The 138,489-nt window shown below is 50.4% G+C and overlaps 9 protein-coding genes and 1 long non-coding RNA gene across 21 annotated transcripts; 3 read left to right on the top strand and 7 right to left on the bottom strand.

Moving 5' to 3' along the window:
- Positions 1–9,349: 9,349 nt before the first annotated feature.
- On the bottom strand, positions 9,350–14,631 carry FFAR3 (free fatty acid receptor 3). Its single transcript, XM_059904963.1, is given in 4 exon segments — positions 9,350–10,190; positions 10,193–10,870; positions 11,137–12,018; positions 14,553–14,631. Coding segments are annotated over 3 exon segments (1,101 nt in total). The 5' UTR covers positions 11,249–12,018; positions 14,553–14,631; the 3' UTR covers positions 9,350–9,879.
- A 128-nt stretch (positions 14,632–14,759) lies between these two features.
- Positions 14,760–16,691, bottom strand: FFAR1 (free fatty acid receptor 1). The gene is made up of 2 exons (XM_059904964.1): positions 16,569–16,691; positions 14,760–15,976 (listed from the first exon to the last, which is right to left on the bottom strand). Exon 2 carries the CDS (start codon positions 15,672–15,674, stop codon positions 14,760–14,762), a length of 915 nt encoding a protein of 304 aa, XP_059760947.1. The 5' UTR covers positions 15,675–15,976; positions 16,569–16,691.
- A 4,369-nt stretch (positions 16,692–21,060) lies between these two features.
- CD22 (CD22 molecule) lies at positions 21,061–30,223 on the bottom strand. 3 transcript variants are annotated; one of them, XM_059904296.1, is made up of 13 exons: positions 30,190–30,223; positions 29,538–29,912; positions 28,318–28,611; positions 26,943–27,209; positions 26,544–26,807; positions 25,245–25,502; positions 24,780–25,040; positions 24,434–24,697; positions 22,880–22,976; positions 22,651–22,726; positions 22,334–22,458; positions 21,851–21,935; positions 21,061–21,541 (listed from the first exon to the last, which is right to left on the bottom strand). In XM_059904296.1, the coding sequence occupies exons 1-13, from the start codon at positions 30,221–30,223 to the stop codon at positions 21,410–21,412; spliced, it is 2,532 nt and encodes an 843-aa protein (XP_059760279.1). In that variant the 3' UTR covers positions 21,061–21,409. The 3 variants fall into 3 exon arrangements, with proteins under 3 accessions (XP_059760279.1, XP_059760280.1, XP_059760281.1); XM_059904297.1 differs by lacking the exon at positions 26,544–26,807; XM_059904298.1 differs by lacking the exons at positions 26,544–26,807; positions 26,943–27,209.
- A 16,630-nt stretch (positions 30,224–46,853) lies between these two features.
- On the bottom strand, positions 46,854–59,297 carry MAG (myelin associated glycoprotein). The gene is made up of 10 exons (XM_059904146.1): positions 59,238–59,297; positions 58,671–58,739; positions 58,121–58,489; positions 56,403–56,699; positions 56,059–56,316; positions 54,740–55,000; positions 49,849–50,136; positions 49,401–49,497; positions 48,294–48,393; positions 46,854–47,305 (listed from the first exon to the last, which is right to left on the bottom strand). Exons 2-10 carry the CDS (start codon positions 58,714–58,716, stop codon positions 47,141–47,143), a joined length of 1,881 nt encoding a protein of 626 aa, XP_059760129.1. The 5' UTR covers positions 58,717–58,739; positions 59,238–59,297; the 3' UTR covers positions 46,854–47,140.
- Positions 59,298–65,821: 6,524 nt separating this feature from the next.
- On the bottom strand, positions 65,822–67,211 carry HAMP (hepcidin antimicrobial peptide). Of its 2 annotated transcripts, XM_059904746.1 has the most exons (3): positions 67,056–67,211; positions 66,015–66,074; positions 65,822–65,933 (listed from the first exon to the last, which is right to left on the bottom strand). In XM_059904746.1, exons 1-3 carry the CDS (start codon positions 67,140–67,142, stop codon positions 65,832–65,834), a joined length of 249 nt encoding a protein of 82 aa, XP_059760729.1. In that variant the 5' UTR covers positions 67,143–67,211; the 3' UTR covers positions 65,822–65,831. The 2 variants fall into 2 exon arrangements, with proteins under 2 accessions (XP_059760729.1, XP_059760728.1); XM_059904745.1 differs by lacking the exon at positions 67,056–67,211 and having other exon boundaries at positions 66,015–66,556.
- A 2,347-nt stretch (positions 67,212–69,558) lies between these two features.
- USF2 (upstream transcription factor 2, c-fos interacting) lies at positions 69,559–79,526 on the bottom strand. Of its 2 annotated transcripts, none has more exons than XM_059905044.1 (10): positions 78,933–79,526; positions 78,616–78,662; positions 78,387–78,505; positions 78,131–78,250; positions 77,480–77,630; positions 77,268–77,355; positions 76,873–76,931; positions 70,591–70,685; positions 70,306–70,434; positions 69,559–70,209 (listed from the first exon to the last, which is right to left on the bottom strand). In XM_059905044.1, exons 1-10 carry the CDS (start codon positions 78,995–78,997, stop codon positions 70,120–70,122), a joined length of 963 nt encoding a protein of 320 aa, XP_059761027.1. In that variant the 5' UTR covers positions 78,998–79,526; the 3' UTR covers positions 69,559–70,119. The 2 variants fall into 2 exon arrangements, with proteins under 2 accessions (XP_059761027.1, XP_059761026.1); XM_059905043.1 differs by having other exon boundaries at positions 78,050–78,250; positions 78,933–79,525.
- LOC132353676 (uncharacterized) lies at positions 78,709–86,749 on the top strand. Of its 5 annotated transcripts, XR_009499066.1 has the most exons (5): positions 79,658–79,812; positions 83,149–83,330; positions 83,551–83,695; positions 85,898–86,059; positions 86,232–86,747. It is a non-coding gene; the product is annotated as an uncharacterized LOC132353676 (long non-coding RNA). The 5 variants fall into 5 exon arrangements; XR_009499065.1 differs by lacking the exon at positions 79,658–79,812 and adding an exon at positions 78,709–78,775 and having other exon boundaries at positions 83,149–83,695; positions 86,232–86,749; XR_009499062.1 differs by having other exon boundaries at positions 83,149–83,695; positions 86,232–86,749.
- On the bottom strand, positions 80,143–94,789 carry LSR (lipolysis stimulated lipoprotein receptor). Of its 2 annotated transcripts, XM_059905039.1 has the most exons (10): positions 94,274–94,789; positions 92,749–93,093; positions 87,620–87,739; positions 85,670–85,726; positions 84,968–85,114; positions 81,709–81,870; positions 81,499–81,558; positions 81,268–81,399; positions 80,377–81,011; positions 80,143–80,282 (listed from the first exon to the last, which is right to left on the bottom strand). In XM_059905039.1, exons 1-10 carry the CDS (start codon positions 94,554–94,556, stop codon positions 80,247–80,249), a joined length of 1,977 nt encoding a protein of 658 aa, XP_059761022.1. In that variant the 5' UTR covers positions 94,557–94,789; the 3' UTR covers positions 80,143–80,246. The 2 variants fall into 2 exon arrangements, with proteins under 2 accessions (XP_059761022.1, XP_059761023.1); XM_059905040.1 differs by lacking the exon at positions 85,670–85,726 and having other exon boundaries at positions 94,274–94,786.
- Positions 94,102–105,868, top strand: LOC132353675 (protein FAM187B-like). 3 transcript variants are annotated; one of them, XM_059905045.1, is made up of 3 exons: positions 94,102–94,427; positions 94,536–94,663; positions 104,566–105,868. In XM_059905045.1, exon 3 carries the CDS (start codon positions 104,748–104,750, stop codon positions 105,366–105,368), a length of 621 nt encoding a protein of 206 aa, XP_059761028.1. In that variant the 5' UTR covers positions 94,102–94,427; positions 94,536–94,663; positions 104,566–104,747; the 3' UTR covers positions 105,369–105,868. The 3 variants fall into 3 exon arrangements, with proteins under 3 accessions (XP_059761028.1, XP_059761030.1, XP_059761029.1); XM_059905047.1 differs by lacking the exons at positions 94,102–94,427; positions 94,536–94,663 and adding an exon at positions 94,804–94,986; XM_059905046.1 differs by lacking the exons at positions 94,102–94,427; positions 94,536–94,663 and adding an exon at positions 95,054–95,130.
- A 6,511-nt stretch (positions 105,869–112,379) lies between these two features.
- Positions 112,380–116,708, top strand: LOC132353673 (protein FAM187B-like). Its single transcript, XM_059905042.1, has 2 exons — positions 112,380–113,089; positions 116,320–116,708. The coding sequence occupies exons 1-2, from the start codon at positions 112,380–112,382 to the stop codon at positions 116,705–116,707; spliced, it is 1,098 nt and encodes a 365-aa protein (XP_059761025.1). The 3' UTR covers position 116,708.
- The last annotated feature ends 21,781 nt before the right edge of the window (positions 116,709–138,489 follow it).

Raw genomic sequence — 138,489 nt, forward strand, 5'->3', positions numbered from 1 at the left:
GATGGTGAATTGTATGTGGGTGGTAAGGGAGAGGACATCCAAAATGGCTTCCTGACCACTCTACGCCTATCGGGAGGGCTAAAATAAAAATGCTAAGACACCCCCAAGTGCTGACAAGGATGTGGAGCAAGTGCATCTCTCATAGATTGCCAGAGGGAATGCAGAATGGTACAGCCTCTCTGGCCAACAGACTGAAGGTATCGTAAAAAGTTAAACATGCAATTACCGTATGACTCAGCCATCCTTCTCCTGGATATTTGACCTAGAGAAATGGAAACTTATCTCCACACAGAAACCTGTGCATGAATGTTTAGAGCAGCTCTGTCCGTGATTGCCCTAAACTGAAACAACCCAAGTGTGCTTCAGTGGGTGTATGAATAAGCAAATTGTGGTGCAGTCATACAGTGGGACAAAGTACTCAGCAATAAAAGGAAACAAACTGTGATAGGATCAGCTGGGATGAATATCAAAGACCTTATGCTGAGTGAAAGAAGCCAGTCTCAAAAGGTTAAAATTATAGGATTTCGTTTACGTGACATCCTTGGAAAGGTGAAATCATGATGATAGGGAGTAGATCTGTGGTTGTCAGTGGTTAGGGGTGAGGGGAAGATGTGACTCCGCCCCCTTTTTATCTTGATCATGGTGGTAGTTATAGGAATCTATGTGTGTTCAAATTCACAGAACTGTACAGTTCTCCCTGAAAAAAAGTTCCTTTTTATAGTATGATTATTTTTAAAATAAGAAAATTAAATTGTTAAAAAAAAAATGACTCCCGGGTTTCTGGCATGGGCAGAAAGGTAGATTCCACCATTTACAGAGGTGGAATAGGCTGGGCGGTGGGACCAGATTTGGGGGATGGAATGAAAAGTTCGGTTTGGACTTGTGAAGTTGGGGTGCTCCCTGGACACAGTTGGATACACAGGAGTCTGGGGCCGGAGATAGAGGTTTGGGAGTCATCAATGATTAAAGCCATGGTAGTGAATTAGAACACCTGGGGAGGACTTCCCTGGTGGTCCAGTGGCTAAGACTCCACGTTCCCAATGCAGGGGGGCTGGGTTCGATCCCTGGTCAGGGAACTAGATCCCGTATGCATGCCACAACTAAGGAGTCTGTGAGCTGCAACTAAGGAGCCAGTGAGCCACAACTAAGACCCAGTGCGACCAAAAAAAAAAAAAAAGAAGAAGAACACCTGGGGAGAGGGTGTAGGGCAAGAACAAAAGGGGAGAACCTTCCAGAGCAATGAACAATGCCTTCCAGAGAGTGGGGGCAGGAGGAGGAGGAGCCAGGGTCGAGATGGAGGGATCCGGGGATCATGGGGTATTAGGAGTGTGTCTCCTTTGACTGACTGTCCTCCAGGGACCTTCCCTGTGAGGAGGGCTGCTGAGGTAGACAGGGACTTCTAAATGAGAACGAGGAACTCGTAAGAATGATTTTAGAAAGTCAGCAGGTCTTTGCGGCTGTTTGCCATCAGATCTGGGAAAAAATCTTCTCTGAGCCACGCTTGTGGCAAAATGACATTTCCTCCTGCTTCCTTCCCTACCCATCCATCCTCAACATCTGAACCCACCTCAACCTCCACTGCTGCAGAGGCCACAAACTGGGAGCCTAGGAGCCGTCCACAGCCCTCAGTTCTGGTTTGTTTTCACCACACACAATCCTTTCACATTTTGAATTGGTTATCAGCTTAAAAGAATATAAAATTTCAAAAACAGCAGCAACAGCTGGATATCCAACTTGAAAAACTGGAAGGTCTGGCAACATGGAGTCCACAGCCCTACGTGGTAACAAGACAGGAGTTGAATTCAGATGGGCCATGCACTCTCCAGGCGGCCATAGTCCTTACTACTTCCTGCAGATCTCCAGCATCAAGAGCTGGTTGCCATTTATCACCTGTTTGCACCATGGTTTCTGCCCTTTTGTGTAATCTGGGTTGTTCCACAGCCGTCCGAACTTCTGCGGAGTGGCACAGTAAAAGCAGAGACCTGCTTGGCTTATTGAAACTTGGGAAGATTTTTTTGATGATGGTATGTTGTACACCTATCATATAGGCCCAGAGGTGAGGTGTTACCACATTTTTAATCAACTTCTTTTTACTGAGACTTAATTTGCATTTTAGCATCCATTTTAAGCTTAGAGTTCACTAAGTTTTGACAAATCTGTGTGACTCCTACCCCAATCAAGTTATAGAAGATTTCCATCACCCTAAAATGTCCCCTCTGGTATCCTCCCACCCAATCCCCTCCCTGTCCCATCCCCAACCCCTGACAACCACTGATATGCTTTCTGTCACTTAAAGGGGTTCTGGTACCAATTCCAACCTGGGGTGTCATTTCCCCCACACCACCAAGCACGTCCCCCGATACCAGCTGAGTGTCCTACAATTCAACTCAATTCTGACACTGTCTACCCAGAGAGAGTGAGTCGCTTCCATGCCCTTTCCCAGCATGCCGCTTTCCCCAAGTTGCCACCCAGAAGCTCTCCAAAATCCATCCTTTCTGGTTTTTATGGTGGCTTCATTTACAAAGGTAAGATGGATTAAATCATTGGCCGTTGGTGACTGATTCAACCTCCAGCCCCTCTCCCATCCCTGGAGGTGAGGGGTGGTAGGACTGAAAGTTCCAACCCTCCAATCACATAGTTGGTCCCACTGGCAATCAGCCCTCATCCTTAGGTGGGGATCCAAAAGTCACCTTATTAGCATAACAAAAGACACCTTTGTTGCTCTCATCACTTAGGAAATTCTAAGGATTTTAAGAGTTCTGTGCCAGAAATGGGGATGAAGACCAAATACGTATTCATTATAAATCACAATATCACAGTCAGAGGCTATACTGTTATCTATATGGGCAGGTTGTTACTTTTTATTGCCAAGTAGTGTTCCGTTGCATGGCTACATCACAGATTTAAAATCCATTCTCTTTTGATGGACACCTGGGCTGTTTCCAGTTTGGGGCTATTATGATTAAAGCTACCCTGAATATTTGCGTGCAGACTTTGTGTATATAGGGAGGCTCTCATCCTCCTGAGTAATACCTAGGAGGACCCTGCTGCTCGTAACCTCAGAAGTGATGCTTCCAAAGCCTTTCTGTGCTTTTGAGCTGGGCGATTCCTCACCAGGCTGCTTGGCATGTGGTCGGCATGCAGCAGCAGGAGTACTGCCAGTACCGGCAATCGGTGCCGAAGCTTGCTGGCCTGTTTGTTCAGTTCACTTTGCAGTGAACTTTCCTGCTTACATTTTTTTTTTCCTGGCTGACCTCTTGATTTACAGCAAATAATTTGATTGTTTTCCAAAGGATAAGCAAACAAGGAGTTATTTTAGTGGAGGCTTTTAGGGAACACCCTAGAAGAGTGGACTGTGCTCTAAGCATAGAGAACCGCTAGAAAACAATTATTAGGAAGGGGGGAGGGGACAAGGAAATCAGTGAGTTGCAAGCCCATGATTGTGCATAAATTACAAGTAGTAAATTAGGCATCCAGGAACACATCTCCTCATCTTCATATGGGCAGGGCATGTGTGATGGTGACTCCATGGGTACAAAGACTGGGTTACTCTCCTGTTTCCAAGAACACTGCGCAGGGCCAAGTACCCTGTGCAGGGCCAAGTACCCTTCCACAGGGCAGCATCGTTCATGATCTCCTCCCCACTCATTCAATCCTCTCTTGTTTCCATGGCAATCAAGATCCCGTATTGGAGAACAGTATGGAGGTTCCTTAAGAAACTAAAAATGGAGCTACCATATGATCCAGCAATCCCACTCCTGGGCATATATCCAGAGAAAAACATGGCTTGAAAGGATACATGCACCCCAATGTTCATTGCAGTGCTGTTTATAGTAGCCAAGATATAGAAGCAACCTAAATGTCCATTGACAGATGAATGGGAAAAGAAGATGAGGTACATATATACAATGGAATATTACTCAGCCATTAAAAAGACTGAAATAATGCCATTTGCAGCAACATGGATGGGCCTAGAGATTATCATACTAAGTGAAGTAAGTCAGACAGAGAAAGACAAATATCATATGAAATCGTTTATATGCGGAATCTAAAAAAAATGATACAAACGAACTTATTTGCAAAACAGAAACAGACTCACAGATTTAGAGAATGAATTTATGGTTATCAGGGGGAAAGGGGGGTGGAGAGAGAGATTGGGAGTTTGGGACTGACAGGTACATAGTGCTATATTTAAAGTAGATAACAAACAAGGACCTACTGTATAGCACAGGGAACTCTGCTTAGTACTCTGTAATAACCTAAATAGGAAAAGAATTTGAAAAAGAATAGATACATGTATATGTATAACTAAATCACTTTGCTGTACACCTGAAACTAACACAACATTGTCAACCAACTATACTTCAATATAACATTTTTAAAAATCCGATAACAAGCATGGGAATCTTTATCAATAAAAGGAGGAGAGCTTGCAGTGGAGACTATCAGTCAGATGATACTCGACCTTAGAAAGTGCCCATCCAGTAGTCTGTTCTTTGTCTTGTAGTGCTATGTCCACGTAGCCCCAGCCAGCCAGCTATCAAAATTCTGAATGATAAGGTGTCCCAATATTTTGATGCCAGAACTACTGACTGGAGCCATAAGAAATCTCCCCTAAGTACCGCCATAATAGGTAGGATAAACACTAAGATTTCATAACTCCTACAAAGTAAATAGAGTTTAGCAATTCCAGGATCATAAAACAATTTAAAATAAAAGAAGGCATCACTGGGTAGTTTCCAGTAGGGTATAGGATACTGAGGTACAGCATCTTATCCATTAGAGTTAAGATGCATTTGGCTGCAAGTTAGAGAATACCTGGCCAATAGTGAGTCAGCCATAGAGATGATTGGAGGTGGTAATCCCAGCCCAACAAGCTCATCAAGGGCCCAGGCCCTTTCCATCCTTCTTCTCTGCCACCTTTAGCTTGTTACCTTTCTTCTTCAAGTATGTGGTCTTATGGCCCCCAAACGGCTGCTATAGCTCCAAGTATCATATCCTCATGTAAAATCTTCCAAACCAGGAAGGGAGAGGGAAGCTCCTCACACATCTATCTCTTCTAGTAAGAAGGAAAACCTTTCCCAGAGACCCTCAGCAGACTTCTTACCATATTTTGGCTAAAACTGGGTCATGTGTCCTTCCTGAGACCAGTCACCTATAAAGGGGAACAAGATTGTCATGACTAGTTCCAATTACGATTCAACCCCTGGAGCTGGGGGATCTGCAACAGGGGATGATTGATTTAGTTGTCTCACTGTACCCTTCTTGTCTGAATTCAGTAAAATCACTCTCTTCCAAAAATATTTCTCTACCCCATTTCCTCTTCTGTAACATTTTCTCTCCCCTAGTTCCACGCCTCCGTGGGGATCAACTCCATGCACCTTCCCACTTCCAACAGTGTTTATCAGATTTCATTCATTCTAGCCCATTCTTCTTCTGGTATGTGACCCCAGCATCCTTTTCCCAGAACATGGGCCACCATCTTGATGCCTTGATCTCCCTCCATATGGTTTTTCAGAACTGGCCTTAAAGGGAAGTCAGCAAGCTTCTCACTTCTCTTTGCAGAGTTTTAGGGGCCACAACTACCTGTATTGCTTTGGTCTTTTTTTTTTTTCAACCAGAGGGGTCACGTCAGAGAGGGGAAGGTAAAATGTTGAACACTTTCTCACACTAGTTTACTCTATTTGTTCCCCCACCCTAGCCTCTGTCTTTCACCTCTGATTCTCCTCTCCCAGAATCTAGGGCCTGACTTCTCCACCACGTCTCTTTCTACTTCTTATTGCTGCTCTGCTTCTTCCTTTTGGATGATTCTTGCAACTAATTTTGCAGACTCCCAGTCTTCTTGTTCCTACCTACCCCCATCTGTTCTTCACCTCCCACCCCCTCTCCCCCAACCCTAACCTGGCCTGGTTTGCCCCTTCCCAGGGTCCAAGTGAAGCAGATTTACTTCTCCTGCTTTGCATCACAGCTTCCCTTGCCCCACCAGGCACATACACAGACTTGCTAAACTATCCTAAGATTCTGGTCACAGGTGATGTATTCAGCGCAGGAAAAGTTATCAAGTCAGCCACCTCCCTGTGCCTCCCTGCTTCCTGCCTGCCCCTCCGCCCTACTCTGACTGACACTGGTTCATGGATAATCTGAGCTGCAGTGGTTTCAACACTCACTGCCTTCAGTCAGGCTGCAGTGGACCATCTTTGCCAATTTCTTAACGACTTCTTGAGTGGCTTCCCTAGCTTTCTGGTCACGCTTGGTGATTTAAAACTCCTAGCCTCCTCACCATTCTCCTGTGAGCTGAGACTTGACCTGTGGCCCAGGGAACCTATGGCAGAGATGAATCTAGTCTACACTTCCTCCCATCCTTCTGGGTTACACTGCCCTAGGTTTTGGGGGTGGACCCTTCCTTCTAAGAGGGAAAGGTTCCTACTCCAATGGCCATCAATGACTCCCTTTTATAAACCTTTAAAAACTTGTTTTGTTAATTGACTGCTAAGAAACCTAGTTCTCTAAAAATCACAGACTGGGAACTCCCTGGTGGTCCAGTGGTTAGGACTGTGCACTTTCACTGCCGGGACCCGGTTTCAGTCCCTGGTCGGGGAACTAAGATCCCACAAGCTGTGTGGCATGGCCAAATTTAAAATAAATAAATAAAATAAAATCACAGACTGTCCGCAACGTGGCTGTTTGAAATCCCATCAGTGAGAATGGAACATTCCTCTGCTGCTTGCAGGCTCTGGGCAGGAGCCTGTGACACAGAGAAGCAGCCTTGCTTTTCAGCCCCCAGAGCTTCAGATAAGGAGTTTTCAGGCACGAAATTCTACCTTTATCTTTATTTTGTATTTTCCAAAGAATCGGACCCTGGGTCTGCTTCTCAGCCCAGGCCTGAAATTGACCTCTTTCCACCCAGGCCTGCTGTGCTTTGAGCCTATCAAATACTACTTCATCAAAGCATCACCTAAACGTCACCCTTACCCCAAACCTCTAATAACCCCATCTCTTCTTTCGTGAGATGCCCCACGCTTCCTCTGGAATGTGGTCTCCTTTGCTCCAGCAAGATAATGAACCTGACTTTGCTGGGCTACAGTTTTGTGTGAGACAGGCTTCATCACTCTGTGAATGAGGAGACCTGTTATCTAGCTCATGCGTTCTCAACACAGGCACTATTGCTCCCAAAGATGTGAAAATTAGTTCTGGGGGAGCCAAAAAGTCTTACAGTGGTTTGTGGCCTTCCAAAACGCACACACATAAACAGATACATAGTATGTCTGTTGTATTAAAATTTCATGGGCAGGCAGGGGAAGGTACTGAGTAGGAGGAAAAGATCCAAAAAGGCTCCTTGAGGGAACAATGATACAAAAGTTTGAGAAACAGTGCTTTAGCTAACACTGAATAGCTTCTGGTGTCTGCCGTGAGGCAGGTGCCCGGGTGCTGGCTCTCTTTGGCAGCTAGAATTGAGTTCTTCTGACCTCGGTCTTGGGAGACCCAACCTGGTTTGACCTCTCCCAGCACCCCAGAACTCCCCCACTCAGCCCTGTGCCTGCGATGCCCTCATCCATGGGAGCCTCATACCTGCTTGCTCTGCCAGATGGCGAGAGTTCCTGGTGCCCCGTCATTCACACGTACGCGCCCACACCACCTCTCTGCCCGTCTCCCTCCTCTGCTTAGATGGGCACAGGGCAGCAGCCCCAGAACACGCGCTCTACTCCTTGAGCACCCCTTTCCCTTGACTTCCGAGAGATATGGAGAACACTACAGCTCTGCCCTCACCACCACCCAGCCTCTGATGACTTTTCATCCTCCCCACCCGTCAGCCTTCAGTTTACACAGACTGGGGTAGGGGTGGGGTCCTGGGTGATGGCTGGGGGCAGCACAGCCAGCTAAGCTGCCTCTTCTTCCTCGGTGTAAACTCTGGGCGAGGAGTCAGACTCCTGTTCTTCGTGGCTCTCTCTGGAAAGCGGGGTTTCCAACTCCTCTTTGTCCTCGATCGTGGGTCCTGGCTACCACTCCTGGAGCTGCAAGACTCCACGTCACCGCTGTGCCCTTTATGAACCACGCAGACCCATGTTCACATCAAGGTCTGAGTGCCTTGGGACAGACAGATGAGCCATGGGACAGAGGGACAGCTCATGCCTTCATCTCTGTACAGAGACGATGTCTCTCTCCCTCCACCTGAGACCCAGTCCCCATCCACAGCCAGTCCTCATTCCCCAGCGACCTTAACCTCAGGAAGAAAACAGATGCTAAAGATGTTAGTATTGAAATCCCGGAATTTCTGAGCGCAGCCATCTGCACACAGTAAGTGCACCATAAATGTTTTTGAACTAAAGCTGACCGGGACTTCCTTGGCGGTCCAGTGGTTAAAACTCCGAGCTTCCACTGCAGGGGGCGCGGGTTCGATCCCTGGTCAGGGAACTAAGATCCCACATGCTGTGCGGTGCGGCCAAAATAAAAAAATAAAGTAAGAGACTTCTTGGTTTGTCATTAAAAAAAAACAACAACAACAACATAAAAAAAGAAATAATAAAGCTGACAGTGCAAACAGGTGCCAGCATTTCTCTGGTTGCTTTCCCAGGGGAGGAGGCCCTGACCAACTCTTTCTCATGCACCACCCCTCAGTGGAAAACGAAAAATTACTAAGTGATCGCAGTTTGATAAAAATAGCTCTTAAGAACACACATTTGTCTTTGTAGTAACCCGAAGTCAACTGGGGTTACTAATTCTCTTCATTTATTTTTTTTCCAAGAGGGCTTCTTTACTGGGAAGAGGATGTATCCACACAAATAGTCGATCTGCTTTGCACCTAGTTCTGTTTCTCATTGTGGCCTGTTTACATTTGTCCTGGTCAGACTGCCTCAGCCGACTCTGGACGTTTGACTGGGCCCAGTCACGGCAGATGACACACAGCTGGTGGCAGAGTGGCTTAGGGACCTGAGTTTCGGAGTCAGCTGATTTCAGCTTCCAGCCCTGCTTCAATCACTTATTGGCTATGGGATCTCAGGTGAGAGACTTCACCTCGTCGGGCCCATTCCCTCACCTGTAAAATGGGAATAGTAACAGTACCTGCCTCACGGCTACTGAGAAGATTGAAGACAATGTCAGGCTAAGTCCTTAAGATAGGTTAGCTCTTATTTTTATTCTTCCAATCCAAATCCTCTCCCAGCAACTAGGCATCTTATAGTTTAACACTTTTCCTTCAGAGTCTTCGTGTTTTATCCTTCCATCCATCAACACCACCTAAGATACACTCACATACACCACCCACACACACCATAAAAAAAAAAAAAGATTAAGAAAAAACCATTCTCTTTTGCTTGCTACCAAATTTATTTAGGTAATTTTTCTTCTGTCATTTTTCATAAGTGTCCCTGAAAGTCTGAATTTATTGAAGAGTGGAAACTTTCTGGAAGAGTGCATGTGACAGCAGTATGCTCCCTCATTCCTGGAGTCCTGTGTCCCCATTCCTGCCCAGCTGAGTCAGTAGTTCTGAAGGACAGATTCCTCCTCTCTTCTGTCCCAAGTCACTGGGCAGCTCCCTCAGACCCTGGACACTGCTCTCAGCTCCTCCTTCACCTTCAGCAAAGCACAGGAGCTCGCCTGCTGCCCTGGGGAGCGCCTTCTTCTCCAGAGTTCTCTCTCACCTTGACCGCTCCCTGAGCATGTTGGGGCACGAGAAGGGAGGGCAGTATGGCGAGACCAAGAGCTGGGCTCTTGTGGGCACATCCTGAGGAAGGCTGGGTACCTGCTCTGACCCAAACAGTGCCAATCCCCAGCCTGCCTCTCCAAGGTTCTGCCTGACTTGAGCTTGGACCTGCCCCAGCGATGATCCGCTTTGCAGGCCATTCCACCTGGCCACCCGCTGCAGAGCCCCCCTAGAGTCCACTACCTGACCTCTATATTAGACAGCTCCTGCGGCGGCCCCTCTCCTTCACTCTTCGGTGTCACGCTGCCTTCCTGCCACCAAGGGCCACAGGCTCCAGTCAGCCTCCCCAGCAGCCCCTGGAAGTCAGCTTGGAACCCAGATGATGAGAGATAGCAGGCAAGGGGGTCGACACAGGAATTCAGGGTGTTGAGGGGCAGCACGTAACATCTCCACTTGGGGCTTTCACCCTGGATGTAGCCCACAACATGGGACACGTTGTAGGGCCCAAAGCAGACGAGGAAGTTGAGCAGCATGGCCGCTGCGAGCCCGCCAGCCTCTTCCGCCGGCGCTGGCTGGCTCCCTTACCGAGTACGCACACCAGGCGGCTACAGCAGCAGCTGGTGATGAGCAGGGGCACCCCAAAAAGGACCGCAGCCATCTCCAGCTGGACAGGCAGGAGAAAGGCCGGCTGAGCCTTCTGGAATTCCGGGTAGCAGGTCCCGCTGATACCCTGGGTGGGGGAGGAGCGCCCCGAGAATTCAATGGCATGGACCACACTGCAGTGAGCAGCGGCCAGGAGCCAGCAGGCCCCGCTGACCAGGCGAGCCTGTCCCGGCCTTGGCCGGGTCTTGTACCAAACTGGGTAGGCCATGCTCGGGAAGCGCTCATCGCTCACAGCTGCCAGGAAGAGGGACGTGAGATAGATGGTGGTGAAGAAGAGGAATCTGGAGAAGGGGCAGAAGATGAAGGGCAGGGACCAGCACGTGCCGCTCGCTGCCTGCACCACGCGGAATGGCAGGAAGGGCAACAGGAGCGGGTCCGATAGGGTCAGGTTCAGCGAGAGCACGTGCACGGCCACCGGACGGCGCTGCAGCTTGCCCACGAAGATCACCAGGGCCACCAGGTGGAGGGGAAGCCCCATGAGGAAGGTGAAGAGGTACATGGAGAAGTAGAGCCAGTGATTGCCGGGGAAGAAGGACCGGTCTGAGCTGGTGTTCATGGTCATGGCCACTAGCAAGAGAGGGACAGAGATGGCAGTCCGGGTGGGCATCTTGCACCATCCGCTTCTCAGCTATCAGAAGGGAACGTCATCTCCAGCCTCATTCCCTCATGCCCACAGTGCTTTCCCCAGCGGGGTCAGCCTGCCTGTCTTCCTGGTCATACCCTGTCTCTTGTCCCTTTCCTGTCCCTCTCTTCCTGATCATACCCTGTCTCCTGTCTCCTTTCTCTAAGCACCAAGGTGCCCTCCACAGAGCCCCTCAGGGTCCCGTGCTTACCTGCTGGTTTGGGAACCCAAGTTCTCTGCTGCTCAGCAACTTGCTGGCTCCTCCAGAACAAGTCCAGTGAGCTATTATCTGGCAGAACTGATAAAAACCTGGCAGTGCCCATGATGTCACTCGCTGCTGAGCAACAGCCCAAAAGATGCCTTTAGCTCTGTTAGCAGTGCCGGCCCAGTAGACAAAATGAGGGGCAAATTCCACGACTGCCTGCGTGCCTTTCTCCCCAGAAGCCTCAGATGGGATAAGCAGACTGCGTCTTCTTCTCTCTGATCCTCTACTTGAATTTCATCTGCTCCTCTAGAATGGCACTCATCCAGTTTGCCTCGTTGTAAGGGCAGGAAGTGTGATACAGTGATGTAGAGCTTGGGCTCTGGAGCCGGTGCTTGGGTTCAATGCTGGTCCTATCACTTACTAACTCTGTGATTTGGGGCAAGTGACTTAAGCCCTCTGTATCTCTGCTTTCTCATCTATAAAACAGGGATAATCATAACCAATCTCATAGGCTTGTGTACATTAAAGCGTTAATACGTGTCAAAGGCTAAGTTAAGCGGTAAGTGTGGTGAGCCCTTGACAGATGCCGGCTGCCAGTCACTCGTGTGGGCTTGTCTCTGGGCTGATAGTAATAATATTAACGTTGGTGGCAATGATGATGACAGCTACCTTTTAGTGGGTACATAATCCATAGCAGACCCACTGCGTCTCAGGGTATCACCTTATGTCTTGAAATCCTCACAGTGGGGAAGTGATTCACTCCAGGTAATACAGTTTGTTAAGTATCGCCACCAGGGTTCAAACTTCTGTCCAGCTTCAGAGAGTATTTACTTATTCATTCAAATATTTATGGAGTGCAATGAGATACCATTTCATACACTAGAATGGCTATAAGCAAAAAAAAAAAAAAAAAAAAAAAAAATCAGATAATACCAAGTGTTGGTGAGGATGTGGAGAAATGGGAATCCTTATACATGGCTGGTGAGAATGTAAAATGATGGAGTCACTTTGGAGGGCAGTTTGGCAGTTTCTTAAAAAGGTAAACATAAATCTACCACGTAACCTGATTCTGCTATAGGTATTAAGAGAAGTGAAAACATATGTCCACACAGAGACTTGCTCATAAATGTTCATAATAACATTAGTCATAATAACCAAAAAGTGGAAACATCCCCTGGTGGTCTATCAGCCAATGAATGGATAAACCATGTGGCATAGCCATACAATGGAATACTATTTGGCAATGAAAAGGAATGAAATACCCATGTATACCATAACACAGATAAACCTAAAAACATTGTGCTAGGTGAAACAAGCCAGACATAGAAGACCATGTATGTTTCCATTTTTATGAAATGTCCGGAACAGGCAAATGTGTAGAGACAGAAGGTAGATTACTGGTGGCCTGGGGATTGAAAGTGGAAATGGGATTACCTGTAAGTGAACATGAAGGATCTTCCTGGGGTGATAAAAATGTCCTAAATTGGATTATAGTGATATAATATAATCCACACCTCGGTAAATTTACTAAAGACCATGGAGTTGTACATTTAAAGTGGGTGAATTTTATGATATGTAAATTTTATCTCAAGTTGTTAGAAGTACAGCAGTCTCGGGGGGGTCTGAGTGGTGGGAGTATAATAAAGACATCAATAACACAGAGGCTGAGAGCTCCTGGAGCAAACAGCGCAAGCAGAGGGAATGGGGGGCAGTGCACAGGCTTGACCTGCTAGGGGCACTGGTAGAAAGTTCAGGGCCCAAGGAGCGAGGGTCACCAGAGGATGCTGGGGGTGGGTCGTGCGGGGCCCCAGGGGCCCCAGGGAGGAACTGAAATCTCCCCTAAGTGGAGGAGGCACAAGTCACTGGAAGAAGTGGCCCGGCACCAGCAGGTGCTCGGGTGCGGTGGAAGGGAGAGTGGTTCTCGGGTTACAGGAGGGGTTGTCTGGGCCTTCGGCTGAAATCCTCTGATGTCACCACTGAGCAGAGAACAAACTTGTTTCTGGCTTTGGCAGAGCCTCGGGCAAGTGACTGAACTTCTCTGGCCCATTTCCATATTTTTAAACAGGGATAATAAGACTTCTTTTGGAGGGCTGTTATGAGCATTCACTCATTCAGCAAATATTTACTGCAAGCCTACCATGTGCTCGGCTCTCTGCTAGTTGCTGGGGATATATCAGCAAATGAAACAAAAATCCTTGCCCTTGTAGATATTTTTTTTTCTTTTTGGCCGTACCATGCGGCACACGGGATCTTAGTTCCCCGACCAGGGATTGAACCCGTGCCCCCTATAGTGGAAGGGCAGGGTCTTAACCGCTGGCCCTCCAGGGGAGTCCCCCCTTGTAGACATTTAGGCACGAAAAGAGATAACTTGTGTAAACCAGTTTGTGCTTGTCAGGCACATAGCTACCACTTTTTTGCTTCTGTGTGTTCATGTCTTTATCGTCATTAGAGGAACAAGTCTGTTTCCTGCTCCTCACCTCAGAGCAGACGCCCAGACATTTGTCTCTCGCGGCCACTGTCCTCTGCCCACTCTCTCTCGGGTTCAGGGTGCTACCATTCACCTTCGCCAAAGGGACCACAAGGACAGGCATTAAGCCTGATACCCCAAGTTTTCCAAATGTCCCCTGATCCTCCTGGAAGGATCACATCCTATGTCCACCCCTTCTTTGCTGTAGGGCCTCGGGTAAATTTCTAAACCCCGCAAAATGAAGATGATAATCATACCTGGTTCCAGGACCACAACCAACGCATGCAGCACCTAAGTGCAAATTAGGAAAATGTACACCCTGCAGGTGAGCACAGCCCAGCACCAGGGTGCACTGCTTGAGGAGTGCCTTTGTTCAAATTAGAATAAGTTGCTGCTTCCCCTGGTTGGAAGCAGCCCCATGCCAGGCCCACGGCTTGGCGAGCAAAGCACAGGGTAGAATTTCGTCGGTGTTTGCGCCTCTGCCTGACACCCCCTTGCAGTGAGCAGTCCTGCTCATCTGTACAGCAGCCGCATGGCTGAATCGAAGGAATGTGGGAGGATGAAATGAGACAACGCTTGTAAAGCACTTGGCGTGGTGACTGTCACGTGTATTTCTGGAGTTGCTAGTGTTTTCCCTTCCCCCGGCATCTTCTCCTACCAGCGTCCTGTTCACATTTCTAATGCTGCTCCCTTGTGGTGTCAAGCGGTATAACAGTGTCATTACCTTGCCTCCGGCCTCTTATTCAGAAATTCAAAATGGTCTTTCCTAGGAAATGATTATGGAGTAACATCTCCCAAAGTAGACCATCAGAGTGGCGGCAGTTCCTCTGGCTTAGAGGCAAACCTCCCTCCTCCTTCCCCTCAGGGCACACGGGCAGTCAGGCCAGTCAGGACTCGGGAGAAGAGAAACGGACAGAGGTGGGAAATCGCGCAGATGTGTGCCGAGGCAGCTTACCTTCCTCCTGTGACCCAGCTCCAGGCCTCCACTCTTCTCTCCACCTGGGATGCCATCTTCTGCCAGGCTCAGTTCTTCCCATAAGTGGCTCCGGGGATGCCCCCCAGGCAAAACCACCCTGCAGTTCCTTCGGAGCAGCCCTCGCCAAGCGCCTGGAGAAACAGTCTGGCTCTCCTGCTCCCTGCCCCTTCCCCTCTGCAGTGATGACTACTTCTGGGACGGCCCCCCTTTTGTTTTTGCCCCACGCGCTGTCCCCCGGCCAGCGCCCCCTCCCAAGTAGCCGGTCACCAGTGGGTTGAGCACCACGCTCCACGCACCTGTAATGAGCCCCAGCTTCCGCCAGCAGCCTCCGATGCTGGGGTGCAGGAAGCCAGCCACGTTGGAGGCATTGTAGGGTCCCAAGCAGAGCAGCAGCGTGAGCAGAGCCCCGCCGGCCACCCAGGCCGCCTTTAGCTTCCGTCTGTGGCTCAGGCCTGAGCGGGCCAGCGCCCGGAGGCAGCCCGCGTAGCAGAAGGCCGTGATGATCAGGGGCAGGAAAAAGAGCAGCAGCGAGAGGCTGAAGCGCGCGGGGCCCGCCGAGGCCGGGTCCCAGGCCTCCAGGCAGACTGGAGAGCCGTTGACTGGCGTGCTGATGCCCAGGGAGCTGGTGGTGTTGTCCAGCCAGCCTCCCGGAGCCTCCAACCCGAAGACCAGCCCCAGGTGACAGAGGACAAGGGCCCATATGGCCACACACACGCCCCAGGAATAGCGCGGCCTCCGGGCAGCTTGGTAGCCCAAGGGGAAGGCGGCTCCCAGGTAGCGGCCGACGCTCAGGGCGGCCAGGAAGCCTGCGCCCGCGTAGAGAGGAGCGAAGTGGACCAGGGCGAAGGCAGGACAGAGTGAGGTTGGCAGGGGCCAGGATCCCCCGGCCAGGGCCTCCGCCGCCTTCAGGGGCAGAGACGTCGCCAGCAGGAGGTCAGAGCAGCCCAGGTGGAGGGCATAGACCAGGCTGGGGGTGAGGCGCAGCCGGGCGTGGGACACGGCGCCTGCGATGGCCAGGGCGTTGAGCGGGAAGCCCAGGGCGAAGGCGGCCATGTAGAGGGCGAAGGAGAGCTGTGGGGGCAGGTCCATGGGGCCCCTCATGCGCGCCACTGGCTCCCTGCCCTCAGGTCTCAGGGCCCGGGAAAGGGGGCCCCCAGAGTCACAGACTGGTTTCAGCACTTGCTCAGGGTGCGAGAAGCCATCCAGTGGGATAGCTGGGGAGACAGACGCCGGCAGGGGGAGGCGGCCTGGATTAGAAGTGAGGACCACTAGCCGTCAGTCCTCTGTTTCCTCTCCACCATGTGCCGCCTTAAAATGAAGCGAGCGATCGCGGTGTAACGGGAGGAGATGGAACACAGGCGTGCAGGTCCCGGAAGAGGGAAGGCCTCTTGATTTCTGAGACTCTGGGGAGACAAGCAGTGGAGAGAATTCAGAACAGAATTGAGGGACTTCCCCGGCGGCCCAGTGGTTAAGACTTCTCCTTCCAATGCAGGGGCTGCGGGTTCGATCCCTAGTTAGGCAGCTAAGATCCCACATGCCTCGTGGCCAAAAAACCAAAACATAAAACTGAAGCAATATTGTAACAAATTCAATAAAGACTTTAAAAATGGTCCACATCATAAAAATCTTTAAAAAAAAGAAGAAGAAAAAAATGAACAGAGTTGAACCCGACAGTATGTGTTTTTCTCAGGAAAAGAAGCTAGATTCCTGTGTTCGCACCCCTTCCCCAGTTCCCTGGAAAGAGAAGGAGTTTTTTCCCTACAGCAGGCAGTGCGGGGCTGGTGGCAACGCCTAGCCGAGGGGAAGTCGGGGTGTAGGTTGTAGCAAAGGGCAGGAGAAGGAGGTCGCCCGGGGAGAGTCCAGGGGTAAGCCAGGTCCCATTGGTGTCACAGGGAATGACTTTAGCCAGCTTCAGCGGTTCACCCTAAGCGGAGGCATCTGGGGATCCGGGGAAAAATTGTTGTGGGGAGAGAAGCCACAGAAAGAGGGACTCACCTCTTGGTTCTGCCAGATGTCTCTGAGGCTCAGGAGTCCCCTGAGGGAGGGTGGCGGGATGGGCAGTGAGCCGGGATGGGCAGTGAGCCGGAAGGGAGAGAAGGGCGGGGAGGCAGGGCCATTAGCCTGAGGCACTCACAGCCTGGATGAGCAGCTAATGGGGCATCTCAGAAGGAGGTGAGGGTCCAAGATGATGCAAACACAGGAAGGGGAGAGGTTAGAAATGTGGACTTTTCCTGGGGGGAGTGAAGAGTGCGTAGCCAGCACCTTTTTTTTTTTTAATTTTTATTGAATATAGTTGCTTTACAATGTTGTGTTAGTTTCTGCTGTACGGCAAAGTGAATCAGCTATACGTATACATATATCCCCTCCTTTTTTGGATTTCCTTCCCATTTAGGTCACCACAGAGCACTGAGTAGCGTTCCCTGTGCCATACAGTAGGTTCTCATTAGTTATCTATTTTATACATAGCAGTGTATATATGTCAATCCCAATCTCCCAGTTCATCCCACCACCCCCTTCTCCCCTTGGTGTCCATACATGTGTTCTCTATGTCTGTGTCTCTATTTCTGCTTTGCAAATAGGTTCATCTTTACCATTTTTCTAGATTCCACATATATGCGTTAATATACCATATTTGTTTTTCTCTGTCTGCCTTACTTCACTGTGTATGACAGTCTCTAGGTCCATCCACGTCTCTGCAAATGGAACAATTTCGTTGCTTCTTATGGCTGAGTAATATTCCATGGTATACATGTACCCACATCTTCTTTATTCATTCCTCTGTTGATGGACACTTAGGTTGCTTCCATGTCCTGGCTATTGTAAATAGAGCTGCAATGAACATTGGGGTGCATGTATCTTTTGGAATTATCAGCACCTCTAAAGAGCAGGGTTGGTGGTACAACCAGAACGCACCTTTATTCCATCCCCACCCCTGCCAGCCCGTTCAAACTGGCTCTGGGGGCTTAGTCTTCTCTGCTCCTGGACGAGCTCGTGGGCAGGCCCAGGCTCACTCCCAGATAATAAAAAGTCCCTCTAGTCACCCGTACCATCTCCACTTGGCATTTACTATGTGGGATAATGAGATAATCATTCCCAGTTAGAGCTTCTACTCTCCCCCCACCTGCACAGGCCTCCATCCTCCCTCTCCTTTCCCCTCTGACCTGATGACAGTGGTTTATGACCTTCCCTGTGTTGACAGGAGGGAGAGGAGGAGAGACCTGGAGCAAGCAAAGTCGAGTTCAGCGGCACTGAAGTGCCCGGGCTGTGGTCTCCACCCTGCCTCTCTCTGGGCTGCACAGATGTCAAAAGGGACTCCTCCCTGGGGCACTTGTAGGGACATCGGGTGGCGCGTGCCTCCAGCTGGTCGCTTAACTTTCCTCTCAGGCCCTGAGAACTTGGTCATTCACCACTCTGTTGGGGTCATCCTGCCCTTCTAGGGAGACCTCCTGAGATTTAAAGCGGCCCTAAGCTGTCTCTGTGATTCTCTCTCTCTGTCTCTGACCATGCACGTGTCTATCTGTCTGTCTCACTCCTGCCTCAGGCTGACAGTACAGTCTCTCTGGACTTCAGCTTTCTTGGGTGTGTGTGTCAGTCACCAGGCTCCTATGTCCTCCCCAAAATCCAAGTCACCCAGAATAAGCTTCTCTGAGTGGTTCCCTGGAAGTGCTTCCCACCAGGCTTCCAGAGCAGGCAGCCTGAGATTCTCAGCATATCCACTGCTCCCTCCAAAGAAATGATCTCATTTCCTTTTCATACCTCAGGAACCAAACTGATTCTTGGTCACCCCCCTTCTAAGTCCTACATGTGTCGTCCAGCACCTCCCTGGGAATGTAGAAGAACTTGTGACCTGTTGTTTAGTATTTTGTCTTTGGGAAACACTGAGAAACTGACAGAACTGAGGAAAAGTCAACAGGAGTGCCATTTCACCTCTTGTGACAAGCATTTGGTAGATGAGCAAAGTTGGGTGCAAAGGGAGACAGCGGGGGGCTTCCCTGGTGGCGCAGAGGTTAAGACTCCGCTTGCCAGTGCAGGGGACACGGGTTCGAGCCCTGGTCTGGGAAGATCCCACATGCCACAGAGCAACTAAGCCCGTGCGCCACAACTACTGAGCCTGTTCTCTGGAGCCCGCGAGCCACAACTACTGAAGCCTGCACGCCTAAAGCCCGTGCTCCACAGCAAGAGAAGCCACCGCAATGAGAAGTCCATGCACCGCAACGAAGAGTAGCCCCTGCTCGCCTCAACTAGAGAAAGCCTGCGCGCAGCAACAAAGACCCAACGCAGCCAAAAATAAATAAATAAATTTATAAAGGGAGACAGCGGGTCTTCAAGCTCTTCTCTGTTTGGCCCTCCCACCTGGCAGTTCAGGTGTCTGCCCAGTGTCCCCTGCTCCGAGGGCCTCCCTTGATCCCTGCATCCAAACGGGCCCCTCCCCTGCTCCAGCCCCTCTGCTTTCATCTTGCGTTGTCGTTTCTTCCAAGCACCCAAGACTCTGCAACATCAGATTTGCCGGCTCCTCCACTAGAATGTTGGTCAGTGAAGGCAACGCTTTCTGTGTGCTTTGTCCACTGCTTGTTGCATACATAGCAGGGGCTCAGTGAGTCAGATGGATGGCCAATTGTCTAGGCTCCAAGAGGACGGTGCGGTCCGGGGCTGGGTCGGGGGCTGCCTGTGTTCTAGCCCCAGCGCTGCCCAGCCACCTGCTGTGCACACCTCAGCAGGGCCTGATGACAGCCATATCTCTCGGGCAATTGGTCATGAAGTAGGCTGATATCAGCAGTCAGGCTCAGGTCCAGGATGGGAAGTCACCCGCTGGTTGCCAAGGAGCCCGTGCCAGGCCTCATCAGGCTGGCGGCTGCCTTGAGGTCCTTCAGCTCCTAAAACCCTCTGGACGCCTAGACTAGAGACCCCCAAGATTAGGACCATGTTGTATCTTTTTTGTACCCCAACAACTGGCTCTGTGGTGGATGCAGTGGGAGGTGTTCAGTAGATGTTTGCTGAATAAATGGTTGAATGATACTGGTCCCCAGACCCTTGCCCTCTCATTTCAACAGCTCTCGAAGCCTTCCCTTTCTTCAGAAAAGTGGATGGTGCTCACAACAAGTCAAACCAGGGAATTCCCTGGTGGTCCAGTGGTTAGGACTCGGCACTTTCACTGTCGGGGCCCGGGTGGAATCCCTGGTCAGGGAACTAAGATCCTGCAAGCCACGTGGCGTGGCCAGGAAAAAAAAAAAAAAGATGTCAAACCAGGGACAAAGTAGGTTGATGGGGAAATCAGTGCCCCACTCCTTGGGCATCCCAAGGACAACCTCTCAGAGAGCATCTGGATCGAGCAGATGGGAAAGTAGGGCAGCCAAGGAAGGCGGTGCCTTCAGAGCGCCCACCACAGGCCAGGAATTTGACTGTCATCTTGATGAATGATTAACCACAGGTTTCTGCCCTGAAGGAGAATGGGCCTTGGCCCCTTGGCAGAAGCAGGAGAACAGGTGGAGAGAGAACAGACAGAGAAGCGGAGGAGAAGCCGGAAGTGCCTCTCTGGCAAGTCGGCCAGGGAACATACTAGAGAGCTAGTGGGGGTCACGGGGGGAGGTAGAAAAGCTGAGAGGTTCCTCAAGGTAGCTGGCCTTCGAGAAGGCAGGCAGCTGTGGGCTGTGAAACGACGCAGCAGGGTCACTTTTGAGAAGTGCTGTGAGTAACGCGTTGGCTTCCCCTTTTTATGGTCTTCAAGAGATGCAAATCAGATGGGAATGTGGTTTTTAGGGACTTTTGGCTATTGCGTTAATCTTCTTATAACATGACATAAGGTTATACCTCACTTCCTTTCTCGAACCACCTGCATCTCCCTGTTACAGACGAAGAGACTGAGGCTCAGAGAAGCCGGTGAACTTTGCCCAAGATCATTCGGCTGGTTGAGCAGAAGAATCGAGACTCAGACTCTGTCTGTGACGCCAGCGGACTCTTGGCAACAAGACGATGGACCCTCCGATATGGTGATTTGCTCGTGAAGTCACCTTTCCCCTCTCCCCAAGCCCCAGCAGGCCTGCCCCATCTCCCTGTCCCCACTCAGACTCTGCAGACTGGAAATCATGCACTGGCTCTTTGCCGTGGCATCTGAGCCATGTTTATTGTGTAGCTCTGGGTCTGTTACACGTTTGCCCACATCAGTGTACGTCTCAGACCACGAGACCCCTGAGGAAAGGAGTCGCAGCAGCATAATCCTCCCGTGGAATGCCTCTTAGAGAAGAAACCAGCCCAGGGCAGTGCCTCTACCTCATTTTGGTTCCTCTTTCCCTGGGCTTTGCCCTGGGGTCAAAAATTATGCATAAGATTAGTGAGTGCAGTTATCAGAGCAGGGGTGAGGTGTCAAAGGGATGGGGAGAGAGAGCAATACAAATAATGACCAGCTGATCCCCGCAGGGACACAGCCAGCTGGGGGGTGGGGCTTGGGAGTGGGTAGGTGGTGGCAGAGGGCTGGGAAGGGGCAGGGGGATTTGTACAGCTCAGGGTAGGTATTTAGATGAATTTCTGGGTGAGAAGGGGAGTGGGAAAGGACCAGGGACAGACCCTTTGGAGGATCGGGGTTACCAGTGCTAAGAAGGAAGACTGTCTCTGGACCATGTACAAAGTTCTCTGCACCAACTGGGGTTGCAGTAACTGTGACCGTGCGTGTGTGCTCGTGTGTGTGTGTGTGTGTGTGTGTGTGCGTGCATGCGTGTGTGTGTGTGTGTGTGTGTGTGTGTGTGTGACTTCGCAGCTGAACAGCAGAGGCTGAGAAAGTTCCAGGACCACCCTGGCCCCTGCGGCCCCTGTGGCACCTCCACCTCAGCTGGTTTGGCTCATCAGTGCTTGAGGGTCACGTATTCCACTCCTTCCTGGGCCAGCGGCGGCTCCCCAGACCCAAAACGGACCAGCTCCGAGTAATGTATCCCCTCGTCTTCTAGGACCTCTGGAATCACGTTCTCATAGTCGCCCTGAGAAAGCCACATGGTGGTGAGCGTGGCCTCGCGCTCACCAGCCTCCCACAGCCCGCTTCCCCTGTCCCTTCTCTCCTCGGCTCCACCTGGGGGTCCAAGAGCCCAAGCAGGAGTCCTCTTGTCTGGAAACTGGCTGCAGCCGACCTCAGACTGGGAGGTGCCTGCCCTGGGTCTGACCTCACCAGGGTCTGGGCAGCCCTCCCCACTGCCCAGCCTCTGCCAGCACTGAGCCCACCCAGGCTCTGGGACTCACAGCCGAGGCCAGGTCCCGTCACTTCCCCACCTTCCATAGCCCTGCCCTCTTACCACTTGACGCTTCTGCACCACAGAGTAAGTGACTGTGTCGTCCCTGTTTGGGGAAAGTCCCCGCGTCTCTGAGGTCCCTGCATCTCTGAGAGGGAAGGCAGAGAGATGACCACAAATGAAGCCTTTTGCATGAAATCTGCTCCTTCTTCCAACTCCCCTAGACCCTAAGAGCACCCCCAGCCTCTCAGCCCCTTTGTATCATGCCTAGTGCACACAGCAGGGGCTGATGTGTCAAATGAGTGAATGTATGTATGTATGTATCGCAAAGTCCCAAACTTGGTGATAGAGACCAACTCTGGCTGTGCATGCTCCTGGTTTGTAGGAACAGATCCAATTCCTGAGACCGTTACCAGGGGGGTTGTTATGGAGCAGGAATGAGGAGATGAAGTACGGGCCTGGCACAAAGAGGGCAGGCGAGACATGAGCTCTTCCCCCCACATCCCTCCCAGGGTGCAGGTGTCACCCCCCTGGTGCCCTCAGTACCCAGGTCTCGGTGCATCAGTCTCGCCAAGAGGAAAGCGCAAGGCAGCGTAGCTGACGGCATCTTCCATCACTGGATTGTAGCACCCCAGGGAGTGGGGGCCTTCAGCTTGGGGGATCCTTCGAGCCTGAGAGGAAGACAAGGTTTCGGCCCTTACCACTCCTCTCCCGGCCCTAGCTCCCCCGCCCCTCGTACTCTTTATCACCCTTCTCTACTTTGTTTCTTTTTTTTTTTTTTATTTGACACATAGTTGATTTTCTACTTTGTTTCTTTCTTGACTTGAAGCTCTGCCCTGCATTTCATCTTTCTCCCATCCTACCTTTACATTCCTCACAAAGAAGCTCTGTCCGCTGGAACTTTCCTGAAGCCCCTGCTGTCTCTGAGTCCTCTTCCAGCTGAGAAATAAAGCCCCGCTCAGGGAGGATGAAGGGCCTGGGAAGAGGACCCTGTGGACACGGCATGCTGGGGGCTGCAGGATTCAGTAACCGGGGTCGTTCCCTGGGATGGGCGGAGGGGGAGCAAAGGTGGTGGGCATGGGAGGAACTCACCTCCGCTGAAGCTTGACTCCCCAGGTTGCCAGGAGGAAGATGGCCAGGCAGAGCCCCACTCCCAAGGCCACTCGCCTGCTGATGGTGGCTGAGCTATCTGATAGAGAAAGGAGGTACGTTAGTGGATGTCACTGCCTCAGTCGGGTAGCAGGCCAGCTCTGCCCTGTGATCTTTGCCTGGGAGGCATCCTTGGCTTCTCTCTGCATAGCCTCGGTCCTCCTTGCCCGCAGGACGTCTCCTCCTTGCCCGCGGGACGTCTCCTCCTTGCCCAGGGGGTGTGGTGCATAGTAAGAGGGAGACGCCAGCCCTGCCCTCTGGACGTCTCATTAGGAGGGAAGGGCAGCTCCTTCTCAAGAGGAGCTCCTGCTGTGTGACAGACTCGGGCACACACAGAACACGTAACCCTCATAAGCGGTACCGCCTCTTCAGAGGGCAGCTTGGCCATGCTTAAAATCACTTGTCCTTTGAGCCAGTCAGTCCGTGCAGGAACCTAGCCTACAATTCTCTTCGCAGGTGTGCCCAGAGCAGGAGACTGCACCCAGCCTTGAGGAGGGCAGTGGGCACATAGTTACTCGACATCCGTACACAGGACCGCAGTGCACCCTCAGCGAAAGAGTCAGGTCTCCAGGGTGCCTGCAGAGGGGAGACCCAGGGAACGTGATTTTATACAATGTGTAACTGTTCCAAATGACCCCCTCGGGCTGGCTCCCTTTAACACCAGCTTTGCCAGTGACAATCCTCTAAATTTAAAGCCATGGCTCCAATCATTAACCTGAAAAAAGCATGATAAATAAATATTTTCCCCTGTGTTTCCAGACTCTTCAGACACCCTGTATATGCACAGATAGAGAACAATCTCCAAGTGCTGTTATTACATGGAAGAAAGGGAAGTTCAGGGCAACGTGTGAGCTCTCCCACGAAAGAAGGATATATAGACATAAATAACAAAGTTATTATGTAAGTAACAAAGAAGTAACATAAGTAACAAAGAAGGGTGTATGGACATAAATCCCTACAGGCCTATGGATGCACGTACAGAAAAGTCTCTGTGAGGGGCCATATCCAGCTGCCAACAGCGAAAGCCTCAAGGAAGGGAGGGGGTAGAGTTCTCAGGGAGCAAGAAAGGAGAGGTATCCGTCCTTCCACTATTTACCCTTTCATGCTGTTTTAGTTTTTTACCATGTACTTGTATTGTCTTTAAAAAAAAAAAAAAAAAAACCACTAAAATCTCAAAAGGTAGAAACAAGCAGCCTATCAAGGGTGAGACAGAGAGAGAGGCAGAGAGAGGGAGCCAGGAGGAGCTCAGGATGGCTGGAAGGTAGGGGCAGCCTGAATCCTCCTGGGGCGGCGAGAGACTGAGCGGGGAGGAGGGAAGACGGGGGAGCTGTGTGTGGAGCAGGGGCGCCTCTGAGCTCACAGGCTGCCCACTCCCCACGCTCCGTGCACTCGCTTGACAGGAGGGTGGGGCAGGGAAGGAGCACGAGCGGGCAGGAGGTCTGGAACGCACGCCGCAGGAGTGGCCAGGGCCAGAGAAGAAGAGGGAAGGGCCCTTACAGTGGACAGTGAGGGTGGTGGGCGGCGACTGGCCCCGGCCCAGGCTGTTGGTCCCCTGGCACCAATAGGCGCCTGAGTGCTGCAGCGTCACAGGGTCCAATCTCAGCGTCTGATCATAATGGCGGAGGTCTTGGTTATTCCAGTCAAACCATGTGTAGTGGGAGGTGGGAGGGTTGGCGTCGCTCTCGCACGTCAGGACTGCCTTCTTCCCCTCCACCAGTCTGTCTTTCGGGCTGATGGACACACGCAGGCTCCTGGGTGCATCTGTAAGTAGAAGCGAAGTCAGGATCCAGGTAGCCAGTCACCTGCCCGTCTCCGCTCTCAGCCTCTGGCTCCAGCCACTCACACAGCACTTGGAGAACCCAGGCCTTAGACGAGCTCTGTCCTATGGAATTGTTGACCAAGCAGTGGTAAGTTCCAGCATCTTCTGGAGAGATGGCATCAAAGCTCAGTTTCTTTCCTTCCTCCAGAAGGATTCCATTTTTCTTCCAGAAGAAGCGGACATCCGTGGGGCGGCTACTTAAGAAGTCACATTGGAGGAGGACCGGGTTCCCAGAGCGAATCTCATGGTGGGGAGTGACCTGGACGCTGACATCTTTGGGGGCATCTGGAGAGCAAGGACCTCAGGCTGACCTCTTGGGTCTCTTCCCCTCTTCCTGTTCCCAAGAATTCCTCTCCCCTTGGCCCTGAGGCCTGACTCTCATCCCTCAATTCTCTGTGAGGACTGTGGTTCAGGCTTCGGTCTCCTCACCCTTAGAGCCCCGCACCCCAACTGGGCCACCCCCCAGCTCCCCCGGCCCAGGGCACTCACACTGGACATCCAGGTTGACAGGGGGAGACCACAAACACCACTGGTTACAGGCTGCGCATTTGACTGGCCCTGTGTCCCAGGCAACTTTTCGAATCGTCAGCCCAGCAGGTAATAGCTGGTCCTGGAAGCCTAGGTGATTCCATTCATATCGGGTAACTCGGGGATTACTGGAGTTGTAGGTACAGGACAGGATCACGCTGTCTCCTTCTCGAATCGGTGTGCGGTTTTGAATCACTGTGATTACCTCCTTGGGGGGATCTGGAAGAAAACCAGAGAGATGGGTGAAGAAAAGTCAGCCGCCCGTAAGACCTGTTCCTTCCTGCTTCCTCTTCGCCCTTCCTGTACCGTGCATTCACGCAGTTCCTCTATTAGCCGAGGGAAGCCTTGTGCTTCCCTCTTGCCTCTGAGGACAGAAACCCTGCCCTGGCCATTTGGCCTGGCTGTGGTTTGAGACAGGATGGTGCAGTGGTTAAGAGCACAGCTCTGGGTGGAGTACGTGTGGTGCCGTGCGAGGCAGGGGCCACTGTTTGTGGGTCTCTGCACGGGTCCGGGGCGCGGAGCCGGGTCACTACAGAAAGGGCGTTAATTTAAAAAAGAAAAAGAAGAGCGTAGCTCTGGATCCAGACTGCCGGATCCTGCCCCTTGGAGTTGTGTGACCATGGGCTGCAGGCCTCAGTTGACTCATCTGTCAAATGGGGTCCCGTGAGTAGCTAACCTTGTGGAATCATTGGAGGATGCGGTGAGAGGATGCTGTTAGAGCCCTGTGGCGTGTGGTAAACACACAATACACGTTGCTGCTGCTGTTACCACACACCCGGTGTCTAGGTTTCAGGATTTGGGCATCCGCATCAGAGTATCTGGCCCCAACTATGACATCCCGGGGTCCAAGGATCAAACCTAGGGATTCTCTTTGTCCTGGGCTCCCCTCAGTGCCAAGACTCACTGTGTTAAACAGGCTCTGACAACTGAGAGGTAATGAAGCATTTGGCCCCAGTTCTCCTCGAAAACATCAGGACCCCTGCAGGGATTCAGCCACTGCCGAGTGACGCCAAGTCTCCGCGTCCCTCATGGGACCCTGGCATCTTGCCATTCATTCAAGGCAGCAAGCATCTACTGAGCACCTCCCACAAGCCAGGCCCTGTCTGGTACTAAGGACACAGCTGTGAACACAACACCCGCCCCAAGAAGCTTATCTGCCAGGAGCCCCTGGTTTGTGCTTGCTGGCCCTTCGCGGACTCATCTGCCTTCCTCCCGCCCCCAGAGCCATCTCCTCCCTCCAGCAGCTCTGCGACCACTCACACTGGACTTCCAAGTCAGCCCCCTGGCCAACTTCTCCAGGACCAAGACTATTTTCCGCCAAGCAGGAGTACTCCCCAGCGTGCCTGAGGAGGACCTCTGAGATCTGGAAGGTCCTGTCCGTCTTTCCAGGCATTTCTATCCCATTGTAGTACCAGGTGTAATTTGTTGGAGGAGGATTGGCCAGCGATATACAAGTCAGCTCTACTTTATTTCCTTCCTTAGCTGGCGAGGAGAAGATCTGAACGCTGGAAGGTTCCGGAGCATCTGGAAGAAGAGGCCGAGGCCGGGGGGGTTGGGGGTGGTGGTGAGCAGAGGCCTCCGGGGCTCCCCTCCCGTGGGCCTGGAAGGCGCCCCTGCTGACCCCCGGCCTGGCCCCTCCCCAGCTCCCAGCAGGCTCACAGTGTACTTGGAGGTCCACTGCTTCCGACTTTTCTGAGCCCACATCGTTGTGGGCCTTGCACTGGTACTGCCCACTCATCTTCCTGGTCACCTGGGGCAGAGTGAGCGTGGGCGTCTCCTCCCCCAGCAGCGGGGCCCCGTCCCTGAGCCAGGACACACCCTGGTGCCGTGGGTTGCTGCTGACAATCTGGCACGTCATGGTCACAGACTCTCCCTCCGTTACAGTGGCTTCTGTGGGACTGACCTGGATCTTCAACTTTGGCGCGTCTGGAGGAGCAGAGGGGCAGTGAGGGAGGGGGTAGGGAATTCTCAGAGGGTGCGAAGTGCTGACAAGTTGCGGGGCTTTTACTCTGATAAAGCAGCAGCCTATACAGAGCGGGCGAGGGTGCGTAGCCACTCACTGTCACCCTTGTCAACAAGGGTGGGCTGGTCCAAGCGCCAGGTGACTGACCGTCACAGCCTCCCAACTCGGTTCTCTGCTCCCCACACCCCAGACCCTGAAGGTCTGGTCTCCACCAGCAGCCAGCAGCATTCCCAGGACTGTCCATCAGACCTTGCCACTCTCCTGCTTGAAACCGTTCAGTGGATTCCACACTTGGAGAAAAATCCAAAACCCTCACTGCCGCCCATGAGATCTAGTGTCCCGGTCCCTCTCGGCCTTCCTCTCCTACCACTGGGCCCCTTGGACGCAGTGCCAAGCTTGCTGGCGCCTTGCTCTGAGGCAGACACACCAAGTTCCTACCTCAAGGCCTTGGACTTGCTCTTCCCTCTCCCTGGAATTGTCTTCTCACAGAGATATGCCTGCCTCAGGCCCTCCCTTCACCCAAGTCTCAGCTCAAGTTCAGCCTCCATCCCTCACTCCCTCTGTCCTAGTCCTGCTTTATTTTTTCGTAATACACTTAGCACCACCTACACATGCGTCCTCTATTTCCCTTTTCACCTATCTACTCTTCGTCTCCCTGACTGCAACGCTAGTTCCACGTGGGCAAGAACTTTGCTCACTGCTCTATCCCCGGCAGCCGTAGTAAGGCCTAGTAGGTCCACAACAAATATTTATTGAATGAATGAGGCACAAAAAAATGGTGTGAAAAAATTCTTCACCCCGCCCCCCCAGGGGAGCAAAAAAACCTTAACCAGGTGATCAGGTCATGGTTTGAGGATAGATTATTTTATTCTGAATCAGGTGTCCCCTGAAACACCGGAGCTGACGATGGGAACGGTGGAGGAGGGACCGCGGCTCTGCCTGGACCATTCCCAACAGCGCGTGCCCACAGACCCATCGTGCTCCCTTCTGTGTGGGCCCCTGTTAACCTCTGCGGGGGTGAAGGGATGACCAGCCCCCCGGCCCCCCCACAGAAGCACTGGGGAGACTCACGCTTCACATCCAGCCACACCGTTTCCTCAGAGAGTAACTGCTGCTCCGTGGGGTCCCAGAGCTGGCAGGTCAGGTTCTTGCCATGGTGAGTCCACTGCGGCTGGAACGTGAGAGTGCTCTGGGTGGAGACAGTCTTGGTGGACAGGCAGGTGGAGGTGACCGCAGGCTCCTCCAGGGACCACTGCAAATGAACCTGGTACTCAAAGCAGGCGAAATTCAGCAAGCAGGTGACAGTGACATCACGGAGCTCCCGGATTTCTGGAGGGAGCTCAATGCGGGGTGGAGGAGCCGTCTCTGCAAAAGAGCAGGGGCCACGCTGGAGGCCTGGGAGCCTGGACCAGCTTTAGATGCCCTGCCCCAAGTAACCCATCAGGAATCCCTGGCCTGGCCCGTCCACCTCTCTCCGGGCCTGCCTTTCTCTGCTCGGCCGAAACACCCTCTGAAAGGTCTTGTGAAAGCTGATCCTCCTAAGAAACTGTGTTTTATGTTTTATAGTTACTTCATTCACACCCCCCTGGTGTTTGCTTTCTAAATGTTTTCCAGGCCACTCCCCCCGCACTCCTCAGTGGATTTTACGCGTTTAGTTCAAAAGGCTTAGCTTGGAGGACAAACCTGCATCTGTCCAAAGGCCTCAGTGTCGGAGACCTCCCACCCAGCACTCCTGGAGGGGATTCCTTTCGCGGAGAGGCCTGTGCGCAGCCAGCCCCTGCTCCCCCCGAGGCTGGGCCGCCCTCAGATTGCAGCATCTGGAGCTTCGTCTCTCACCCCAAACACAGGGCTGCTTAGAACCAGCCACCGAACACACAGGCCGTGGAATGGAGCGAGCACACTCCCTGGGGTGGAGGCCCCAGACCTGTGTTTGGTTCACACCCTATCCGTGTGTCGTGTAGCCACGAAGGCCTAATTAGAATTAACCCCCCACATTAATACATTGGGAGATTTCACTTGAAAATTCAGATTTCCATCTCCGGAAAAACCAGGCAACCTGGAAGCCAGATTCTAGAATGGGCAGAGGCTGAGTGTCAGGGGAGATGCTCAAGGAGGGATGCGTGCCCATGCTCCAGTTTGCCACGGGCGCCACTGTTTTGTGGCACCCCGGTCGCTCACTGGCATCCCCGTCTGGCCTCTGCAGGCAACCTGGTTTGTGAGCTGTCCCAGGAGTCAGGTGTTCCCCACCTTCCTCATTGCCGAGACAAAGGAACCCATCCTCAGGGCCTTACCAGAGATGTTGAGGCCTATGGGTTCCATCCATTTGTCCTCCTTAGACATCATCCTCAGCCCCAGCTGACCGCTGTCATTGACTTTCACAGGATTGATGAGGAGGGTGCAGTTGTATCTGTTGTTTCCCAGGAATTGTACCCTTCCCTGACGAGGAGGAAAATCCCTGATTTTTAGGTTCTTATAGAGGATGGTCCCACTGTAGCTCTTGGTGGAGTTGTCGTACTTATAATTGTGGTACACAGTCAGGTTATCTATGGAGTGCCTGTTTACGATAGTGTAGCGGCAGGGAATCCAGACGCAGGCTCCATCCCAGGCATAGAGGGTCTTGGGATGTTCAAACGTCCAGGAGGTTGAGTCAGAGAAAGCCAAGTATTCTGGAACCCACCAGAGTGAACAGAAAGCATTACTGAAGGACACTGAGAGCATTCTAAAGAATTTCCTCTGAAGAGACGGGGGGGAGAGGCAGATACACAAAGAGAGAAATACACACACACACACACACACACACACACACACACACACACACACATATACATTGAGTGTCCCCACCCTGCCCCACATTTACTCTTCTCTGCCCCCATCTTTCCTCCTCCTCCTCCAGCTCCCACAGTCATCCCAGACCCAAGTATCCGCCTAGGCCACCATCCTTACCGAGAAGCAGAAGCAAGGGACCGAGGAGATGCATGGTGCTGTGTCTAGGCGGGAGCCTGGGCCAGGAAGAGTTTGTCTTTAAGCCATCTGGTCACTTACATCTTCCAGACAGCTTTTCTTGCTCACCCACTGAGCTCCAATCCCTTCTCCCTGATTCCGAGAAGACCGTGTCTGGTTGCATGGCAGGATATGGAATTCTGGAAGCTCACAGGGTCTTTTTCTGGATATGCTGTGCCTCTCCCATCAGCCCGAGAACCATGTAAGGCTAGCCTCTCTCTTCCCAGCACTCCTTCCTTTCTTCCATCCATCCATCCAAAATTTTATAAACTTGCTGCCCAGCTCTCAGGCTTTGAGTGGCACCAAACTACTGAGCACCTCGAATGCCAGGCCCTAGGTGACCTGGAGCTTACCTTGGGTCAACTAGCGAAGGGTTTCACATAGGGGAGAGACATGGCCAAAACTTGATTTTAAAGACCGGGAAAAAAATAACTCTGAAACCAATCATTAAGTATGATGCCAGGAGAGCATTTAGAAGGGTCTGAAAGGACTTAGGAGAATGTGGTCCAAGGGTCCCACTCAGATGCCCCCATGGGCTGGTTAGGAAACAAATCAACCAGGTGGGGACACGTCTTGAGTAAAGGCCATGACTATCTCAGTTCCAGTCAAGTGGGAACGTGGGCTCAACACTGCCTGATCTTCTACTGTTTTAAAAGAAGTAAGAAGCCAGAGTTTCATGTGAAATGACCTGCTTTGAAAAAAACAAATAAACACGGTGCTGGTCAAACAAAACCTGTCTGTGGGCTAGAGGTAGTCCAAGGGCTGCCGGTGTGCAACCACTGCCCATCTCTATGTGTGGGCGCACGTGCGGTGAGCTGGACCGCCACCTCACTGGACTTTTACATAGAGTTACATTTACATAGAGTTAAATTTAAGTCCCAATTTACATGGTCGTGCCCTGAATGCCTGTCCCTGGGGAGCCAGCAGGACGTGCCAACAGAGTGTGTCTCCTGTCTCAGCACAGACCTGCGTCTCTCCCACCCGCCCAGCCAACAGTTCCCACACATCGGCGTCCCCTCCCCAAGCCCCTCCGGCTGGCTGTTTATCTCCTCCGGCTGCGCGGCTTATGCTAAAGGACCATTGGGTGTCCAGGACCGGTGGGGGGAAAGCTAGGCCGCTGGCCGAAAGTAGGAAGGGGGTCTGTCCCCAGGCATGGCAGCCGTGCTGGTCTGGCCTGGGCATGGATTAGGGCAGACTCTCCACGCAGAGCTCATATAGCCCTGCGGGTGCTAATAGCGTTATGCAGAAAAAAGTCCTCAAGGTCACATCCGTTTGAGAGAAGCTGGATTTAAAGAAGTGAAATAGGAGTCTTCAGTGCAGGCCTTTTCAAACCCTTTAACCAGCTGTGTGCGCATCATGCATCTCCCAGCATGGGGGCTAGAGTAGAGTACACGACCCATACTTCTTTAGCCATGGGAACTATTTTACGTTTTCCATGAGAAACTTGGCAGGGTTGCAGGGTCAGTGTTCTGAGGGATGCACTCTGGGCTCTGGGTTTCCACAAGGGCTATGGCCAGGGCCAGGTTCCATTCCCCGTGGCAAAGACTAGCCTCCAGTAGCTGGGCCAGGGTACCCCCTCTGCCAGCAGTCACCAGTCACACCCTCATTGGGGACCAGCTGGAGAACGCCAGGACCAGTGGAAGAGGGGTGCTTCTCAGAGCAGGGCTGCATGCTTACCCCTCGGAGCTCAAGAGGTCTCTGGAGCGCAAGAGGTGGGCCCCAGGCCTGTGCTTGGAAGGCGGCTGAGGCAGGATGGGGCATGGAACGCTGGGAACAGTCGGCATTGGGCACAAAGGCTCTGGACCCTTGGTCTGCTCAACACGGGCCTGTTTAGAGCCTTGCAGAACCTCAGAGCCGCCCTCCTTGATTCCATTCTTCCCTCCTGGGCACCCAGTGATGCCTCCTGCTCTCAGAAGACTTGCCAGGCCTGGCAAGGGACATGCTCAAAGACCGGGGACTCCTACCTGTTGTCACACAGGCAAGAGAAAGGGAGGGGAGTCCCACTGTGCTCCCAGCCCCTAGAATTGTGCCTGGCACATGGCAGCGGCTCCCTACTTGCTTGTCGAATGCAAAAGAGAACAAAAATGTTTTACCTGATTCCTCATGTGTCTTCTGTCTTCAGGGACCGTGGCAGCATCTAAGAGTGAAAGGGGAAGCACAGCAAAGTCGCCAGTGACTGATTTTCACTCTTCTTGGCCACACCCCCCAGCTCTCTTTGTCAGCAAAGCCACTTCTGGGTATTTATCTGAAGGAAACAAAACACTAACTGGAAAAGATATCTGCACCCCAATGTTCCCTGCAAACATGCAAGCAACTTAAGTGTTCATTGATGGATGAGTGGATAAAGAAAGTGTATACAAAAGAATATTACTTAATAACCAAGAGATCACTGAAGAAATCAAAGAGGAAATTAAAAAATACCTAGAAACAAATGACAATGAAAACACGGTGACCCAAAACCTATGGGATGCAGCAAAAGCAGTTCTAAGACGGAAGTTTATAGCAATACAATCCTACCTTAAGAAACAAGAAACATCTCAAATAAACAACCTAACCTTGCACCTAAAGCAATTAGAGAAAGAAGAACACAAAAACCCCAAAGTTAGCAGAAGGAAAGAAATCATAAAGATCAGATCAGAAATAAATGAAAAAGAAATGAAGAAACAATAGCAAAGATCAATAAAACTAAAAGCTGGTTCTTTGAGAAGATAAACAAAATTGATAAACCATTAGCCAGACTCATCAAGAAAAAAAAGGGAGAAGACTCAAATCAATAGAATTAGAAATGAAAAAGGAGAAGTAACAGCTGACACTGCAGAAATACAGAGGATCATGAGAGATTACTACAAGCAACTATATGCCAATAAAATGGACAACCTGGAAGAAACGGACAAATTCTTAGAAAAGCACAACCTTCCGTGACTGAACCAGGGAGAAATAGAAAATATAAACAGGCCAATCACAAGCACTGAAATTGAAACTGTGATTAAAAATCTTCCAACAAACAAAAGTCCAGGACCAGATGGCTTCACAGGCGAATTCTATCAAACATTTAGAGAAGAGCTAACGCCTATCCTCCTCAAACTCTTCCAAAATATAGCAGAGGGAGGAACACTCCCAAACTCATTCTACGAGGCCACCATCACCCTGATACCAAAACCAAGCAAAGATGTCACAAAGAAAGAAAACTACAGGCCAGTATCGCTGATGAACATAGATGCAAAATTCCTCAGCAAAATACTAGCAACAGAATCCAACAGCACATTAAAAGGCTCATACACCATGATCAAGTGGGATTTATCCCAGGAATGCAAGGATTCTTCAATATATGCAAATCAATCAATGTGATACACCATATTAACAAATTGAAGAATAAAAACCATCTCAATAGATGCAGAAAAAGCTTTTGACAAAATTCAACACCCATTTATGAGAAAAACCCTCCAGAAAGTAGGCATAGAGGGAACTTATCTCAACATAATAAAGGCCATATATGACAAACCCACAGCCAACATCGTCCTCAATGGTGAAAAACTGAAACCATTTCCACTAAGATCAGGAACAAGACAAGGTTGCCCACTCTCACCCTATTATTCAACATTGTTTTGGAAGTTTTAGCCACAGCAATCAGAGAAGAAAAAGAAATAAAAGGAATCCAAATCGGAAAAGAAGAAGTAAAGCTGTCACTCTTTGCAGATGACATGATACTATACATAGAGAATCCTAAAGATGCTACCAGAAAACTACTAGAACTAATCAATGAATTTGGTAAAGTAACAGGATACAAAATTAATGCGCAGAAATCTCTTGCATTCCTATACACTAATGATGAAAAATCTGAAAGAGAAATTAAGGAAGCACTCCCATTTACCATTGCAACAAAAAGAATAAAATACCTAGGATTAAACCTATCTAAGGAAACAAAAGAGCTGTATGCAGAAAACTATAAGACACTGATGAAAGAAATTAAAGATGATACAAACAGATGGAGAGATATACCATGTTCTTGGATTGGAAGAATCAACATTGTGAAAATGATTATACTACCCAAAGCAATCTACAGATTCAATGCAATCCCTATCAAACTACCACTGGCATTTTTCACAGAACTAGAACAAAAAATTTCACAATTTGCATGGAAACACAAAAGACCCCGAATAGCCAAAGCAATCTTGAGAAAGAAAAACAGAGCTGGAGGAATCAGGCTCCCTGACTTCAGACTGTACTACAAAGCTACAGTAATCAAGACAGTATGGTACTGGCACAAAAACAGAAATATAGATCAATGGAACAGGATAGAAAGCCCAGAGATAAACCCACACACATACGGTCACCTTATATTTGATAAAGGAGGCAAGAATATACAATGGAGAAAAGACAGCCTCTTCAATAAGTGGTGCTGGGAAAACTGGACAGCTACATGTAAAAATGAAATTAGAACAGTCTATAACACTATACACAAAAATAAACTCAAAATGGATTAAAGACCTAAATGTAAGGCTAGACACTATAAAACTCTTAGAGGAAAACATAGGCAGAACACTCTATGACATAAATCACAGGAAGATCCTTTTTGACCCACCTCCTAGAGAAATGGAAATAAAAACAAAAATAAACAAATGGGACCTAATGAAACTTAAAAGCTTTTGCACAGCAAAGGAAACCATAAACAAGACGAAAAGACAACCCTCAGAATGGGAGAAAATATTTGCAAATGAAGCAACTGACAAAGGATTAATCTCCAAAATTTACAAGCAGCTCATGCAGCTCAATATCAAAAAAACAAACAACCCAATCCAAAAATGGGCAGAAGACCTAAATAGACATTTCTCCAAAGAATATATACAGATTCCCAACAAACACATGAAAGGATTCACAACATCACTAATCATTAGAGAAATGCAAATCAAAACTACAATGAGGTATCACCTCACACCCTCACACTGGTCAGAATGGCCATCATCAAAAAATCTACAAACAATAAATGCTGGAGAGGGTGTGGAGAAAAGGGAACCCTCTTGCACTGTCGGTGGGAATGTAAATTGATACAGGCCACTATGGAGAACAGTATGGAGGTTCCTTTAAAAACTAAAAATAGAACTACCATATGACCCAGCAATCCCAGTACTGGGCATATACCTTGAGAAAACCATAATTCAAAAAGAGTCACGTACCAAAATGTTCATTGCAGCTCTATTTACAATAGCCAGGACATGGAAGCAACCTAAGTGTCCATCGACAGATGAATGGATAAAGAAGATATGGTACATGTATACAATGGACTATTACTCAGCCATAAAAAGAAACAAAATTGAGTTATTTGTAGTGAGGTGGATGGACCTAGAGTCTGTCATACAGAGTGAAGTAAGTCAGAAAGAGAAAAACAAATACCGTATGCTAACACATATATATGGAATCTAAAAAAGAAAAGAAAAAAGAAAAAAAAATGGTTATGAAGAACCTAGGGTCAGGATGGGAATAAAGTCGCAGACCTACTAGAGAATGGACTTGAGGACACAGGGAGGGGGAAGGGTAAGCTGGGACAAAGTGAGAGAGTGGCATGGACATATATAAACTACCAAATGTAAAATAGATAGCTAGTGGGAAGCAGCCACATAGCACAGGGAGATGAGCTCAGTGCTTTGTGACCACCTAGAGGGGTGGGATAAGGAGGGTGGGAGGGAGGGAGACGCAAGAGGGAAGAGATATGGGGATATATGTATATGTATAGCTGATTCACTTTGTTATAAAACAGAAACTAACACACCATTGTAAAGCAATTATACTCCAATAAAGATGTTAAAAAAAAAAAAGAATATTATTCAGCCATAAAAGGATATCTTGCCGTTTGCTACCACATGCATGGGACTGGAGGGAACTATGCTAAATGAAATAAGTCAGACAGAGAAAGACAAATACCATATGATCTCACTTACATGTAGAATCTTTTTAAAAAATGAAAATTGACTCATAGATACAAAGAACAGATTGGTGGTTGCCAGAGGCAGGGAGCGTGGGGTGGGTAAAAGGGGTGAAGGTGGGCAAAATGTGCAAAATTCTGGTTATAAAATAAATAAATCCTAGGGACGTAATGCACAGCATGGCGACTATAGTTACTAATACTGTACTGTATATTTGACAGTTGCTAAGGGAGTAGATCTTAAAAGTTCTCATCACAAGAAAAATTAATTCTGTAACTATGTATGGTGATGGATGTTAACTAGACTTATTGTGGGGGTCGTTTTGCACTAAATACAAATACCAAATCATTGTGTTATACACCTGAAACTAATATAATGTTATATGTTGATTATACCTCAGTTTTAAAAAGAAAGTAGGAGTGGCTATAATAATAGATAAAGTGGATTTCAGAACAAAGAAAATGACCAAAGCCAGAGAGGGATATGTTATAATAAGGAAAGGGTCCATCCATCAAGAAGACATAGCAATCTAAATGTGTAAGTACCAAACAGCAGACCTACAAAATGTGTGAGGCAAAATCCAACAGAAGTGAAAGAAGAAACAGACAAATCCACAATTACAGTTGGAAAATTCAACACCCACCCTCAACAACTGATAGAACAACTAGACAGAAAAGCAGCAAGGATATATAAGAACTCAACGACACCATCAACCAACAATATCTAACTGACATTCATAGAACACTCCACCCCAAAACAACATAATACACATTCTTTTCAGACATCCACGGAACATATACCAAGATAAACCAAATTTAGGGCCATAAAACAAGCCTCAAAAATTTGGAAATAATTGAAATCACATAGAGTATAGTCTCTAACTACAATGGAATCAAACTAGAAATCAATAACAGAAACATCTCCAAACACTTGAAAACCAAACGGCACACTTCTAAATAACCTATGGGTCAAAAGGGAAATCTCAAGGGAAATTTAATAATACGTTGAACTGAAAGAACATGAAAATAGAACTTATCAAATTTGGGGGGACACAACTAAAATACAAGGGGGAAATTTATAGCACTGAATGCTTACATTAAAAAAAGTAAGTCATGGGAGTTCCCTGGCAGCCCAGTGGTTAGGACTCGGTGATTTCACTGCCGAGGGTCCCAGTTAAATCCCTGGTTGGGGAAATAAGGTCGTGCAAGCCAAAAAAAAAAAAGTGAGTCTCAAGTCAATAATATAAGATTCCATCTCTAGAAACTAGACAAATAAGAACAAAACAAACCCAAAGCAGGCATAAGGAAGGAAATAATAAATATAAAGGCAGAAATCAATGAAACTGAAAACAGAAAAATAATAGAGGAAATAAAATACCTGGTTCACTGAAAAGATCAATAAAATTGACAAATCTTTAGCAAGACTGACAAATAAAAAAAGAGAAATTGCTAATATCAAGAGTGAAACAGAGGCTATCAGTACATATCCTGCAGACATCAAAAAGATAATAAGGGATACTATGAAAAACTCTATACACGTAAATTTGGCCACTTAGATTAAATAGATCAATTCCTCAAAAAGTACAAACTACCACAACTCAATCAATATGAATCAGATAATTTGACTAGCCTTATAACTACTAAGGTAATTTAAAACGTGAAAAAGAAATGTTCAGGCCAATATGGTTTTTACTGGAGAATTCTACCCAACATTTAAAGAAGAATTAACACCAATTCTACATAATCTATTATGTAGAAAATAGTAGAGGGAATGCTTCCCAACTCATTCTACGAAGCCAGTATTACCCTGAAACCAAACCAAAGCAAAAAAGACAAAGATAGCACAAAAAGGAAAACTACAGACCAATACTCCTCATGAAAATGGATGCAGAAGTCCTTAACAAAGTATTAGCAGATAGAATTCAGCACCATATAAAAAGAATTATATAACTATAACCAAGTGGGGATTATTCCAGGTATGCAAGTCTGGTTCAATATTCGAAAATCAATCAATGTAATCTCACATTAATGGGACAAAGAAGAAAAATCACATGATCATATAAATTGTTGCAGAAAAAGCATTTGACAAAATTCACCACCCTTTTATGATAAAAACTCTCTGAAAACTAAGAATAGAAACTTCTCAACCTGATTACCTACAACTGACCTACAAAAAATACAGCTAACATATTTAACACTTAACAGTGTTAATACTTTCTCCTCTAAGCTTGGGAACAAGGCAAGGATGTCTACTCTCAATCACTCCTATTCAGTATAATACTGGAAGTTCTAGACAGCATAATAAGACAAAGAAAGGCAATAAAAAGCATATAGATCTGAAAGAAAGAAATAAAACCTATTTACAGATAACATAACGGTCTATGTAGACAATCCCAAGGAACCTACAAAAGAAATTCTAAAACTAATTAGTGAGTTCAGCAAGGTTGCAGAATACAAGATCAACACAAAAATTAGTCACATTTCTTTACATTAATAATGCATATGTGGAAGCTGAAATTTAAAATACAATTCCATTTCCAATGGCTTACAAAAAGAAACACTTAGGTGTCATAAATCTAACAAAACATATATAAGAGGTGTATCCTGAAACTACAAAACACTGCTGAAAAAAAATCAAAGAAGACTTCTTCAATAAATACCATGTTCATGAATTAGAAGACTAAACATGGTAAAGATGTCAATTTTCCCCAAATTGATATACAGATTTAATGCAATTACTATCAAAATCCCAGCAAGATTTTTTGTAGATATAGACAAGATTATTCTAAAGTTTATACAGAAAGAAAAAAGAACTAGAATAGAAAACATTTCTGAAAAAGAAGAGTAAAGGGAGAGGAATCACTCTACCTGATTTAAGACTTATTATAAAGGAATATACAATAAACAACAATAATATAAAAGGCATATACACATAAAATACAATGTGTGCTATTGGTGGGGGGATAAACATGTCGATCATCTGGACAGATTAGAGAACTCAGGAATAGCCCTACACAAGAACAACCAACGGATATTGGATAAAAGAGCAAAAAATGATTCAATGGAGGAAATACAGTCTTTTCAACAAAGGGTGGTAGAACAATTGGATAGCCATAGGCAAAACATGAACCTCAACCTAAATCTCATACTTCATACAAAAATTAACTCAAAGTGGATCATAGACTCGCATGTGAAACATTAAACTATAAAACTTTTAGAAGCTAACATAGGAGAAAATTTGGGGTACATAGGGGATGATGAAGAGTTCTTAGACATGAGACCAAAAGCATGATCCCTAAAACTCAATAAACTGGACTCCAAAATTAATTTTTTTTTGGCTCTGGAAAAGAGTTTTCTAAGAGAATGAAAGGACAAACATAAACTGGGAGAAAATATTTGCAAGCCACTTATCTGACAAAGAATTCATATCTAGAATGAATATGTAGGGATTTCCCCAGTGGCGCAGTGGTTAAGAATCTGCTTGCCAATGCAGGGGACACGGGAAGATCCCACATGCCGCGGAGCAACTAAACCCGTGGACCACAGCTAGTGAGCCTGTGCTCTAGAGCCTGCGAGTCACAACTACTGAGCCTGCACACCTACAGCCCGTGCTCCACGACAAGAGAAGCCATCGCAATGAGAAGCCCGCGCACCGCTACGAAGAGTAGCCCCCGCTGGCCGCAACTAGAGAAAGCCCGCGTGCAGCAACAGAGACCCAAGGCGGCCAAATTAATTAATTAATTAGTTAGTTAATTTTTAAACAGAAAAAATTATAGAATGAATATATAAGGAACTCTCAAAATTCAACATTCAAAATAAAACTCAAACAATCCAATTCAAAGATGGGCAAAAAAAAAAAAAAAAAGGTGGGCAAAAGGCATGAAGAGACATTTCACTGGAGACGCTATATGGATAGAAAATAACCACATAGGGACTTCCCTGGTGGTCCAGTGGGTAAGACTCTGTGCTACCAATGCATGGGGTCCGGGTTCGATCCCTGGTCTGTGAAGTAGATGCCGCATGCATGCCGCAAGTAAGAAATCCGCATGCCTCAACAAAGATCCCGAGTGCCGCAACTAAGACCCGGTGCAGCCCAAATAAATAATAAATAAATAAATAAACAAATAAAAAATTAAAAATAACCCAATAAAAAGATGTTCAACGTCATTAACCTTTAGAGAAATGCCAGTTAAGATCACAATGAGCTATCACTCCCACACACCTATTTGACAGCTAAAATTAAAAAATAGTGGCAATAACAAATGCTGGAAAGGATGTGTAGTAATGGAATCTTTTATACATTGCTAGTGGGAATGTAAAATTTTCCAGCCACTTTGAAAAACAGTCTCAAGACAGTTTCTCAAAAGGTTAAACATAGAATTCCCATCTACCTCTGTGATTCCACTCCTAGGGTATATACCCAAGAGAAATGAAAACACACCCACCCAGAAATTTGAACACAAATGTTCATAGCACATTATTCATAAAAGCCAAAGAACTGGGAACAACTCACATGTCTATCAAGTGATGAACGAATAAAGAAGATATGGTGTATCCATACAATGAAATATTATTTGGCAATAAAAAGAAATGAAGTACTGTAGAGATCCTGCAAAATGATGAACTTGAAAACATTAAGTGAAAGAAGCCAATCACGAAAAGTCACAAATTGTATGATTCCATTTCTATGAAATGTCCAGTAAAAGAAAATCTGTAGAGACAGAAAGTAGATTTAATTGTTGCCTAGGGCTGGGGTAGCGGTGTCGAGAGGAAACCAGGAGTGACCGCTAATGGGCACGGGTTTCTTTTTGGGGTGATGAAATGTTCTAAAATTGACTGTGGTGATGGTTGTGCAACGCTGTGAATATACTTAAAACCATTAAAGGGTACACTTTAAGTAGGTGGATTGTATGGCCAATTAGAAAATGGGCAAAAGACAAGAAAAGACATTTCACCGAAGAGTATACACAAGCCCGTGAACAGATGTTCAGCACCACTAGCCATTAGTGAAATGCAAATCAAGACCATGCAAATCACTGCATACCAACGAAACAGCTAAAATAAAAAATAATAACAATATCAAATGCTGGTGAGGATGCAGTGTAACTGGATCATTCATGCGTGGCTGGTGGGAATGTAAAATGGTACAGCCACTCTGGAAAATAGTTGGTAATTTTCTTGAAAAACTAATGAAATATTCCTACCGCATGACTCAGCAATTGCAGTTCTAGGAATTGATGCCCAAGAAATGAAAATTTATGTCCACACCAAAGCCTGTACACGGTTGTTCACAGCAGCTTTATTTGTAATAGCTCCAAACTGGAAACAACCTACATGTGCCTCAATAGCTAAATGGTTCAACAATTGTGATACATCCATACCCTGGAGTACTGTGTAGCAATGGAATGAAGTATTGAACAGGCAGCAACTTGGAAAATTCTGAAGGGCATTTTACTGAGTTAAAAAAAGCCCAGTCCTAAAGGGTCATGGACCATATGATTCCTTTTATGTAATATTCTTGAAATGACAAAATGGTAGAGATGGAGAACAGATTACTGGTTGCCATGGGTTGGAGACAATAGAGGGAAGGGAAGTGGATGTGACTACAAGGGTGATCTTTGTGGTAATGGAATAATTCTGTATCTTGACTGCAGGGTTACATACATCTAGACAAGAGATAAAAGGACTTAGAACTACATACAGGTTGTACTAAACATAATTATGTAACAAGTAACCATGAGAGGAAACTCAACACAGCGCACGCCAGACTTCTCTCTTCTATCTTTGTCACTTCCTGTAAGTCTATAGTTATTTCAAAATAAAAAGTTAAAAAAACCCCAAAACCCCAGTGATCTCAATGGGGGACTCCCAGGCCAAGGGACAAGATCCCAAAAGTCTTCTGGGATCCACTGGGTACTCACAGCCCTGCTCATCACGTAGAAGGAGCGTCTGAGGCCTCTGCTGGCACAGCTCCAGGCATTGGTGATGGTCCCGCCACAGGTGGAAATTGGGCAGGGGGTTCATGCAGGTGCCTTGATTTCTGGAGGCCAAGGGCTGCATGGAGGAGGAAAGGGCGGGAAGCAGGACTCCCGAGAATGTAGCTCTGGTGCTTTCACATCTTTCCCTCCAAAGAGGTAGATGGTCTCTGTTTTGGGCCACTTGGCTTGGCTGTCCCCACCCTGCCCTGGAAGCAGTGGAGCCAAGCACCTGTGAGGCCTGGGTTGCCTTCCCCACCTGGCTGTGTGCCCCCTCTGAGCCCCCTGTTCAGGCTGAAAGATGCGGATGACAGTGCCTTTCTCACAGGGTTAGTGAGGTCACACACGTGCTGCACTCAGCTGCATATGAGTGACAAGCACCTGGTAAACAGACCGGGGTTCAAATCCCTTTCCTGCCATCTGTCAGCCGTGACCTCCCTCAGTTTCCCCTCTAAGGATGATGCGGACACTGGCGGTTCTGACTGCCTGAGTGTGCCGTGAGCAACCGCGAGCACGTAAAACGCTTTGCAGGGTGGCCGTCGTGAAATGAGCACTCTGTAAAAGCCAGCTGTCATTATTACCAACAGTCCCTTTGCTCTGTTTGACCAATACTCCATGGTGACATCACGTCACATACCTCTGGCTGCTCAATTCCAGACTGTGCTGGACAGAGAGGCCCTTTGAGACAAAACAGTGGTTCCCCTCCTGCTCCCCAGCGAAGATGTTCCAGGCAGACCAAGCTCTGGGCATGGGAGGGGGTAGGGGGAGGGGTCTTCTCTTCGGCTGCTGCCCTGCCCGTGAGCTGAGGTTGTCACCTCCCCTCCAGGGAGCAGACGGGAGCTGAGAATGAGGAAGGTGGCGAAAGGAGGAGGCTTGGATCCTCCTGGGTGGAGTTGTGAGCCCCCCCCCCCCAGGGGAGGAGACTTGGAGTAGCCAGCATGGCCTGGAGCCCTTTCATTGATGGGGATAATTGAGCCGCCCACCCCAGGCACTGGTCCTCAGGACAGCGTGGGGGGCGACCAGGGATGGCTCTTCTCAGCCAGGAGCGACCCAGGAGGTTGGCGGGAGGGGAGGGACAAAGTGGTCCATGTTGTCATGCCTGGTGCCTGGCCATCCTCCCTCCTGCATCGGGTGGCCCATCCCTCCCGACAGCTGCAACTGTGAGACCTGCTCGCCTCTATTCCAGGCCAGCCAGACCTCTTCTCCTGCATGTGTCCCCGTCCCTCTGAGTCACTCTGACTCTTCCTCAGCTTGAAATGTCCCCAGCGAGGGGTCCCGTCAGCCTTGCCTGTCCTTGAACGTGCTGAGCAGAGCATGCTGTGTTCTCCACCAAACTAGTTCCTTTCGACCTCTCCAGCATCCAAGGAAGTGGCCTTAGATCTAAGCATCTAAGCATCTCGGACTCCTCTCTTGCTTCCCCTCCGTACCAGCCAGCCCCATAAGTTCCCCCTCTAGAACAGGTCCTTATGCTCTTCCCTCTCACACCTCCACTTCCCCTCTCTCTTGGACAAGAGCCGTGGCCTGCTGAGCCCCTTGCCTGTATCCGCTGATCCCCTGCATTCACTGTCCGCACAGCTGCCAGCAGGGTCTCTGAAACCTCCAGCCCCTCCATAACGTTCCTCTGCATATAACTCTCCAGCAGCTCCCCAGGTCACTCAGAGTAAAACCCTGCGTCCTGACTGTGACCTAAAGCCCCTCTGTGATCGGGCTCCCTTGGGCAACCGCTCCGGCTCCTACGTCCCACTCCACGCAGGCTGGTTTCCTTCTCATTCCATGAACATAACAAGTACGTTCCCACTCTAGGCATTTGCACCTGATCTTGGCTTTCCCTGGACCCACAGTCCTCAGAAATCGACAGAGCTCCCTCCCTCTCTTCCTTCTGGTCTCTATACTCAAATGACCGCTTTCTAAATTGGCAGCCTTGCAAGCACACTCTGTCCTTCTATCTCTCTTAGTTTCCTTCTTAGCACACTATCTGACCACGTGTTTATCTGGTCTTTGTCTATCTCTTCCACAGGATGTCAGCTCCACCAGGTCAGAGTGTGGTTCTTTTGGTCAGTGCGGCATCCGTAGAGCCCAGCACTGGCTTGGCACAGAGTAGGTGCTCAGTAACCACGTGTGGACAGAATGGATGAATTCTGGGGGGTCCAGGCGCTGGGCGGAGTGTGATAGCTGAATTACGGGTCATCACTGAACGTTAGTCCCTCCTAAGAGATGGTCTTTGTGTCAGATCACATCACTGCTTTCCAGACTTTAAAGGTTTGCCTGTGACCTTCAGGACTTTTATCCTGTCTGTGAACCACCTGAAACACTTTTATTTCATACATTTCTTTAAATCAATTCAACTTGATTGGTTTTTTAACTCAGCCTCATCCTAAGCTTTCATCAAAAAACAAAAAAATCATGTTTGGTATGCTGCTTTCCTTTTGCTCTGATACAGACTAAATAAAGCATGACTATTCATGTAAGAGTCGCTCCACACCCCTCCTGGGGACACCCAGCTCACCCGGGCGGCGCTCAGGCTGCACCGCGGGCAGCACAGGGTTACTCAACGGCCCTGATTATTGACACTCCTCTGCCTCTCAGGGCGAAGTCCTTAGGGTCATTCCTCCCAGGCCAGACCTGCTGGAGCCACGGCCTGTTGTCGGCAGACAGGTGTGTCAGGGCGGGGCCCCTGCACGTGCGCAGGAGCTCTGGTCGAAACGTCTAGTATGTCTGCTATGAAGCCCCTGCTGTTCTCTGCCACCCTCTCTGACCACTCCAGCCTCGGTTCAGCTCCTGGAACTTTGCCAAACACGTTCCCACTTGGGGCCTTCACACAGGGCATCCCCGAGTGACTTTCCTTCCATAAGGACGCCTCCCCAACCCCGAGACCCTAAGTCACACTTCCATTCTAGGCTCTACCAGCCTTCCCTGTGCTTCTCCTTGGGAGCAGGGGGGTGGGGGGTCCCACTTTGCAGCCAGGTGTTCTGCCTGAGGTCATTTATTTAATGTCCTTCTCCCTGCATGACTGCCAGCTCGGTGAGGAAAGGGCAGGCCTCAGGGTGGGGTTCCGCCCCACTGCCCACGGCCCCGTTACCACGCACCTCTCTTCCTTTCTCATGCATGTGGACATCCCACTCCAGCCGAAGCGGCCTCGTCACCTTCCTTTCCAACACAGTTTCGTTATTTCTGCCTCTAGACCTTGACTTTGGCCTCCGTTGTATCCTCCGCCCTCTTCAAAAACCAGGGCAGAACCACCTTCCTCAGGAACCTCGCTGGCATTGCCCTCAGCCCTGCAGCTCTATTCTTACCACCCCCTGAGCACCTTCAGACCCACGAGCTCCCGCTGCTTCTCACTGAAACGGCAGTGATGTACAGTGGTCAGCGCGTGGGCTCCAGAGCCAGGCCCCGGGGGCTCAAGTCGGAGCTGCAGCTGGGGGACCTCGAGGAAGTGATGCAGCCTCTATGCCTCGGCTCCTCCAGATTCTCAACGTCAGTGCATCAGAGTCACCAGGAGGACTCGTCAAAACACAGACTGCTGGGCCCCAGCCCAGAGGTTTTGATTCCTGCAGTATGGGTGGGGCCTGAGAATCTGCCTTTCTGACAAGTGCCCAGGTGCGGCTGCTACCACTGGTGCAGGGACCCCACTTGGAGAACCACTGTCGCAGTCGTTAGGGAGAGCAAATGGAGATGAATTCATGTAAACCAGGTAGAACCACGTGGCACGTAGTAAGTGCTCAACAAAAATGTTAGCTGTTGATACCAGTTCATGCCAGTGAGTCTGGCCTTCTTTAAATTCAAGAAGACCTGAGTCCAGGGTCTGGCCACACCGTTTCCTGGCTCTGGGACCCTGGAAAAATCACCTGGCTTCCCTGAGCCCCAGCGTTCTCATCTTCACAGGACTGTCCTGGAGGTCCCTTCCCAGGATAGCCTGAGCTTCCTAAAGGGCTTCAATACACAGCTGATGCCTGATGGATATTTCTTGAAGTGAAGTTTGAAAGATTGGGAATTCCCTGGTGGTCCAGTGGTTAGGACTCTGCACTTCCACTTGCAGGAGGCACGGGGTTCAATCCCTGGTCAGGGAACTAAGATCCCACATGCCGCACAGCATGGCCAAAATAAATTAATTAATTACTTTTTTTTAAAAAAAAAAAGGAAAAGAAAAAAGATTGAAGCTGCAGAGTGCAGCATGAATGTGAGGCACGGCGGTGAAACCGACACAGGCTCATGGAACACTGAGATCTGAGGCCCCCCCCCGCGACCCGCAGGGTACAGAGGGGGATGTCAGTGAGTGAAGCCAGCCAGGTGTGGGACAACAGGAAGTGGTGGGCAGTGCGGCAGATCAGGAGCCAGGCCCCTTCAGAAGAAGCAGCCACCGTCTCTTTCAGTGAGATGTCGCAGTGTGTAAGCGCAAGCCCGGGGCTGTCAGTCGCTCCACCTGTGGCAGGAGCAGGAATGAGGGTCGTGATGTGAAATCACCCAGCAGTCAAACATGACCTACTGTGGACCAGAGCCAGCCCAGAGCTTCCAGCTCGGAGTGGAAGCAACTTAAGGGCGGCTGGCCTGGGCTCAGCGCTAGGATCCCTGAGGACCCAGCGAAGGGCAAGGAGGGGGGTTGGCAGGGTCCCCAGGGACGGGTCCGAAATCATCAGGATCTAGACGGGTGTTTGGCTTCAGGGCATTTATTTCATGTCCCTCCGGACAGGCCCTGGGGCCAGGTATGGGGACAAGAGACCAGGCAGGGGTAGCAATAAATAACACGGACAGACGTGCTCCCCTCCAGACAGATGAGGTTAAAGGAGGTTACAGGGGAGCCACAGTGCGGAGCTGGAGCGCTGGCAGGGCGGGGGCAGCTGGGAAGGAGGGGGAGGCCAGGCCCCCAGGACCTCGCTGTCACCTGCCCCGTCCCTTCCCTGCCCCAGCCCCCGCTACTTTGGGGAGGAAGGGAGCCCACAGCCAGTGGGGGCCAGTGAGGGTCCTGAAGGGGTGGTGGCCATCTGGGCTGCCCCCGGCTCCCTCACTTGACGCGGATTTCAGCATACTCGGCTAGCTCCTCCGTCAGGGTGTAGCTGTCCTTGGTGGGTCGTTTCCCCAGGTCCGAGTGAGAATAGCTCAGGTCCAGCTCTGGGGGTTCCCCCCGAAGGCCCAGCAGCCTCCTCTCAGATCCCAGGCGCCTCTCACTCTATGAAGGGAACCAACCCATTAGAAGGTCCTGTTCCACCCTTGCCAGATGCAAAGGCTGGAGTCGCTTGCACCCGCCAGAGCTGAGTCCTGTGTGAGCCTCCTTCCTTAAGGACCGCCAGCCCAGCCAGCCTACGGTCCCCGGTCCCCCTCTGGAGCTCTGGCCTGTGCCGATCCCCCCTACGCAAAATCACCTCCTCGCTGCCAAGCCTGAAAGCCGCCCACAAATTCAACGTCTCCAGGAAGCCTTCTTCAACATAGGAATTTGGGGGGCACCCAATTCAGTCCATAACATGCTCTCAGATTAAAGCCACCTGGTCGGGTGCCCACCTTCACCAATTTTTGTAAATGCCTGACTCAGTATGTTTGGGTCTGGTGTGGTCCCCCTCCTCAACCTGGGAGATCCTGCAGGTGCAACTTCGGCTTGCCTGTCACGCTTTCCATCCCTGCCCCCCACCTTTGGACACACACACACACACACACACACACACCAAGGACAGTGGCCACAGACACACAGAAGCAAGCAGCAATGGGACAGAATAGACAAGGCCAGTAGTGCTGGGCAGAGCCAGACTGAAGTGGGGACCAACCTGGACGCCTGATGGGACGCACACACATGCACGCCAACCCCAGGGCCCAACAAGGGCCCAGAGGTGGGCACACTGAGGCCCCCGGAACCTACCTCCTGGGGTGCTCATTCCAGGGTAGAGAGCTCTCTGGACTATTGGAGAAGGAAATGCAGTCATAGACGCAGGCGGGGTGGATGAGGGCTTCTCTTGGGCCCCGAGCTCCACAGCCCCCCGCCAGGCCTCAGCCTGAGTGCCCCTTCCCAGCCCACGGCCAAGCCAGCCCTCCGCACGTCTCCTCCTTCCCTTCTGCTGGGCCAGCTCCCCCTCTGCCCCTGGGCCTCCCAGGTCCTCCCCAGGCCCTCGGGGTCCCTGGCACACAGGATCTCCAGCTAGCCTGGCGCCACAGGGTTCTGGCCTCACCTCATATTTCTCCGGCACCCCAGAGATGCGGAAGTCACTGCTGAACAGGACGGGGGGGTCGTCCCCCGCTGAGAAGCTGGGGCTCTCTGTCACGTTCTTTCTGCAGGGCAAGACATGTCAGCTCCAGTGGGACCCCCAGGTCCCCCCACTCCCCTCTCTATCTGCAACCCCATCTACCTAAGGAGTTTGGCCCGAGGGACCCCAGCGCTGCTCCCGCCCGCCTCTCTAGGATGGGCAGCCGGCCCCTTTGCTGAGCACCTCTTCCTGTTCACCACTGCCCACCCCGCCTCTGCTTCACAGCTGAGGAGGAGCCGCCTGGGCCCTGGTCTCTGCCACTTTCAGGACCCCAGCCTGGCTCCTCTTGGCTCTCCTCATTCGCTCTGGGGCTATCCGCACCCCCTTGCCGCCAGGATGTGGAGCGGGAGATTAATTCATTGTCAGGAGAGCTGATATGTGTGCACCACAAGGAAGAAAAATAACAGCAGCACACTGGTGGCACGTGGATGTGGCTTGGGACTGGGGAGCGTTTTGTTGTGTTGTGTTTTGTTTTTTTAAGGTTTCTTTGATGTGGACCATTTTTAAAGTCTTTTCATTGAATTTGTTATAATATTGCTTCTGTTCTATGTCTTGGTTTTTTGGCCACGAGGCATGTGGGATCCCAGTTCCACGAACAGGGATCGAACCCACACCCCCTGCCTTGGAAGGTGAAGTCCCAAACACTGGACCACCAGGGAAGTCCCTGGGGAGCGTTTTTGATACCACAGATATGTGTAATCGTTGGGGCTTCTGGAACCAACTGTGACTGATGTTCTGGCTGCGAGCCAGGGGTACCGGCTCTCCCCATCACACCGGAGTGGCAGGAGGCCACGGCACAGGATGTGGGGCACAGGTATTGACTGGTGAGAAGTGCTCGGCCCAGGCACTGGCATGCGTGACCCGACCCCGGCGGCTCATGTTAGCCAGGGCCCTCTCTCCTCCACCCAGCTGAACATGCTCAGAGTAGAATCCGCCCTCCCTTGCCTACCCCTAGCCTCCAACTGATCTGCCCCTGCCCTGCCCTTGGAGGCCACCCCGCCCCGCCCCAGCTCAGCCCGGAAGGCCACTCACTTTCTGCGCGTCTGGGTGATGTAGCAGACGATGGCAATTAGGATGGCAAAAGCAACCACTGCTCCCACAGGCCCGATCTTGGCCCACATCCGGCGATCTGAGGAAAGAGAAGACGCAGGCACCCTCAGGGCTGCCGGTGGGAGTGAGGACACCTGGGTTCTTAGGAGACAGGCTGGGGCAGGGGTGAGCGGGAAAATATTTACACCGCTGGCATATCCTTGCACTGACTGGCTAGCCTGAAGGCCTTCGTTGCTGGAGGGGCCAGTAAAGTACAGGCAAGCTTGGGGCAGCCTCTCCTAACTGGCTGGAAAGGGCATCTTTACCACCCGATCGACTGCGCAGCCTGACCCACGCGCAGCGGCTGGTGATCAGCCTTGGGGAGGGGAGCTTGGATCCAAGAGGGGTCCTGTCTGTCCCTTGACTCCCAGCCCCAGGCCACACCACTCACGGGTTCCCTGGAAGGGCAGCTCCAGGCTCTTGGTGCCATAGAGGTTGTGGGAGGAGCAGATGACCCGGGGTGGGGCCTGGGCCTGGCCCCGCAGCGTGAGGATACTGGTGAGCAGGAGGCCGCTGCGCTCCGAGTACACGAACTCGCGCTCCGTCTCATTCACGGTCACGTTACGCGAGGGCAGCTCGAAGGCCACGGACGGCTCTGGGTTGGCTTTTACCACGCACAGGCACTGCACCGTGTCACGGGCCGCCGCACAGTGGGACTCCAGGAGGATCACGGGGGCAACTGCAGGGGCAAGACCGAGACCCCGCGGGCTAGAGACGGGGCCTCGGGGGCTCCTTGGCTGTCGCAGAGATGAGCTGCCTGCTCCCCTCTGCGCTCTCTTCTACATCCTCTCTAACTCTGCTCACCTTGTGAAACATAAATCAGGTCACGGTGCTGCCTGCTCAAAGCCCCTCTCCAATTGCTCCCCGTGTCACTTAGAATAAAACCCCAATTCTTTGCCTTTGCCTGCAAGGCCCTGCAGGACTTAGCCACGCTCTAGTCTCCTGCTGTCACCCTGGCTCATTCCCTTCCAGCCACGCCAGCCTCCTTGCTTGTTTTTCATACTTGTGGAGCTTTTTCCCACAGCCGGGGTGGGGATGGGGGGGTGGGTCTTGCGTTTCTCCCTCTGCGGGGAACACTTCCCTGACACCTGCCAAACTCACGCCCTCACTCCAGGCAGCTTCTGCGCAGACCATGTCTATTTCTCTGACCACCCCATGTAAGTTGCACCTCGCTTCACTAACCATTCCCTCCAGTTTTCTCCCCAGCACTTATCCCTACCCGGGTTTATACACTGATGTGGCTGGTCTTGTATTTCCATCGAGACAGGCTCTTGCTCAGTCTCCACTCTGTCCCCCACACTTAGAACATGACTTTCCTTTCTTTTTTTCTTTTTTTTTTTTTGCCATACCACACGACATGCAGGATCTTAGTTCCCTGACCAGGGATCAAACCCAAGTCCCCTGCAGTGGAAGCGCGGAGTCTTAACCACTGGACCGCCAGGGAAGTCCCTAGAATGTCCCTTTCACCCGGCAGGAGCTCTGGGAAGACTCGCTGGATGAGCTACTGCGTTCAGCCAGCTCCCCTTCCAGGCCATCCTACAGATGCCCCTACTCACTCCCCGGAGCCCCCAGCATCCTGACCCTCCCTCCCTCGCAGGATTCCCCGCGGTACCAGGTACCACCCTCCACCCAAGATCATTTTGTTGAGCTTTGCTTTGCTGCCATTTAAATTACAAAAACGATACTGGTATTTTTTTTTCCTTTCATTTTCCAAAATATGAAATTATAATAGAACATTGAATGTTGCTTTTTTAAACTATGTTCTCTTTCCCTCATGGAGAGTCTGGCACTCCCCTCTGCTTGCTCTAGACTGACCTCTGGTTCTCAGCCCTGAGCTAAACCCACTTCCACATGGGCAAAAGATCCTTGGCCCACCTACCCCACTTATTTTCAATTTCCAGTAAAAAAGAATATGCAGGTAACAGCGACGGAGCAGGGAGTCACATGACCCGTGTATTTGCAATAGGGATCATTCCATTTGGAACCTCAACGTGTACATATCTCTACGTCTAGTAAATTAACAGTTAGATATTCCAAATTCTGTTGAGGCAGACGTGCACTATGCTTGCTGTAGTATTAACAAATTAACACGCCACAGAGTAAATTAGTAATGACAAACCTGAACGGACAGTGACTAATTTTTTAAAAATCCTTTCATTCAAGACCGCACCCCTGGTGCTGTTGTGACAGTGTTGCAGGAACGCTGACACCCTGTTGCATGTGCTCAGCATCTCTGCAGCATTGCCGGCAGCCTCGCGACCTACGAAACCCTGATTGACACTAGATAAACCCCAGGTCCCACAAAGGATGGGGAGTTTGGGTTGGGATGGCTTTGGCTTGAATCTCAGCTCTGCCATCTACTGGCTGGTGGCCCCGATCAGGCCACTCGGCTTCCTGGGCCTCCGAGATGGACTTCTCATGTGTGCAAAGAGGGGTAATGGTCCTTGACTTGCGAGGGGCTACGGGACTCTGTTCTGAAGTGGGCACATGAGTGTGTTGAAAAGAAAGCTTAGGGACTTCTCTGGTGGTGCAGTGGTTAAGAATCTGCCTTCCAATGCAGGGGACATGGGATCGATCCCTGGTCTGGGAAGATCCCACGTGCCGCGGAGCGACTAAGCCCGTGCGCCACAACTACTGAGCCTGCGCTCTAGAGCCCACGAGCCACAACTACTGAAGTCCGTGCGCCTAGAGCCCACGCTCTGCAACAAGAGAAGCCACCGCAATGAGAAGCCTGCACACCGCAACGAAGAGTAGCCCCGCTCGCCGCAACTAGAGAAAGCCCGCGCAGCAACGAAGACCCTATGCAGCGGGAAAAAAAAAAAAAAAGAAAAGAAAAAGAAAGCTTAACATCCCACCTAGGGATCGAACCATTCCAGCAGAGGAAGCAAGTGGGCAAAGCCTTGGCAGCAGGAAGGCAGGCGGATACCCAGCCAGGAGTTCAAAGGAGAGATGAGTGGGAAGCTCAGAGGATGTCTAAGACTTAGGGGCACATGGGACATGTCGGGCACTATGGGCGTTAACCATAATTTCCTTAGTGTAAGATACTGTCATACCCGTTTTTCAGAGAAGAGAATCGGGGCTCAGCAAAGGTGAAGTCACTCGTCTGGGATCACACAGCACATCTCCATCACAAGATGGAGACAGAGCTGGGATTCGCACCCAGGTCGATTCAGCTCTGTCGGGTGCTGGACACCAGTAACATTTCCATTTCCTCCTATTAAACGTGTGAAGGGCAGTCCCTGCCCCCAATCGCGTTGTTGTGAGAATGAAATAGGTCAATATGCGCAAAGGGCTGAAACCAGTCTTCTAGTCATCACAAGGTCTCAGTGAGGTGAGTGCCCTGCAGGTCCCACGCTGTGCTGGGACCCAACACCCCACCCCACCCCGTCCAGCTCAGGAGCACCCACCATTGTCAGCGAGCACGGAAGCCCCGGTGCTAGGGGACGCAGACTTCGGGGACAGAGAGGGGCCTGAAGCCGGACACCCAGAGGGCAAGCACAGCGACACAGGCCTTGGAGCCCAGTGACCGGCTCAGCAGGGGTGGGGTGGGAGGAACAGCTGCTCCTCCCCTCCGGAAGATCGAAGGCCTTGAGTACCTTGGGTACCAAGGACTGCAGGGGAGATGAAGCAGCCAGAGGTTTAAGAACTGGGTAGACAGGAGTCCAGAAGAATCCTGGCACTGGCCAGCCTTCCAGCTGCATGGCCTTGGGGAATTCTGACCTTCAGTTTCTCTTCAAAGGGGATGACGATAACACGTAGCTGCTTCAAGGGCTCAGCAAAAAAACACGTGCAGGGGATGCAATCCTGGCCCAGAGTAGGCCCTTAATGATCGTTTGCTGCCACCACTCTTTATTATACAGGAGGGTCTGTGACTGAAAACGTTCGTGAGCTGGAGGTGTGTGTATGATCAGAGGTTTCCATCAGATTCTCAGGGGGTTCTCTGACTCTACACCTAAGAATCCCTGGCTTGGGATATAGGTTTAATGGGGAGAAGCGTGAGGCGGAAGGGTGGGCATGTATGGAGAAGGCGGGGTGCCCGCATGACCCATATGCATGATCACGTTGGATGCTGCGAGCGAGCAGAGACTGGGAAGGAAGGTGCCCAAAGAGGAAAGGTTAGCAGGGCAGTGGTGGCCATCACCTTGCCCTGGAAGATGGCACTCCAGGAATAATCTGTCTCTACTGACTACGGCCACATGCCATATTGAGTATACGGACTGTGCTCAAAACCTTCTGGCAAGCTTGTGTGGCAGGGACCATTGTAGGTGGAATAATTCGGAGGCAAGTACCAGAGGTCAGGCTGGAGCTGGGGAGGAAGCAGGGGGAATGGAACTGCGAAGGTGACATTCCAGAGGGAGTTGCTGGAGGAGGGGGAGTGGAAACTGCGACTTGGGAGCTATGACCCGAGTGGAGTGACGGGCCGGGGTGGGGGTGGGGTGTTGGCGGGTGATGTCCATAGAAGGTTGGGAAGGGCTCTGGTTGGCAGTGGAACAATGCGCCTCATTCCCAAGACAGTTAGCTTTTTATATGCATCCGTCTCATCTCTCTGCTGTACTATTATCTGTTAATACGCTTGGTGTCCTCTTGGTCCTACCCCCCACCTCCCACTGAACCACACAGCCTGTGCACATAACAACGGCTTGATCAATGTATTCTGATGTCATAACGTAGGATGAGGTCAATGGGCAGTACAGAAGAGTGGAACCAGACCACTGTATTTGAATCTCAGTTCTGCCGTTTTCTGGCTTGACTTTGGGCAAGTGACATAACCTCTCAGGGCCTCAGTTTCCTTCTCTGGAAACTGGAGACAGTAAGAGAACCTCCCTCGTTGGGTGTAACAAAAACGAAAGAGTGGGTCCCTGTACAGAGCTTTCAACAGTGCCTGGTGCCTAGCGATGCTCCACAAGGGTTAGAGGTCGTGGTTATTCTTTTAGTTAACGCAAAGGGGCTGTGGCCACAGGATTCAGAAATCTCCTTGGTCAAAAGCCCACACCAGGATGTGGGGCTACCGTATTCTCAGGTGGGACTTTTATTCTCTTGCTATGGATTCCGCTTCCCTCCCTTCCTCATCCTCGTCTGCTGGAGCAAAGCTGACCCCTGGTTGGGATGCGTGGGTACCTCCCGGTAACCTGGGTGTCCCCCATTGAGCCGTCCACCGCAGGGGTGGGTGGGCAGGAATCAAGCCCAGCTGCCCCCCATTGAGCCATCCACCGCAGGGGTGGGTGGGCAGGAATCAAGCCCGGCTGCCCTCAGCAGGGGCAGCGGATGCAGGGAGTACTCACACTCCACGGATAGGTTGAAGGCGGTGGCCCTCTGACCGTACTGGTTCTCGGCCACGCACCAGTACTCTCCATCATCCTCAGGCATGACGGCAGGGAGCTCCAGCTGCAGCTCGCTCTCATAGATGACCGTGGCCAGAATCTGCTTCTCCTTGAAGATGGTAAGAATAGGATCCGGGTTGCTCTGTGTGGAGCACAAGATGGAGACTGTCTCCCCCTCCACGGCCACCACTGTCCCGTTCACCGTCGGCTTCCAGGGTGCATCTGGGGGGCAGGACAGGGGGCCGATGGTCAGAAGCTCCCAGCCCCAAATGTGACCCCCGACACCCCAATCAGGGCACACCAGCTCAGGATGGCTCAGGTAACCCCAGGCCTGGCTGTGTCGTTTACAAAGACAGGGTCTCTGCAGCTATAGTGCTTGTGTTTGAATCCCGGCTCTACCCCTTCCCAGCTGTGTGTGGACCCATGTCTAAAGCCCTCTGGGCCCCATTTTTCTTATCTGGAAAATGGGCTTAATAATATTCCCAACCTCACAGGGGTCACTGAGAACCAACTGTGACAAGCACTGTTTTAGCCTGAACAAGGGAGATGAAGATCCCTGCCCACGTGGACAGATGCTATATAAGGAAATCAAACATATAGTTGGCAAGATGGGGATAAGTGCTTTGCAGAAAAATAAAGGTGGGATGGGAAATCGGGGTAGTTACAGTTTTAACTAGGATGGTGAGGGAGGGCTCCAGTGAGACTAGGAGGTGAGTAGGAGCCAGCCGTGCGGAGGCCCCAGGGAAAGAGTATTTGTGGGAGGCACTCAGAAACTGCTGAGTAAATGTTGGCCGGTGCTGTCATTTTTATTATCCCCAGCCCTGGGCACTTTGCCTCAATAAATATTTGTGAGTGAATGAATGAATGAATGAATGACCTCTCCTTGGTTCCTAGTTAAGAGTCCTGTCTGATGGGCCCCCTCTCCCTGGGGCCCCATAATGTTCAGGGGCTGGGTGAGGTCTGGGTTCTCCTTAGCCCTCCCATCAGAACTGCAATGGGGCTCATTTTAAAATGCAGATTCCCGGGGCCAGGCCCAGCTCTACCCGCAGGAAACTGAATTTAACAGGCTTTCCTGGGTGGCAGGGATTGCCCCTGTCTCTTCCCATCTTGTCCTAGCGAAGAGAGTGGTGCAGAGTAGGTGCTCACCAGATACTCGTGGGAAAAATGAAGGAACTCCTTAACCTGCAACTTCCTCTCCATCTCCATCTCAACCGCGGCCATGGTCCCGACCGCCCCCCACTGGGCCCCCAGCTCCGCCCCGGGCGGGGGCGGCGACTCACACATGACGCTGAGCCCCACGGTGCGGTTGTCCTGGCCGTAAGCGTTCTCGGCCAGGCAGGCGTAGACGCCGTCCTCCGCGGGCGTCACCTCGTCCAGCTCCAGGGACAGGCTCTCGGTCACCGCCTCCCGGAGCACCGTGCCGTCCCGCATCCAGGTCAGCAGCGGCGGCGGGTTGCTGTCGGCCCCACAGAGCAGGCTGACGTGGGAGCCCTCGATGGCCTCCACCGAGGAGTTCATCTCCACAATCACCGGCGGGTCTGCGGCGCCGGAGACACAGGACGTCAGCGGGCACGTGCCGCAGACCCCGCCCCCGGCCCGCCCCCCGGCCCGCACCCAGGCTCACACTTGACGTCCAGGCTGGCGTAGCCCTCGAACTGCAGAGTGGTGTTGGGGAAGGAGGCCTGGCAGCCCAGCCGGTAGCCGTTGGCCTCCCTGGTGGGCACGAAGTGCAGCAGCGACACCTGCACCCAGGTGCCCTCGTCCTCGCGGAGCCGCCCCAGCACAGCCGGCTCCCCGAGCCCCTCGTGGCCCAGCCAGCTCAGCTCTGGGTGCAGCTCGGGGCAGTTGTCAGGCACCGTGCAGCTGACCTCCACTTCTGTGCCTGCCACCACCTCTGGGGGGACCATGATGTTGGGGGTGTCTAAGTGAGACGGGGAGATGGAGGGTGAAGGAAGCAGCATCGGACCCCCACACTGTCCGACTCCAGTCCTGGTACCCGGTCCCCTCCCCATCCTCGGATGCAGAATTCCCTACAGCCTTCTCTCCTCCTGGGTACCCTTCACCCAGAAGCCCTCCGCAGATCCAACCGCAGATGTAATAATAACGGAAACAACAATATAGTGGTCTGAGTACTTTACTGTGTGTAACCTGCCAGTCCTTCCAGCCATGCTGAAAGTAGAAAGCGGGTAATGTTATTTTGCTCATTTTGCAGATGAGGAAACTGAGGCCACAGCTAGCATTGGGTAAAACTGAGCTTCAATCCCTGTCACTCTGGCTTCATCGTCTGTGCTCTGGACACTACATTATATTCCTCAAGAAACCTCTCTCCATCCCATGTTTGCTTTGGTTTACCTTCCATGTGTGTGTGTGTGTGTGTGTGTGTGTGTGTGTGTGTGTGGTGTGTCCTGGAGCTGTCTGGCTGTGCCTGGCGGCGGAAGGGGGGGCTCTCTTTCTGTATCAGGGCTGTAATCTGGCTCCTCATATAGGCTCAGAGCTGATGGCAAACCTGAGTCTGAGGGTTCCATGCCTCTCAGGGCCTCTCAGAAGTGAGGCAGAAGACCCTACTCTAATTGCCAAAACTGGCCCAGAGCTGCACTTTATTTGACCTAAATTTAGGGTATTTTTTAAAAAAATATCTGAATCAGCAGCTGATGTTGAAAAAACATAGAAAAATACACAGTTCCCTTTGAAAAATTCGGGAATTCCCTGGTGTTTCAGTGGTTAGGACTCTGCGCTTCCACTGCAGGGGGCACGGGTTCGGTCCCTGGTCAGGGAACTAGGATCCCACATGCCGTGTAGCACAGCCAAAAACAAAACAAAACAAAACAAACAAGCAAACAAATGAAAAACTCAGAATGCTTGACAGCAGTGACCCTGCATTCTCACCCAGCACCATTTAGATAGAGCTGGGCGCCATGTGCCAGGCACTGCTTTGCCCACTTGACAACTATTCCCTCATTGAACTTTGAGTGCTGTTCTTATCCCCATTTTACAGAAGAGGAAAACAAGGCCCAGAGAAGTTAAGTAACTTGCCCTCAGTAGCCCAGCTAACATAGGAATCCAGAGGCCTGACCCCAACGCCGGGGCCCCTGCCTTTACCCCAGGTGTTTCTGGAAGAGTAAGAGCACTGCTTTCCTCTGAGAGCCCTGCTTTGCCCGTTTTGGTCATCTGCCTGGTCCGTGTGGGCAGGGGGGTTTGCACCCCTCCCCCCAGCCAAACCAACAAGTCCCTGGTCCTGCCAGCTAGACCTCCCTGGGAAGGTGCCAGGAGGACTTCCTGCTCCCCCTACGCCCCCTGCATGGCCCCAGTCCCACGGCATCTGCACAGCCCCTGGGAACTCACTGATGATGTCCAGGACGCTGTGCTCGGAAAAGGTGTACTGGTTGTAGCCCCCCAGGTCCCCGCGGAAGTAGTACTTGCCGCCCAGCTCGGGGCTGAGGTTGCTGAGCAAGAGGGTGCAGTTGCGCAGGCCCAGGTCCCCCAGGAGGCGGCTGCGGCCCTGGAAGCTCTCGTGGACGACTTGGGTGCGTGACTTGAAGACCACTGGCGGGTAGTTTTTCGGGTAGGGGCTATTGAAGTACCAGACGCCGTGCACAACGGCCGGCCGCAGCTCGTCGGGGAAGTCGAAGCGGCAGGGGATGGAGACACACGTGCCCTCGAAGGCCGAGATGGACGAGGGCATCCAGGCCCCCCAGTGACCCCCGCGGGAGGCTGTGGGCAAGCAGGACCGCTGAGGCTGAGGGACATGTCCTGCCCAGATGCCCCCAACCCCCCAGCTCCCATCACCTTCCACTGCCCTGCGGGGGTGGGGGCGGGGTCCAGAGACCCACAGAGTCAACCCCAGCCTGCTCAGGGGCCAAGACTCCAGGAGCCCCAGACCCCCAGGCATTACCTGAAATCATGATCCAAAACAGAGGCAGCGCCGTGAGGAATATCATTTTGTACAGCAAGTGAGCAACAGCTGGATAGAGGAGAAGAGAGGAGAGGGTTAAAGGCCAGGGGAAGTGAAAAGGGTGCTTCTAGTAAGGCTTTAGGAAGCAGCCTGTTCAGATGTTAGCCACTGCTGCTATTATTATTTATAATCACAAACACATCTATGAGCATCAACCATGAACCACCCCCAGTACTTTACTATACAGATTCATTTGATCTCTTTGAGGTAGATGCAATTATTATCCTCACTTTGTAGCCGAGGTCCAGAGGGGTTGAGTAACTTGCCCGAGACCACACAGCAGGTAAGTGGCAGAGCTAGGATTCAAGCCCTGTCCGCCTGTCCAGGTCTGCAGATTTCACCACCAAACTGTCCTGACTCTATGTGGTAAGTGACGTGCTAATAATTATCTTCATCACCATCCTGCCCTTGGGGATTTCCAAAAAGTAAGGAAAGAGCCAAGTTTGGACCAGCAGCAGGAAGCAGGGGAAGCCAAGAGGAAGGGGAATTTGGAACCCTCCCCCTCACCTCCGTCTCCCTGAGTTGGGAATGTCTTCTGGTCCCACTTGGAGCTGTCAGCCGGCCAACCTGGAACAAGAGTCAGACAGGTGCAAGGAGGTGGGGGCCTGAGGGTCCCCTGCCCCGCCCCGCCCCGCTTTCAGAATCTACTGTGAGTAGATCCTGTAGGCTGCCCACATGGTCTCTGTTGCCCATGGATGCTTGGGACCCTCCCACACAGCCTCAAAGCTACTCCGTGGTCACCTCCAGAGGCAAGCTGCAATGGAGAACTCTCGGGAAGAAAAGGGGAGCAGCAGAGCTTTGGGATGGGGGGAGGCGGGGCGAGTGCACGCGGTGAGGGAGCACATGTCCCACGGCTGAGGGCTGGGGGTGGGAGGCAGGGACCCAGCCCCATCAATGACTGGGTTTCACAGCATCAGCATTCCCAACATGCCGCGTGAATTCCTGCCGCCCTCTCCCACCCTACAGACGGCCCCTGGTGTCCCCACCCTCCAGAAGCGAGAGCCTGGTACAAAAGAGCCCTGTTCCCTCAGGGTTAGGGTGCCTCATCCTGGGGGGCTTCTGGGGTAGGTGGGGGTGAGGGAAGAGCTGGGCGAGCCTGGCTGGGCTCTGAGTGGAGCCAGGAAGGACCAAGGATTGGGGTTAGTCACTCCCTGGACCCAGCTCCTCTGTGGGTCGCCTCAGGGTTGGACCCAGTGTTTCCAAGTGGCTGCTTTTGCTGGCCTTTGACACTCTCTTCCCACGGACAGACGCATGCAGTCAGACGCATGCAAATGCTGGCATGAAATGTGACAGATCTGGACCCAGCCAGAAGGAGCAGGCTCGCACAATAACACCGATCAGGGCTCCGCACACACTGACGGGCACCGAGACCCCCGTGCAGCAGACACACACACACACCTGCATCCTCCTGCCCACCACACACCTGGACGGGCATAGGCATGGCAATCGGGCATACACACGGACCTGCCTGCGTGCCATGCTCGCAAAGACACTCGGACCGGCTATGGACAGACCCACTCAGACACATGCTGATGGACACGCGGCAGATGCCACCTTTGCACCTGCGACAGGAAGGTACAGGAGGTAGAGACAGGTGAGGGCCACAGGGCCTGGGCAGACGTGTGAAACAAGTGTGTAGACCATGCATTCTGAATGGGGGTGAAAATTGGTTCTTGGGGTGGGGTCCAGAAAAGTCTTAGTTATTACAGTGGTTTGTGGCTCTCTCAAGGGCCACGGTACATAAACATATACAGTCTATCCATAATATTAAGATTTCATGGGGGGAGTTGGATTAGGAAAAACAGGTCTAAAAGCTTTCCTTAGTGGGGTGTAAATAAAGGTGGAGAAACACTGATGTGGATTAAGACTCACTAAGAGAGGTGCACACGCGTGTGCACACGTGCCCCCGTCGTGTGCTCAGGTGCTGGAACTTGCTCACTCACAGCCCCCTGTGCCCACACCCTCCCAGATGGCAGGATGCAGACGTCTGATCCCCTGGGCATCCTTCCACTCTTCACCTGTCCCTGGATGACTGCCACCCCATCTGCCACAAACTTAGGAGCCCCAGGGCAGAACCTCCACCAGAGGGGTGCTGAGGAGGACGCTTCATTCTTTCTCTCTGTGGTTTCCCCCCAAGGCCCCGTCACTACCCCTGCCACGGTCCCAGCCCACGCCCAGAGCAATCCTAAGCAGCACCCTCCCCCACCCTAAATTAGTGGCAGTTCCCAGCCACCATCCACGGCCCAGACCGCTTCGCACTGCACATGCCCTGGGCGACCCTGCCGCGTGCGCTCAGCCCCGGGTCCTCTGTTCTCCTCCCCGTCCCCCGGCCCTCTCGGCTGCAGCACTCACCTGATGCTCTTGCTTCTGCACTCTCTGCTCCGCAGGCCCCGCTCGCAGTCCCCTGGCCTCCCAGGGTCTAGGCCCCCACTTACCAGCCCCTCCCCTCCCCCTGGGTGCCAGGGGCCGCCTGCCTCCAAGGCCCAGCTCCTCCCTGCCCCCGGGGGAGGGGGGCACAAAGGGCCCTTGTCACCACTGCTTGAACTGGGCAGCCTGATGCCTGGGTTCTACGAGCTCCTTCCTGGAGGGGCCGGGGGCCGCTGCCTCACTCATTCCCCCCTCCATCACTGCGTACCCTGGTTCTGGGTCCCTGGGAGGGTGCTCTAAGATCTCTGGAGTCTCAGGCTGAGAAGCAGAAGGCATTGTCCTCAGCGTCTAGGGGATCTTGGTGGCAGTGTTAGGAATAACCCCGGGCCTGGGAGGCCACAGAGGCCGGTGTGGCCAGGAGGAGGAGGCAGGACATCTCACTCTCGGCTCCAGTCACGTCCACCCTCTCTAGAGGGTGTCGCGTTTGGTGCCCACATCCTGGTCTATTGTCTTCCAGCCACTTCTTGCCATCGGAAACAACCTTATGTGTTGACTGTCTCCTCCCGTGATAACATGACCTCCAGCAGGACAGGGCTTGGGCTGCTTATGCCCAGTCTATCCTGCTGGGAGGCCGGCTCCTGGCAGAGTTAAGGTTCCTAAACGCAGAGTGGGTGCATGGGTGTGATCCTCAGATACCCTGACTGGAGGCCTTGGCGCTTCTTCCTTCCTCCTGGAAAGCTCCCCTGCCCCATCCCGCTCCCGACTCCGCTGCTGGCCATAGCCTGTGCAGCCTTTTGGCTCCCAGCGTGGATGCTGGATGCTGCTTCCTCTGGAAGCCTGCCCGGCTCCTCTCACCAAGCCAAGCTCCTCTGTTTAAATGCTGCCCGGTCCTTCCATGGCCCTCAGCACGCCGTTTGCCAACCTGCACCCTCCAGTGAGCTGCTTCCCCACTGGCATCTGAGCTCAGGTTTCCGCCTGCCTGTCTGTCTGTCTGTCTTGTTCACCATTGTGTCCCCTAGAACAGTGCCTGGTGCACAGAGGGTGCTCAGCCAGGGCTGTGCTGACTCTCTGAGCTGGGTAGGGACCCTCTGTGTGCAGAGTCCACGGTCATCCTCCTGCCACCCCAGCCCCTCCCATTGGTCATGACCTTTGCGTGGTGATGGTGGTGTGATGAAGTGGAGTAGTGGTTTGATCATGAGCTGTTCAGTCACACTGGGGCATCTTCTGTCCTCCTTCAGGCCAGGGCAGTAGGGAGGGAGGCGGGGAGCGTCCTTTCTCCCAAGGGAGAACCCGGCCCCCGGGGTGGGTGGGGGGCGGGGGGGGAGGTGCAAGGGGTGATGGGTGGGGAAATCCCTCAGACTGGGGAGTGAGGAGTCAGAGAAGGCTGGATGGAGGGGGATGGGGAGTCCCACCCCCACCTCGGGCTTCATGATGTCAGACTCTGCCCGTGCCTTTCCCAGTCATGGACAAAGACCCACTGAGAGTGGGGTGGGGCTTGAACGCCCGGGTTCCAGACAAGAGAGTGGCCTGGTGCTTGGGCTTTGGGAGAGGACACGGAGATCCTAGGGGACTCATATGTCACAGCCTTCAGCATCACACCAGCCATCTTGGGGTCTTGTGCCTGAGCAGTTTAGGGGGGGCGTCTATCGTCTCTCCGGGTGTGAACTGAATGAAGGCTGTCCCTGGGGGCGGGATGTACACGTGAGTGAGTCCCACAGAGGGCTCTATCGCTGAGATCTGCACTCAGGTCTCCAGCCCAAGGGAGGACTGGGGGACCGGAGAGCATGTGCCAGCAGAAAGGAGAGGTGCTACTCAGATCCAGCTACCAGTGCTACCTGATCATCGGATCCTTCCAGAAAAGGCAGGTGTGTTAGTTTGCTAGGACTACTGTGACAAAGTCTTACAAACTGGGTGGCTGAAGAAACAGAGTTTATTGTCTCACAGTGCTGGAGGCTAGAAGTCTCCATGTCCACATGGTGTTTTCCTTATATGCAGGTCTCTGTCCAAATTTCCACTTTTTATAAGCATACCAGTCCTATTGTATTAGGACCCAACGTAATGATCTCCTTTTAATGTGATAATCTCTGTAAAGACCCTAGCACCAAATGCCACACAATCGCACTGGGGGTTAAGACTTCAACATATAAATCGTTCTATTCTATTCTATTCTATTCTATTTTGCCACGCGGCTTGTGGGATCCTTAGTTCCCCGACCAGGAATTGAACTCAGGCCACCACAGTGAAAGCACCGAGTCCTAACCACTGGACCACCAGGGAATTCCCAACGTATAAATTTTAGAGGGACATAGTTCAGCCCATAACAGCAGGAGTTCAGATTTTTATGTGAAATACCTCTATCTTTAGATATCAGCCCAATTTTTATCTAAAACATTGCGCAGACCAAGCAAAATTGATCTCAGGGCAGAATCAAGCCTTCACAGGCCCACTCGTTGCACGTGCTCTTGAGGGGTAGCAGGTGCTTGGTCCAGCCCAGAGGCACTCTCTGCCCTCAGCCAGAGTTGGCAGCTTCAACAGCAGGCGTCTTCAAACTGTGGCCCCCAGGCCAGCAGCAGCAGTATCAGCTGGGAGCTTGTTAGAAATGCACATTCTAAGGCCCCACGCCAGACCTGCCGAATCTGCATTTTACCAGGCCCTCCAGGAGAGTCGGGTGCATGCTAACGTTTGGGTGCCCCCGCCTCACATCACTAGGACCACCTGAAGGACCGGCTACGGTGAGAGAAGAGCACTGGTGTCATCAAATGCAATTAGCAATTTCGGGTTTCCCACCTCCCGGTGTTTATTTATCAGGAGGGTCTGAGAGGCCTCCACCTCCTCTGTCAATACGAATCCTTTCCATTGATGAGGCATTTGACAGTTTCCACTCACACTCCTCCCTCTCTGAGCATCTCAACAGCCCAATGAGCTGAGTACTGTAGAGGCTTCTGTCCTTTTACAGATGAGGAAGTGGGGTTTCAGAGCAAGAGGAGGATGCCCGTGAGATCCCGCAGCTAAAAGGACGCCAAGCTCCCCAAATAGTCTTCCTCTCCCCATCCTTCTGTCTCTGTTCAGGAAAACCTCTCCCAGAGGACCAACCTCTCGTGGCTTCCGAGGCAGAAGCTGGTAGCGTATGGGACTGATCTGGCTCCCAGCTGGATTTAGTTTGGCTCCCAGGGTGTTGAGTTTTAAAAAATCAGATTCCTTTCATCAGTTGTCAATATTTTAAAAATCAGGAAATTTCACATAAAAATAAGGATTGCTACCTTCTCTTGAAAAGGCGCTCTAGCCATGTGTCGCCTGCCTGTGGGCACGGCACCTATGCCTGGCAGCCCTCTTTAGATGGGGCCCCAGGCCTCCCCACTCCCTATCTTTTTTTTTTTTTTTTAAATGATCATGCACCTTTTCTTTTTAAATTATTTATTTATTTATTTATTTATTTATGGCTGTGTTGGGTCTTCGTTTCTGTGCGAGGGCTTTCTCTAGTTGCGGCAAGTGGGGGCCACTCTTCATCGCGGCGCGCGGGCCTCTCACTATTGCAGCCTCTCTTGTTGCGGAGCACAGGCTCCAGATGTGCAGGCTCAGTAATTGTGGCTCACGGGCCTAGTTGCTCCACAGCATGTGGGATCTTCCCAGACCAGGGCTCGAACCCGTGTCCCCTGCATTGGCAGGCAGACTCTCAACCACTGCGCCACCAGGGAAGCCCCCCCCCCCCACTCCCTATCTTTATGCAACATTGAGGCCAAATGGCCGAGGCCCTTTATCATCATGCTAGCGCTGATGTGTTCTCATGGGCTAAGATGATAGTGAAATGCATCTTGCATTTCTTCTTCTATCAAAAGTGGGGAAATCAGATAAATTGAGAGGGATACAGTTTTCAAGAAGAAAGGGAGGGAATTCAACCCCTTATGGAGATGAACAGCATTGTCCTATGTGTCTCCTATGCAAAGTATGTCGTTATTGAGAGAATACAAGTGAAGATGCTCCTGTGAAACAAATCCATCACATCTCACTCATTTGCTTCACCTAGTAGTCCCTGAAGGCCAGTGGTTCTCAAGTGTTTTGGTCTCAGGACCACTTTATACTCTGAAAACTTATTGAGAACTTCAAAAACCTTGTGTTCTAGTGAGTTATATCTATAGGTGCTTAATCTATTAGAAACTGAAACTGAGAAATTTTTAAAGCACAAGATACACAAGCACACGATCCACCAGCCGTCAGAAGGACGACGTCCTCACACGTCATGGGGCCTCGCTGTCCACACACGAGGGAACGAGAGTGAGAAAGACGGGAAACATCTTAGTAGTTTCCACCTTGTGGAGCCCTGGAGTAGTCCCCAGACCTTACTCTGAGAACCCTTGCTAGGCATGTGAATTTACCCCTGTTTTAAGAAGATTGCAAGGAGGAAACTTTAACTTTCATTCCCTGCTGTTGCAACATAAATTCGAGGTCTTTTGAAGTGGGGAAAGATGGGGAAGAACAGAAACCAAATATCCTTCAACAAGCTTCTTTGCAACCCTCAGTACACACCAACCCCGCACACCCCACCGAGCACTGGCCCTCCCAAGACAGGGGCCACAACGAGCCTCTGGCAGAGGCCTTTGGCAGGGAGAAAAGACAACGGACTCTGGTTTGGAAAATAAGAGCCAGAACCGGCCATTTTATTCCAAGACCGTTCACTGAGGGCTGGAGGGTAGCAGGAACAAATAAGGGACTGGGGGCAGGGCGGCAGGGGTTGCTCTATGTTCTGCAGCATAACCCACACCCTGCTTTACCACAGCAGCCGCAGCAGAATACGCACATGGGGATGTGGGTGTCTCGTCTCAGCCTCTGGAGCACGGGCTGTGGGAAAGAAAGGCAGTGAGCGGGGCGTAGGCATGGGAAGGCATGGGAGGCTCGGAAGGGAGTCCCAGGGGACCTCACCGTCAAGCCAGCTGCGTCTCCAGCTGTGTCCTGGGTCTGGAGGTCTGCGAGCTGTCTTGTCTGTGAAAGCAAAAGGGGAATTGAGGACGGCAGGGCCCCGGCAGAGCTCTCAGTCTCGCTCCCACCGACCAGCTCCTCCCCAGGGGTTGGCGTCCGCTGGTTCAGCTGGAATCCTAGGAGTGGCCTTACTTTCTGGCCTTTCCGCACCTTCCCACGGGTGGCTCTCCTGCCTACAAACATCCCAGATCTGTCTCCTCTCTCCACAGCTGCTCACTCTTCCGTAGCACTCTCCATGGCCTGGATGTCAGTCCCTGCCTGTATCTTGCCCCTTACAACCCGTTCCCCATGTGTTATCCGTCAGATCTCGGCTTAAAAGCCTGCAGGGCTTCCCCTGTGCTTGGAGGAAGATCAGCGTTTGCACAGTTGCCCACAAGACTTGGCATGGCCACCCCTCGGTCTCATCTCCAAGCACCATCTCCTTCCCTTAACAAGCCCTCTAGTCCTCGGGTACACCATGTTTGCCCCACCTTGGTCTTGGCTGGCTGCCCCCTTCTCTTCCTCCCAGTCATACGTCAAATAACATTTTCTCACAAAAAAGCCAGCCCTTGATGCCATCTAAAGAAGCCAACCCTCATCGTCACTCTCCCACCATCTTTTATGTTATTCATGAATAGCATTTACTAAACACAAGTGTTTCCTTGTTTTAAGCTCACTGACTAATTTCCCTGACCAGGATGCAAGCTCCACGAGAATATTCTTCTCTCATCTGCCTTGTTCACTGCTTGGTCACCACTGTCTAGAAGAGGACTTAACACAGAGTAGGCCCTCAATAAATAACTGTGGAATTAGATCAGGGCCCCCAGTCCCTGCCACTCAGTACCCCATCTCTGCACTTCGAGCAGCTGCCCATCCCCCTTTGCTTGCGCTGAGCTCTGGCCCGTGCTGGGGTCTCCTGCTGCCCTCCGCTGACCCCTCCCAGGGGCCTGGTTCTCCGTTGCGATTCTGGCTGCCCTCCTGGGCCCAGACCCTGTGGGCTCTCACCTCGGGTGGGAGAACGAGGCCACTGGTCAGGCTGACCAGGAGGAGAAGCAGGAGGCAGGTGGCCCGGATCTGCGTGTTCAGTGCCATTGTGCCGTCCGTCTGGCTGTCCTTCTGTTACGTCTAGGACTTGCTCCGGTGTCTGGGAGCCCAGTTACAGTTGCTTTTATGGGGCCTCCTGGGGGGGGGGGCGGGGATGCTAAGCCCCCTCCCCTTTGGCCCAACTCATTTCCAAGAAGGTGGTGGCGCCGAAAAGGCGGGAGAGATAAGCGGGAACAGTGACGGGGAACAGGGTTGTGTCACCCTCAGCCAGCAGAGGTGTGTCCAGGAGGTGGGACAGACGCGACCACAGACACACGCCTCTTGCCAGCCACCTGGGAAACACTTTCCCCGACATGACATTACCCTGTTGATTTCAGAAAAAATTCCACCTTTTGCCCCAGCAGCTGAACTGGTCGATGAGCACGAGTGAGGCGCCCTCCTTCCCCACCCTTCCCCGGCCTCCTCATTCACATGCCATATGGCTGTCACTTGCCGGGGAGGGAACACCGTGACGGCCACGTGCAGGAGTTTGTGTCGACAGGAGCCCCCAGAACACGTATGGGGTCTTTTTTTTTTAAGATTTTTTTTTTTTGATGTGGGCCACTTTTAAAGTCTTTATTGTATTTGTTACAATATTGCTTCTGTTTTGTTTTGGCTTTTTGGCCATGAGGCCTGTGGGATCTTAGCTCCCCGACCAGAGATGGAATCCGCACCCCCTGCATTGGAAGGCAAAGTCTTAACCACTGGACCGCCAGGGAAGCCCCACCTGTAGGGTTTTTCAAGTGTCAGAAACTTAAGATGTGGCCCTGGTATCTGGGAAATGTTCCTGTGAACTTTTGGCCAAAAAAGACAGTGGTGACGGTAATAGCTAACATCTGACTGCACCTTATGAGCCGGCAGATGTATTGACTCACTTTTGGGCTAACTCAGCCTGTGCCACCTATCCTCTGAGCAGCTCCTACCTGACCCATCCTGGGCTCTGCTCTGTATTCAGGGTGCTAGCTGCCTTCTCAGCCACTGACCTCAGGGGCCAGGCTTCCTAGATCCTGCTCCTGAGAGAGGAGCCCACCATGCCCACCTGAGACTTACTTTCTTCACTTTTCAGGAGAGGAGAAGGCAAAGATGAGGGCACTGCCCAAGCTCGGTCAGCCAGACGCAGTCGGGACTTCAGCCCGGGCAGCCTGACTGGGGCCTGTGCCCTCATCACCAGGCTTTCCTGCCTCCCAGAAAACACAGGAGGGCACGGTGGGTCTGCTGGACCTGGCTCATATGGCTCAATGAGCAGACTATGCACGTCCCATCCCAACTCCAAACTCAGGGGTGTCGTGTTGGCACCTTGAAACCCACTGTGGTGGGAGTACTTACACCACAGACGTTGGCAAACACTACAACCCAGGCTTTCCTTCGGAGGGCCGGCTCCCTGCCCACCATGGGAAGGGGAGCTAAGCCGAGGCTGCCTGACTACAGCAACCTCATTGTTACCCACGACCTGAACCACCTTAGAGCGCACACGGCCCAGGGGAACAGCAAACCTTGACTCCAGAGATGGCCTCTTGGCCATTTTCCCTCTCCGACTCACTCTAGGGCCATCCAGTGTTAACCCTACGAGCCTGGGGATGGTGCTGTCAAGGAATGAACTCTTCTTCCTGGCCCCGAATTGCTGCCAGGGCCCACTCAAAAAGCACAAAAATGGGGAGCCCTTGGGAAGTAACGCTGTTCCCTGCCATTTGCCTCCCCACTCAATGTAAGGCTCCTCCGGCTGCACACAACCTCACTCTCAGACAGAGGGGTGGCCAGGAAAGGAGACAGGGCTCTCGGAAGGAAGAAACCAGCTGGGGGTATCTGGGATGGGCGCGGCGTGGCGAGCTCAGTCAGGTGGCCAGGCCTAGATGCTGGGAGCGGCGGGAGTTGCACGGGGAGACACGGCGGCACCCCCAGCACCGCCAGGCATCACTGCATCTCAGCTCAGGCCAGGTTTCATCATCAACCAGGGGCAGGGGTCACAGCACAGGCGCCAGAGTTGCAGTGCGAGGCGACAGGCTGACGGGCCAAGCCTGGCTTCCTGGCCATGTGCCCTCCGTGGGGGTGGGGGGCTCGAGGCCAGGCCCCACCATTGGCTGGTACAGAGGGGAGGGCATCAGCCCAGCAGAGCAGGGCCAGGAGCCAGTCCTGCTTAGGAACTGGTGACACGGAAGACCCCAGCCTCTCCTCCAAACACATGGGACATGTCCTTGACCCTGGCTCCCCCTGTCCCCCACACCACATACGCAACACCTGGGGCCTCCATGAGGCTATTCATTCCTTAATTCCTTCATCCACACAACCAACAGACTGGGTACCAAGCGGTACCGGATGGCAGGGACCAGCACACAGCCACGAACGCAAGAGTGAGGCCCAGCCCTCAGGAGCCCTGCACAGACCCCAGACTCCCTCCCCACACCTGAGATGGACAGATACACAGACAGACAAGGCGGGGCCACATGGGGCCAGTTTATTGCAGTTAAATACCTCTCTCTCTATTTTTTTTGTCCATTTTTTCCATAAAGAAAATTAGAACACACTCACACACCCAAAGGGGAGCAGGGTTCCAGAAACAAGAGGTGGGGTGGGACATGGCCTCCCTGCGTAGGTCCAGGCCCCAGGGCTGGCCCCCCAAAGGCTCCCCTCCTTCCCATAAGCACCCTGTCTCAGTACCTCTAGAGTCCAAGGAGGCAGTGGGGTATGGCAGGGGCTCTGTCCTCCTCCCTCTTGCCTCCAGGTGAGACCACTAGAAGTGCCAGGGCTGAGTGGGGGCCAGGAGAAGGGAGACAGACAGACGGGCAGGGAGGATATTGTTTCCAAGTTGAGGAGAGCAGTGGGCGCTTATCCACAGAAATGCATTATTTCTCCCCATTTTTTGTTAAAAATCTACTATAAAAAAACGCAGCTGGGGGAGGGGCGTCTGTCCCTCTCTGTGCTAAGGGCTGGGGAAAGGGACGGCAGGGGCCCGGAGGCGGCCCCCGCCGCACGCACGGGGCGGAGGGCGTCACTGCCGGGTGCTCTCGCCCACCATCTCCAGGTTGTGCTGCTGCAGCTGGGCACGGAGCACGGCGTTCTCGTTCTTCAGCTCCTCGATCTGCCAGACACGACGGGGCACAGGCAGCCAGGGCTGGCTCCCCGCGGCTCGGGGCTCCTGGGCGCGCCCCGCCCCCCTCCCAGCCCTGCCGCTCACCTGCTGCCTCAGGAGCTCATTGTCCATCTGCAGCCGCTCGGCCTCCTTGAAGGTCTCCTGCATGCGCTGGTTGGTCTGGCGCAGCTCCCGGATGTAGTCGCAGGCCTTCGACAGGATCCCTCCTTTACTCTGGGGGGTGGGCATGAGCATCAGCGGGCACTGCCCGCCGGCCGCCGCCCACCGGCTCAGCCCCGGACGACTCCCGCCTCTGGCGGTCAGGCAGACTCTGCGCAAGGGGGTTGGGGGACGGGCCCACCACAGCACTGAGGGCCCGAGGGCACTCACCGCTCCTGTCTTGCTATTATCTGTGTTACAATCTGGAATGATTTTTGAAAGCTGGACGATCCAGTTGTTGATCTTGTCCCTCCGCCTCCGCTCCACTGCAGTAAGAACAGCAAGAACAAGGCTGTGTTCACAGCACTCCCTCTGTGCCGGGCGATTCACCTCCTAAGGCAGATGCCATGAGAGCCGAGGCCACCCAAGGTCACACCGCCAGCAAGTGCGGGGCTCCGATCTGAACCCAGGCAGCTGGCTCCAGCCCACTCCACGTCGCTCCTCAAGAGGAACCCTCAAGTGCCACACGTACCTAAAGGCAGAATCGACAGCTGGGGGGCTGCAGGGTTCGCTTTGTTTACCTGCCCAGCGCGTTTTCAAAAATTTGAATCAACATTTAAAAATTAGGAAACTTCACCTAACAATTGGCCTCTTTTGAAAACTGGAGTTGTGGCCACAGTGGGCACGTGTTCTTGGCAGGCAAGAATGGGCCAGAGCCCTTTACACAGGACCTGGGCACCCCTCTCTAGTCCCCACGGCCCCTGCATTTGATTCTCCACGGTGCTCGGGTCTCCCCAAAGCTCTGGGCCCCATGATCCCATTTCTCTTTTCATCTTTAAAATCACGGTCTGACCACGTCTCACCTCCACTGGAAGTCCTCTTCCAGGGCCCCCGCAGCAAGTCTCAGCTTCCCCGGCTGGCACTGCAGCTCTCAGGGGCCTGGCCCGTCAGGGCACTGGGTCACCCAGAAAGAAACGCTACGAACCCTCTCTTGAAGACCAGGTTTGACAAACTACTGGCAGATTTCACTTGAAAAGTCCAGATTTGTGACTTATTTCATAAAACACCACAACCTCACTGTCTGCTGAGTTGCGGGGAAGCTGCCCCCTTCAGGCGGGACTCGTACGTGTCTTCGCCCTGCCTTCTCATCGGGCCCGTCACGGCCTATGACGGCGGCCGGGGGTCTGCCTGCGCGGCAGCCTGAGACCCCTGGTTTGGGGCTCACTGAACAAAGCTGTCCCAGCCCTTCGCACTAGGCACTTGCTGGGGACACACGAGAAAGCCCAGCTGCCCCTGCGACTCTCACCCACACTCTCATCCCCCTGCCAGGGCAGCCCACGGACAAATGCAGGTGGTGTCTAGAGAGGAGCGGGGACTGTAGGTGGGACCTGGCAAGGAGGGCAAAGGGGTATTTTCTCAGGGCTGGGAGACTGGGGGAGAGGTTGGGTGAGCGTGAGAAAGTTGGGGTGAGCCAGAAGCATGCCCCTGACTCCTTTCCTCCGTGGAGGCCAGCCCCACCCCTCGACCCGGCCGCTCCCTCAAAGGATGGGCCTGGCCCCTAACAGGCACATCCAACTGTCTTCTCCGGGCACTTGCTCTTGCCCACTCGCTGCTGACCGGTCCTGCCAAGTACCCCCCACTTTGGCCTCGGTGACAACACCCTCCCACGTGGACTCGCTTCCTCCCTCACTCTCCTCTCTTTCCGCCGAAACCTCTCCCTACCACGGTAAGAATGGTGCCCAGTATTGAGCTTTGCCTGACCCTGGCCCCGGGGTCAGCGAGGGCACAGACCTGGGCCCCATCACCACCGCGGTGAGTGAACCTTCCCAGCGAGGACGACCCTGTCTTACGGTCTTTGGGGACTCTGTGGCCCAAAACAGCAGTGGAGCTAAGGGTCCGCCCAGGCCTGGCAGCACCGCCCACCACGTCCCTCAGCAGCGCGCTCCATTCTAGGGGTCCAGCTGAGGAGCTCGAGAGGAGATGGCTGCTCGGTTCCTTCGCTGCCCTCCCGCAGCCCGGCATTCTTGAGCCTGGGCACCGCGCTGCAGCCGCATCCCCCACACACTCCTCACTTCAAGCCGCGGGGGACAGCAGTTCGCATTTGCTTCTTCAAAACTTACTGCCTGCCCTACCGTGTGCAGGGCACTCCGCGAGGCTGAAGTCCACGGCGGACTCAACCTCTGTCCTGCTGGCACTCACAGCACCAGCGTGACATGCACGTGAACACGAGACACCGACGCCACAGGACTGTGTGTTATAACTGAAGACTGTATCGAGGGCCTGGGGAACGCCAGGGTGGAACGATGCATTCTGCATAGAGTGAGGTGGGGTATATCTTCAGAGGAGGATTTAGAAAGGAAACATTTGGGCTGGTTTCTGAGAGGAAGGACATCAGGCAGACAGGCATCAAGAAACCCAGAAACGGTGATATGGAAACACCTTGGAGGGTGCTGGGGGTGGCGCAGGGGGGGCAGGAATAGATTGTAGAAACAGGTTGTGAAGCCCTGAATGCCCTGCTAGCAGGTCTGGACCTTGTCTTCTCTTCCCCTAGGGGTCTAGGCCCTCGAGTCTAGGGCCTTTCTTGGCAATGTGGTCAGGCCTGTGGCTTGGGAAGACCACTTCGGCACAACTGAAATGGAGGAAGACCAGTCAAAACCAAGGCCATGTCCATTCCTCAGAAGGCTTAAGTCACACCTATACAACGTTTAAAACACAATTTAGAAGCAAAATCTGCCAGGACTAATGGGAGAAATGGGCAAATCCACAAATGTAAGACATCAACACTCCTCAGCAATTGACAGGACAAGTAGATAAAAAAATGAGGATAGAAAACCTGAACACTGTCAGCCAACCTGACCTAGCTACCACCGACGGAACACTCCACACACAGCAGCAGATACACTGTCTTTTCAAGCACACACGGAAACTTTCACCAAAATAGACCATATTTGGGGCCGTAAAAGTAAGTCTCAACGAACTTCAAATAACTGAAATTATATACATAGAATATGTTCTCTGACCACAACAAAACTCACTTAAAAATCAGTAACAAAAAGATAGCCAGAAAATCCATAAACATTTGTAAGTTAAACAACACACTTCCAAATAACCCATGGATCAAAGAAGAAATCATAAGGAAAACTAGAAATATTTTTAATTGAATGACAAGAAAGCACAACCTATCCAAATGGGATATAGCTAAAGTAGCATTGGACTGAAATTTGCAACTGTAAAGGCTTAAATTGAGAAAAAAGAAAGGCTTAAAGTCATCTTAAGAGGCTGGGGGAAAACCCCCAGCAGATTAAACCCAAATTAAGCAGAAAAAATAAATTAGTAACAGTACAAGTGGAAACCGATGAAATAGAAAAAGCAACTCAAAAATCAAACTTGATATAAAGACCTGGATTTCTGGCTTCTCAGAGGTTCTGGCAGCAGTGGGCCCAAATTCTGACACAGCAGCGATGGCTGGCACCATGAGGCCACCCTTCAGGCAGGACAGACACGCAGACCCCAGTTCTCCACAGGGATCACCACTCCCCTTTCTGCCACACCAAGTATCCTGACTCCCTCAGGCCCCTGAAGCATCTGCGGCCCAGAGATGGGCCCCTGTGGCACCAAGAAATGTGGGAAAGAGGGAAAAAGGAGACAGAGCTGATTTGAGGTCCACTTCGGCACAGCGTCTCAGGGCTTGTGGATGTGAGGGAAGAAGAGGGCAGAGTTGAAGTGGCCTGGCTCTCAAGTCTGGCTGGGGTAATCATGACAGGTGTGCCTTTTCCTGCTCTGGAAAAGGGAGGCTTTGGGAAGGAGGGACAGAAGGTTCTGTCTTGGACAAGTTGAGTGTGAGGTGTTTCAAGGACAACCAGAAATGGAGATTTTGAACGGGCACTTCAAAATATGGGTGCAGAGGGGCTCCAGAGAGATGGAGCAGAAAGACAGCTTTGTGCAGTGCAGGGGGCGGGGGAAGCCCTGGGAGGACATTAGGGGGCAGTCTCTCCTTTTTGGAATCACATACTTTTCCGGATAAAGCTCGCAGACGCTCTCCCGGGAGAAACGACAAACACCGACAACCAGGGATAGGGTCTCGGGGATACTGACCATCCCTGGGCCTGATGTTTCACCCTCCTGAGACCGCTAGAAGAAGGGGCTGGACCTCAAGAAACACTAACAGCCAAAGCACTTTCCAAAACTCGCCCATTGTGAAGAGTCACCTGGGGAACTTGTTGAAACACAGAGTCGCAAGCTCCCCCTCCGACCTACCCATTCAGCACCTCGTGAGGACAGCCGTGACTGGGAAGCCCTGCTCTCAGGAGCAGGCTGGAAAGGAGAATCAGAGCAGGTAGAGCAGAAAGGAACATTCCCGAAAGGAGGGGAACGGGCAGGGTCAGATGCTTGGAGCGCAGACGGGAAAGGAAGCCAGTGGATTTGGCAATGAGGTCATCACGAGTGACCTTAAATAGAGCCGTTTTGATAGAGAAATGAGCCAGACTGCCAAGGGTACAGGGAGGCCAGGCAGAGGGTGGGTCAAACACTCTGCAGGTTAGGAGAGAGTGGGCAGGCCACAGCTGGAGGGTAAGGGCAAGGTCACGAGCGAGACTGATTTTTACAGGATGAGGAGGAGTCAAGACTTTGGAGCTGGATTAATCCAGTGACAGGCAGAGTGAGAGTAGGGTGGAGGGTGGCTGGCTGGTCTCCTGACAGAGTCGTTAGCTGCGGTCTTACCAGATGGCACACCACCCTGCTGGGGGCTCACGACTCAACGTGCTGCACCCCCACTATGAGCCTCTGGGGTAGTCGTGTGAACGCATTCTTAAGAGGACTAAACAGGCGCAGAGGTTAAGAACCAGCCTAAAGTCATACGACCAGAACGCAGTAGAGCCAGGACTGCCCAGGTAGCCAGCTGGAGACCCCTGCAACCCGTCACACCCAAAACCAAGCTCACACTCACCCCTTCCCTTTAAATGAACCTGACCCCGTCATGAAAGCCTGATTCACGAAATCCTGATTCTGCACCTTGTGCTCTTCTGCCCCACAGCTCGGGCCCCCGCGAGCCCCGTTCAGGCCCCGCCCTGTCTGAGGCCCACAGCTGCAGTCACCTCTTGTTTCCCTAGCCTCTGGTGCCCCATCACCCTCACCATCCAGCCTCCACACACAATCCCTCTGCTTACTTCCCCTCGAAGCAGAATAAAGATCTAGGAATGGGGACCCTGGGAGGGCCTCTGACAAGGCCCCACGTGATCTGGCCCTGGCCAGGCCACCCACGACTCCACCAACTTCCTCTTATCTTTCCTGAAACCTGCTCTTCTTCAGACACACCAAGTCTGTTCCAGCCCAGGCCTGGGTGTTTGCACTTGCTTGTCCCTCGCTGCCTGGGACTCTTCCCATTCAGGCCCCTGCTCAAGCGTCACTTCTAGAGAGGCCTACAGAGCACACTGCCGCCATAACCCTCCATCTCCTTACCCGGGCTCATCTTCCTTCACGTGACACATGACTTATGTTCCCTGACGTCTTATTGTAGCTTTCTGTAGTTTCTGTCTCTCCCACCAGAATGAACACCCTGTGAAAGCCAAGGTGTCTGTTCCATTATCTGCGGCTGTATCTGAGGCCTAGAACAGGGGCTGGCACACAGTACGTACGTGCTGAATGAATGCCTGAACTCACTGAGCAGCTTAAATCACAGCCGCGTAAGCCCACCCCTCAATCAAACACCTTTAGGACTCTCAGGCCCTCACCCTGACGTTCAAGGCCTTCCTTGACCCTCCCAACTCTCTCCTCCCAAGCACTCCACATAGAACCTCTGCTTGAACCAAACCAGCACCCACGAAGCAACCTCACTCCACCCTGCTTTCCTGTGCTTCCCTCTGCTGGACAGGCACTCCCAAAGGCCACCTCCCTGGGGGAAACATCACCTGATCCCCCAGTCAGTGTTCAGTCAAACAGCCTGAACTACTCTGAGCTTCCTGGACACCCCAAACTAGGCCCCAGACCTGGCACGGGGCATGTACTGCCCAGCCTAGTATCCACCTTCAGGAAATATCTGCTGAATGATGGCTATTTGCGTGGAAGTGTCCCCTGGACATGCTCTGGCCTCAGCCAGAGACATGGACTTCTTGCAGTTTCATCTTCAGATGTGCTCTTTCTCAGACCAGAACTACTTCTGGAAGCTAGGCTGGCAGGGGCATGGGGGGCTTGAGCAAAACAGCTGCTTCGCGGGAAGGCAGGTCCAGGCGAGCCAGACCAACCCAACTTTCCAAGAGGAGCAGGAAATCCATACACAAATGTGCAACTTGCCATTTAAAATATTAGTAATTAATTCAAAGTCACTAGCCAGGCTGATAAACACGCTGCAGCTCACGCCTCCTGCCTGCTTGCTCCTGACAGTGAACCTCCACACTTCCGCTTTTCCAGCATTCGACAAGCACTTCTCACGCACTTGTCGCATGCCTGCTGATCTGCGACTCCAAGCACCGGGCCAGGCTGTGCCCGTGAGGCCCAGCAGCTCCACCCTGACCTCACCTTCATTATGCTGAGCTCTCCTTCTCTCATCCCGTGGTGTCCTGGTTCCGTCGATTTTCCTAGAAGAGAATAGAAAAAATAGGCGCATGTTACCTCCAGCCCATTGGTCCAAACGTTTATTGAGGAGTCAGACTTAAAAATGATCTCTGCAATACATATCCATATGCAGAGAAAGAAAGAGAAAAAGAAAGAGAGAGAGAGGGAGAGAGAAAGAGAGAATGTGGTATTTTCTTTACTTAAACCAAAGAAACAAAAACCAACCAAAAAATATACCAATTGCCTGCCGTGTACTCAACTGCCTGGCTCCGATTCCAGAAACACATTCCCTTCCTTGGGCCCCCACACCAGGCCCTCCCAGTGTCCCCTACTCCTGGGACCAGGTCTCCTGCACATACGGGGAGTAGGGGTGTGTCCGGGGTGCAATTGTCCTCTGCGTTCCTGTCTGAAGCACGTCCTGGGGCGTCATCATGACATAGAACTGGCCTGCAGGAAAAGTAGGGGTTAGTGCTAAAACTGGTGACAGAGTCGGAACTGGCTGGGGGAGCTTCCCTCCCTGCTAGGTCTGTTGCCTCCCCTGCCTTCCGCCCTGGCCCCTTCCTTCCTTTACCTCCAGCCTGCAAGCTCTGCTCTGTGGTCTGTACGGACACAGCCGTGGTATCTCCCACACTGGACGCTGGGAAATAGGCAAATCGTGCCTCCCCACTGACAGCCTCAGCTGCCGGGCTGCCACCATTGCTGAAGGGATTTTGGATTACAGCCTAGGGAGTAGGAGGACAGAGGCCACCCTTAGCCATCTTTGTTCCCCAATCCATCCCCTAGTTGCCATATTTGATGTTTACTGCATTCTCTAGGGAGAGTGGGGAACCCCTCTGTGTGTGCCACTCTGCCCTGTGTCTCACAGCCCTGGAACTTGACAGATACTCAGCAATCACTTAGTGAACTGACCCACTTTTAACTCTTAGAGACTTTCCTGTTACCGTGATCCCCCTTTCACAAAAAAAAAAAAAAAAAAAAGAGGTTCCAAAGGTCTTGCCCCACGTTTCACGGTGCAGAACAGAGATTCCACCTGAGGGCCTGAAGGCAGCATCTTGGTCCCACGTGCCCCACCCCCTGGGGCTCTCCAAGAACAGAGTTCAGTGTCCCTTCTCCATCCCCCCAGGGGTTGCTGGGCACCTACCAGTGGGAAGGGCGCTGCGGGACCTGGGGGCACAGAGGCAGCAGCGGGGCCGGGGCGCTGGGTGGCCCCATCCACACCCACCTGGGTCACAGCCTGCTGCCCCCCCGCAAAGGCAGCCGTAGACACGACGCTGACGGCGCCTGCTGTGTCGCCCTGGCCGTCCAGCTGACCATCAGTCACCTGGACTACGCGGTATGTCACCTGCAGGGGGCGGCAGAGAAGGAAGACCCGCGCTGGGGCCCGGGTAGGGGCCAGGTCCGAGCCCCTCCCAGTCCGCCCACTCTACCCGGGGCTCAACCCTCCACTTGCCCGCCGGTCTCCCGGCCCGCAGGCTCACCTGTCCTCCATTATTCTCTGTGCGGAATTGGTACTGGATGTTGTGGTCGCCGAACGCCGCCTGCTGGACGCTGGCGATGGCCACCGCCGTCTGCTCCTCCGCCCCAGGGCCGTCCCCGCCTGCGGTCGGAGGAGGGTAGGGGGTATGGTCAGAGGTGGCGCGGGCCAGGGCGCTCCCAGTGCCCTCCCGGGCGCAGGTCGCGGCCCCGGTGGGCCCCGCGACCACTCACCTTCCTGCAGCTCGACGCCCTCCTCTGCCTCGGGTCCCTTGTCGTGACTGCGGGGAGGACGGGAAGAAGAGAGGGTCAAGGTTGCCCGCGCCCCCGCCCCTTCGCCCAGGTGCAGGGCCCCCATCCCGCCCGCCCCAGTCTGGGGCTGCGGCACCGCCAGGTCCGGGGGCCAGGGATATTCGCGCGGGTCCTCCCTCCCTCGCGGCCTCCATTTTGAGCTGGGCCCGGCGGCCGCTCGGGATCATGGCGGCCCGGCCGCCAGGCCGAAAGGCCGGGGCCAGGGCGCGCGGGGGCGCGGACCGCCCGGGCTCCCTTACCTGGCGGCGGCAGCAGCAGCGGTAGCCGAGGCAGCAGGATCCAGACCCGGGTCCAGCATGTCCATGGGGGGGGTGGGGGCGGGGGGGGCGCCGGGCCCGGGGGGGAGGGGAGGGGAGGGGAGGGGAGGGAGGGAGGGAGGGGAGGGGGCGGGCGGCCGGGGGGGCCCCGAGCCCGGCGCTCACGCCGCGCGGCAGGAGGGGACGGAGGAGACACGGGAGCCGCTCGCGCTGATCACGGGGACAAACAGTGGGGTCATGTGAGGAGGAGATGCCGCCGCCGCCGCCGCCGCTCCTGCAGCCGCCTCCGCCCTCTCGCCCGCCGGCCGGCTCCCGGCGGCTCTAGGCTCCGGGACGCAGCGCAGCCGCCCCCCGCCCGCTCTACGCGGCCCTCGGGCCTCCTTCCCTGGGTAGTCGCCGCCGCCGCGACTTTTTTTTTTAACCCGGCCCGCCCTGGATGGCCGCAGCCTCTCCCCTGGGTCGCCGGCTCGCGCGTCCGCCGCCCGGCCTGGCCCAGTGCGGCGGCGGATCGCTGCTGCAGCCACCGCCGCTTTCTATTTTTTCCCCCTTTTTTTTCCTCCTTTACTTGAGCTGCGCGCGCGCGGCGGCGGCGGCGGCGCGAGCCCGAGGCCGATGCGCGCGGGGGGGAGGGCAGCCCCCGGGGAGCGCGCGCGCTGTCTGTCTCCGATGGAGGGCGGGCGCGCGGGCCCGGGTGTCGGCGGGGCGCGAGGTCGCAGCCGCCGCTGCCTCCGCGGCCGCCGCCCCGGCACCCGCCGGCGGGCCGCCCGAGTGGTACGCGGGCCCGGATGGAACGCCGGGGAACCCGGAGGAGGGGCTTTGGTCGCCGGGAACGAGGCAGGCGGCTGGGTTTGGAGACAGAAAAGTAGGTCGGGGGGGAGGGGTGGATGGGGTGGAAGGGGAGAGGAGCGCGCACGCGCGCCCCCGGCGGCCGCGCGGAGGTGCGCGAAGGCGGGGGCCCGAGGCGCATGCGCACGTCTGGGCGGGGCCGGGGGCGCGCACGTCTCGGCGGGGCGGAGCCAGCGTGGGGCACGTATTCTTGGCCGCCGAGAGATGGGGAAGGCAGAGCCGGTCCTTTCCTCCTGGATCAGGACGCAAGTCCCAAGAGAGAACTGGACATGCGGCCTTTTGCAGACACACAGCAGCTGTCCGGGCTCCCCACCTCGCGCAGCAAAACAAACGCTTCCCTCCAGACTTAGGACTTGTGATCATAAGTTTTATTAGTCTTAGGAGGAGAAGATCATCGATAGTTCCTCAAATTTTAAAAAAAGTACAAAAGTTACATACAAAACGTTGAGATCAGACGACTAAACTTTCCCGACTCAGGCCCAAGTTCTGCAAGGGAAAAAGAAAGAAGGATGTGAGCTGGAGAGGACTGGAGAAGAGGGTCCAGGAAGGCTCTTAGAGCCAGGTAGGGCCGTCCACTCACCTTCTTAAGCCTCCGCTCCCGTGAGGCCTGGGAGTCAGTCTCAGAGTAAGGGGGAGGCGCCGGAGGGTGGTAGGCTTCCTCTTCTTCCTCCCTGTAAGGTCTCCTTCTCTCCGCTGGCCCCTTTTTCCTCAAGGCCTCTTCTAGTAGCTGCCCATCATATTGGGGGTCCCCAGACCTGGAGCCATCATCTGGAAGGTCCCGGGAAGGGTGGTAGCGGGCCCTAGGGTCCGCATGAGGGCGGCCTCTAGACCTGAAGTCATCATAGTAGGGATCCCGGGAGTGTGGGAAGTGCCTTGAGTCGTCTTGGTCTTGGTCGTAGTCGTAGAGGTCATCACGGCTGCGGCTTCGGGGGGGTGCACAGGCCCGGCCTCTCCTCCCACTACTTGGGGGAGACCTCCCTGATTCAGCAGAGCCGGGCCGGGCGAGGTCATCTAGAGCATCCACAGAACGGGCTCGGGGCCGCCCGGCCCCCCAGCCACTCCCTGGCCGGTCCAGGGGGGGCTCTTGTTCCCACCTCCTCGAACTCCGGGGGGAGTGGTGACCCCATTCCTCATCCCGGATCGGGGTGAGGGCAGGGCCCCGGGAAGGCCGGGATCTCCAGTCGTCCTCATGGAGGGAGGTGACTTCACTCATGGCTGTGGGAAGGAAGGTGTCACTGGTGGGAGGAGGTCAGGACCTAATGTCAGGAGCCCTGTGGTCCAGCAGTGTCACCCACTTGGCTCATATACTCTCAAGGGGGCCCTAGGCTTTTCATCTGTTTAGTGATGATCATACACTTCACTGTGGCCATGGTAGGGAATGAGGGATTGTGTCCAGGATTTGGAGCAGGTATCAGGGAGACATGTTTCCCCCAACCCCCACAAGAATCCCTCAGACCCCAAGGCTCCTCACCTCGCTCTACACGGCCATTTGGGGGACCAGGTCGAGAAGAGTCAAAGTTGGCCAGCTCCTTCTCCATGTAGTACAGGACCCGCATGGAGTCGTCCTGCTGGTTGGCCTGAATCCTATAGCCACTACGGATTTCTAGGGACAGGAGTTGGAGATGATCAGTTTGGGAGGTTGGATGCTGACCCAGCCCCCTCCCCTATAGGCATGTCCAACCTCATAAGGATTGGTTCTCACCAGAGGTCACGTTGCTGTCTGTGTCACGAAGCAGGGGTACCTGGGAGCTGTGGCCACCAACTGGGGGAGACTGGCTGTCAGGAGCAAAACCCTGCACTCCCAGCCCCCTCTCCTCTGCCCCCAATCCCCCCTTCCAGCCCCAGACCCCTTAATGGCCAAATATCCAGCCTACCCCCTGCCCCAGCTGCTCCCGGCTCCCCCTGACCTCACCTGAGCTATTCCTGTCGAAGTCTCCAGAGTACCCGTTGTACAGAGGGCCCATGGGAATCATGGCTGGGGGCGGCGGGGTCTTGGCAAGGGAGAGGTGGGCATAGGTGCTGGGGGCGTAGATGCTTGGGACGCCTGAGGTGGCAGCTTTGCCTGCAGCATACACTGGGGAGGACACACATAGCATGAGAAGGCCCCCAGGGGCCACATGCCTTCTTCCCACCCCCCCCCTCCCCCCGTTCCCCCCCCCCCCCCCGGGCTGAGGAGCTTCCCTAGGTGCTTGGTTGGTTTCTGCAGGGTCCCTGAGGTTAGGGGACATCAGCTTCATTGAATACACACCTCCTGTGCCATTCCTCACAGAAGTTTCAGGATGGGGGGTGCATATTGGCAGCCGGCGGCCCTGATCTGGTAGGCCAGTATGTTTTGACAGTTCGATGGTTTGCCAACATCTGACAAGGTTTTACATCAAACTCTCCTGCCAGCTTATCACAAGGTGCGGCCACCCTGGACCTACATTCCTACAGAGCAACAGGGGCAGAGGCGCCCTATAGATAAAGCTCACAAGCCTGAAAACAAGTATTCCCTTTGGCAGCTGAGCCCTTGCTCTAGAAAAATGGATCATCTTGCGGGGGGAATCCCATGCCTGCTCCCCTCTCACGCCTGCTCGGTCCTCCCCACAGGGTCTTGCAGACCCAAATGTGATGGGACTCAGTCTGAGGCAGGAGCTTGGGAGCCTCAGCGTTCACTCGCCTCAGCCAAGCGGCAAAGCGTCTCCTGTAGCGTTTCCCACTTGGGGGCTGCACCCACCCCGCCCCCGCCTGGTTCTAGGCTTGACAGCTCAAGGGCAAATCCTCCTCTCCCTGCCACCTTCCTCCCCAGGCAAGAGGCTGGGTTCTGGTGGCTGCTTTGAGGCAAAAGTCACGGGCCTGGGCAAGTCACTTCCTCCCCGGGACTCCAGCAGGAAGATGGAGTGGGGAGATGGGCTCAGAAAGCTCCCTTCACCTCTGATTCAGCTGGGAAGCAGAAGGCTCAGTGCTCAGCCCCACCCCACCCAGCCCCGAAGAAGCCCTTCAGCGGCTCAGCTGATGTGCCCTTTTATATTTAATTGTGGGAGATGCTGCTCCAGGACAGCTCAGCAGGACTGTGGCTGTGACAGAAACAACAGGGCCTCCGGCAGGGAGTTAATGGGACCTCGGTTTGGGGTAACAGGGTCTCAGGATGGAGGAAGTGGGGCCCTGGGACTGGCATTTGCAGTCCTGGTCCCAGCCTTAATTAGTGGGGTAACTGCGAACTTGTTTGCAGCCCTTGGGGATTCCACCCGACCTGTGAAATGACCAACACCCACCGCCCGAGCAGTAAACAAGAAGCTCTCACTAAAAATGATGAGAGGGAGAGGGGATGGCCAGCATGGGCCTCCAGAGAGCAGTGGATTTCTTTTTTCAGGGCCGCGATGAAGCAGGTTGCCCACCGCTGAGTTCAGTGACCGTAAAGTTAGCCAGCATGGACTGAGACGCGGCCCCGTGCTGGGCCTGCATTCACAGTGCTCCCTTGATGCTCACGACGCCCCCGTGACGGCGGGACCCTTGCAGAGAAGGAAACCAGCGGCTCGTCTGAGGTCACATGGTGTGAGTGGCAGGGTTCTGATTTACCAGCGCTGACAGCAGCAATGTCCAACAGCTAGTGGGCGGGGAACGCTCTATGTAGGCCAAGCCCCGCAGTTAATGCGGGACACACCAGGTCACCGGATCCCAACTCACCCTGTACAGCGGGCTCTACCATGGCCCCATTTTACAGAGGAGGAAACTGGGGCTGAGAGGGGAGGTCATTCACTGGGCTTCCCAACAGGTAAGGTGTCCAGCCAGGCCTCAAACCTCCACCTGCCCAAGCTTGCAACGACTGCCTATGATTTTACCTGGACCATATTACACTGGAGTTATGGCACGTGGAAACCTTAAATATGAGGATGCCAACACACAGCCATCTGAGCTACGTGGGTAATTCTTTCCACCACCTTGGCCTAGAAATCAGCAGGTGCCAGGAGAGGGGCAGGTCTGTCCCTCTTTTGGTCTCCCATAGTCTAGGTGCTCCTAACACGTAAAGTTATTTATTTCTATCTACCAACATCATCTCTTCATCAACTAAAGATATGGTGAACTTGACAGTGATGAAGGAAAAGGTGAGGTGCCCGCACTAAGAACTAGTAGGGAAGTATGCTTTCATGGCCCACTTTCAATGCAAGGAACAAGAGAGCAAATATGTCTGAATATAAGAAAGTAGCCAGTGTAAACTTCCATGTCAGAGTTGATGAAAATAGTCATGCGAACTTCCCAACAACTGAGTGCAGAGGTGCCGGTTCACCCAGATGCTCTCTGGAAGGCAACCAGGGAACCGGCAGTGCTGAGGTCCCTGAGGAAGGGGAACGGGGCAGCTGGAAGAGGGAGACTCTCTCTTCCTTTCCACCCCTGTTTTGTTTGCTGCTTCTCCCTCCATCTCTGGTCCCACGTCTAATCCCAGGCCTGCAGGTACCCACTCTGAGGCGCTGGATGTGTCCTGAAACGGCATCCGTGGGAAATCTGGAGTGCTTTTGTGGATGTGGGTTGTTAAAAGATGCTTAAATTTGCTGGGGCTGTAAACCTTGTTTGGTTTCTCACCTTTTTCACTTAGATTTTGTTTTTATTTTTTTATTTTTATTTTTTTTGGCCATCCTGCGTGTCATGTGGGATCTTAGTTCCCCAACCAGGGGTCAAACATGTGCCCCCGGCAGTGGAAGCGTGGAGTCTTAACCATTGGACCGCCAGGGAAGTCCCCAAGATTTCGTTTTTAAAGGGAGTTTTACTTTCCGGTGAATAATGTTTTGTACTATTTGAATTTTTTTTTTTTTTTTTTTTTTTTTACCACGTGCATAAATTATACTTTCAAAAGGAAAGACTCAAAATAAATGAAAAGTAAAAAATAAGTGAAGAGCTGAAGTATGTAAATGATAATCTAAAACAGCAGGTCCTCCTTGGCCCACTTTCTCCCAAATTGCTCCCCTCAAAACCTCCAGACCGGGACTTCCCTGGTGGTCCGGTGGTTAAGACTTTGCCTTCCAATGCAAGGGGGCGTGGGTCGGGGAGCTGAGAACCCACGTGCCTCAGGGCCAGAAACCTCCAGACCGGTGAGTGGCACCGTCCCGGGAGGCAGGCAGACGGCCACGTCCTCTCCTTGGGCCCAGGAGGGAGGCCGGGCGGGGGCGGACACGCGAGGGGCGAGGGGCACTTACGGGCCTCTGGGCAGCAGCACTTTTCGGGGCAGCAGGGGCACCTGACGTAACAGCAGCAGGTGTGGGGGCAGCACTGACACCAGCAGATGCCCAGCAGGAGGAAGACGAGGAAGGCAGCCAGGCAGACCACGACCACGAACAGCCAGTCTGCGGAGAGACAAGAGCCGGCCCTGAGCTGGGAGGCCGGGGAGGGGACAGGGGTGCGGGCAGCGGGGGCCGTGCGGAGTGAGGGTGGGGCAGGGGCCGTCTGCACAGCTCTCCGGGAAGCCGCAGCCCTCGCTGGAGTCTCCACACCAGGGGCTGGCGCGCAGCTGCAGAGGGACGCCCGCTCCTCTACAACCCAGGCCGGCCCCAAAGTTAGGGAACTCTCCCCAGGCTCATCTGGACAAGGCAGTGAACGCAAGGCGACCCGGCCGGAGCAAGATAGGCTGTAGCCTTGAGAGGGGACAGAGAGCCAGCTGCCCAGATCCCGACCCCCAGAAGAGCACTGCAGGCACCAGTCACAGGAGCCCCCTGCCTACACCCCAGGCCCCTCGTCAGCCAGCCCAGCCCACCCCACAGCCCAGAGCCAGGTCACTAGATGCCGCGGAGCCGGAGTCAGGCGGCGTTATTAGTGGGGTCTGAGCGAGTGGCGTTTAGGGTGGGGAAGAATACTTGGACAGAAGCGGTAAGTGGTGCATGGGGGACTCCACCCCCCCCTACCTTCCATGGGCCCCGCCTGAAAACCGGGTAAGAGCTCAGCCACCCCAGAGGTCCTGCCTGGAGGGACAAAAGAGAGACAGATTATGCTGCCCCTGCCCTGAAGCCCGGCTCCGGGGTCATCAGGGTGGAGGTATGCCCTGCAGAAGAGGTGGGGTCGGTGGACTAGGAGGGTCCTAGCATGTGGTTCCTGCCCCCATCCCCCCATCCTACGTGGGTGCTGTTTTCCAGATTTCCATCACGTAATTCACGCACTCTCTCCCGCCACGGGGGATTCTATTGCCCAGAAGGGTTCCAGGATATATCCCATGGGTTCTGAAGGATCGACCTCAATTTGGGACTCCATCTCTTCCACACACACGGGTCCTATCGCCCCAAAGGGTTCCATCCCAGGTGAGTGGGGCAGTCCCTGTTCCCCCAGGCACAAGAGGCACAGTATGCTAGGGCCCATGAAAATGTTTTGTTTTAAAATCTGAAGAAAAAAATATGACAATACTGAATATGTAACAATGACTTGTCTTTATAACAACACAATCATAAAATATAATTTTTTTTTTTAATCCAGAGGAAGAGGCCCTTGAAGGCGAAAGTGCCTACAGCCCATAAAAGTCACGGCATGGCCCTGGTTCTCTGCCCACCAGGGTCCCCTACGCAAGTTTCATGGCGTAGCTAGTGCCTCCTTTAGGTGCCGCCCGGCACTCTGTACCCCGCGAGAGCTGTACCTCAGGGACATCTGCACACCCAGCTGTACACCAACAAAGCTCTATCCAGAGCTCAGCGCCCCATGCCACATGCCCCTAGGAGAAGGTTCTAGCATGCAAACCAGCGGTTCTCAACGTGTGGTCCTGTCTGGGAGGCCAAGCCGCTCTACTGATAACACTCAGCCATTGTTTGCCCTTCTCACCCTCCTTCGCCAGTAGAGGTGCAGGCAGGGGAGCTTTCCACAGGCTCCATCACATGTGATGATGTCATTTGCTCTGATGGTAATGGACCGTGTGCTTGTGTGCCAGATTCAATTTCTAATATGTTAAACAACTATAAATATAACCCACAAAAACTTAAACAAAACTTCTTTGAGACCCTCAATAATCTTTTAGAGTGTAAGTGGGTCCTGCGACTAAACTTGAGACATGCTGATGTAGACTGTGCATTTTGCCAAAGAACACACAAGAGTTCTCTGGGTCCCTGGTGCATGCATTCTGTCACCCAGACATGAACCCTGTTGCATGATCTGAGCACCCTGGAGCGTGCTCCCCCATCATGTGCTTGTTCACACATGCGTTACCTTGCATCGTGCATGGGATGATGGCAACGTGCGACCTGGCAGCATCTCACATACAGCACACACCACGCGAGACTATATGTGTCCGCCGAGAACAGAGCATCTGGCTAACGGCAGCATCCCTTCCACACATGGCGGGGGGGGGCTCACAGCCGGGCGGGGGCTGCTGGCGGGTACCCCAGCCTGCCCCTGAGCTTGTAGAGGCAGCCGAGCTTAAGGGGAGCACTAACCATGCAAGCCACGCAGTGCCATCCCAGCAGGGCAGAGGGCCAGGTTCCCATGCTCTGGCAAGGGACGCCGGGGTGAGAGGTGGCCCTGGGGGTGGGGCAGAAGCCTCCTCTCAATCACATACGCCATCAACCCTCCTCGCTCGCTGCCCATCAGCTCTAACCATTTCTGTATTTTTAAAAACTGAGACTGGGAAGAGGCAGAAGCCCCATTTCTCTCCACTCTTGGTTTGGCTCTGGCTTATCTGAAATGTTGCAGCGGGCGAGGGGTCCCTACCCTGCCTGGGGTGCAGGGTACAAATAAGCCCAAGTGACTGGTGGTGCTGTGAGGGGAGAACAGAGCAGGCAACAGAGCCCAGAGAGTGAGCCAGAGGGCAGAGAGCAGAGACACAGCAGTGGCAGAAGAAGCCCCCGACCCCGTCCCTCAGGGCCCAGCCCACTCACCGAGGACGATGAGCTCTGCGAAGGCCTCGTTGTTCCCCTGGAGGTCCTGGGCTGAGACCACAGAGCAGTAGTACACACCGCTGTCCCCCCAAGCCGTCTGGTCAAAGGTCAGGTCAGCATCTGCGTCAGGAGGAGACGTGTGAGGGCACCTCGGGGGAGGGGTGCCTGATGCCTGCAGCCCCCGCCATGAGCACGTGGGGAAGGGGGCTGCAGACGGACGAGTGAAAATTGAATCACTCATACCAAGGGCGCGCGACCTCTTAGGCTCGGTTCTGAACACTTAACGCGGGGAATTTCGAGAAGGCTGTCAGGTGGCGCTGTTATCTTCCCTGTCTTGTAGAGAAAAGAGGTCTGGTGAAATTACTGATGAGCGTACAACTGTGGCAAAAACCGGGGTGGCGGGGCTGGGACGGTCTGACTCCAGAGCCAGCACTTCAGGCTTACGCCTTCCTCTGTCCCACGTCCCAAAGCAAAAGTCGACTCCCCGACACGACCCACCACGGAGCCTAGTGCAGACCCAGGGGCCTGGGTCCTGGATAAGGAGGCAAAGATAAACAGGCCAGGTTCCAGGAATCAGGAGCCGCCCAGGCATGAGAAGGCGGGGATGTGAGGGAGATACTTAGACCAGTTCCCTCGTCCTCCAGCCGCTTCCAGGTCAGGCCCAGGGCTTGGGGACGCTCCGTGAAGCAGTCCCAGGCAAGGAGCCTGTTAATTACACCAGAAAAGTTTCCGCACGTCCCGTTTCCTCTCTGCTCCTCAGGCCCTAATTAGTTAAATCCCTCCGGCGATTCACCAGGGACCAGGGCGGGACAGGGTATGAGGTGGGGCTCTCGGGGCCACTCCACCTTAGGCCCCTGGAGGACAGGAGGTAGGAACAGGCCAGAGACAGCACCCCCAGAGGCCCACAGCCTTTCTCCCCAGCTGCTCTGGCTCTCTGGCTCCCTCGGACCTGCCTACCACCTTGCCCCACGGACCCCCTGCCCTTCCCCAGGACAGTTCCGAGGGCAGCCACTGCGTGCGCCCCGGTCCACAGCACCTGGGCATCAGTCAATTGCCAAAGGAATGAAAGAACCGGAGCCTCCTTCATTCTTTGGAAGGAAGACCTCACATCCATAGAAAAGCCTCCTCTCAAGGTCTATATACACCATTCCAAACGCCTTACCCTGGCTCACAAGGCCCGTGCAGTGACACGGCCACTGGTCGCCAACCCAGCCTCATCCCTCCCACTGTCCTTCACTCACGAGACTCCAGACACACTGGCCGCCTCACTGTCCCCCCACGTGCTGGGCTCACAACTGCCTCAGCCTGCGCTCCTGCTGTCCCTCTGCCTGGCTCTGTGTTCTCAGACTCTCAGAGGGCTGGTTCCATCCTGCTGGCACAGCTCCCCTGCCAGACTCTGCCTAATTATATCAGCCAGCTTAGGGGATGACTGGCCATGATCCCATCCCCAGGAGAAAGCGGGCTCCAGGCAAGCAGAACCTGGTCTGTCTTGGTCACTGCTGAGTCCCCCAGGGCCTGGCCAGGATCTGGAAATGAACCCCTTCCCTCCTCATGCTGACCTTCCTTAGTGTTCCGGGCACGTGGCTATATTCGAATAGGCGCTTGATACAGTCATTCGATATGTGACACACGATTACTGAATGCATCTGATGATGTTCCAGGGAGTAAATGAGGCACCTGGTGTACTAAAGAGCAACAGTTCTCAAAGTGTGATCTGTGGGACCTGGGGTTCCCCAAGACCTTTGCAGGGGATCCCTGAGGTCAAAGTTATTTTCATAATAATAGTAAGATATTTGCCACTTAATCTCATGAGTGTAGTGTGGAGCTTTCCAGGGGCTACATGTGTGTGTTATCACAATACATTGAATGCAGAAGCAGCTTTGAGAATCCAGCTTCTATTCGGCCAGACTTTAAGGAGATGTGCAAAAGTAGAAAAGCAATGCCATACATTTTCATTAAAGTTTTTCATTTGGAAAATATGGTTATTTTTTCATAAAAGTATGTTATTTATACTAATCTACAGAGTTTATTATCATCAATTAAAATTTTTTTTTTATCTTCTCGGTTTTCTAGCTGTAAAAACAAAGCTCTTTGAGGACCTCAGTAATTAAGAGTGTAAAGAGGCCCTAAGACCCGCCCTAAGACCCACACGTTTGAGAACCACTGCTATAGAGGACAGGTGTGAACCCCTGCCCTTACATGGCTCAGATCCTAACTGGGAAAGAGAGACAAATTAAAAATTTAAACATATCGAGGATCAGGTGGTGGTTAAGCAGTACAGAAGGCAGACAGGAAGTGCCTCTGTTGTAGAGGTGGGGACCGTGCGGAGTTTAAGTGACCCGAAAGGTAGGGTGACCTTGGGCGCAGATACTCCCCTTCGTGGTCACGTATCCAGCCCCCAGCTATTGATCTCTTACTATGTGCTGGGTCCTTCTGCATATGTCCTTTCATGGAATCATCCTAAAACTCTAACCTACATTCTCCCAAATCCTCCAGATGCTCCATAACACCCTCTTGGCCCATCCTTTTTTCCACTTGTATCTTTAAATCAAACTCTAAAAATGCCTCTTCAAAACCAGAACCCAAAAGCAGGGCCCCGCCCAAAGCCAGAGGTGGGCGGGAAGGCAACCCCTAGGCCAGCAAGAGCTCCTAGGCCAGAAGCTAAACTCTGGGCTCCAGTGGGCCGGATCTGGGTCTCAATGCGTTTTGTTTGGCCTGCACAATGTTTTCAAAACCCATGAAAAATATCACTTTCCGGCTTCTTTTGATCAGTTCTAAGGCCTGGGCCCACCTCCTTCCTGCAAGGCGCACCCTGTTCCCAGTCTATGTCTGGTCCTGACATCACCTGGGCTGGGCATTGCTCTAACTGTTTTAGGTGCAAGGAGAAAATGCCGGGTCTCCAATTGGGAACAGGAGCTGGGCTTTCCTCCACCTCCCTGGGCCTCTGGTTCCTCATGTGCACACAGCAGAGGTGGCCCTGGTGACCTCAGGAGGGTCCCATGAGCTCTCAGGTCCAGCGCTACTGAGTGGGGGGCATATGGGCCCCAAGCAGCCTGAAGAGGTAGAAACAGGGCCCCAATCCAGGCACCCACATCACCCAAAGGACGGAAGAACGGAAGGGGAAGCGGGACCCACCAAAGCTGAGGGACACAGCTCTGGTTTTCCCAGGGTGACTTTCACTTTTAAAACCTGGGCCATTGGTGACCCTAGGAATTCCAAAGGGAACTCTGCTTTTCTCCATCCTCAAAGCTGAAATGGAGGAAGCTCCCATGGCTACTGGGCTTCCTGAAAGGACATACGCACAATGGATGTTTACAAATCATGGCCTATATCAAACATGGGCCCAGGTCAAGGCAACTTGAAAGACCTGGGCCTGTGGGGCCTCTGGAGCAGGAAGAATCTGCCCCAGATAGAGCCTGAAGGTCACCTGAGTTCTGGACTCAGCAAACGGGGCACAATTCCAGCCAGCCTTCAAGGGCACTCTCAGGGCTGGAGCCGTCCTGACAGGGCTGTCCGGTCATAACCTGGTCCAGGCTGGAGAAGTCCCTGGATTATGGGGTAGGGGCCTACACAGGTTGAACCCGCAAGAAGCCGTTTATCCACAAGAACAGCAGGATGCTTCGGGCTCGCTGCCCATGGAAATTCAGAGCCAGCAGGGCCAGTCCCTCCCCAAAACAAGACTGACACGCTGGGTCCCTGCCCGTGGTCTAGACAGAGGGTGGGAAGGACTGTGCTCCAAGGCCTGGTCTCTTGGAGTCTGCAAAGGGATGCCCTCTTCCCTCCTCTGCCCCCAGGCCCATGATTGAAACTCTAATCCTTGTTGAAGCAGGTGAGCCTTCGTCCCTCACCCACTGCTGCCCATCACCCTCCTCTCTGCCGGCTAGATTCTTTAGGGTGCAGTCCCAGTTCCTCTTCAAATCACATTTGCAGCGGTTTTAAGGGGTGAGCTCCGAGTCATGATCACATATCACCCAGGTCTGTTTTCTTTGTAGCACTTTGCAGCACACTCTGAAATTCTCTTACTCTTTCTTTATCTGCTTGTTTGTTGCCTGTCTCATCCCACAAGAACATCACCTCCTTGAGGACAGGGATCTTGGCTGACCTGATCACCCCTGTAGCCCCAGCACTGGTTACCATAGCTTCTGGCACTTAGAAGATGTCCCATAAATACCAAATAAATGGATGAATGAATGAACGGCTTCCCCACTGCCCTTTACCTGGTTCCAACAGGCACCTCCTATCAGCAGCTAGCATTATGGTGAAGGACAAGGGTTCTCAGTGCTGCCTGAGTTCAAATCCCAGCTCTAGCCCTTTACTGGCTGTGCACCAAGACAAGCTACTTGATCTCTCTGTGCCTCAGCTGTCCTGAATGTAAAATGTGGGCATAAAGCACCTGGCAAGTTGTGGGCTTTCTCCATTAAAATCCCTCACCCCTTCGGTTCACTCCTGTTACCTCCTCAGTGAGTTCTTTGCTGAACGCCCTGGGCAAGCAAAGGGGTTACTAGCTTGAAGACTAGACCCAAAGTGTCTGACTTAGAATCCCACCAGCTGTGTGACCTTGTGCAAGTCACTTTACCTCTCTGGGTCTTTGTAAAATGACAATAACAGAATCTACCCACTCAATTACTGTGGTCTAAATGAGTTAATCCATGTCAACCTGGATTACAGCCTAGCACACAGGAGGCCCTTTATGAGTTGTTACTTATATAAATTCTACTTATTATTGCTGATATTACTAGTATTATTATAGAACCCCTGCCTCTCTCTCCATTACCCACTTTTCTTTATCTTCAAGCACTTGATAGTATGTGTTGTGTTTATCTTATTTGTCTCCCTCACTGGAATTCAAGCTCCAAGAGGGACGGGATTTGATGATTTTGTCTACTGCTGTATATCCAAGGCCTCAAACGGTGCCTGGTATACGTTAGGTGCTCAATAAATCTTTGCTGTTAAATAAAGGGATGGACGGATGGGTAGAAGGAAGGATCCCTCCCTCTGTCAATCCTTTCAGACACTGGTGCTGACGAGCTTCCAGGTGGGGACTCCAGGTTGGGCATGAGGAAGCCGGCGCCACCACCCAAACCAGCCCCAGCCCATCCCCTGCCTTCCCCCCTCCCCACCCCACATACTTCCTGTGATGGTGATCCTCCGGCCCTGGTAGTAGTCTCCCAGGGTCACGGCATTGCCCTGTTTGGTGGCCACAACCCTGACGGTGCGCACGCTGTCCTGGCACTCCACATAGGGGTTGTAGCCCGGGTTACCAGCCGCCAGCTGGGCGTTGAGCTGGTTGTCAACACTGGCTGGGGAGAAGGCATCAGCGATGCGGTCCCGGCAGAAAGACTTGTACTTCCAGATCACGATGGGCGCCGTGGGGGTCGTGGTCGACTGGTAGGTGCAGGGCAGGGTCACGGGTTGGAATAGAATCACCACATGGTAGGGTTGTGACACAGTCACCTGGATGGCGCCGGCAGGGGCTGAGGACAAGGAGAGTCAGTAGAGGGACCGCTGTGAGCTCAAGGAGGTGCTTCAGCAGGAAGGAGCGACATTACTTGTCACCAGCTTGACATTTACAAGTGTACGGTTTTACAGAGCGCCTGGCACACATTGTTCCTTAATCCCCAAGACCGGTGAGGTGGCTCCGATAATCATGCCCGTTTTATAGACCCAGGGGGCTGAAGTGGCCGGTGCAAGGTCACATGGCCAGATGCCTTGGAACATCCTGTCCACCCCTCTTCCCAGAGTGTGGCCTCTGAACCGCCCCAGCCCCCTCTTCCCTTGGCCATTCTGTCATGGAAAGGGCCTCTCTGTGGCCTGTACAGGCAAGCCCAAATGGCCCCCCACAAAGCCCACAGTGCTCAAGGCCCCCCTTCAAAAACAACCACCAAGTGTTCCAAGTTACTCCAAGTTCTGTGAATTTGGAGGGGGGGGATTTTGGAGTTGTTTGGACTGCTTTGCATACAACAGTTAAAGCCCCCGTGTAATGTCTCCACCAGCCTCCCACCTCACCCCACCCAAAACCATCTCAAATGAACACGCCAAAGGTGCTTGCTGAAAAATAAAGTACCTCTGATACCCTCACCCAAACAAACATCAGATACAGCAGAAGATGGTTTCCAGACAAGTCCGTGAGTCCCTTCCACCAGACTCTTACGCACAGATACTTCGGACGTGGTTGGGTTGGGGGGTGGGGAGTTTCCAATACCGCACCCACCCAATGCCTGGGCGCTGTTTCTTGATCTCTCCCCCTGGGAATCGTCTACTCCAACCCTCAAGTGCCTTCTCCCCGTTACCCCAAGACTTAGAAATCTCGGCGGGCTACCGAGCCCTCATCCCGGCCTTTCCCAGTGATCGGTGGTCCTTCACCCCTACCCCACAAAGGGTCCCATTCTCCTTGCCGCTCCCGGATTCGCTGTCCCGGGAGTTTCATTTCCTGTTATCTCTGAACAAGGGCGGGGGAGCGCTCTCAGGCACGTATAGGGCATTCCTCTCTGGCACACAAGGGATCTCCGGAGACCTTGGGGATCAGGAGGTCTTAGTCTCTGCGCTCCCCCTCCCCCAGTTCTCCCGCCTCCTGGGCAGTGTAGAACTCCATCCATCGCCCTTCTACAGTGCCCTCCCGCCGTTCCGCGGCACCAGGGGCCCCGCTCTCCGTACCTGTGCACAAGGTGCTGAGAAAGAGCCACACGAAGACGACCGTGCCCCAGCCCGGGGTGGCCGGGCAGGAGCCCAGCCGCCCCCAGAAAAGCCGGCGGGCCAAAGGCGCCATCTCGCCGGTCTGGGCGCGTCGGGCCCGCGCGTCCCCTCCCAGGTACCGGGAGGGTAGGGGGCGCGGCGCGCACCAAGACTGGGAGGGGTGCCTGCTCCTCCCCTTCCTGCTTCCGTTCCTTGTTCCTATTCCAAGCCCACCCTGTTCTAGGATTTTAACTAGAGGAAACATCGTGGACGAAGAGCACGCTTCCAGCTTTCGGGGAGAAACTTGCTTGACCCACTGTGGATCTCTGAGCCACTCCACCCCCCGTGGCTTTGGGGAATGGATCGACCCAGGTACGCAGGGTGAGAACACAGGGCAGGGTTAGGGGGTGGGCGGCGGGGAGGGGCTCCTCCACCTCCCTCCCCGGAAGTGGGCTGACCCAGGTGAGCTCCGGCCCCGAGGGTCGGAACCAAGTGACCAGCCTGCCGGGAGGGCGCCTGCAGACTAGGGATCCCGTCCGGCCCCCTGCTGCTCAGGTCATGCCGAGCGGGGTGTGAATCACCGAGAATCGAGACTCAACTGGGGTGATTCACCTGTTGAGGGAGGCGGGCGCCACTGCGCACCTGTTCCCTCTCTGCCCACACCCCTCTCCCCACCTGGCGATGGACCCGCCTAGGTACACCCTGCGGGGAGGGGCGAGTCTAAGCGAGCCTTGGGCTGGAAGAGGCTTGCTCTTAGCGCCCGACTTTTCCACTAGCCTTCGGGGTCCTCGCGTTCGGCTGGACTGAGGCGATGCGGTCCTCTCGCGCCTTCCATTTAGGTGGTATAAAGAACCAAGATAAGTTTTCGGAAAGGAAGTCTGCCTCCTTAGGGATGCCCGAGGGGAATGGGGCCAAGGAAAAGTTGTAGTTCTACTTCGGAAGTTTTCTCCGCCTCCCCCCCGAATTCCTAACTTTTGGTTTGGCCCCCGGGCGTTCATTGCCCCCGGTCTGGCCTCCGGAAACTATGGCTCTTAAAGGGGCCGAGCGGAGGCGCGGGACTAGGGAAGGTTTCCGCCTAAGGATTCCTAGGGACCGGGGCCACCTGCGTTGAGGGCGGGGTGGGGCGAGGCCAGGCACCCGGAAAGCGAGGCGCTCTACGCGGCTCTGCTGTCCCCCGATGGCGGCTAGGGGAAGTGCATCCTGGGGAACTCTGGGAGCTTCTGAGGAGTCTCCCCGGAGGTCGCAAACTGGTTACTGGCTGGCGGGTTACGTGCCCAGGGATGTTTTGTTCGACCGCATCCTGTTAAAACCCAAGTTGGATCACGACCCTCTGCTCAAAACCTTCCCGTGTCTCCCCCTCCCAGCAGAAATCAAAATACTGGGAAGTGGCCTGATCCCTCTCTGACGTCACCACTGTCCCCCTGGCTTACTCAACTGGCCAACTCAGCGTTCGGGAATGTGCCTCTCACCCTCTCACTTCATGCCCCTTGCCCTCACTACTTCCCCTGCGGGAACACCCGTCCCTCAGACGGCCACCTGATCCTCCCTTCCTTTACGGCTTTACTTAAAGGTCATCTTTGCAGTGACACCTTCCCTGACCACTTTTTATAAAATTTCAACCAGGTCAAATCCCCCCGCGTCCCCCCCCCCCCACCCCGCACACACACTTTTTTGTTGTGGTAAAGTATACATACCATAATCATTTTAACCATTTTCAAGTATACAATTTAGCGGCAGTAATTACATTCACATGGTTGTGTACTCATCACCACTATCTAATCTTTTTCATCATCCCCAGTATAGACTCTGTACTTATTAAACAATAATTCCCCATACCCACCTGCCCCCAGCACCTGATAACCTCTTTTCTACTTTCTCTCTCAAATTGCCTATTCTAGGTACCTCATTTAAGTGGAATCATATGACATTTGTCTTCCGTGTCTGGCTTATTTCACTACACGTGTTTTCAATGTCCATCCACATTGTAGCATATATAGCAATCAAAATTTCTGTCCTTTTTATGGCTGAAATAGTATTTCATTTTATGTATATACCACATTATGTGTATCCATTTATCTGTTAGATACTTGAGTTGTTTCCACCTTTTAGTTATTGTAAATAACGCTGCTGTGAACATTGGTGTACAGATACTTGTTTTCAATCCTTTTGGATATATACCTAGGAGTGGAATTACTAGGTCATATTGTAGTTCTAGTTTTAAACTTGAGGAATTGCCAACTTGTTTCCCATATTGATGCACCTTTTGTATTCCAGCAATGCACAAGGGTTCACACCTCACCAACACTTGTTCCCCTGCAAAGGTCTTGGGGAACCCCAGGTCCCACAGATCACACTTGTTTTTTTCTGTTTTCTTGATTATAGCCATCCTACTTGGTGTGAAGTGGCATCTCATCAGGGTTTTGATTTGCATTTCCCTAATGACTAATAATATTGAGCATCTTTTCATCTACTTCTTGGCCATTTGTGTATCTTCTTTGGAGAAATGTCTATTCAAACGTTTGCCCATTTTTGAATTGCGTTGTTTTGTTCTCTGCTGTTGAATTGTAGTTCTTTTTATATTCTGAATATTAATCCCTCGTCAGATATATAATTTGCAAATATTTTTTCCTGTCCTGTCGATTGTCTTTTCACTTTCTTGATAGTGTCCTTTGATTCACAAAAGTTCTTAATTTGATGAAGCTTAGTTTATCTATTTTTTCTTTTGTTGCCTGTGCTTTTGGTGTCATATCTATGAAAATGTTGCCATGTCCAGGGTCATAAAGATTTTCTCCAGTGTTTTCTTCTAAGAGTTTAATAGTTTTAGCTCTTAAGTTAGGTCTTTGATCAATTTTGAATTATTTTTTGTATATGGTATAAGGTAAGGGTCCAACTTAATTCTTTTGTATGTGGCTATCCAGTTTTTCCATCACCATTTGTTGAAAAGACTGTCCTTTACCCACTAATTGATCTTGACACCCTTGTCAAAAATCAATTGACCGTATATGTAAGGGTTTATTTCTGGGTTTTCTATTCTATTACATTGGTCTATATGTCTACCCTTATGCCAGTACCATACTGTTTTAATTACTGTAGCTTTGTAGTAAATTTGAAGTTGGGAAGTGTGAGTCCTTCAACTTTATTCTTCTTTTTCAAGATTGTTTTGGCTGTGCAGGGCCCAGTGCAATTCTATATGAAAGATTTGCTTCCATTTCTTTGAAAAAGGCTGTTGGAAGTTTGGTAGGCACTGTGTTGAATCTGCAGATTGCTTGGGTGGTATTGACATCATAACAATTTTAAGTCTTTCTATTCATGAACACAGAATGTCTTTCCATTTATTTAGATATTCTTTAATTTTTATTAGCAATCTTTTGTAGTTTTAGCATACAACTCTTTCACCTACTTGGTTAGATTTCTTCCTAAGTATTTAATTCTTTTGGATGTGATTGTAAAATGAAATTGTTCTCTTAATTTCCTCTTGGTATTGTTCAATGTAGGTGTAGAGCAACACAATGGATTTTTGAGTGTTAATCTTGTACCCTGCAATTTTGCTGAGTTTGCTTATTAGTGGATTCTTTTTGATTTCCTATATGTAGGATCATGTCATCTGAGATTAGGGGTAGTTTTACTCCTTCCTTTCCAATTTGGGTGCCTTTTACTTCTTTTTCTTGTTTGATTGCTGTGGGTAGGACTTCAATACAAAGTTGAATAGCAGTGGTGAAAGTAGACATCTTTGTCTTTTTCCTGGTCTTAGGAGGAGAGCATTCAATCTTTAATCATTGAGAATGATGTTACAAGTGGGGTTTGTTTTGTTTTGTTTTTTAATAATACCCTTTATCATGTTGAGGAATTTTCCCTCTATTCTTAGTATCCAGGAGTTTTTGTCATGAAAGAGTGTTGGATTTTGTCAAATGCCTTTTCTGTATCAGTTGAGATGATCACATGATTTTCCCCCTTCATTCTATCAACATGATGTATTACATTGGTTAATTTCCTTATGTTGAACCACCATTCATGCATAAATCTCCCTTGGTCATGACTTCTGCCATTTTGCTATTTGTTTTCTTTTTTTTTTAATTTATTTATTTTTGGCTGTGTTGGGTCTTCGTTTCTGTGCGAGGGCTTTCTCCAGTTGCGGCAAGCGGGGGCCACTCTTCATCGCAGTGCGCGGGCCTCTCACTATCGTGGCCTCTCTTGTTGCGGAGCACAGGCTCCAGACGCGCAGGCTCAGTAGTTGTGGCTCACGGGCCTAGTTGCTCCGCGGCATGTGGGATCTTCCCAGACCAGGGCTCGAACCCGTGTCCCCTGCATCAGCAGGCAGATTCTCAACCACTGTGCCACCAGGGAAGCCCTGCTATTTGTCTTCTATATGCCTTATAGCTTTTTTGCCCCTCATTTTCCCCATTACTCCCTTGTTTTGTTTAGTAATGTTTTTGTAGTGAAATATTTTGATTCCCTTCTCATTTCCTATTGTATATATTCCATGGCTATTTCCTTTGTGGTTACCATGGGGATTACATGAAGCTATAACACTTCAATATGAATTTATACCTAGTTAACATTATTTTTTTTAATTTTTTAATTAATTTATTTATTTTTGGCTGCATTGGGTCTTCGTTGCTGCTGCAGGCTTTCTGTAGTTGCGGTGAGCCCCCCACTCTTCATTGCGGTGTGCAGGCTTCTCATTGCAGTGGCTTCTCTTGTTGCCGAGCACGGGCTCTAGATGTGTGGACTTTAGTAGTTGTGACACACAGACTCAGTAGTTGTGGCTTGCGGGCTCTAGAACGCAGGCTCAGTAGTTGTGGTGCATGGGCTTAGTTGTTCCATGGCATGTGGGATCTTCCTGGACCAGGGCTTGAACCTGTGTCACCTGAATTGACAGGGAAATTCTTAACCACTGTGCCACCAGGGAAGCCCTATACCTGATTAACTTTAACAGCATGTAAAAACGCTGCTCCTATACCTCTCCATCACCTCCTTTTTATTATTGAGGTCACAAATTACACCTTTATACATTGTTTTCCCATTAACAAAGGTTAATAATTATTTTTTATGTCTTTTCTTTTAAGTCATGTAGAAAATTAAAATTGAATTTTAGTACAATAATACTAGCTTTTATAATTGCCCATGTATTTATCTTTACTGGAGAGTTTTATTTCTTCATACAGTTTCAAGTTACTGTCCAGCATCCTTTCATTTCGACCTAAAGGACTCTCTTTTGCATTTCTTGCAGGGTAGGTCTAATGGTAACAAACTCCCTAAGCTTTTGCTTATTTGGATATGTTTTCATTTCTCCCTCATTGTTGAAGGGCAATTTTGCCAGTTTTGGAATTCCTGTTGAAAATTTTTTTCTTTTAGCACTTTGAATAATTCAACCTATTGCCTTCTGGCTTCCAAGTTTTCTGATGAGAAATCAGCTGATACTCTTAATGAGGATCCCTTTATGTGACAGGTCGCCTCTATCTTGCTGCTTTCAAGATTGTCTTTTTGTCTTTGGCTTTCAGCAGTTTGATTATAATGTGTCTTGGTGTGGATCTTTTTGTGTTTATCCTATTAGAGTTTGGTGAGCTTCTTGGATTTGTAGATTTGTGTCTTTCATCAAATTTGGGAGGTTTTCAGCCATTATTGCTTCAAATGTAGTTCTTTCTGTGGCTTTCTCTCTCTCGTCTCCCTCTGGGACTCTCACAATATGTATGTGGTTCCACTTTATGGTGTTCCACAGGTCCCTTAGGTTCTGCTCACTTTTCCTCAACCTTTTTTTCTTTCTGTTCCTCAGACTCAATAATTTCAATTGTCCTATCTTCATGTTCATTGATTGTGTTTTCTGCCTGCTCACATCTGCTTTTGAACTCCTGTAGTGAATTTTTTCATTTTAGTAATTGTGTTTTTCAGCTCCAGAATATCTTTTTGTTTTCTTTTTATATTTTCTACCTCTTTATTGATATTCTTATTTTGTTCATACATCATTCTGGTGTATTTTTCCATGTCTTTGTTAGCTTTTTGAGCATTTTATGACAGTTTACATCTTTGTCTAGTGTGTCTGCTGCCTGGGCTTCCTCAGGGATATTTGTTTGTTTTCCTTTGAATGGGTTACTTTCCTGTTTCTTTATGCCTTGTGATTTTCTGTTGAAAATGGACATTTAAATCTTATAAGTGGTAACTCTGGAAATCATATTTTCCCCCTTCCCAGGGTGTGTTGGGGGTTGTTATTGTTGTAGACTATGTCTGTGCTGGGGATCAGCTTGAGGTGAAAGCTTAAGGTCATCTCAGATCTTTTCTGAGCTCACATCTTTCTCTGGGTTTGTGCAATGACTTTCTAAATCCCCTCATATTGTGTGTGTATCAGTTGTTTTTGAAAGTCCTAATCCCTAAAAATGTCTGGCTCCCAATAGGGGGGAAAGGGAAGAAAACCCAACTGTCCCTTTAAATCTCTGGGAAGCCACTTTAGCCAGTGGGGGTTGAAACAATGATGACCTGCCTCTGTGTCTGTACATCTGTGATCAGAAGCCGTAATCTGCAATCAGAACACAGAACCCTGATATTTGGAGGACAAGGTCCTTATTGCCCATCCCTCAATAATAACACCAACTGAGCACTTTATATACAGCATCTCAACAAATCCTCATAAGAGCCCTGTGTAGCCAGTACCATTGAAATCCCTATTTTGAAAATGAGGAAACTGAGGTTCACAGAGAGAAAGCCGTTTGACCAGACCTTCAATTCAGGAAGAGGCTTCATTGCAGTTCCATAAAATATGTGAGAAAGAAAAACAACCCTTGGTATCTGGGAGCTGACCTGACACAAATAACGGGGTATTGGTATTTCTAGGAGCCAGCCTAGAGTTCACAGCTAGGTCACTGAACATAAACAATTTCATAGAACGCCAACATCACACAAAGTCTCTCTGTGACTGTGAACCAAGACAAAAACAAGACCACTCCATAATCATATCTGAACACAAACAGAAACACTGTCCAAGCCACAAAAGACTAAACATCTCCCTCTCCCATTCTTCTCACCTTCCAGATAAGATAGAATTACTCCCACTTCCTGACAGCACCCCATTCCGAGAAAATCTCCACTTCCTTGAACTCATCCCCAAATCACATAAAACAAGCCCAAATTCTGTAAATCTGTTCTCACACTTTCTTACTGAAATGTTGTACCATTCCTATGGTGTGCACCTTCCCTTACTGCAGTTAGTCAACAAATCCAACTTTGTTCAACCACAGGTGTGTTCCTAGTCTTTGGCTGAAGTGCACTGGCACCTGCCAAATGTGTACCCATCTCAAGGCCTTTGCATTTGCTGTGTGCTTAGTCCAGACTTTGCTTCCTCTGGCTCATCTTATGTAGGTCTGCTCAAATGTCACTTTTTTTAGAGAGCCCTTCTCTCTCCATCCCATTTAAAATAGTCACTGTATTAGTTTGCTAGGGCTGCCATAACAAATGCAGCCATAACAAATGACTGGATGACTTAAACAACGGAAATTTGTTTCTTCACAGTTCTGGAGGCTGGAAGTCCAAGATCAAGGTGTTGGCAGGGTTAATGGCCTACAAACAAAAATAATGTAGATCCCTCCCAGGTCAAAGCATTTGACTATCCTTCCTTATTCCATAGCAGCTAATGATGCTGCAGGTGGTGCAGCCTCCACTGGCCATGGTATTTGAAGGGACTGTGTAGAGCAGAGCTCTCCACCAACCCACAATGGACATGTAAGATGAGAAAAAAAAAAAATGTGGGCTTCCCTGGTGGCGCAGTGGTTGAGAATCTGCCTGCCAATGCAGGGGCACGGGTTCGAGCCCTGGTCTGGGAAGATCCCATATGCCGCGGAGCAACTAGGCCCGTGAGCCACAATTACTGAGCCTGCGCGTCTGGAGCCTGTGCTCCGCAACAAGAGAGGCCACGATAATGAGAGGCCCGCGCACCGCGATGAAGAGTGGCCCCCACTTGCCACAACTAGAGAAAGCCCTCGCACAGAAACGAAGACCCAACACAGCCATAAATAATAAATAAATAAATAAAATAAAATAAAATTAAAAAAGAAAAAAAAAAAAAGAAAAAAAAAATGTGTTAAGCCACTGAGATCCCAGAATTATTTTGTTACACAGCATAACCTAACTTATCCCAATTAATACATCCCCCACTAGAATGGAAGCTCCAAGAGGGCAGGGACTTAGCCTGGATCCTTAGTGCCTGTTGAAAGATGAGTAAACAATACTTATTTATGGAATAATTGAATATGCCAGGCACAAGAAGGTGAAGTTGCTGGGCATGGATTATTCTAATAAAAGGTGGATCTAGAAATGAAACTGATCCCAAAACCTGGGACTGAAGCCACTTGGCCACATTCCCACTAACTAACCACTGTGTTAATCCAAACCTGGACCGTTCCAAGAATTTGACATCAGTAATCTCTTGAAAGCTTTATAACACCATAGTTTGTGATGGAAAGTTCTAATATCCCATTTTACAGATGGGGAAGTGAGGTTTAACAAGTCTCAGCAACTTGCCTAAAGGTCGTGTAGCTCACATAGTGCTTACTACAGTCCTGGTACAACTGATATTTCCTAACCATGGATGCTGTGACAAATATGGTTGGTTATACCAAATAAGCATTCTCTTCTACATCTCTCCTGCATACAAAGCCCTGATATTTTTTGGAGTCTTCAATGACTCTATGGTCAGAGGTTATACTTCCCCAGTCCTGGAGAACAAATTCTGATTGGCTTAAGCCAATCATGGAAATTTTCTTTCCTTTCAGAGATTGATTTTGATCTGCACATGGGACCTAATTCTGGCCAATGGAACTTTAGGAGAGATCTGATGGGAGGATTTGGGGAATGGTTTTAACTTTATGATATAAAAGAACACTGCTTGTAGTAGACATTAGCTGCAGTAATTATTACTGACTGCCATTTTCTAAATGTTTCCTGGACATATTAGAATTCCATTTCCTTTGTTGGGTTGGTGAATTGCTAGTGCCATGTAACCATTTCTGGCCAATGGTTTGTGAGCAAATGACATGTGTCATTTAAGGCCAGAGCATTTAATTATAGACATGAAATCCTACAGAGCTTTCATCCTCCTTTGGCATAAAACTGGAAATGTTTGGGATGGCAGTTGCTCAATCATCCTGTATCCCTGAGTGATTGTAATGCCAACCCACAAGGGACATGGAGCATGAATGGGAAGTAAACTTGTGTTATTGTAAGTCATTGAGATTTGGATGAAGTTTATTATAATAGCAAACAGCCTATCTTGAGTGATACAGAAATTAGTATCAGGAGTGGGGTGCTGCTGTAATAAAAAATAAAAACACATGGCATTGGCTTAGATACAGAGCAAAGGGAACAAGAAAAATATTTGAAACCAGAAGGATGAAGATTATTGCCTGAAATACTTTGGGAGGCAGATAACATACTTAATGAACTTGCAGCTTTAGGGGAAGCAGTTGGAACACAGGACACTAGGAGTGAATATTGGCCAAAGATGGCCCCAAATCAGGAAGACCTTTGAGAGTCAAAGTCCAGTTAGAACTCAGCTTTTGTCAAGGATAAAATCAAGGATTAGCACCAATCAAATCATTATTAACCATTGTTAAGATCTCTGAATAAATTAAGGTGCTCCCAGGAAACACTTAAGATAGTCTGAGGTAGACAAAATGGCTTAGAATATGGCTTTCCATGGATGCCTGATAGAGTCTAAGGTACCTGCAATGAGAGAGAGAGAGAGAGAGAGAGAGAGGGAGAGAGAGAGAGAGAAATGAGGAACATCTTGAACAGAACTGTGGATGTGGGGTGTTTGTACTTGGAGTTAACTGGAGACTTATAAGAATCCTTAGGTCCCACACTTTAGGAGACAGAAAGCAGGCTGAGAAAACTGCTCATGTGCCAAGGAGGGCACATCTTCCAATGTCACCTGAGATGTAGCCAAGGAGGATAATGGAAAAGGGGGTAACTCCCTGGAGAGTGAAGACATAAGCCACAGCGAACAAAGATTTGGGAAGCTCCCCACCCTTAAGGAGTTGATTTGGTACTAATTAAGGAACCCTCCCCATCTATAAGATAGGAAACCCTTACAGTATCTTTTCACTAGATTTTAGAAATGATACAGACCAGTGCTTTCTGTGTGTCTTCCCTTATTCCCCTTTCCAATTGGGCATTTTGACCCATTCCATCATTGTATATTGGGTATGTGGAGGGCAAATAATTTGACTTTTTAGTTCACTCGTTCTGACATAGGTTCACTCATTGTGTTTCCTGCCCATCTCTTGCAGACATTTGAGTTTTTGACTCAACAGCCTACACTAAGCTATTTGATGACATGAACTGAATTGGACTTCTGGAAGTGCAGTGGATCAAGGTCCATTCCACTGCTCAGGGCTGATGCCTGAGTTCTGTGGGTGACTTCACAATGCCCCGATGGTTCCCAGCCTCCTTCTGTAGTCTGTAGGTGGCCATGTTGGCCACCTTGTGGCTGCTTAGCCTTTCTCTCCCCACTTCATGGGCCCAGATATTAGTCAGCTGTGCCTACAAGAGTCTCTGCCAGCAGGCCCTGCTCTCAGGCAATGATGTTGTCCTGCAGTGTGACCATCTCAAGGCACGCTGGTACTTCTCTTCCATTCTGGGGGAGGATCTCTTGTTGCTCTCCTCAGTGCCTAACATAAAGAAACTGCCTGGGGGCAGCCTCCAGTTGACCAACCCTCAGCCCTCCCAGACAGGCCTCTATCACTGTGAGGACAATGACAATGCCCTCGTGGTAGAGTATGAGATTGATTTCCAAGATGTCACTACCTTACATATTATGCACAAAGGCCTGGGCCAAGAGCCCCTGCAGAATGAGACCCTGAGTCTGGGTGGCAAGCAGCTCATCTTCACCCACTGGGAGCCCTGGCAGGACTGTAACAGCTGTGGGGAGCCAGGTGAGCGCAAACGCCTGGGGTACTGCTACATCGAGGAGCCCCTGGAAACGCCCATGCCCTGCTGGCTCTATCTGCAAGAAGAGAAGGTGCAGTACAGACGCATATGGCCTGAGATGCAGGTGGAAGCCTACCTTATACCCTGCGACCACATCAAGTAAATCAACCAGCCGTACTTTGCCTTTGACATTTCCCAGTTGGGCAAGTTGACCAACAACATGTGGCTCACCTGCCCCTTGGCCTCCAGGTGACTGGACCTGCCTTTAACCCTCACCCAGGCTCTGTTTCCTGTGCCTACCTGGGCCAGGGGGTTACCTTCCAATAGAAAAGCAGGGTCTGTCTCCCAGCCCATAAGCTTTCAAGGTCAATCTGTGCAGGAAGGGGTCTCTTCATGGGCTTGTTCGGATGTTCATTCAGCAAGAATTCCTGGCTGCCCCTTCTGAGCCAAACCCCAGGTAGGTGATGTTGGGGACACAGTGGTGACCAACAAAGACCTAGTCCCTGCCCTTCTAGACTCCTGATATTCAGAGTAGGCCAAATGTAAAAGCTAGAGACCAAGACATTCCAGCCCATGTTCATGCCAACATAGACTTTAGTGTGATTTGTGTCTCCTCACTCGACTCTGACTGATACGATTTATCTATCCATCCTTGTACCAATGCTACAGTGTCTTAATTATTATACCTTTATAATAAGTCATGATATCGATAGTATAGATTTTTCAACTTTGTTCTTCAAGATTGTCTTGGTTATTCTTGACCCTTTGTAAAAAAAAAAAAAAAAAAAAAAAATTGAAATCAGCTTGTAGTTCCCATCCAAAAAACTCCTGTTTTTCTAAAAAAAAGTTGGGGCATCATTGAATCTAAAGATAAATTTGGGTAGAATCAATATTACAATATTTAGTCTTCCAATCCATGAACATTGTAAACACTTTCATTATTTAGGCTTTCTTTAATTTCTCCCAATAACATGCAGTTATTAATGTAGAGGTTTTACATATATTTTATTATATTTGTTCCTAAGTATTTGATTTTTTCATGCAAGTTGTGTCGTTTTTTTCCAAATTTTGTTGTATATAAAAATATATTTGGTATTTATATATGACCTTGTAACTAATTATTTTGCTAAATTCACTTACCTCCCGTAAAATGCTGAATGGAGAAGTTGATGGCAGACATGCTTATGTTATTCTTAATATTTCACTATTAAATATAATTCTGCCCTAGGTTTTTTTTTTTTTAATGGGGATTTAATCTTTTTTTTTAATTTTATTTATTTATTTATTTATTTATTTTTGGCTGTGTTGGGTCTTCGTTTCTGTGCAAGGGCTTTCTCTAATTGTGGCAAGCGGGGGCCACTCTTCATCGTGGTGCACAGGCCTCTCACTATCGTGGCCTCTCTTGTTGCGGAGCACAGGCTCCAGACGCGCAGGCTCAGTAATTGTGGCTTACGGGCCCAGTTGCTCCGCAGCATGTGGGATCTTCCCAGACCAGGGCTCGAACCCGTGTCGCCTGCATTGGCAGGCAGATTCTCAACCACTGCGCCACCAGGGAAGCCCTGCCCTAGGTTTTTAATAGAACTTTAATAGAAGATTAAGAAAATTCTTTTTCATTCCTATTTTGTTAAGAGTTTTGAGCCATGAATGGGTATTGAATTTTATCAAATGATTTTTCTGCATCTACTGAAATGATAATATGGTTTTTTTCCTTCATTCTGTTAGTGTGGTGAATTACACTGATTGATGTTCAGATGTAAAGCCAACCTTGCCTTCCTGGGATAAACCCAATTTGGTCATGATGTTTATCCTTTTTATTTATCATTGGAGGCAATTTGCTAATATTTTGCTTAGGATATTGTGTTCACGTTCATGAAAAAATGGCCTGATATTTTCCTTTGTTGTAATGTCCTTATAAGTTTTTGGTATCAAGGTGATTCAGACCTCATCAAAGTTTGGAAGTGTTCCATCCTTTTTTATTTCTGGAAAGATTTTGAAAGATTTATGCCATTTCTTAATTGTTAAAAAATATCTGGAAGAATACACTGGTAAATCTCCCTGGGATTGGAGGGGGCTTGTGCATAAGTTTTAAATTACAGACTCAGTGCCTTTAATAGTAAATATAGCATGGTTCAGTTTTTTCTTGTGCCAGCATTGTTGAGGTTTTCAATGAATTTACCCATTTAATCTAAATTTTCAGCAGTTTTGACCAAAAGTATTTTGCAATATCCTCTTATTATCTTTTTATGCCAGTAATTTCTGTAGTAATGTCTCCTTTTTTGTTACTGTTATTAGTTATTTAGGGCTTCTTTCTGGTTTTTTTCCCCTTGATCATTCTTGCTAGGGCTTTATCAATCTCATTCATCTTTTTAAAGAACCAACTTTTGGCTTGTTGATTTTCTTTATTGCACTTTTGTTTTCTATCAGTAGATTTCTGGTATTTGAGATGCTTGCTTAGATCTCCAAGTTTTATCCTTTTTTCTCCAGAGTATGTATTTAGGCTGTAAATTTCCCCCTAAGCACAACTTACCTGCATCCTGGAAGTTTTTATAAGTTATACTTTCATCTTCAGTCAGTTAAAAATACTTTCTGTTTTCAATTGTGATTTCTCTTTTGAGCTATTAGTTATTTAGACATTTCATTGTATAGTTTTCAGATATCTGGGGACGTTCTTTGTTGTCTTTTTGTCATTTGTGTCTAGCTTAATTCCACTGACCAAAAAATGTGATTCTATTCCTTTAACGTTTATTGAGACTTGTTTTATGACCTAGAATATGGTCAATTTTGGAAAATATTTCATATGAATGTGAAAAGAATGTATGTTCTGAAGTTAAGTGCAGAGTTCCATATATATGAATTAGGTCAAGTTTATATCATATGGTTCAAATCTTCTATATCTCTCCTAAATTTTTGTTTGCATGTTTAATTGTGGATTTGTCTATCTCAACATTTAGTACTATCAGGTTTTGCTTTATATACTTTTAGGTTCATACAAACTTAGGATGTCACTGTATCTTCCAGTTGGATTGACATTTTATAAAATGTCTCTTGCAAGTCTCTATTAATACTTTGACCCTTATATCTACTTTTGTTATTGGTATAACTACTACACCAGTTTTCTTTTAGCTAATGTTTGCATGACATTTTCCCATGTTTTTACTTTCAACTTTTCTATATTCTTTTATTTAGGGTGAATCTCTTTTAAGTAATATATATTTAGATTTTTGTTTTGGTATTAAGTCTGAAAATCTTTGTCTTTTAATTGGAGTATTTAGTTCATTTACTTTTAATGTAATTACTGATTTAGTTGGGTTTAAATCTACCATCTTCCTATTTGTTTTCTACTTGTTCTGTCTCTTCTTTAGTTATTTGGCCTTTTCTTGCTTTTGAATTCACCAAGTATTTTTTTAAATTGTCATTCTATTTTCTCCTCTATTAACTTATTAGATATGCATTCTTTTATCATTTACTCTAGAGCTTACATTAATTCTCACTTACTACAATCTAATATAAATTTGTACTTGTACCATTTCCTAGACAATACAGAGACCTTACAACCTTTTAGCTCCATTTACTCCCCTTCCATTTGTTGTACTCTTGTTATCAGGTATTTTTATTTTACATATATTTTAAACCCCACAAGACATTATTTTAAAACACTCTGAATATTAATTTAGTTTTAACCACATATTTATTCTTCCGGTGCTTTGCATTCCTGTATTACCTTGCTTCCATTTGGGATCATTTTCCTGCTGGCTGGAGAATTCTCCTTAGTATTACCTTTAATGTGCTCTGCTGTGGTGAATTCTCTCAGCTTTCATCTGAAAGTATCTTTATTTTTTACCTCCATCTTTGAAGAATATTTTCATTGTGGTATATAGAATTCTATACATAGAATTCCAGATGGTAGTCATTTTCTTTTAGTGTTTTGAAGATGTTATTCCATTGTCTTTCTAACTTTCATTATGTCTGTTTAAAAGTCAATGTAGAGTGTTATGATTGTTGCTTTGAAAGTAGTGTATCTTTTTCTCCTCTGGCCATTTTTTAAATTTCCTCTTTTGTTTTCTGCAGTGTTTTCCTATAAATTGCCTAGGTGTGGTATTTTTTTTTTTTTTTGTCTTGTTTTGGTTTTGATATCTATCTATCTATCTATCTATCTATCCTGTGTGGAGTTTGAAGACCTTCTTGAATTTGTGCCTTGATGTCTTTCATCAGTTTTGGAATATTTTCATTCAGTATCTCTTCAAGTATTACTTATGTTCCTGTCTCTCCTTTTCTTCTGAATCTCCATTTACGTAAGTGTTAGACTTTTTCACCATGTCCCATGTCTCTTACACTCTTTTGTGTATTTTCCTATTGTTTTCCTTAGCATGCTTCAGTATAGATATTCTCTATGAACCCATATTTCATTTCCTCTCTTCTATTGTGTCCAAAAGATTGTTATCCCACCTAGTGAATCCTTAATTTCACAAATTTTATTTTTTTATTCTAGTGTTTCCGTTTGATTCTTCTATATAGATTCAAAATCCTCATCTTGTCCTCTCTTAGACATACTAATCTAAGTGTAGACTTTATCTTAAAGTCTACACTTGTTATTAGCAAAAGGGTAGTCTGATATAAGCTACTCAAATGTAGCAGTGAGCAGAAATCTCACGCATATTATTTAAAGAAGAGCAGGGAATTTGGAGTCTCCTGTGAAACGTCTTGGATTTTACATGTTGGTCACAGATTTAAATATTCTAAAAACACCTTAGGGAGGCCAATTAAAACATTTCTTCAGACTGGCTCCAGCTAGTGTGACTTCTCACCTAGGTAAAGTGAAAGTTGGAAGTGAGCTTTCTCACAGTGTCCCCATAGCCCCGTTTACTTGTTTAGAAAAGATTCCCTGGGCTGAGGAGAGAGACAGAGAGGGAGAGAGATGGGGGGAAGCAAAAGGGGTATAAATGTTAATATGTCTCAGACAGAGGGTCTTTATAAAGTTCTGGGAAGCAGACAAAAATTCTAGATGGTTTTGTAGACCTGAGAGCAGAAGGGATGTGTGACCCACTCTTGGGGTGAGGGTGGCAGCAAGATAACGTAAGCATACAGCTTATGCCAAACACAGCCTGTAAAATTCCCACATGAGGTAGGGGCATGACCAAGAGAGCTCCCAGCCATTAGAAGCCAGGTAGAGGAAGGCAGGATATCTTAGCAAAGACCTAGATGAGCCTCCAACCTCACCCACTCAGCACTCTCCCCCTTGTCCTTTCCTCCTTAGTCACTCTGGCCTCCACACTCTTTACATATACTAATCAGGCAGCCATGTCAGGGTCCAGCCCTCTCCTGGAAATATCCTTCCTTCAAATACCCACATGGCTCTTTATCTCACCTCACTTAGGTGTTTGTAAAAGTTCCCCTCCTCAGAGAGTGCTCACACAGGCCTGCTCATCCCCTCTAAAATAACCCATCCCCACACACCAACATTTTACTTTCCATCCTCATTTCCCTGCTCTATTTTTCTCTTTAACAATTATTACATTTGATCCTCATTATTCAAGGATTCCACACTTGTGAATTCACCTACTCACTAAAATTTATTTGTAACCCCCAAGCCAATACCCACAGTGCTCTCATAGTCATTTGCAGACATGCACAGAGTGGTGAGAAAATTGAGTCACCTAACGATGCGCATTCCCAGCTGAGGCCAAACAAGGAGACCCTCTGCCTTCTTGTTTTAGCTCCCATACTGTGTTAGCAAGTATCCTTTTCATGGTCTATTTAGTGCCATGTTTCTTGCATTTTTGTGCTTTCTATTGGTGATTTTGCTGTTTAAAATGGCTCCCACGCATGGTGCTGAAATGTTCCTAAGTGCCTTATGAAGTAAATGCGTGCGTTAGATTAGCTTTGTTCAGGCATGAGTTACAGGGCTGTTGGCTACAACTTCAATGTTAATGGATCAACAGTATATAGTGTGTCTTTAAATAAAAACATACATAAAACAAGGTTATGTGTTGATCAGCTGATAAAAATACTGTGACCAAAGGCTTATAGGACCCTAACTTTGTATTTCTCCTACGACCACTGTTTCATTATCTTGTAATTCAGCGACTTTATAGAACATACTTCCATGAATAATGAGAATCTACTGTATCTGACATTATGTATTATATATTTGTTTATTATCTATCTCTTCCACTAGAAGGTAAGCTCAAGAAGGGCAGAGGCTTTGTCTAAACTGTTCACTGCTTTGATTAGAATACCAACCAGCACATAGTAGGCATTCAGTAAACATTTGTGAAATGAGTGAACAATGGCAGGTCAAGCCTGAAAAATAATTATTTTTTAATATTGATTTACTTATTTGGTTGTACCGGGTCTTAGTTGCAGCAGGAGGGCTCCTTAGTTGCAATTCGCCAGCTCCTTAGTTGCGGCCTGTGGGCTCCTTAGTTGCAGCATGTGGGCTCCTTAGTTGTGGCATGTGAACTCTTAGTTGTGGCATGCATGTGGGATCTAGTTCCCTGACCAGGGATCAAACCTGGGCCCCCTGCATTGGGAGCATGGAGTCTTATCCACTGTGCCACCAGGGAAGTCCCATAATTATTTTTAATTTGAGAACTGAGAAGAAGTTTAGGAAAGGGTTTGGGAAGCGGGCAACTGAGAAAAATATTTGTTTGTTTAAATGAATTGAGTCATGCAGATATCTGTGGGAGGACCAGCATGTGCAAAGGTCCTGAGGCAGGAGCTCTTTACTTGCCTGATATGTTCAGGGGACTGCAGGGAGGCCAGCATGGCTGGAGCAGTTGGGTGGGGAAGGATAGGATGTCAGAAGGGAACCAGAGAGGATTTATTCACCTCTCCATCCCTAGTACTAAGAAGTGTGCTCAGAACATAGTAGGTGTTCAGAAAAAAGGTGTTGCATGTTCACATGTGACACTTTAACACCAAAGTAGGGGGATGGTAGAGAAAACCCTGAATAGACAAATTAGGTGTCCTGCTGACCAAGCAGAGTGGAAGGCTTGTCACAGAGATGAAATAAGATTGTTCACTTGTCACAGAACAAATGTGGGAATTGTGACCTCACATCCCATGGGGGTGGACTACAGTTCATCCTGCTGCCCAGGGCTGAGACCTGAGTTTCATGGATGACCTCACAAAGCCCAGGGTGGTGCCCAGCCCACTGCCACAGTCCCAGAACACCATGCTGCCCACCCTTTGGCTGCTGCTCAGCTTTGCTGCCCCGCTGCTGAGGTCCCACTTTTCCATCAGCTGTTCTAATCGGCATTGCCAACTGGCCCTGCTCTCAAACAATGACATCTTCCTGCACTGCAATGCCTCTGGGGCACAGTGGCAATTCTTCTTCCTGCCAGTCAAGACCCCCTGGACCAACAACCCCTTCACTAACTCCAACGTGGAAACAATGCCCGATGGCAGCCTTCTCATTAGAAATCCATTGCCCTTGCAGACAGGCTTCTACAACTGCCAGGACAAGGATGGCAAGAAAGTGGTACAGTACGAAATTGACTTCCAGGATATTGAAACCATACATATCACACACAAAGACCTGGGCCAAGAGCCCCTGCAGAATGAGACCCTGAGTCTGGGTGGCAAGCAGCTCATCTTCACCCACTGGGAGCCCTGGCAGGGCTGTAACCGCTGTGGGGAGCCAGGTGAGCGCAAACGCCTGGGGTACTGCTACATCGAGGAGCCCCTGGAAACGCCCATGCCCTGCTGGCTCTATCTGGGAGATGTGAATCTGTGGTCCAGCCGCACGCGGCCTGAGATGCAGGTAGAAGCCTGCCACGTCCAGTGCACGTCATCAAATACGGAATACGTCACTTTTGACAACTTCAAGCTCAGTGAGAAGTTGGGATCTGCATGGCTCACCTGCCCCTTAGGATCCATCTACAGGTGATGGAAGCGAGTACCAGCCCTGCCCTTGGCCCCTTGCCAGGCTCTCCCCATCTGGGAGCCTTTGTGGGTTAATCTGTGCAGAGAGGGAGGGGTTCTACGTGGGTCAGCCCCGCAGGCTCTCTCCACTGGCTTCTTTAGATATTCCTTTGGCAAGAATCTCCTGGTGCCCACTGAGTCACACACAGGTAGAACGAGGACAGCTAACACAGAGGGAGCGCTCAGCTGACTCCGTGTCCAGCCCTGTGCTGGGTGGTGCTATGGACACGGCAGTCGTCAGACAGCTGCAGGCCTGGCCCTTAGGAAGCCCCCCAGCCCAGGGGGGGAGACGGCCCAGGGCGGTCAGGGCTGGGATGGGAGAAGCCCAGGCAAATGATGGGGCTGTGCTGGGGGGTAGCCCAGGAAGCTGTGAGACTCTGAGGCCTCAGACTCATCTGGCAAGGTCAGCAAGCCCGGGAGGAGAGGACGGTGCCCCAGGGATGCCCATCAAGACCTGTGCCCCGGCGCTCCCATTCATGTTCTTGTCTACCTGCCTGGAGCCCCTGGGAAATCTCCCCGTCCTCTCGTTTTCCCCAGCCCACCTGTGCCTACCCCAGTAATAAGAACTACAGCCACTCACAGTGCTGCGCTTTCCCCATGGGCTTGTTCCTGGGCAAACTCTCTTAATAAACTCCAAGGAGGCCCATTTATAGATGGGGAAACTGCAGCTCAGAAGGGTGCAGTCCTTGCCTGGGGGAATCCGTGGTGGGAGGGGGCAGCGTAGACCCCACAGCTCACATACTTGGCCATGGGGACCCTCTTGCCCTCCTTCCCCGCTTGCCAGCAGCAGCCTCTTCCTTGCAAGCGGGGAGCCAGAGCAAACTCTTGGGGCCTCTGCAGCCACAGGCTCTGTGGAATCTGGCCTCACCGCCTCCATCTGGTTTTCTTTCCCTTGCGCATCCCAGCTGTCACTTCTATTCTTCTCTTTTTCTCTCTATATCTTTTTGTCTCCCTTTCTCCTTTCTTCCTCCTCCTCAAAGTATAAAAGTAACACCTGCTTCCTTAAACAAGCCCACAATTCAGAAATGCAGGAATGTGCACGTACGTGAACCCTCCTCCCAACTAGACCGAGACACCTACTCTGTGTCTTTGCCAGTTAAGGGACACCCAAGTGCCCATCACAGGGAACTTAAGAAGAGAGGTCAGTGAAGCTTCAGGAATTGCCAGGTCTCTAGGGAGCCGAGGGGAGTAGAATTTCACGTGAGGTTTCTGCCTCGGGCTCTGGATTCAGCCAGGCCTGGGTTCCCGTCCTAGCCCTGCCACTTTCCTGCTGTGTGACTTTGAGCCTGTGGCTTCTCTCTGGGCCTCAGTTTCCCCATCTGTAGAATAAGGGTTGTATTAGTTTCCTACGGCCGCCGTAACAAAGTACCACAAACCAGGTGGCTTAAACCAACAGAAATTTCTTCTCTTATAGTTCTGCAGCCTAGAAGTCTGATCAAAGTGTCCGCAGGGCCCTGTACCCTCTGAGATGCTGGGTAGAATCCCTCCTTGCCTCTTCCTAGTTTCTGGTGGTGGCCGGCAATTCTTGGCCTGCCTTGACTTGTAACAGCATCACTCCAGCCTCTGCCTCTGTCACCACCTGGCGTTCTCCCCGTGTGTCTGTGTCTCTGTGTCTCTTCTCCTTTTCTTATATGGATACAGATCATATTGGATTTAGGGCCCACCTGACTCCAATCTGGCCTCATCTGAACTAATTACATCTGCAACAACCCTATTTCCAAATAAGGTCACCTTCTGAGGTTCTGGTTAGGATATGAATTTGGGGAGTACAGAGGTCTTGCTGGCCCTGGCTTCTTGGGGTCATTGTGATCTCTAAGGGGGAAAATGCCTGTAAAGACACTTACGACAGTGTCTGACACGGGGTTCCACACTCTAATAGGTGTTACTATTGCTTTTATGATCACTGGCCTTGTCAGTATTGTCTGTTGACAGTCCCCTCTGTTTCCCAGCCACAATCGGTGTGTTATATGCCTGATTCATGTATTCACTTATCACATTGTTCCCTGAGCATTTACAAGCCAAGCACTGTTCTAGGTACCAGAGATGCCATGAAGAACAAAACTGAAAAAGATACCTGCTCACAGAAACTAACACACCATTGTAAAACAATTATACTCCAATAAAGATGTAAAAAAAAAAAAAAAAAAAGATACCCGCTCTCATGGAGAGATAAACCAATTACACAAATGAAACACAGTTATTATATTATATTATATTTTATTTTATTTTTGGTAGAAAAAAATATTTTATTGTAATAATCATTTATCACCATCATATAAATATCTGTACTAAGTATCTGTATGTTAAGTATAAACTTCTTTATAATTGCCACAAGAAAATTATAAACCAATTTCACTTATGAACATTGTTGGAAAAACTCAATAAAATTTAGCAAATGAAATACAACTCAGAGGAACGGCTGCTGGTGGTCTGGAGGAGTTGACAGCATCCTCAACTGACAACCAGCAAGGAAACGGAGACCTGTATCCTACAACCCTACAACCGCAAGGAACTGAATTCTGCCAGCAACCTGAACAAAGTTAGAAGGAAACACACAGTAGTTTTGATGGTGATAAAGGAGGGGGAATGGGAATGAGGGAGGTGAAAGTTTTAAATAAGGTGGTCAGGGAAAGTGTCTCTGAGAAGGTGCCATTCAGCCAAGACTGAGAGAAGGTGAGAGAGTCCTGTGCCCTGAGGGAGAGCGTTTCAGGCCGAGGGAACGGCCAGGGCAAAGGCCCTGAGGCAGGGCTGTGTCCAGCATGTCAGAGGAACCTGTAGGAGGTGTGGCTGGGGCAGAGTGAATGCGGGAGAGCAGAGGAAATGGGGCCAGGCAGGTAAAGGGGGGCACACATCAATTAGGGAGTGTCCTTGCTAATTCCTCCAAAGAACCCTCTGAGGCTGTGGCAGTCAAGGCACCCCCAGGTTTCTTTGAGCCTTCAGATGGAGGCTCAAAGAGCTACGGAGGCGTTTGGCCAAGTGGCCAGGGCAGTAAGGAGCAGGGCTCTGAGAGCTCCCAGCCGTCCGGCCCCCATCCTCCCCTTACTCACTGCTGGGTCTCTCTCCTTGGAGGAGGTGCTCTGTTTTCTGTTCCCAGGGAGAAGGGAGAAGGGTGCTGCCGTCTCCACCTCCTTTCAGACATCATCCCCCCTTCCTCTCTGGGGCGCGGCAGCTGACCTTGTCCTCCTTTGCAGGCCCATCATCTGGGAAGCCGACAACATCTCCCTGACCTGGAAGGACCAGCTCTCGGGCCAGGCTGTCAGCACCGTGCTGGACACCTCCAACGGCGGCAGTCGGCTGCAGGTCTTCCAGCCAGCCACTTTTAAGTGCTTCGTGCAGCAGGAGCTCTCGGCTCAATTCACCCCCAAGTCCGATCTGGATATACCGACGTCTCTGAGCACAGAAGACTTTGGACAACAGCCAGAGGTAGAGGAGGCCCAGAGAGGAAAGGCTGACTCCGTCCTCAAGGGGCTGAGGCTGATGCTGCTAGTGGGCACAGCCCTGGGCCTGCTTGGGGCGCTGCTCAAACTCTTCCACCCTTCCCGGGGCAGGAAGAGAAACCAGGTGTTGCTGGTGAAATAAAGCGAGCCCTCGGGGCCCAGGAGACCTGGCCTCCTGCACCTTCATCGCCTTACCTGTCCTCCTATAGCTCCCGCCCTGGGCCCACCCACACCTCCCACTCTGAACGTGTGTGGACCAAAACAGCCCCGGGGCCACAGCCAAGGGTGACTGACCTCTCCCTGGTCCGGGTCCTGCTCTGTTAACTCATTCGCAATCCCCATGCCACAGATGAGGAAACTGAGGCTAGACTACCTGTCTAGTCATTGGGTGGGGGGCGGGACGCCAGTTCAAACCCAGGTTGCCTGGCTCAAGCCTCGTGCTCCGGGAGGAAGGGAGGGGTGCAATGAGGCCATTTTGGGGACGAGTCTCTGGGTGTGTAAATTGTAGCCACCTCACTCACCGCTCTCCCAAGGACGAGGGCAGGCATGGGGGATGGCAGTGGGTCACCCTCAGCCCCTCAGATCTGCACTGGGCTGCTGCCTTTCCTTGCCCATCCCTTGCTCCCACCTTGCCTCAGTGGTGCCGAGGGCCTCCAGGCCTCGCCATAGCTCCCCAAGTTAGAGGTGTCACCAAAGTGGTGGCCCGGGCAGCAGACACGCATCACCTTTCCTGGCTCTTGCAGTGGAGAGAGCTCCCTCGGACACCCCAGAAAGGGGAGACAGGCCCCTCCACTGGGACAAGGCACCAGGCCTGTCCCAGCTGACCTGTGGGAATCACCAGTCCCAGCTGTTCCCAAAAATGTTATACACTATTTAGCAGGGTGCAAGTGTCAGAAATGAAATATTAATGCCTTGTAAAATTCATGGCCCTGCTATTCCATTGTGAAGCAACAACAAGGCAGATCTGAAACTTCCAGAACTTCTGCCCCTGAGGAGAGGGCGCTCACCCCTCACATCCAAGACACCGTTGCCAAAACACCTAAGGCTTCACGTGGTGCCCAGAGATGCAAAGATTCCTGCAGAGAGGGGAAATGTTCATGGAGAACTAAAGGGGGTCCATTGGGAAGCAGAAGCAGAGAATAATGACAATAATAGCAAACATTTGGGGATCTCCTGGCATGGTCAGAATGCACACCCTTTGCAAACATTATGTCCTCACAGCCACCCATAAGGCTGGGGTTGCTCTGAACTTCTTTTTGTAGCTGAGAACACTAAGGCACAGAGGGCTCAAGCAAGCTGCCTGAGGTCACATAGTGAACTTGGGAAGGGGCCAGCGGTGGGAGAGTGAAAGAAGACCTCTGGGCGGCCCCCAGACCTGCTCCCAGGAATCCCCCAGGGCCCTGTATCCACAGCAGCCCATTGTGTAGCAGCTGGAAATGGAACAGCCAGAGCCAAGCATGGGTCCATGCCCAGGCCTGTGTGCACAACACTGAAGGTCACCCAACCCACACCAAGGCTGTCAGTGCCCTACTGTGGAGGGCAGACCCTAAGGTGACCCCAGTGATTCCCAACTCCTGGTGTCCGTGCCTTTGTGTAGATGGCACCTGTGACTTGCTTCTAACCAGTGGAATATTATAAAGGTGTTGGGTGTTGCTGCTTTGATTAGGTTACATTACCTAAGACTCTGTCTCAGCCAACTAGAGCAGGAGAGGCTTGCTGGCTTGATGAAGTAGGCAGCTGTGTGGAGGAAGCCCACTTGGCAGGGAGCTGTGGGCAGCCTCTGGGTGATGCAGGTGTTCACCCTTTGAGGGTGACAGCCTCTATCACACAGTCGCAAGGGAATGAATTCTGCCAACAACTCGAATGACTTTGGAAGCAGATTCTTCTCCAGTTGAGCCTCCAGATGAGAACACGGCCTGACCAACACCTTGACTGCAGCCTTGTAAACCCTGGGTAGAGAACTCAGCCAAGCCACGTCTGGACTCCTGACCCACAGAAACTAGGGGATCGTAAATGTGTGCTGTTTAAGCTACTAAATGTATGGCAATTTTTTATGCAGCGATAGGCAACTGATAACACCCAGCCATATCCCCCAGCCCACCATGAAGTCCCCCGAAGCTTCAGCTGTCACATGGATGGCTCCTGAAGGCACCAGTGACTTCCTAACTCCCCTCAGAAGCCTGCTGAGCCAGGTGTGGGGCAGGCTGATAGCCAGGCCGTCAGTGCTCCCAGGAGAAATCTGTACTCATGAAGGGTGGGAGTGGGAGGGTAGACATCCAGCTTCCCCAGCCCTTGATGGTACAACTCAGAGGCACATTCCACACCTTCTCTAGGAGGGTCCCCAGTGATCCCAGTGTGCACAGCTACAACCAGCTCATTAGGGCACCTTTAATCAGCTTACCCCCTGCCCTGCCTCACTGTCTCTTACCTCTGCTTCCCGAGAAAATATTCTTCAAATATTTTTTCAGCCCCACATTCCCTCCCCTCTCCTGGGACTACAAAGACATGAATTTAGAGCTGCTGTTGTCTCACAGGTCCCTGAGACTTGGTTAATTTTCCTCCAATCTTTTCTGCTGTTCAGGTTGGGGAATATTTACTGATCTGTCTTCAAGTTCATTGACTTCTTCCTCTGTCATAGCCATTCTGCTGTTCAGTCCATCCAGTGAGCCTTTTACTTTGGTTATTGTATCTTTTAGTCCTAACATTTCCATCTGGTTGTTCTTTACAGGATCTTCTATCTCCTCATTGATATGTTCTATTTTCATATTTGCTTTTAGGGAATCCTTAACTGAGACACCAACATTGCTAACTGAGTGGCCCCCATGAGCCAAGCAGAAAACATAAGTCAGGGAAAAGGCCTTGGGGGGCTGCTGCGATGTAGGGGTTCTTACCCCAGGTTGATGGGCCTGGTACTTCTGAAAGTTCCATGTGATTCTAGAGATTGAGATGTTTGAGTGAAACTATCCAATTTATGAATGTTGGCTCAAAAAAGTTTTCAAACACAGTGCCAGCCAAATAAGACATATCTGCAGGCTGAATTCAGCCCATGGCTGTTAGTTTGTGAGGTCTTGCTTCAACCTTGATTGGCACCAAGTGTATATTTCCATTTTTGATTATTCATTCAACAAATATTTGCTAACTGCAGTAGCCAAGGACAGCTTCCCTGAAGAGATGACATTTCAGATGAGCCCGAATAACAAAAAACTGGGCAAGTAGGGATCTGGAGGAAGGGTGTATTAGTGTCCTATACCTGCTGTAATGGATTACCACAGACTTAATGGCTTAAAACAGCACACATCTATAATCTTATAGTTCTGAAGGTCAGAAGTCCAAAGTGGGTCTTATTTGGCTAAAATCAAGGTGTCAGCAACTGGATTCCTCCGGAGGCTTGAGGGGGAGAATCCTTTTGCTTAAAGCCAGCAACACTGTATTTTCAAATGTCTCTCTCTCTCTCTCTCTCTCTCTCTCTGACTCTCCTGCTTCCCTCTTAGAAGGACCCTTGTGATTATATTGGGCCCACCCAATAATCCAAAATAATCTCCCCATCTCAAGACCTTTACCTTAGTCACACCTGCAAAGTCCCTTCTACCATGTCAGGCAACATATTCACAGGTTCTGGGGATTAGGAGTGACCCTCTTTGGGGGGCCACTATTTAGCCTACCCTAAGCAATTCCAGGCAGAGGGAGCATTTATAAGGGCTCTGGGTGCGTGTCTGCAGTGGATAGAGGACTACCAAGGAGGTGGCCAGGGGCCAGATCATGTAGGGCCCTGTGGGCCAAGGTGAGGGCTTTGGACTTTATTTGAAGTGAGAGGGGAGCCATGGGAGGCTTTTGAGCAGTGGAGGGACATGATCTGATATTCATTGAGAAAGGTGATTCTGACAAGGTAGGGCTCCTTGCAGGTAGGGGTGGGGCAGCCCACAGGTTAGAGCAGGGAGTAGCAGCCACTCTCCATGTAGCCAACTGGACAATGAGAAGCTTTCACCACCTAGCAGGAGAGATGCCACCTCTTCCCTACACCTGCAAGTGCAGTGTAAGACACAACATGCCCCATATTCCATCTTTAGCCATCTTCTTCTACCTTTTCCTTTCCATATTGTAATTTTTAAAAGACAATTTTTAGAGCAGTTTTAGGTTCACAGCAAAATTGAGGGGAAGGTACAGAGATTTCCCATATACCCCTGCCCCACACATGCATGGCCTCCCCCATGATCAGCATCTCCCACCAGAGGGGTCCATCTGTTACAAATGATGAACCTACACTGACACATCATAATCACCCAAAATCCATAGTTTACATAATGGTTCAATGTTCTGGATTTTGGCCATTTTGATAGGCGTGTAGTGGTAGCTCTATTTTTCACGGGAGGAAACCAAGGGCCAGAGAGGTGAATTCACTTGCCCACGGATACAAAGTTCGTGTATCAGTTACAGCTGCAAAACAAAACATACCCCAAATCAGAGACTGAAAATAGTAAGCATTCATTATTGCTTACAAGTCTACAGACCAACTGGGTGGTACTTCTGGTCTCAGATGGGATCGATCGTTCGTGCTTCTCTGATCATCAGTGGGCTGGGGTTGGCTCTGCTGATCTTGGCTGAGCTTTCTCACATGTTTGGGGGTTGGCTGTCTGTAGGCTGGACCAGGTGCCATTAACTGGGGAAACTGAGCTGTCCTCCACGTGGTCGCTCATTCTCTAGCAGTCCAACCCAGGTTTGTCTACAAGGTGGTGGCAGGGGTCCAAGAAAGTGAATAGAAGCCACAGGGCCTCTTGAGGTCCAGGCTCAGAACTAGCACATGACCAGGGACTGGGACAGGGTGGCCTTGGCTTGCCATGTGACCTGAAGGTCAGGTTTGGGGGAGGCCCCTGGGCAAGATATCAGTTATCTACTGCTACATAAGAAACCACCCAAAACTCAGCAGCTTAATACAACAATTATTTATTTCTCTCTTCAGTCTGTAGGTTGGTAGTATAGGCTGGGCTCAGCTGGGTAGTTCTTCGGGTCTTGGCTGGACTCATTCATGCATCTGTGGTCAGCTCTGGGTGGGTAGATGGCTCTGCTTCAGGGGGATAAATGGCATTTGGTTCGGGAACCTCCAGTCTCTTATCTTCCAGCAGGTTAGCCCGGACATGTTCACAAGGTCATGGCAAGAGTCCAAGAGAGCAAGCGGGAGCTGGAAGGCTTTTTGAAGCCTAACCTTAGAACTAACACAGCATTACTTTCACCATGTTCTATTGGCCAAAACAAGTTACAAGGTCAACCCAGATTCAAGGGGTGGGGGAATAGACTGCATCTCCTGATGGGAAGAGTGACAAAGTCACATTGTAAGTATGTATATATAAAGGAGTGAAGTATTACAACCATTATGTAATCACTTTACCAAGGGCAGTAAGTAACACAGCTGGGATTCTAACCCAGGATGACTGCTTCCACATAGCCTTCTCTTCTCAAGGTGTATCACTTCTGTCCTTTCTTTAGCTTCTCCACCTCCTCTAATATCTTCCCTAACTGTTATTTAAGCCCTTCAATAGCTTTCTGTATTAGAACACACTTAACTGCAAGTAACAGAAATCCAAGCAAAGAAGTTTAAGCTAAGAAGGAATTTATTGGTTCTTGGAATCAAGAAGTCCAGCAGGTAGGCCCTGCTTCAGGCACAGTTAGATCCAGGTGCTCCAAAGACATACTCCAATATTGTCTTCCTTCATCTCTCTACTCCACCTTTTTCTGTGCTGCCTTAATCCTCAAGCAATGCTTCCCAAGAATAGATGAGGGCCACTCCAGAATCACATCACAGCAGCTTAGCAAACTCGATGGAAAGAGAGCAGACCTCCTGTAACAATAGCAACAATGGAGCACTTGCTGTGTGCCAGGTGCTGTTCTAAGCACTTAGCAAGTATTAACTTATCACTCCTCACAACACCCTATGAGGCATAATCATCATCCCCATTTTACGGATGAAGGAACTGAGGCACAGAGAGGTTAAGATCCAGGTCTAAGGGTACATAGGTAATAAGTGGTGGGGCTGGGAGCTGAACCCAACCAGGTTGGTTCCAGAGTTTTTGCTCTTAACTACTTACCTAGTCTGGTGGGAAAGTAGTAATAACAGCAAACGCTATTCACAGCAGATACTCTGACACTGCCTGACACTGTCTGGGACATCAGAATATAATAATAATAATAATATTCATGTAATCCTTCCAGCAACTGTATGGGGTAGGCACTGTTATTATTTCCATTTTACAGATGGGGAAATTGAGGCACTAAGAAGATAGAGAACCCTAAGGTCACATGTGGGGCAACTGAAACTTGAATCCAGAGAGTAGGGTCCAGAATCTGTATCTGCTGCCTTTAGGGTCCCACTCCTGAGCCAGGGGTGAGGTCAGCCTCTGAGAACTTGATGTAGTGAGATGGAGGGAGGCCCCAGGACAGCCCAGCGCTCACCAGCTGGGTCTGCCCCTCCCTCCTCTCCCCTCCACCCGCCGCCTGGCACAGCCTTCCCAGAACCCATGTGTGAACAGACTGACCTAATGCAGGCTGGGCCAGAGGGCTGAGTCCAGACAAACAGGCAGTGGCCAAGAGAGGCCATGTGAGGCAGTCCCAAGGCGGGCGTGGGGTGGGAGGGACAACATCTGGTGTCATCGGGCAGCTGGGGGTTGGAGCCCATGAATTTGACACCCATTAGACCTCTGCAAAACAACCCTTGCCCACCGACTGCCCTGACAGGGAGGCTGGCCAAGATGCCAAGTCATATTTAATGCATTTACGAGAAACTATTTATAGCCTTTTGATTTACCTGCCAACTGAGAACTGGGTAAGTGTAGTAACATCCCAGGAGCAGAATACAGGTGAGGCTACCCGTCCCTTAGCAAAGACAGCGAGTGCACTTCGCCACGTGGGCTCTCATATTCTCGTGACCACCTGTGGTCCTCGGGAAACCGAGCCTCTCTCATCCCTCATAGCTGGGACGTGGTAGGGCTGGGAATGGAATACAGGAGGACTCAACCCACCCAGAAAACCGCCTTGGCTGCCTGGTCAGGACCCTGCCAACAAGTCCTCTGAGGACAAAACTCTTTCCTCAGTTGTCTGTGGGAATCTTTGAAACACTGTAACACCTCACACTTTCTTCTTTCCTCACCCACCCCTTCCTCCCCACACTCTCCCTTCCTCTTCAAGATTAAAATGTTTTCATCTTTCTTCTTTATGTCCTTTTATCAAGGCAATCGTCATAACACAGTAGGTAGCATTAGAGAGAGAGATCAGGTGTGCCCTCAGCCCTCCACAGACAGAAACTCACCAGCCTCAGCCGACTCTCCAATAAATGCTATTCGTAGCCCCATTTCACAGATCAGGCGAGTAGTCCGCCCACATCAGCTAGAATGCCAAGTGGCTCCCCCAGGCTGCGTCTCCTGGTGCATTTAGGATTTGCCACCCTCCTGCCACTGACGCTCTCAGCACTTGCCCCAGCCGATGATCCCGTCACTGTGGCTGATATTCAAGAGAGGGCACCAGAAATGAATCAAGAAAGTGTCCACCTTTGGAGGAAGAGCTGATGTTTGGTTTATTCTTACTCTGCAGTGATCATCTGTGGCCCCCAGTGTGATGGCTCTTCAGGTGGGTGCGGGGAAGCGCTGCTCTGTGCCTCAGTTTCCCCCCCATCCTTATTGTTGGAAGGATCAAATGCATTGATACGTGTATAGTGCTTAGAACAGTGCCTGGCCCAACACGCACTTCCACAGTGTTTGCTGTGGTAGCTGACACCATTGTTATTCAACCCTGGCTTTGGAGAGCTTGGGCGGGACACTGGACGAAGCCCTGTGGGTTTGCTCCTGGCCTCATGCTTCCAGGCTGGGCCTTCCCTGCTGTCAGGTTGTCCAGCCTCCAACGGGGACCTCCAAAGCTCCATCATCAGCTCTCATTTTGTCGCCCCCTCTTCCCAGATACCATCAGTGGGGTGCGGGCGCTCACACGAATGAGAGGTGCAGACACTTGGGATCGCATGAGCGGAGGCCGCCAGATTCTGAGATTCATAGCTTCCGGGCCTCACTTCCCGACAGCCGCTGTGGCAGTGCCCTGTCCCCTCACCCCCACCCCCGGGCTTCCCCCTCCACCGCTTCCTCCCTCCAGGGGCGAGCGGTAGTCACGGCTTCTGCTGTTCCTCCTCTGTCACAGTTTCCACACCTCTTAACAAGATGTTTATGCCTCTGGCTTTTGATTCATCAGCGTTACCCACAAAGCCATTCTCTGTCGACTTCCTGCCCTGGAAGATGAGTATTCGATTCCTACCATCCTCTTCTGATGTAATGATACCACTCAACCTCCCGGGGCTTCAGTTTCCACATCCGTAGATGGGAATAATAACTGTACCTACCTCATAAGTTATTATTACCCATATTATTACCTCGTAAGTTTGCCTGAGGGGCAAATGGAGTCATTCATGTGACGTCCTTAGAACAGGGCCTTGGCTGTTATTGTTGTTATAATCATCTTCATCATTTTTGGTTTCTCTATTAGTTATCTTTCTAACTCTCAGTAACAAAGATCTCCATTTCTTCTTACCTTTTCTCTCCCTTGGCCTGGAATGTGGGCATGGCAGTCGTTAGCCGCTGAGGACAGCATCTGTGGGTGACACTGCAGCAGGACAAAAGGGCCAATTGGGCTGTCACCAAGAAAGATCCAGAATTCTGCCTGGTTTGAGCCACCTTTATTTTAGGTATCTGCCACAGCAGTGGAACTAATTGCTTAGGCTTTTACTTTTCCCCCAACATTTAATTATGAAAACTTTCAAACCTACAGAAAAGTTAAATGCCTTTTACCATAACACGCATATACCCCTCATCTAGATTCTACGATTGTTAACATTTTTCCATATTTGCCTTATCGTATACCTGTCTTTCCCTTTATTTATTCATTAATCCATATGGTTTCTTTGATGGATTTTTAAATAAGTTATAATGAAGTGTTTGAAAGCAGACACCAGTACTCTTTTTTTGGCCCACCATGCATGTGGGATCTTAGTACCCCCACCAGAGATGGAAACTGTGCCCCCTCCAGTGGAACCACTGGACCACCAGGGAAGTCCCCGGACATCAGTACTCTTAACCTTTAAACACTTTAGCATTCATGTCACTAACTAGAGTTCAATGTTTACAGTTCAAAAATGAGGTAAAATTTGCATACAGTGAAATGCACACATTTTAAACATGTTTGCAGAGTTTTGACTAGTTCATATACTGTGCAGTACAAACCCCTATGAAGATAAAGAACATTTCCATCATCCCATAAAGTTCCCTTTTACCCCTACTCCAGCCCCCAAAACAATCATGGTCCTAATATTTTTATACATTTACCATTAAATTATCAAGGTTGATGCATGTATGTTCTGGGAGTGGTCTTAATTTAATTTTGTGGGTTAGTAGCTAGAGCTGAAAAAAATTCACTGTTCCCTTCTACAGAATACGGGACCATAGTCAACACCATGATGCCAGCAGTGCCTGGGACTGGAGAGGATGCGGGTCTCTCGGTGTTGACAGCCAGGACCATTCTGCTGAAGGCGGTGGTCTGAGCATTGAATGAGCTATACTGTTTAAGTTCCTGTGCCATCTCGTGTGCATCACTTAACCTGGATGTACTGCATAAGATGTTACTGGCTGAAGTAAGGGAAGAACAAATGCCAAACATCTTAAAAATAAAAGCCTTTATTACTTGACAAAACAACTAGTTCCACCAAGGTAGGGAGGCTCTACAGAGGTCAGTGCCTCAGTTGAATGGTATCCTCATGGACTAAGATTCCCTGGCATGTTGGCAATGTCATCCCTCAAGGTGGCAACATGGCTGCCACGATTCCAGCCTTCATTTCCTATAGATACAAAACATTACAACTTTACACTTCCTTTCGCTAAAATCCTACTCCACCCACTTTCCCCCCATATTTTAAGCATTTAGCCTCTCTGATTTTGCTCTTGGTACTAACCACTGGAATTCTTGACCTTGGCTTTGAGGCTCTTGGCTCTTCTAAGTGCCAATGAAAAAAAAATTACAGAAAGATAAGTGGAAAAAGTATCTTTCTTTGCAGCTGCAGAAAATCAGACACTCCTCAGCATCATTAAACTCCTCATACAAATATTCTTTGTAGGCCATAGGGGCTTCAGAGGTGATTAGAACATCCCATGAAAGAAAATTTTAACTTTCCAAATTCTGTAATTCTGATTTCTTGTCCTACTTAATAATTTATTGCCCTGGGACTAATACTTAAATTGGCATGTAGATTCTGAAAAAGAAATATTTGTGAGCTTTTTCTTTGTTAAACCAGAAGAATGTTATTACCACCCCCTCTTCTCTCACATGGATGGAGGGGAAAGCAAAACATGGACTCTCTTATGATTTTGCTTTAGACTAAGAGTTTAAAAGAATCGAATTCCAAGGTAATTAATGCCTCCTCACATTGCCCCACTTTCTGTGCGAGGCAGGAAAGGGAAGTTTCTTTCCCCTGCACTACTTTTTAAAGAAAAAAAGTTTACCCCAGAAACCTCCCACTAACCACTCCCCAACTGACTTCCCCTCACATTATCTTGGCGAGTAGTGTGTCACAGCCCCTTTCAGAACTAATCACTAACAGAAAGACTGGAGAGCTATGACCGGCTTAGACCACTTTTTCTGAACACATGGACAGGGCTAATAAACAAGCTAATAAAATCAGGGCTCTGCCTACAAAGAAGAAGGAAGGGACTGCCCTGGTGGCACAGTGGTTAAGAATCCGCCTGCCAATGCAGGGGACACGGGGTCGAGCACTGGTCCGGGAAGATCCCACATGCAACGGAGCAACTAAGCCCGTGAGCCACAACTACTGAAGCCTGTGTGCCTAGAGCCCGTGCTCCTCAACAAGAGAAGCCACCGCAATGAGAAGCCCGCGCACCGCAACGAAGAGTAGCCCCCGCTCGCCACAACTAGAGGAAGCCGGCACGCAGCAACGAAGACTCAATGCAGCCAAAAATAAATAATTAAAAAAACACAAAGAAGGAAGGACAATGGATTTGCTTATTAATAATGAAGATTCCTAGCTCCTGCTGCTGGTTTCATGCTTGCTTCTAGAGTCACCCCACCTCTGACCTGCCACTTTGATTCTTCTTTTCTCTCTCAGGTTGAACGAACCTCAAACACTCAAGCCTCATAAAATAGGAGCTTCTAAAGAGGGAGTGGCTTAGGAGTGAAGGAAGCACCTGCCCACATCCCTCAAGGGGAAAGTACCTAAGCTTGACTATCTGCATATCTTTGAGGCTTTATTATCAACCAGACTTTCTATTGCAAGTGACTGAAATCCAAACAAGATTAAGCACAAAGAGAACTTATTGATTCTTAGAATGGAGAACTCCAGGAGGAATTGGATTTCAGGTATGACTGAATCCAGGTGCTCACACTCAGGACTTTGCCTCTCTCCCTCTCTCACCTCTGCTTTCTTCAATATTGATTTCATTTTCAAGCAGGTCCTTTCCTCCCCCAGCACCTGAAGCCTTACAGCCTACCAGATAAGTAACCATGGCAGAACAAAAACTCAGTTTTCTGAGCAGTTCTGACAAAAGTCCTGCAGCTGTCTCTCATTGGCTTTACTTGGATGATGTGCTCATTTCTGAAGCTGGGGAACAGGGTTGGCCCCATCCAGATCACACAAAGAGAAGGAAAGGATGGTTCCCAAAAGAAAATGAGAAGGGGAAATTAATGCCCACGAGGCTAATATATCTCTTATAGAGAGAGAGAGCCAGCCCTTGGGGGTACCAACCCATCCTGTTTTGTCATGAAGAGCAGTTAAGTTGCCAACAGGCTGATAAGGGGCTAAATTAGCTGGAGGTAGTCAGGGATGGCATCTTGGAAAAGGTGATGTTGGAAGCAGAACCCTGAGGGATAAAAGACAGTGTTCCAGGGGAAGAGAACTAAAAGGGCAAAAGACCTGAGGCAAATCAACGTTTGGTGGATGAGTGGATAAGTACATGAATTAATGGGTGGATGGATGGATGCCTACAGGTGGGGACTATATATGAGAGCACATCTTCCTGCTCAGAAGGAACCCATGAGCCCTCGTAGTAATGAGGGAGCTGGGGTTGGACCGGGGTAGACCTTGAGGGGAAGTGGGGTGTGCAGACGTTGCCTGAGAGGAGGAGGCGAAGGGGTGTTTAGACACCCCAGTAGCCAAGAGGAGGGGTGGACAGTGGACCCTACCTTGGAGATGACGTCCCACGTCCCTCCCTCCACTCCCGAGGCTCCTGGGGCTGCCCTGAAACCCTCTCCCAGTGCAAAGCTTCCCCTCTCCTCCCTCTCTCCCTCTCCCACAGCATCCTCACTTCCTCTTTTTTGTTCCTCAAACATACCAAGCTTGTTCCCACCTCCAGTCCTTTGTGCTTGCTGTTCCCACTGCCTGGAACACCCTTCCCCAAGAGCTTTGGGAGGCTATCTCCTTCTTAGCCCTCAGGTCTCAGCCAAGTGTGCGCTCCTAAGAGCTGCCCATCTGGACCACCCCAACTGAATCACCGCCCCCCCCCCCCCGCCCACGGCAGCCCCTTCCCAATCACACCACCCTGCTTTACCTCCTTTCTTGGAAACTTTTGTGAGCCTGTCGCAGTCCCAGCTGTCATGCCAGTGCCCAGCACAAACCCTGGCACAGAGTAGGTGCTCAAAGGGCTCAGGATCCAGCAGCTCAGAGCCCCTCAGTGCCGGGGACTAACACCCCTGTGCTCCCTGTCTGTTCTTCCCAATGTGCTAGTGCCTTCTCTGTACCTCAGTTTCCTCCTCTGTAAAATGGGCATAGCAATAGACACGACCTCTGACAACCTATCTAAGGCGCACAGAGCACATGCAGCCTGGCTCATAGTAGGTGCCCCATAAGGTCAGCCTCAGTAATATTACTATTACCAGCCCAGGCTTGTTGTGAAGTCTTTGGGAGGGAATTGGGCACAGATTCCAGCCATGACTGGAGCTTCCTGGCCATGTGACCCTGTTCAAGTGACCTCCTCACACTGGGACCATATCTTTTTTTTTTTCTTTTAACCTTTCGGCTGCGCCACGTGACATACAAGATCTTAGTTTCCTGACCAGGGATCGAACCCGCACTCCGTGCAGTGGAAGCGCGGAGTCTTAACTGCTGCACCGCCAGGGAGGTCCCACTGGGACCATTTCTCTCATTGTAAAAGGGGAGCTCACTGCAGCATCACCAGGCTCCTCCACTCCCCACCACACACACACACACACACACACACACACAGACACACGGCTCAGGCAGCGTTTCAGGCAGTAAATGGGAAGTGATGGATGATGTAATTTGTTCAGCCAACTATAATCTGGAGAAAGGTTTCTTGGCGGGACATGTGACTTCAGCAATGGCCTTCACCTCCAACCCTCCTCCCCTTTCAGCTTTCAAGGGCCAGCTAGGGGCTGTCCCCTGCATGTAGGGAGGATGGGGGCAGCAAGTATCAGCCCCTGCCCTGCCCATGCTGTCGGCAGGTGAGGGCAGCTGAATTGAAAAGGCTCTCGCTCACTGCCGGGGGAGTAGGGGTGAGGTGGGGGAGTGGAACAGGAAGTTCCATGGCCTCCAAGACATTCTCTCTCTCTCTCTCTCTCTCTCTCTCAGTCTCTCAGGGCTTAGTGGTCTTAACCCTTAGGTCCCTGGGGGATGGGAGACAAGGACTTGCGAAGGCCAGGTTTTTTTTTTTAAGACGTTGGTGGTTGGTTTGTTTTTTCACAAACTGTTAACGCATGCAACAAAAATGTGAAGTCTGACATAGTGTCCTTACTTTTGAAAAAAAATTTGCAAGTAAGGACATGGAAAACAAACAAAACTACCAAACGAAAATACATTGCTATAGGATTTTGAAATGGGCAGAAGACCTGAACAGACACCTCACCAAAGAAGATATACAGACAGCAAATAAGCATATGAAAAGATGCTCCATGTCACATGTCATTAAGGAAACGCAAGTTAAAACAACAGTGAGATACTACTACACACCTCTCAGAATGGCCAAAATCCAAAACACTGACATCACCAAATACAGGTGAGGATGTGGAGCCACAGGAACTCTCACTCATTGCTGGTGGGAATGCAAAGTGGAACAGCCATTTTTAAAGACAGCTTGTCAATATCTTATAAAACTAAACATACTCTACCATACAATCCAGCAACTGTACTCCCTGGTATTTACCCAAAGAAGCTGAAAACTTATGTCCACACAAAATCCTGTACACATATGATTATAGCAGCTTTATTCATAATTGCCAAAACTTGGAAGCAACCCAGATGACCTTCAGTAGATGAACGGATTAACAAACTGTGGTACACGCAGACAATGGAATATTATGCAGCACTAAAAGGGAATGAGCTGTCAAGCCATGAAATGGCAAGGAAGAAACTTAAATGCATATTTCTAAGTGAAAGAAGCCAATTTGAAAAGGTTACATACTGTATGATCCCAACTCTATGACATTTGGAAAAGGTACACTACGGAGACAGTAGAAAGATCAGTGATTGTCAGGGGTGAGGAGTGAGGGAGGGATGAATAGACAGAACATAGAGGATTTTTAGGGCAATGAATCTATTTTGAATGATACTACAATAATGGATACATGTCATTATACATTTGCTCAAACCCACAAAATGTACAACACCAAGAGTGAACCGTAATGTAAACTATGGACTTCGGGTGATTATGATATGTCAGTGTAGATTCATCGATTGTAACACAAAGACCCCTCTGGTGGGAGATGCTGATAATGAATGGGGAGGTTGTACCTGGGTGGGGTGATGGAATATATGAGAACTTCCTGTACTTTCTATTCAATTATTTTGCTGTGAACCTAAAAATTGCTCTAAAAAACGAAGTTATTAATTTAAAAAATTGCTATCAACCACAGTGACTTTCAAACTTTCTTGACTCTAAGAAACTCACTTTACACCATAACTCAGGAGGAACACAGGATTACAACAAAAGTTTCCCAAAACAACACTTCCCAACAGCCTGAGACAAACACTGATACTTTAAAATTTCTCTTCTCTTCTCCTTGATTTCATTTTTTAAAAGATGCTTGTCATGACCTTCTAACTGGATCTTGTGAGCCACTATTGAGTCACTACCCACAGTTTGCAAAGCTCTAACTACACACAAGAGAGGATGATTTAACACCAGGAAAAAGTGGGAGGGTTGGACCCAAAGAATATTCCGTTATACTGAATACATTTTTTGTATTTTATTTTATTTTTTTATTGAAATATAGTTGATTTACAATGTTGTGTTAGTTTCAGGTGTACAGCAAAGTGGCTCAGCTATACATACATATATATCTATTTTTTTCAGATTCTTATAGATTATTACAAAATACTGGGTAGAGTTCCCTGTGCTATAGAGTAGGTCCTTGTTGGTTATCTATTTTATATATAGTAGTATATATATGTTAATCCCAAACTCCTAATTTATCCCTCTCCACCTTTCCCTTTTGGTAACCATAAGTTTGTTTTCTATGCCTGTCAGTCTGTTTCTATTTTGTATATAGGTTCATTTTATACTGAATACATTGTGCTTGATGAAAACACCATAGTTTGCTTTTTAAAAAATCATACTGATGGAGAGCGCGCATGGATAGGCACAGATAGGGGAAGCTAATTCTGTGGGATTGATTTCATTAATTCATTTACTCATTCAACAAATCTGTGCTGGGTGCTGGGGTGTCGACTGCAATGGTGTGCTGGAGCCCACTCCTACCAGGTGGCAAGAGCCTATTGTTAAATTTTTCAGGAATTTTGGTTGAAATCACATTGGTGGCTTGAAATTGTCCACGGTGGGAGATTTACACCATGGAAATCAGCAAATGTTATCAATCAGCACTCACGACCCCTACGCTGCCACCCCACCTTGCCCCACCTTGCCCCACCTTGCCCCACCTTGCCTCACCTTGCCCCACCTTGCCCCCACCTTGCCCCACCTTGCCCCACCTTGCCCCACCTTGCCCCAGAGGCTCTTGTTAAACATTCATGAGCACATTGGTGGTCAGCAGTAACCAAGACCTGGTCCCTGCCTGGACAGAGCTTATGTTCTAAAGAAGGTGGGGTGAGGAGCATAGTTTACGGAAATAACCACAAAAATAAAATAAACATGATAAATGCTATGGATGCTATAGGAATCCATGAGAGCCTATAATATAAAAGGGGGCTCCAAGAAAGCTTCCCTGGAGGCATGAAATTTGATCAGAGACTTGAAGGATGGCAGGATTTAACTAGACAAGGAATGCAAGGAAAAGTATTTCAGGGAGCAGGAATAGCATGTGTGAAAGTCCTGTGTCAAGAGAGAGAATGGTGACTCTGAGCAATCTAGCTGGAGTAGAGAGCAAGTGGGACAGTGAGAGATGGGGAGATGAGTCTGGAGGTGTCGGCAGCAATGCCAAGCAGGGCTGGTGGCAGGGTAGGGCATTTGGTATTTATCCTAAGAGGAAATCACACAAGGTTACTCCCCTGTTGCATGAAGGATGTTCTTGTAAATGCTCTCTTTCATACCTTCTTCCATCAGATTCTGTGAACTAGATTTATGATGCGGATTGCACACTGATTCAGGGCAGGGAAGACGTTTCCGTCTCTTCCTGATGCACCTTTTGTTAATGAGGAAGACTTGCATTTTAAAATAAACCTCTGGAAGGTCAGATGTGACCATCATGAGCAAAAAGCAGCCCTGGAGAGCTCAACATTTTGCTGGCACAATGGAGAAAGGGTGAAACTGATTTTACTTAAAAACAATGAAGTGAGGAATATTTATGGTTTTTCTTCTAGCCGAAGGTGAGCTTTGAGGTGATGTCGGGAGGTGATTAAGTGTGGTAGCTCATCAGCCCACACCTGCAATGTTCGTTGAGGGCAGCCAGAACAGCAGCGAAGAAACCAGGGGTTGATGATGGAGAGAAAACTACTTCCAGCATCAGCCGGTCTTGGTGTGGGAGACTTGGAGCCAACTTACCCGTGACCATAGAGGGCAGAATGAGGACTGTCAGATGGCAATTATAAGGGGGCAGCTTTTCACCCAAAATGTAAAAGGTTTTCCTTGACCAGCCAGAGGCAGGACTCCTTCACTTCTGCCTTGCAAGACATTGTTCTTGGCTAACCTATACCGGGGGAATCAGGGGATGTGACCTTTCCCTATTCCCACACCTGAGGAGTCCTCTCAGTCCCTGTTGTCAAGACGTTGTTGGCATCCCTTTCCCTCTGTTGTTTCTTACTTATTGTGTAACCTTGAGGTGGCTGTCTAAGCTCTCTGTGCCGCATCTAAAACACGGGGGCCATCTTGGTAGCCACGTCATAGGGCTGTTCTGGGATTAGAAGAGATAATACACGTAGTATTTAAAGGGCACCTGGCACATAATAAGTGCTCAATAAAGTTAGCTGCCATTGTTGGTGGTATCTCCAGCCTCCCTACTTTTCCCTCAAATCAAACATCTTATATGTGAGGCATGTATAAACAAGTTCTTTTACTGAGGGGTCAATTTATTAGTTTTGGACTCTATTGCAAACATCAGAACCCTACTTTCAAACAGAGTTAAACAAAAGAAAAACAACAACAACAAAGGAGATGGAACTTATTGGTACACTAAAAAGTCCAGATGTGTTTGACTTCAGGCATAGTTGGATCCAGGTGCTCACAGGACCCCATTAGAAGTGTGTCTCTGTCCCTTTTACATGCTCAATCTGCCTCTATGTTGACCTCATTCTCAGGCTGATTCCTCCCTGCTGAGGGAAACAATGGCCCCCAGCAACTCCAGGATCAGATCCTATCAGCTGAGGGACCGAGACAAAATAACAGCAAAGGTTCCAGAATTGTCTCATTGGCCCAGCTTAACCATGCACCCATCGCAGAAACAATGACAGTGGCTAGGGGTACAATTTATTAGGCACGGTGCATATGCCCATTCCTGGATCTAGGAAAGGGGGTCACACCCCAAACTCTAGGAGCTGAACATGTGGGCAAGTGTTCCCCAAAGGAAAATATGGGTTCTCTTACCCAAAGAGGAGAGAATGGTTACTGGGCAGGGGGAAGCAAAAGATATCCCCTACAGTCAAATAGATATCTGCGTGGAGGGCTCAAGGGTGTGAATTTATCCACCTTTCTTGCTTCCTTGAACCATATAAGGAAAGTGAGCCACCCAGGCTTGCCTCTTGGAAAGGAAGGTGTCGGGAGTGAAAGATTCTCCTTCTTGCTCCCTCTTTTCTCAATCTTCCTCCTACAGTCTCCTCTTTCCAGACTTTGAATCTGGTATTCCTCCTTTCTTCCCTGTGAGACTTGTGAGACTTCATCCTCCTATTTTTTTTTTTTTTTTTTCTTTTGGATCAAGGCTTCAGTCAGATGCTAATAGAAGCTCTCCTCTGGCCAGCTCTCCTACTCCCAATGGGTCATGCCCATGTTCCAGGTTCTGGTTCTGAAATAATAAGAATTTGCTGAGTGTATCAGGATTCAACCAGAGAAGCAGAACCACTAGGATATATCTATAGGTAGGTAAATAGCTATGAAGGGACTTGTACCTGGATTTGATCTTATGTAATCTGGGGAGCTGGTGAAACAGTCTCTGTCAGGGTGTTGTCTCTGAGTCTGATGCTCTAACTTGAAGTCCACAGGGCAGGCAGTCAGGAAGGGAAGATGGATGTAAGATCGATGAGAGTTAAGAATAAGCTGGAACACAGAGCCCAAGCTGGACTCCATGAGTCTGGACTGAACCCCTTGTCAGTTCTTGTTGCCTCTGATGACCTTGGTGGCGTGGGTGTCCTGCTGGAGCCAGGGTGCTTCACCATGGGGCTAAACACACCTGGCCCAGGAGGTGGAGAAGCTGAAGAAGGATTGGTGGCGGGGGGGCGGGGGGGGGGAAGGTGGAGCAATGGCAGGACTAATGAAGTGAGCCAGCAGAAAAGAGAAAGCATTATGAGCTACTAAATGGCTGCTACTTCCCCCCTCCCTGAATCTCTCCTGGTGAAGAATCTGCCTGCCAATGCAGGCGACACGGGTTTGAGCCCTGGTCTGGCAAGATCCCACATGCCGCGGAGCAACTAAGCCCGTGCGCCACAACTACTGAGCCTGTGCCCTAGAGCCCGCAAGCCACAACTACTGAGCCCGCGAGCCACAACTACTGAAGCCCACGCGCCTAGAGCCCGTGCTCCACAACAAGAGAAGCCACCGCCATGAGAAGCCCGAGCACCGCAACGAAGAGTAGCCCCCTCTCACCGCAACTAGAGAAAGCCCGCGCACAGCAACGAAGACCCCACGCAGCCAAAAATAAATAAATAAAATAAATTAATTTTAAAAAGAAAAAAAAGAATCTCTCCTGTAGCTCAACATAATTGGAAGCATCCCGAAAAGGGAATTCGGGGAAATGTAGTTCAATCTAAGTGAGTCAAAGCCACCACGGTACTCCCCTTGTCAACTTGCACATACACATCTCCTTAAACCATACTTAATCTCCAAATAGAGTAACAAAGTCATGCTTTTACCTAAAATTAACTGCAATTTACCATCCAAGACTTCCCCTGGCAGTTGTGAGCCAGAGTTCCAAATTAGTTCCATCAGACAGACCCTGCCAGTACAATGTTGTCTAGATGGGGAGACAGACATTCCTGCTGTTTCGTACTCCATCATCTTCCAAGAATGCTCCTGAGGTTTCTTTTTGGGGTGATGAAAATGTTCTAAAATTGAGTGTGGTGGTGGTTGTACATATCTGTGAATACACTAAAAATTATTATTTTGTTGTTTTTTTAAAGATTGTATTGAAGTATAGTTGATTTCCAATGTCGTGTTAGTTTCAGGTGTACAGCACAGTGATTCAGATATATAGATATATAGATATATATATATATATATATGTACATATATATACACACACACACACATATATATACATATTCTTTTTCAGATTCTTTTCCCTTATAGGTTATTATTAAATATTGAATATAGTTCCCTGTGCTATCCAGTAGGTCCTTGTTGGTTATCTATTTTATATAGAGTAGTGTTATACTAAAAATTCTTGACTTGTATACTTTAAAGGTGTGAGTTGTATGACAAGTGAATTATATTACAATAAAACTGTTACCAAAAAAAAAAAAAAAAAAAGAACAAAGTGTTGCTCTTTCCATGAAGGAAGCAGTTCAATGTAATCAGTCAGCCATGGTCCACCTGGTGGATCCTCTTGAGGAATGAATGGTGCCATAGCAGGGATTCAGTGTTGGTCTCCGCTGCTGGCAGATGGGGCACGTATCAGTGGCAGGAGCCAGATCAGCCTTGGTGAGTGGAAGTTCTTGTAGCTGAGCCTGTGTACAACCTCCATCGCTGCCACCTTGGCCACACTGTTTATGAACTTATCGGGCAAATACAGGGGTCATTGGAGAAAGTGGCTGACTGGTGTTCACAGAGTGGGTTACCCTAAAGTAACCCACAATGTGGGTTATTCCTAAAATTTTATTTTCTGAGGTCACTCTTTGTTGAGCATTCACACGGGACACAAATATCTTCCCACTCTGTAGAGATCTATCCACATACCTCTTCCCCAGACTCTGTAGCAGTCTCTGACCATCTAGCCGAGAACCATTAGTTCCCAACATGTGAATTGATGTAGAGCCATATTTCTGGACATCTCTCCTTCCAATCAAAATGGACAACCAGATGCACTGCTCAAATTTCTGTCCACTGGGAAAATTTCCCTTTACCCCAGTCCTTCGGGGATGTCCCAGAATGGGGCTATAGCGATATGGCTGTCCAGTTTTGGGTGGTGCCTGCATGTCCTGCAGAACTATATGTAAACCAGGTCTGAGTTTTTTCTTCCTCAGTCAGCTGGTCACAGGGAACTCCCCATGAGCCATCGGTCTTGCTTGAGAGACAGAAGACAATGAATCACGAATAAGGGATCTGGACATCCGAGCAACTTCCTCATGCAAACTACCTGTGCTTCAGGACCTGCTAGAGCCCAGGCTTGCATAAACCACTTCCACGGAGTGCTGCTGTGTGTGCCCAATGTTATGGCTTGTTGGGTCAGACAACACACAGATAATGATGGGTAGCTCAGATTGCATGGTGTCTTGGTGCCCGTGGTAAAGCGTTCAGTCTCTACTAAAGCCCAGTAGAAAGCCAAAAACTATTTCTCAAAAGTAGAGTAATTATTTTCAAAGAATGACATAACTTTCTTTCAAATCCTAGAGGTCTACACAGTGATTCCCCAGCTGGGGGCTGCCATAGTCTCCAACAGCATCCCTATCTACCACTGACACATCAAGCACCATCATATCAACCTGAATCTGTGGCAGAACTTTCTCTTGTTCTGGATCCCACTCAAAACTGGCAGCTTTTCAGGTCGCTCAGTAAATGAATCACAGCACATGAGGTATGTGTTGTTTCCAAAATCCAAAGGGGCTCCCCAGGTCTGTGCCTCTCTCTGAATGTTAGGAGGGGCCGGGTGCAGCAACTCTTCCTTCCCCATCAACATGCCTCAAATCACTGGACCCCAAGAACTTTCAGTGAGGTGACAGGCCCCTGAATTTTTGTGGGTGGGATTGGTTTCCCATCCTGTGGCATGCAAGTGTCTTACAAATGTGTCTAAAGGGGTTGCTACTTCTTGCTCATCAGATCCAATCATCATAATATCATCAATGTAAGGGAGCAGCATGAGGTCCTGTGGAAAAAGAAGTTAAGGTTAATCCTTAACTTAAACCATATTATGACACAGGGCTGTTAAACCATATTATGACACAGGGCTGAAGCACTGATATACCCCTGAGGGGGGGGACAGGGAAGGTGTATTGCTGGCTTTGCCAGCTGAAAAGAAACTTCTTCTGATGTCCTTTACTAACAGATATAGATTAAAAAGCATTTTCCAGATCGATAACTACATACCAGGTCCCAGGAGATGTGTTGATGGCTCCAGCAACAA

This window comes from Balaenoptera ricei, chromosome 19 (assembly GCF_028023285.1).
Source record: "Balaenoptera ricei isolate mBalRic1 chromosome 19, mBalRic1.hap2, whole genome shotgun sequence".
NCBI lineage: Eukaryota > Metazoa > Chordata > Mammalia > Artiodactyla > Balaenopteridae > Balaenoptera > Balaenoptera ricei.

Bases quoted from the DNA above. Each gene is read 5' to 3' on its own strand.
- MAG (XM_059904146.1), bottom strand. From the start codon at position 58,716: ATGATATTCCTCACGGCGCTGCCTCTGTTTTGGATCATGATTTCAG. The intron at 56,700-58,120 runs GTGAGTTCCCAG...CGTCTCACTTAG, and splicing joins CAGCGTCCTGGACATCATCA to ACACCCCCAACATCATGGTC. The intron at 55,001-56,058 runs GTGAGTCGCCGC...CCTGCCCCCCAG, and splicing joins CGTGGGGCTCAGCGTCATGT to ATGCACCCTGGAAGCCGACG.
- HAMP (XM_059904745.1), bottom strand. From the start codon at position 66,254: ATGTTTGTAGGCAGGAGAGCCACCCGTGGGAAGGTGCGGAAAGGCCAG. The intron at 65,934-66,014 runs GTGAGGTCCCCT...TCTTTCCCACAG, and splicing joins GAGACGCAGCTGGCTTGACG to CCCGTGCTCCAGAGGCTGAG.
- LSR (XM_059905039.1), bottom strand. From the start codon at position 94,556: ATGTTTCCTCTAGTTAAAATCCTAGAACAGGGTGGGCTTGGAATAGGA. The intron at 93,094-94,273 runs GTACGGAGAGCG...CCTTGTCCTCAG, and splicing joins TCTCAGCACCTTGTGCACAG to CCCCTGCCGGCGCCATCCAG. The intron at 81,559-81,708 runs GTGAGGTCAGGG...AGTCTCCCCCAG, and splicing joins CTTCGACAGGAATAGCTCAG to TTGGTGGCCACAGCTCCCAG.
- CD22 (XM_059904296.1), bottom strand. From the start codon at position 30,223: ATGCATCTCCTCGGTCCCTTGCTTCTGCTTCTCG. The intron at 26,808-26,942 runs GTGAGCCTGCTG...CTCTTCTTCCAG, and splicing joins AGTGGACCTCCAAGTACACT to ATGCTCCGGAACCTTCCAGC. The intron at 22,459-22,650 runs GTAGGATGGGAG...TCTTCCTCTCAG, and splicing joins TCTTTGTGAGGAATGTAAAG to GCTCGAAGGATCCCCCAAGC.
- LOC132353673 (XM_059905042.1), top strand. From the start codon at position 112,380: ATGCTGCCCACCCTTTGGCTGCTGCTCAGCTTTGCTGCCCCGCTGCTG. The intron at 113,090-116,319 runs GTGATGGAAGCG...CCTCCTTTGCAG, and splicing joins CCCTTAGGATCCATCTACAG to GCCCATCATCTGGGAAGCCG.
- USF2 (XM_059905043.1), bottom strand. From the start codon at position 78,997: ATGGACATGCTGGACCCGGGTCTGGATCCTGCTGCCTCGGCTACCGCT. The intron at 77,356-77,479 runs GTAAAGGAAGGA...CTTTTCCTGCAG, and splicing joins GCAGAGCTTGCAGGCTGGAG to GCCAGTTCTATGTCATGATG. The intron at 70,686-76,872 runs GTGAGGTCAGGG...TTCTTACTGCAG, and splicing joins GAGAGCTCAGCATAATGAAG to TGGAGCGGAGGCGGAGGGAC.
- FFAR1 (XM_059904964.1), bottom strand. From the start codon at position 15,674: ATGAGGGGCCCCATGGACCTGCCCCCACAGCTCTCCTTCGCCCTCTAC.
- LOC132353675 (XM_059905045.1), top strand. From the start codon at position 104,748: ATGTTGGCCACCTTGTGGCTGCTTAGCCTTTCTCTCCCCACTTCATGG.